A 144,179-nucleotide genomic window follows, 5' to 3' on the forward strand; every position below is an offset into this window, starting at 1 on the left:
GCTCAAGCCGGGGATCGTGAGTGCTAGCCCCACTTGGGTCAAAACCTTACCTCATACGACACCAGCACTGTTATTTCCAGGAAACGGATTCATGAATGGTTCGAGACGCTTGAAGCTTTCATCACTGTCGAGCTAAACAGATTACTTCCAACTAAAATGTGCATGATTGATTCGATAATTTCAAGCAGACGGGTAATCTATTTTGTTATGTTATCATGCTGCCAAAATATATTGTTTCCAAAATTCGTTTATCTTAATTGCAGCATTTATTGATGTTAACGAGAGCAAGTTAACATTCCGTTCATCAAAGTAACGCTTCAAAATACATTTTTCCTGTTGCATTTTGCATTGCCCGAATAAAGCAAAACATTATTTTCTGCGACGGTAACAAAGACATCTGGACTGTTCAGTTATTGTCATGCTCCTAACACAATTAAATGCAAAAGTGACACTAAAGATAAATTATGATGATACTCTTTATACTTTACTCCAGGCTTGATCATTTTGATATAGTATCCTGTATAGAATTGTCAAAGAAATACAAATGTACGTACACAAAAGATTTGCAAACATATCTTTAACGTTAATGACATGTTCCCATGTTCTTCTATTGTATTGAATAACGATTTTAGATGTACACTGTGTGGCCATCACACACGTTTAACTGATGTGCGCTTATACAACTAAGAGAAAATGAAACTATCCAACAGGGAAAATACACTTTCAAAGAACACAGCCTCCCTAAACCATAATTCAAGCAACACAGGCACGCACGCACACAAAGGCAAACCAACGAATGGGGACAAAATTAACAAATAAAGGAATAAAATCTATAAGTGATAGCAGACCAGGTTTGCATGAGTCTGTTCTGGAAAGGTAACGAGGCAACAACCCCCACGTCCCTTAGCAATGGCTCAATATTATTCATTAAACTCAAAACAAAAAAACAATACTTAGTTCAAGAAAATTCTTTGGATGCATAGACTACAATTACGTGCCACGTTCAGTTGCACAAACACCTCTATGATAATTCTTGATTTCGTGGCGCATTACAATTGACATACTCATCTGAAAGTATCAGTAATTATGTTGATACATTTGAACATGTTAGTTTCGGAAAAGAAAAATGATTGATATAACGTTCTGCACACTAAGTCTGAATCAGTGTTAAACTTGTGCCTGTTTCACGAATGAGCTCATCGATATAGCATTTTATATGTTTATTAACCGTATGCAAATATATTTTAACAATTAATCGGTACTTTTTACATTAAATACTAAATTATTGTAACATTATTTTTTACATGTACAATGCTGCAATTACTATAAATTTCATGAAATAGCGTAGTACTTTATTTTTAGAAACTTGCATTTATAGACTCTATACATTTATTTTCATTATTTATTTGACACGATTTGTCACGTTGCAAGCATTAAAATACTGAAAATATGTTGGTGAATGTAACAAAATGTTCCATGCTAACTGCTAATTGCTTTTCATCTACTCAGTTCATTCAATGTCACTATATCTGTCTACAGGTTTGGTAGATATTAAGATAAATGCTTTATTTTCCAAGAATCCTTATTGCCGTTAGACGCTGTCAATTGTATAACGTTTCATCACAGTAATTGCATTGTCAGTACCAGTCAAATAAATACCTTCTTATTTATCAATATGTTTATGGTATGTACCAGAGAAATGTTTGCGAAACACACAATCATCTGCTAATACAACTAATATATGTTCCTGAAACATTGTGTTTTTCACTAAAATATAACACTGTGAATGATATAGTTTGTGTTTATTTCTTTAGCTCTTTGCTTATTATCAATTAGTCTAGTCCTACGCTCTTCAGAATATGGTAATTGTCGTGTTTCCCCAGGAGATATATAACAAACAACTATCCTGCAGGTGTTTTAGAAGTTAATTTTTCTAATGCATTTACATTTATGGAACTCTATATACAAATTAAGATATTAAGTAAATCTGCTTCATTTCCTTAGATGAATATCATTTAATTGAATGCAAAATAGCTACGATCTTATCTGGAAAATGAGTTAGTGCATTGTTGAAATATATGTTCGATTTTAAGAACATGTGAAAACTGGTCACATACTATGCGGTAATATATATAAAATATGTAAAATTCTATTGTAACAGTTGATCATTTTCTAGTTTTCAATGCACTAGACATGAATCGTTTTGAAGGCAGGAATCCGTTAGACTTCGCACATTAATACCGCATTACTAAATACTAGTACCGAACATCATTTGATGATGTTTTAAGTTCCATAAAGCTTTAAATTTCATGATAAAAACAGATAATACTGTTGTCCAAATAGAGATTACACATAATTAAATAGTTAGGAAAATGTTACTTTCAATAAAACACTTGAAATGATGAAGTTAGGGTAATAAAGGGAGATAATCAAAACATTTTATTGTTAATATAGTTTATAGTTAATCATATAGTCAAACCTATGAAAACAATTACCAAACATTGGATTTGACAAGAAAATGATATATTTTATGTTCATAACAGAAACTGTGGCAGCCAAATTTTAATCAAAAGCATTATGATCCTTTTAAAGGTTCGTGTCGTTTGTCCTATAACAATACAACAGAATATAAAACATGTATATTATTCTTTAAAATGATTGTTAATTTACTCATATATGTCTTGAATTCCGGACAAGGCCCAGGTAGAAGGATTCCTAGGCATATTTTAAGAGAATTACAATTCAGTAATGTAATGAACATGTTATATTTTTTGTTCAATTTTCATATAAAGCAGAACTCTTTTTGAGGTTAATGATAGATAGCTAAGCTATATAAGAAATTTTGTAAAATATTCTTTACAGGTAAAATTATATTTTTTTATAGCGGTATGCATCATTTTATGACAAGAACTATCATCTTTTCGTAGTATAACTACATTGAGAATAAATTTAAGTCATAGTTACTAAAATGTCTTTTCTGATTCTCCATGATAATCGGTGCCCATTAATTTACTACATATAAATCAGGAATTGTAATAATAGACATTAGACTGATCCTAATAATAGCTTTTAGCTTGTAACGAAAACAACTTCCTTGATCATTTTCCTGAATATGTATATAAGGTCTAATGTTTATATTACGCTTTTTATGTATATATTTGGAAATAAAGAATGCACAACCCGCTCAAATACGTCTATCTGTGTAGTAACAAAGTATGCACAACTTTACCTCCCTTGCAAAATGCAGAAATATGTCAGCCATAAAGTTAAGTAGCGATAAAATCTTCGTTATGTTTAAATTTTATCATTTAAACTTAAATACCCCTGCAAAACTATCTCACACAAGTAAAATTCATTTCTTTTTTGGTCATTTGAAACCGTTGCATATTTGCGGACAATTTGAGATTTCGCTATATAAACCATTTACGTTAGTGTCAATACACTTAATAGTTTAACAAACGCATAATCGGTTGACAAGTTGTGACAAAAAACATTTTAAGACAAGAAAAAAGGGCAAATATTCAAAATTGTCTTTCACGGGAATTTACAACAAATCGGTATGTTGAATATCATTTGATTTGATCTTTCATAATTCATGAACAATCAAAGATGTTCTGCTTGTTATTTTTGTTCAGTTTGTATTTTACAAAATAATTTCCCTGAGCTGAATCAAAGGAAAATAAAAACAATGATTATCTTTGCAAAATAATTCTTGGAAAGACTTGTATATATTCTGTTTCATTGTAAGTGTTGTTGAAATGCATTACATTTACACCTTTATCTGAAGGTGCACTGACGTTCTTTTCAAGGTAGGTATGAACCATTAAAATTGTATCCGGGTTTCGTATATTAATATAATAAAGATCCGTCGTGTGGAAACAAAAAAGCTTATCATGTTTAAAATCTATGATCATTAATACCACAACATCAGCTTTAATGATGTCGGTGATATCGTGTGTAAATATCTCAATCATATGCAAAAGAAACTGTAAGTTTTATTTGACAAAATTCATTAACAATATGTAGAGTATTACCGATACATGAAAATGAAAAAAGAGATTCCCGTAGATTCCAGTTATGGAAACTTGCTTCAGGACCATTTGTTTCGAAATAGAACAGAAAATTATCAAAGACTGGAGACCATTTTTTTTTCAGTTTTGCTGCATTTTCTAACTGAACGTAAAATTTTGAAAAATCAGCCAATTCAAACATCAGAATAAGAAATACTTTTAATATCATTGTTCAGGTCGTCTTTTAGGTGCTTCTTTAAAGATGATAAAAAACAAACAAACATTTTTTTCTGGTTCTGGGAATTACACGTATTCTTTTTCTTCTGGTCGAAATACATTACATTTACAATTTACCTTTAGGTCCTTTACGTTCTTCTCAAGGTAGATATGAACTAGTTAAAATGTATCCGGGTATCGTAGAATATGATAAAGATCCGTCGTGCGGAAACGAAACGCTTGTCATGTTTAAAATATAACATAGATTATCATTGATAACATGCGCGCAAAGCCGCAACCGTTTTAAAATAAATAATTTGATACCCAAAACAGTCTCAAAAGTTTGAAAAAAACATAATATCAGCTTGAAAGTCGATGACATCTTTTATCATAAATAAATATCTCATAAATATGCAAAAGAACCGGTAGGCTTTTTTTTTTTTTTTTTTTTATTTGAGAGGTTTTATTTATTTGAGAGGTTTTACTAAATATACATTTAGATTATTTCCGACAATGAAAATGATTCCCGTAGCTTCCCATTATGGAAACTTGCCCCAGGTCCAGTTGTTTCAAAATAGTACAGTAAAAGTAAAATATCAACCACTCGACACTATTAATTTTTAGTTCGGCTGCATTTTCTGAGGGCAAAATAATCAACAACTTCAACCAACTGAATATTAAGAAATATTTGTCTGAAAAACAGATATACCTAAATGGTTTACGAACAGTTCATCAGTTATCATAATAAAACTATAATTTTCATATAAGGCGAAAACTATTAAGCCTTTCTTGGTAGAGTTTCTTCTTTGCTTTGCAACTCGATTTATTTGGAAGGATACCTACCGTGCGAAGTAACTCGAGGCTCAAGAATGGTTTCAAAATAACAACAACAAACAAAAAATCAATAACCATATAGGTATGATGCTGATTCAATTAAACCTTTCGGACACAATCATTCGATCGAAATCTAACAAATTTGTATCTTTAGCAAAGAAATATACAAACTACCTCATTTCAACCATTTTTCTCTGCTTTTCATTGCTTGTTGTTTTTCTTCTTCCGGAGCCTTCCACATATTGGAATGCGCAGAAGGCCTTTTTTGGACGTTAATCGAGCGACCGAAATGGGGTGTTTTCTACTATACTCTACCAGAAAGAGCTAAATCGATTTCGCCTGTCTTTGTTTCATAACATGAAAAATAACATTAACGAATTTCACTTCTTAGGGACATTGTGTTCACGGCGATGTATATATCGAAATATTGTTTCGATTTAAAATACTTTTCCGCGTAGGCACCTGAGAGTTAACTCGCTTTAAAGTGAGATTCGTTGAACGTATATAAAATTAATAGAAAACGAGTGATTTTGAATAAAATACCATGAATCAGAAAATCTTTTTAAAAAGTACGACCGAATTATAATCCACGACTTAATACTATATTACTGAAATGGATTTATTTTATACTGTGGAATGCACGTTTAAACCTCCCTTGTAATATCAGTCAAGCTATCTTTGGCAACGTTTAACAGTAGTAGTAGACATAACGTTTAAATCTATTTAACATAAATTCGAAAACACATATAATGTAATGACCTGTAATTCTATAATTCTCGCCAGTTTAAGAATAAACAGACGATCCGGCGTACGTTGGCCAGGTGTGTTGCACGTAAACTTCTAACTTGTTATGATTTTCTGTTGTGTCAGATTCCAAAAAAATGCAGCTATTATTTTCTTGTAGTATGTTTCTTTCTTTACCGGTGTTTACCACAAATTGTTTATCCGAAAATACATGGTCGGTGCATTACGGCGTACATCGGATTGACCCAGGCAGTGTCCCAAAGCCAAACGAATTACTAGCCGATAAACCGCGGCGAAACGGCGAAAATGGATTTGTTTTATACTCTCTGTTAAAACTCCCTTGTAATATGAGTCAAGCTATCTTTGACAACGTTATAACAGTAGCATTAGATATAACTTTTAAATCTGTTTAACATCCAGATAAAGTATAGCTTTCGAAAACACATGTCTTGTAATTCTATAATTCTCGCCGGTTTAAGAATAAAGGCCGTTTCGCCGCGGTTTAAAACGGTGAATTGACGGTTCATTTCTCCCAGAATAAAAAAAAATCAAAGGAAAGGTAGTTCTTTTTTTGAACTGATTTCTGAATGTCGAATAACGACCAGTTAGAAGCTGGATAAGAAAACAATCTTTATATCAAACTTTTCTTTTGTGTGATGAAAAACTTCGCAGCTCAAATTTGTTAAATTGCAATGACGCATTCGTACAGATCCTAATTAACGTAATGACTGGTTGAGATTTACAGGACAGAGCACAAGGTAAGCACTAAATCCTCCGACAAAGACATTGTGAAATCAAAACATGACCAGCATGTCTGTCTCATTTAAATATTTCAAGCTATTTACTACAACCATTTTTTTCCATACACAATTGATTACTGTTCACGACAAAATAGATGACATAAAAAAGTCATGTAGTTTAAACAACTCGCTGCTGCCATATTATAAATAAGCATGTAGTTAAAAATTGGTTTTACTACCAGTGAAACTTCAACAATTAAAAAGGCATAACTTTAGGAAGTATACATGGCTATCTGCATTACATATTTAATAAAACTAACTAAAACTCTTCTCATAGTTGTGACATTAGCACTAGTGGTTTTTGAATTAAAAGAAAAAACCATTGTGTAATAGCTTAATGACTTGTGTATTGGTTACAAATGAAGCGTTTCAATATTATAAATTTTCGGTCATTTTTTACCATTTGCAATTATAAATTTGTATGATTTTAAAAAAGACATTTTGATTTTGGTCAATTGTAATTAAATGAACTGTACGCAAATAAATGGACACTTGTTATCCTGTTTGCTATGTCTTCTTCATTCGTAGAATTATTCTGTCTATCTCTTAGATAGTAAGATAGTTCATTTCCATTCCATTGAACTGTTGCAGACAACAAACCATGACTTATTGCGTTATCCCTATTGCATGGCACGCTTTGCTTTTATTGATATGTTTTAATGTTCCACCGCACGATTTGCATTAATATGTGTAATGTTAACACTTTCCTAGCAATTATCAGTGTCATATTACTGTAAATGAAGTTGTGAAATTTCTTATCTTTTCTAAAATACTAACATTACCTTCTAACTGTGTGTGTCCGTGCATAATTATATCAAGAATTTCTAACATTTGCATTTCTCCAAGGACACCAAACCTATCAAATGTTTTCTGCTTCCGAAAAATGGAAATATGTAAATAATCTCGTGAATGTCTTCCTAAGAACATAAAAAGCACTGAGCATTTTTTACGTCCTAAACATGTTCTCACACACTTACAATAGAATTTCAATTTATCAAACCGATGTTTCTATAGATTACTTTCTAACGTTTCGTTTTCATACGTCAATAACAAGTCACAGCGTATTGCTTTGCTATGCTGAAAACAGTCGCATCTGTGCAGTATTCTAGAAATTACCCGCGCATGGCAAAATAAACATCAAAAAGCATCCAAAAGAAGCCCTTAAGATTGATTATGCTGAACATGTTGGTGCGTTAATAAAGTTTAAATTGCAAAACAGTTTGTTAAATTAAGAAAGGGTGTGTTATTTATGATGAAATAACTTTTGCTGACACAGACAAACTAACATTTTACGCATTTTAGTCTAAATAAGGAAGATATAATGTGTATCATAATCTCCACGAGACAGCTTTTATTGGATAATAAATAGGCTAATTAATGAAACACACAAGAGTGACGCGTGTTAAAAGTGGAAATAAACATAAGATGTCGCTATTACCAGGTTTAAGATCCCCAGTGGTATTTTTGCCACTATGCGTTTCATTTTGACCTTTTAGCATTATTAAGCGGCGTTTAAGTGTGTTCCTTATTGGGTTTGTTTTATCCTTGTTGTCTTTTTGTTTTACTTCGTCTACATCATTTCTTTCCTTTACACACAAATACATATGATGCTGTGGGTTTCTGTATTTAGAGTTTGCCTTTCTTGGAACCTGGCTGTTTCGAATGCTTGTTGATATGAATATCTGAATTTTTTCATATGTATGCAATGTCAGTGCCGATATAACATTGAATCATTGTAACACCATTGCCCTAATAAGCCTTGAGAAAATCGATTTTATTATGTTAACCTTGAAGATGATGTTAAGGTGTGTATTAAATGACCAAACATTTCACAGAACCCAGTGTTGACAAATATTGTGTAAATAAGAATATAGTGTATAAATACAATACACAATGCTCTAACTTAGTACATCTATTTTTCTAATCAAAATCATGTTATCGCTCGGGAGTCCGCTTCCGTTGTTTACAGATGTCGCACTTCTTTAAAACAATCACAATAGTTAATTTCAAGACAAATATGTAACCTCTGTACATTCCATACTAAATTCTTCTAGTCATCTATAGTAAAGTTGATAAAGAAGTAGTAAGAGCAAAATAGTAAACTTGCCACATATCTCTTATGGAATGCGACAAATTACGTAATGTTTTGTGTATTTGGATGAAATGTAGAAGAAAGGTAACATTCATTGTATTAAACGTGGTCAAGCCATTTCATAGATACAAATATATAGATGTAATCTATTCTGTCTTTGCAATGCACCTTTAAGAAAGTATCACTTGACGTTAAAATGTATTTCGATTTCGGACTATGAAATGTATAATACTGTTTTAAAACTAACTGTATTAGCAGAATAGGATATCATATTGATATAAATTACACAAACTTATTCAGAACAAACACAATAATTAGCGATGATTTGACGTTGAAGTCTTTTGTTTCTAACCCATTTGCTTTTGGAACTGTACACATTGATGTTTTAATGAAACTGAAACTAAATATATGTAATGGTTGTATCATAGTGACGTTTTGAAACATAATACGCCATATTCCACATTAATACGATACGAACGAATCAGATAACTTCAGTTCTAAAAACTGGTATAAACGTTCTCTGTTTAAGGACACACTAGGGAGTGAAATTGCTTTTTCTTGACATGGTTCGTTTTTATTTCATATAATTTCACCATACAGTCCTCCATCAGATGGTAAAATTGCAAATATAAAAACTTTATTTGACAAATTTACTAGATAAACAGTTAACATTTGACATGGTTTACAATAACAGCTTCCTGGCTATAAATTTGTCATGATACTTTTCCAACCACTTTTCAGCTTAGCATTGAACCTGAATAATGATAATGTTGTCATCTAAGGTTGTAAAGAAAGTGTTAATGATAGTTTTTCCCGGCCATAGGCCAGTATTGATTTCGGCTTTATTTCCTGTAGGTGAAGGCAATTTAACAGCTGACTAAAACTGTACATTTTAATTGCTGGATGAAAAGTTCCACAGGTTTTCGAATGGAATAGATAATGTTTTCTTAAGGGGTGCATGTGCTGGTGCTCTGAGATGTACTGCTAGACAGTATAATCCGTTGCAAGACACCTGTGGAAATAGCTTACGTCATAAATCTGAATCCTCTCGGTAGTGAAACTGCGATAACTTGCCATCTCTGCTACTCCTTCTCTAAACGATTTACAGTCAACTCGTCCTCTAGTCAACTCGTCTCAGTTTTGGTCATTTCGTATCCCTTGACAATTTCAAAAATGGTCAATTTTCGGCCCCTCCTTTTACGTCTTATTTTTTGTCAAAGTATCCTAGATTATGATCAATATAATTATCAAAATTATACTTTAAAAGCTACATTTTTTGCTTGATAAATGCAATGTACTTGAGTGCATGCACGTTTCCTAGCTTAATGTGTGCATTGACTAATGCGGCCGTGTATCTTTTATAAAGATTCTTCTAGTTTGCTTTGATGTAACCGTTATTATATTTTCACCAGACATCAGACTATGACTGACTGTCTTGGTCAAGAGGCCTGAGTATTGTTCAAACTATCAACCAATTAATACATGGATTTGTAGAATGAAGTACATGATCAGTGTTTGATGAATGAGGGCCTAAAGATTCAGTTCAAAAAATCAGTTTTCTCTGAACAGAGACTCACATCTTTGAGAAGTATTTCAAGTGATTCAATTCCTTTATTTATGAAAGAAATTGCATAAAACTTGGCATCTGTTTTAAGGGTAATCCATAAAAGTGTATCAGAGTTTTGTGATAATTTAACCCGTTCTTGAATTATGTCACTTTTAATTCAGTGGGAAGGAAAGAGATATCCAAATATGATTAATTTGTGTGTAACATTTTTTTTTTCTGACAGTGTAAGGACAATTTGTGAAACACGTTGGTACTTTATGGGCATCCCACAAAATTTTAAATCTTAGTACCATGGTAAAAATTAATTTTTCAGTTCTTTTAATTTGCTTTACACACATAATTTGACGAATGTTTTCAAAAAAAGGACTAAATTCAGTGTGAAATAGTTTTTTTTTAAATACTGAATGATAGACAAGTCTTCATAGTTACGTAATATATATCGCTTTTTTAATACGGACTATGGTCAATTTATTGCATATGATTCACCATATCAGTAAATGACCATTTTCAGAACTAACTGACACGACTAATAAGTGCTGAACATCTTTTCCTTAAATATAACTTAAAAATGTTGTTTCGTTCTAGTGCCGAAATCTTCTGTTAAAGTTCATAAGATTGTTTCCCTAACCTTGTCAAGTAATAGGGTATACAATTAGCATCCTGCTTTTATAACGTTGTTCGTAACGCGTAATCAAGGTGACGGCTTTTAAGTGAAACGTGCTTACGCTAAAAACACGAATTTGTCTTAGAGACATTTTGAAAGTGTCATAAGTTTTTTTCTGAAACCATTCAGACACACTAGATATCCAATGTCAAAACAGATAATTTGATGAAAAAAGTTATGACTTTCATATTTTTATCAAATTACTTCTTTGAAAGGGAAAATCCTAAATATTCTAAACATATAATGACTGCGATTTGAAAAGTAAGTTTATGCAAACTTAATCAAAATTAAACAGATTATAATAGAACGCTTTTTAACCGTTTGAATATATTAAAGAAATGTACTAATAAGCTTTGATAATGTGGCAGTTGAGTCCAATAAGTCCAGGGGTGTTCAAAGATAATCCGTCACAGATCTACTGTAAAGCAATTATTGGATTTACCTGTACTGGAAAATAAACAGTGTCGATTGTATTGAGGTCAACTGCCACATTATCAAAGTTTATTAGTACTGTAGTATTTCGCAATGTTTTAAAAGCAGTCATTTGTCGATATGAGTCATTAAGCCATAAAAAGAAGTTACAAAGAATAAACAAAACAATTAATTGAGATCTTTCTAATGTTTTAGTAAATAAAATTGGTAAATAATAGCCTTTATAATTAGAAACATATTTATAGGAAAAAAGTTCTTTTTACAGGGACACAAGACTCTGATACAGATGTCATTAACTATTACAGCAGTGGTACTTAAGCGCAGTGCGTCACCTTGCTATATATTCCACTGAATTCCACTTAAGTAGGGGCTATTGGAGGAGTGAGGAGACCTGCATATTTCATTACCCCTGATGAACAAACTCAATCCACCCTAGCCTGCTGTTATGTACTTCGGTTACATTTTATGCTACTAAATAACCTTCTTATAGAGTTCATCAAAAGATACAAGGAGTAAGTATTTATATATTTTTGGTCCATTTATATTCATGGTAACAGAATTACGCTTAAACCGTTGCTAAGGGTAAGAGGGGAGTATGTTGGTGTGGGATGGGGTTTAAACATTTCATTTCCTGTCACGAACAAATTCAAAACGAGTCTGCTATTGTTTTGCTTTGTTCCGTTTTATGGTTTCAAAGGATCATCCTGTATATTTCATTGCATGTTATGGCGCCTTGAGAAGCTTTACCTGCCAGTTGTTACTAGAATATAATTTCGGTAGAAATTTTCTTATGTGATCAATAAATATTTAACATAGACTGATTTTTAATATCGGGACCTCTGTTGTTATAATACAAATGAAACATATTTCCATCCTAAGTATGCGGACACGTTTGATCAGAACTTTTTTGTTTCATTAGGATCGAATCATCCACCAAAAATGGTGTTATACGCAGCTTGGGAAACTAATATCAAATTCCTTATGTTATATTGGAAAAGGGATAAGATATTGGTCACTGGGTAATGCTTGTTTTATTATTTTTAGCCTGATTTATAGGAATAAAATTAGCATTTCTGTCCTCGGATTCAAAGCGTTCCACCTAGGTGCTGCTTGTATATAACAATTTTATGCAAATATTGAGTAAGTAGAATAGAAATAAGAGCATAAATGAGCCGTGCCATGAGAAAACCACATAGTGGGTTTGCGACCAGCAATGGATCCAGACCAGCCTGCGCATCCGCGCAGTCTGGTCAGGATCCATGCTGTTCGCTAACAGTTTCTCCCCAATTCCAATACGCTTTAAAGCGAACCCGCATGGATCCTGACCAACTGCGCGGATGCACAGGCTGTCTGGATCCATGCTGGTCGCCAAACCCACTATGTGGTTTTCCCATGGGACGGCTCAAAGATATTCCCTAAATCAGAAATATGTTGAGCACAAATGAACCATGCATTTCCTTATGATAACGTCCTGATCTCGCATTATACTTATGGGTTTTTAAATCCCACACTGTGCTTATTTTTCATTGGAGATTCGAACAAATAAACGGTAAGAAAATAAATATAAACCGTGAGGAATGTGAGATGGTCAGATGGTAATACGTTGAATGGCTAGAAACAGACATTGTTATATTCATATTTCAGGATATTAAAAACATATAATAAAACTGCAGTAATAAATGTAAAGGAATATTTACACAAAAGGTATTAAAATTTTAATAGACATTTAGATAACATAAATATATCAAGGCTATCGAAATGTTTTGTGATTTTATTAAAGGAAACTTATTTAAATTAGAGAAAACTGTTACTTAATGGAAAGTGCAAATGATTTAAACAGAATCTGAAACGGAACTGTTAAACGTTGTGCAGCATTGTAAAGTAAAAGAATGCCCGTTATAATTCCAGAATCGTATGGAGAGTTTAAACATGTAAATTACTCTACACTGAAGAAATTAATTTATTTGAGCCGCGCTATGAGAAAACCAACATAGTGCGTCTGCGACCAGCATGGATCCAGACCAGCTTGCGCATCATCACAGTCTGGTTAGGATCCATGTTGTTCGCTAATAGTTTCTGTAATTGCAATAGGCTTTGAAATCGAACAGCGCAGATGCGCAGGCTGGTCTGGATCCATGCTGGTCGCAAACGCACTAAGTTGGTTTTCTCATGGCGCGGCTCATTTATACATTGGCACTTACGCTCGAGGCTTGAACTTTTTATTACTATATTATTATTAGAAATGTTCGACAATCGACTGTATTGACGTGTCGTTTTTTATTTTTGTTGAAGCACTCACTTTTAAATGTGCATGTATTTAATTGTTCAAGGAAAAGTTTTACATTATATTTTCATTAATATTCATTTAAAAGTAAGGAACAGAAAGGAAACAGTTCTGATTCTACAATGCATTATTTGAATTCCCGCACAAATAAAGATTTTATAAAAATTCTCTCGTGACGCTGGTAGCAGTTTTAGCGAAAAGCAGGTTAACTACCATTTTGCCATCCTTTAATTGATTTCAGATTCACTGAAATGCAAGTGTTGTAGAACACATTTTATTGATGTACCATAATTTCCCGCAGGTACTTCCGCGTAATTTGCGACTTTTAGATTGTTTGCTATTATACGAGATAACTTTCATGCAGCGTTTAATATGACATGTTGCGGATTTTGCAACCATTTAAGTGCATGACCCCTGAGATCTCCAAAACTCTGTATTTGATAAAAAGAAACTTAAGACGATTAATTGATCCTATTGACTATTGAGATGTAATTATTTGTCAGTTAATCAAATTTAGCAATACATATGCGGGTTACTGCAGCGCAGCTCATTTATCAATTGAAACGTAGATTATTGCAATTTGCAAATACGCCACATGTTTTCTATTGTTTGTTTCTGAATAATACTGCAGCTATGACGAAGAGTACATTTTAAATCTCATGTCAAAGCATGCGAACTGTTTTGTTTTGCAGACTTTATAGCAATCTGAAGTCTAACACGCCGACTTGGTCGCATTGTAGTAATAGTACTGCAGTATTGCAGACTTCAATGAATATTTTTTATAAGAAACCTACAAACAAAATATCTTAACAGTATGAACTGTACGATGTGCCCTATTTCTGTGTGAATTTCCTGAAAAAAAAAACATATGTTTTTATTTGATAGGTTAAAAAAGCAGTAATATCAGTAGTTGGTTGTCTTGTAAATTACAATTTATTATTGTAAGTTATTGTCAATTAACGAAACGTTAGCAAGAAAACTGTTTACATATCTTATTTCTGGTGAAATATCAAATGAATATTTTAGTTCATGAGTGTAGACCATCAATGATGGCAAGGATATTCATTCGCTAACAGATCTGATAGTGAAATATGTTTCAGAATTCTGTCGATATCTAATATCTTCTGGATATAATAGAGACATTTGGGGATTAAACAAGTTGACAAATACCGCGACGGCGTTATATAGTGAAACACTTGCATAAAGCGTATACTGTCCGAAATACATTTATCTTCCGAATAAAGTATCATTTTTGTAAATTACAAAGTTCATATGTTCATAAATGTCACTTGTAGTTACAACATTGCGTAAGATGGACATTTTGTCTTACCCATGAGCCACACAACTTATCACTTACTCATATTGGTAATAGTAAGTTTTGTTGACAATATTGTCATCTCTTTTGCCATGATTACTTCTTCAAGCATTTTTCATGGCGCGTAGCTAGTTGGTTGGAGGCATGGGTGCGACGGTTCCAAATATACGTTGAATATTATAAATAAATGTATATGTCCTTTGTATTTTCGTGCTTGTAAATGTAAAATATCACGAGGAACTTTAAGTTCAAGTGAATAAAAAATATGTTAATAATGGCAGGATGTAACATTTGATGGTGACAATTGTTTTGCAATTCGAAACTGGACTGACAGTTCGCTTATGACTGGAAATTACATTTAATGGAAACTTAGATTAACACCATTTTTACCGAGAAAAATAAGTATTTCTTTAGTGGCCCTTGATGAATTTGAAATTAATGGTCAAAAGGTTTCTAGTCAGTGCCGAATGATTTATAGACACATTTAACTCATAATATAAAAATAGTGCCTTGCTACAATTCTACATGTTATTGCAATATTAAGCATTGTTCAACATTTTTGTACATGGTCAAAGACGAGCCTCCTACTTTTAAATGAACAGCGTCCATATCAGTTTTTACAACAGGCAACTAGATTGTGTGTACCAATTGTCGCAGATTTGTTAACTAAATCATTATTTAAGAGGGTTTTTTTTTTTTGCTTTAAACGTTCCGTAATAGTGCAGTGTCATTTCTCCTTTTCTGAATGACCCGGGATACTAGAATCTGAGTTATATTCTTAGAATTGATTACCAGTTATTGATACCTTTTCTCCTTGAGACCCCGTTAGACAAAACTAACAACACAACTAATAGCAGTTATACCTCTTGATACTTTATATATATATATACAATTTACTAAATTTTATGGTTTTCCCACAGTATTTTTTTTGGGGGGAGGGGGGTAAATAAATAAGGCCAAGGGTCCTTCTTTTAGTCGTGAGCAGTACCATACCTATGCTGCGGGGGCGTCCGTGTCTGTGAAACATTTCTAGTCTGTTTTTAATTATCAAACTGATGTACATCTCATGGTGTTTGCATCAATAGTATCAATATCAAATAATTAATTTTTTAAATAGCTTTCAATGACTGTAGTTACTATCAAAATAGTAACATAATTTTTTTTTTGGTTTAGATCACAATCAAATACTTGCAGTACTTAGTTACAAAATATTTTACCTTAACAACATATTTTATTTTACTTCACTGACTCGTGTTGCGGTAGTTTGTTTAACAGTTTCATATCTTAAATTGTATCTGCTCCACATTTATCCGGATATTCATATTTTGCAAATCAAGGATGTATTTGAAGTACCTTCCTTCACGATGTTTTGTATAAATTTACGTAAATTATCTATTATAACGCATATAAAAACAATTTCATAAAATATTAAACCTTTCAAACGAAATAAGTTTTAAATAGTTTAATATTCACACAATTTCTCAATGTTAGGCGGAATAATTAACAGATTTCATCTTTTCAAAGTATTATGTTAATTCGTTTATTTTTTTATTTTTAAGAATAAAATTTAAAGAAGAGAGAATGTTGAATGTAAACATTTATTTTTAGGAAATCTTGATAGTAAACAAGAAATTATGTAAAAGTTCATATGAAAACATGTTGAAGTACAACCATAAGTCGTTGAATGGTATCAAGAACAATGATTTAAACCTTGGCGTTACAGATGAAACCTTAGAGTGATTATTTAATCGCATTGTGTGCGCAATAATGGAGACATCAGTCTGTTATGTCAGATTTTTATAGAAAACAAATGTAAACAGCTTTAAGCAAAAATAAGGAGAAAGTACTGTCTCGGTAACCTAAAGGTAGAGCACTTGTGTTCGATGGTAGGTTCACTGGCCGCGTCAGAAAAAAGACTTTGAAAATAACGCTCGTATAGCTTCTCCACTGTTTGCTCCACATTGTCATTTAAATAACGGTGATGCTGATGCTGATGCTGATGCTAGCTGAAGGAAACTTGATGAATCAACCCGTTTTTATTTTCGGAAAGTATTTTAAATAGTACAGGTGAAAGAGTTGGATACTCGTTTAATTGATTTAAACAACGATATGTAGACATAGACGAATCTGTTTTTATTTTTTGTTATCAAAAGATATTGTATGTGTTGTGTCGTTTTGTTAATATGCATGGATGCTTCAGACACAAAAGCAGAAAGAATTGATACTATCTTTAGATAAATCAAGCTATTAGCTGTTTAAGCTAACAACGTTTCACTTTTTATGTCACTATATAAGGAGTGTCGTAGATTTGGTAATCTTAAAAATCATTTGTTATTAAGAGACATTTGCTGAAGTGATTAACGTATTCTTAACAAAGTGTATTTTAATTATTTACGCAATACTTGATAAATTTACAGATATTTGTCATCTTAAGACAGAAATACAATGGAAAGCTCTTATAAATCGAGACACTGGCACCATTAGAAGGAGTGGCAATAAACTAATGACTTATAAATTATTAAAAGCTGACTTTGTAACTGAAGACTATGTGAGTTTACATATTCCTTTAAAGCATAGGCCTCTTTTAATAAATTTAGATGTGGTGTAGCACTAATTAGACTAGAGACAGGAAGATATGAAATCCTCCATATTGAAGACTATGGAAGCCCTGGAGAGTCATTTGACTTCCGTACTTCTTACGTTTAATTTTTGACTTCTGTACTTCTCACTTGCAAGTCCCATACTTTCTAACTTTGGCTTCTAACTTCCTGACTTCTGACTTCCGACTTCCACCTTTCTAACTTCTTTCTTTCAACTTCCTCACTTCTAACGTTTAACTACCTTGCTTCCGACTACAGACTTCCAATTTCTTCACTTATAACTTGCGAACATTTAATTTCTTACTTACAGTTTCGACACTTCTTACTTCTAACTTTTGACTTCTGATTTCCAACTTCCATATTTATTACTTCCAATTTTCCCACTTCTGACCTATAACTTCCACTCTTTTTACTTCTAACTTCAAACTTCCTGATTTCTGACTTCTAAATTTTAAACTTCTTATTTCTGACTTCCAACTTCCATCTTCTGACTTTCGACTTTCGCTCTTCTGTCTTCCAACTTCTGCACTTTTGACTTCTAACTTCCTGACATCCGGCTTCCAATTTCTGCACTGCTGACTTCCAACTCTCCCTCTTTGGAAGTCGGAAGTAAGAAGTGTGGAATATGGAAATCAGGAAGTTGGAAGTCAGAAGTGCGGAAGGTAGAAGTCAGAAGTTTGGAAGTTAGAAGAAGGGAGTAAGAAGTCAAGAAGTTAGAAGTAAGAAGTATGGGAGTTTTAAATCAAAAGTCGAAAGTCAGAGAGTTGGAAATCAAAAGTGCGGAATTTAGAAGTCAGAAGTGCGGAATTTAGAAGTCAGAAGTGCGGAAGTTAGAAGTACGAAGTACGAAGTCAGGTAATGCGAAGTGATAGGTGCAAAAGATAGAAGTCAAAAGTGGGAAGTACAGAAGTCAAGTGTCCCTCCAAGGCTTCCGTTGAAGACAAAATATGTCCCGTTAGTAAATCTCCCGTAGAATATGAAAAATATGTACATGTACTTCTTCAATATCGTTCATATGATGATTAAAGGCATCCAATGTTAGACAAAGCATCAAACATAAAAACGAATTTTGTTAATTTATTAGAAGATGAAAAGCTAGTGTTTGTACTCTCCATTTTGACGGCAAAAAAACCTTCTACAGTACCCTTCAACTTAGATTTAACATTTTGTATAAACAGGTTTCATGTCAATGTATAAAAACATTGTTTTATCATTATAAATAATGTCTTGATATAACATTTTGTTTACTCTGTAGTATGATTTGAGTATGTTTATGTTATCTGAATAGTCCATCCTTGATCTGATCTAGGGTGATCGTCCATTTTTAAACCATTCCTTAATTCCACGGTAGTTCAGATTTTTAATACTTATTTTGATTTTAAAGACCTTTTTAACTTTTAGTTAGCGACTGTTTCTAGTTTTATGATATAATATGTGTTGATGTTAAAAGACAAGAATTTTTATAAATTACCTGTGATAATAAGTTTCCTGTAGGCGTTTTTCTGTTTGTTTGTTTATTTTGGTTTTAACGCCGTTTTTCAACAGTAGTTCAGTTATGTAACGGCGGGCAGTTAGCCTAACCAGTGTTCCTGGATTCTGTACCAGTACAAACCTGTTCTCCGCAAGTAACTGCCAACTTCCCCACATGAATCAGAGGCCTGTAGGCGTTGTACTTTTACTGCATGTATCAGTATGTTATATATTTGTTGTACAATTATGAGACGGAAATAGAGAAATATATATGGACCGAGCTCGTTGCATAATATCGATTTTTGAGACTCAATAATTTTAAGTTAATCATAAAAATAAATGCGTTACTATGACTATCGTAGCGTGTCACGTCTGGCGTCACGAAGTTTATATTTTATCTTTTTTTTCTAGCTACTACTGCTAAATAAATGCAGGTTTATTGGGTAAATTGGGGCAAATTACAAAAATACTGTAATGGTCGATAGCAATTGTTAGTTTCATGTCAAGCTATTTAAGGTAATTCTTTCATTCGACTGCCCTGAATCAAATTAAACATAAAATATTCACCATCAGTTTTAGTTTACAATTCTGTTTTGCAGGAATCTTAATAAACTGAAATGTATCAGCCTAGTAGTAGTAGTATATTCAGTCTTAGTCATCTATTTCTAGAAATTGTAGTCATCAACTACATACTAGAAATTGACAGGTGAATAGTTTGAGGCCCGTTCATAATTAATAGACTGCATATGTTCGAGTCTGCAATTATTTCGCCTGGCTGTGTGTTACGCTTCTGAATATTATTTTGGACGCGACTACAAGTACTGTTACACTATTTAATACCTTAAGTTTGAATTCACTAGAAGACAACGAAAATTGGAAAACAAGAGGGCCAAGCTGATCCTAGGTCGTTCACCTGAGTAACAAACCATAACAGTGTAAACATGTTTTATCTAGTGATTTCATGGAAACTGGCCTATTTCCATTAAGATTGGACAAAAAATTGTGGCCACTCTTGAGGTGTAAACTAGATTTTTTTTGATTTGAGCCTAATGACCTTATATCGGTTTAACCAACGATGACTCAGATTCGAAAATTGTACATGGTTTTATAAAAACCAAACATTCTGGCTTCCGTTTTGGGAAATATTGGAGAAAAAAGTGAACCTTTAATGTATAAAAGTTTTTCCTTTGATGTGCCCTAGTTTTAGACCCATGTGACCCAGATTTTAAAACATCCAAGACGTTATGAAAATAAACATTCTAACCAAGTTATTTGAAGATTGAATACGAAATGTGGTCCCTAGGGCGTAAACAAGCTTATTCTTTGATTTGACCTGGTGACCTAGTATTTGACCTTATATAACCTATATAAAACATTTTCCCAGATTTCAAGCAGACAAACACTCTGACAAAGTTTCATGCACATCAAGTGAAAATAGCAGCCCCTATTATAAGCTCAAGGTTTTTCATTGATTTGAATAGGTGACCTAGATTTTGACTCCAGACAATCCAGATTCAAACTTGGGCTAAAGATCATCAAGGTCATCACTTAGACCAAATTTCATGAAGATAAGGTCATAAATGTGGCATCTGGATTGTTATCAATTATTTCCTTTGATTTGACCAGATGACCTAGTTTTTGACCCTACATGACCCAGATTCGAATTTCACCTAGAGGTCATCAAGACAACTACTCTGACAAAATCTCAGGAGTCTCAAACTTTAACTGTGAACTCTAGAGTGTTAACAAGATTTTCCTTTGATTTCGCCTAGTGACCTAGTTTTTGACCCCACATGACCCAAATTCTAACTTGACCTAAAGATCTGCAAGACAAACGTTCTGACCAAGCTTCATAAAGATTGTTCACAACTGTGGCCTCTAGAGTGTTCACAAGCTTTTCCTTTGATTTGACCGGGTGACTTAGTTTTTGACCCAACATGACCCAGATTGAAACTTGACCTACAAATCAACGGACGCCGGACAATGACAGGTCACAATGCCTAACCTTGAGCACTTTATGCTCAGGTGAGCTAAAAATACAAATAACTTAACTACAAAATAAATTTAATACTTTATTTTAAACCTTCCACTTAGATACATTTTATTTAATGTTATTCGCTGAAGTTACGGTATTATGCTTATTAAAGTTTCAAGCATTAAAGTTTCAAGTTTCAAACCGCAAAGCGTCTTCTCTATTTACGGATATTCACTTTAAATGCAAACAAGGATTATTTGAAAATCAAGGTAACTTAGTTTGGCATTTTCATAAATATAGGATATGTACAACTTAACCATCATAAACTCAAAATTTATTACATAATTCAAATTTAATTCAATGGCCATTTGAACTGTATAGTAGTCAAATAAATAGTAATGTTTCAGAGTTGCAAATTCATCTTTGCTAATAAATTGTATTTCTTTCGGTTTTTTATCTATATCTAACTCGATACAGTTTTGCGTTGACATATCTTCCCATTTGTATCATTACTTTACGCAAGGATGCCACAGTGACGGGATCACTTTTATTTAGTAATATTATGTACCATTCTCAAATACACTCAATTGATTGGTCGAAACGGGTGCACGCGCGAGTCCGCAAAAAAGGGATATTGACTCGCAAAAGTGATACATGTAATGACTCTTGCGATATCACTTTTTCTTAAATGTATGAAATATGGGCCAGTCAAACGAGTGCATTTGAGAAGGGCATATAATATTACAGTTATACACTTTTGTTTCGGTCAATATCTATAGGTTACTAACTTTGTTTGTGGATATATGCACGAGTTCTGCAGCGGGTATATTGCGCGACGGTAGGAGCGAATATAAGCCAGCGAAGGAACTGAATTCATATAGTTCCTCATACAAAGGTGCTTAAACCTTTTTATGACTTACTTATATCAAATAATTTAATTATGTGTATAGAACTGATGGCGAGATAACAAAATAAGGAAAATTCGAAAAGAATTTCTCGAAATGCTAATAATACAAATAAAACTGTCGTGCAATAATACTTTCCGCGAAAATGACGTCACTTGTTGTAGCAACGTTGCGCGTGGGACGCCAATGGAATGTCACCGCCCCCCCCCCGATTCTTTCCATTACAACGTTAAGAAAAACAGGTCCACTTCCAAGGAATCATACGCTATATACTGCAATAGCTACCAAATTACAAGGAATCATACGCTATATACTGCAATAGCTACCAAATTACAAGGAATCATACGCTATATACTGCAATAGCTACCAAATTACAAGGAATCACGCTATATACTGCAATAACTACCAATTTACAAGGAGTCATACGCTCTTACAATAGGAACAAGTTATAGGAACAAGCACGTTTCTGGATAAATGTCATGTGTTGTGGCAACCTGAGAAGATTTTTGCAATAAATCACTTTAACAGGGAAGCTATTCATTTACATTAACACGCGTTTTTTTATTACATTGATAGTTTCCTTTGTCTTTTCACTATATGAGAAAAACTGAAATGCAGGTCCGTGGAACATAAAATTTATAAAACATTCTGAAAATCATTATTCTTCATAAAGACGTACTGCCAACACAACAATGTACACTGTTATCCAATGAAATCGGATAATTATATGTTAAAATCAAAAGTATTTAAGTAAAAAAAGACGCAATTTTTCTTTTACCGCTTGGTGGGCGCTCCGACGTCAAAAATAACGGTGTATATTTACAGTATAACGCTACTCAACGAAAGCTAATTACATTTTCTGTTCATGTATACCAAAACTCATCAAGATCTGAGATGTTGCCGATATTTGGGTGGAAAGTAGCGACCTACCTTAAGATTAATGTCGCATTCCGACGTCATTAAAATGAAGAGTAAATGTACTCCGTAGTGTGCGTGAAGTTGGACTTGTCATTAAATAATGATTCTACAAATGTTCTATGCTGGTTCAAGTCTTGTTATACACACAATAATTAAATTGTTTGAGTGGTAGGCGAAGTGTTCTATTTATCGGAGGAGACAGATTCATAGATTGTTAGATTAAATATGTATTACTTTCAATCTACAGGAAAGAGATTTTAGGGCAAGCCCATTATTTTAATTGGAGACCATACGCCACTTTTCATGGAATTGCACACTAGTGTATCATTGAAGGTTCCATGTGCACCGCCGTATGAACACATCTGCGGATGTCTGGTTTGTTTATGGTACTTACAGCATATGAAAATTTTGAGTTCTGCTGAAACCTGGGCTAGAGGGCGTGAATAGCACGACTTTCATGTTGTGTTTTGGTTAATTTAGTTTTTTAGCTTGAAACATTTCTGGTGTGGTGGTTTCCTATCATCCCGCTTTCTAGCTTTGGGTATATTGATTGCGCCTTGGATATGAGTGACTGCTTTTTAATGTGTCTTTTTGCAGTTTCTGTGTTATGCAGGCCCAGTTAACCTTATATGCCCTTTTCTAAATTAACTGTGTTTGTTCTGGCCCATTGTTTTTTCCCGTTTTAGCTCAAGCCCAACCCCTTATTTTAACTGGGGGCGCGCTTTTAAAAGTGACGCTAGTTTATATTTGAAGGTTCAATTGTGCACCGCGTTATCAAACACTCACTGCGCAGATGTTCTGAACTTGTTTTTCGGATACTTATAAATATGTTATCGTTGAGTTCTTGCTCATCCCGGAGCTAGAAGGGATGGACGGTAGCATTTCATTTCCACTTCCGTCCATAAACAGGCTCATTTACGTAGTGTTGAGCGAACCTGTGGAGCTTTCCACTACTATATTAATGTCTTACTCCTTAATTCTATGACATTTGTGTATGTCTTTCTTGCATACCAGACAGGGATTTCTGGTGTTTATACCGGTGCTGGAAAAATCCATCTTACCACCCGGAGTGCTGTAAATGACGTATTACGATCTACATATTATATATAGAAGATCTATATATACCACCCGAAGTGCTGTAAATGACGTGTTACGATCTACATATTATATATAGAAGATCTACATATACCACCCGAAGTGCTGTAAATGACGTATTACGATCTACATATTATATATAGAAGATCTACATATACCACCCGAAGTGCTGTAAATGACGTGTTACGATCTACATATTATATGTAGAAGATCTATATATACCACCCGAAGTGTTGTAAATGATGTATTACGATCTACATATTATATGTAGAAGATCTATAATAGTAATTTATATTTTATTTCAGAAAGCGGAAAAACATTCCAGTACCTTGACAATTCCTCTTTGTTCCCGATAGTATATTTCTCGATTTTGAAAACGTTATTTTATTATAAAAACATAGCGTAACCCTGCAATTGATAAAACAAAACCGGAACTAAGCTATGTCATTCGCCTTTGACGTCTTTCCTGTTTACGGACGTTGGTTTCCCGCACTTTGTTTAAATATGCTACTATAAGAAATAGTTCTAAAAAAAAAGTCGTTCGATTGATTTTTTTAAATTATTTCTTGAAAATGGTATGCAAGAAAAATATTCGATCACTTGCTGTATGTGCAGTTGGGGATATCTGGTTCTCGGGAAACAGTTACGCGGAAGCCTCATTACCGCCTAAACAGTTACCCTCGAGCCAGATACCCCGGTATTACCATCTGCACACACAACTAGTGAAAAAATTGCATATTTGGAAATAAATATTGATCAATCTAAGGACGTAAAATTGTTTATAAAGAAGTTGCTTCATAACTGTATTTGGCTGGATATTTCTTCACTTAACGTTGAACTTTAAGTACTTGGTCGATATTGATTTAAGAAATAATTTATAGCAAAACAGTGCTTTATCGCTGTTTATACTCGTGGACGTTTTACGTGGGCGAGAAATTACTTTGGACGGGACGTTATAACCGCCCGAGTGTATAAATTGGTGAATAATAAAGCAAATTTTGCTTATAATTTTTCGATCTAATATGTTCTTTATTGAAAAACTTTTATCAAATATGAGAGATCTGTTTCTCCCCCCCCCCCCCCCCCCCCCCTCTCGGCCACAAGCCAATGGCCCCCCGCCCCCCCCCCCCCAATAGCTAGGTCCCTCCCCACCCCACCCCCCTTGTTTACATGTCAGGGCGGAATTGGTAGTACGTCTTGCGGCAGAGTTCAGTTCGGGCGGTAAATTATTGCGAAATTATCAGCAAAGCTCGAAGAAACTGACTCAGTCATGTGTGTAACTTAATCAACACTTTTGTGCAATGCGACATTTGGTTTTAAAACATGTTATTATGTAAAATATTCATGAAATTTGAAGCGCTATTTCTCGTTGCGTTCATGACGCTTAAAATTATTCACGTTGGGACGTGACGTCAACATAAAATCGTTGTGATGATTAAAGCATTGTTAGTCATATTAGAATTCATCTTTACATCCTGTGGAGGTCATTTAACAGCTGACTAAAATTGTACATTTTGACTGATGGATGAAAAATAACACAGGTTTCCTAATTTTCTTAAGGAATGTGCAGATGCTCTGAGCTGTATTGTTAGACATTATAATCTGTTGCAGGGTTCGTGTGGAAATAGCTCATAAGAATAAGACAATTTTACTTTAAAAACTAAACATTTTGGTTTGCTTTATAAAATACCTGATGCAGAATACATCCACGTTTCGTAGCTTAATGTGTGCATTGACTAATGCGGCCGTGTATCTTTTTTTAAAGATACATCTTCTTGTAACTGACAACATATTAAGGCGCTTCTCATCTAGAAAATTCATTTATATTTTGTGAGTGCTAGTGCAGTGTATTTGTATAACGTAATTTGCCAAATTATATATATCAAGTACAAAATTAAAATTTCACCATGTGAGCATGTAAAAAGCACTAATTTGTGCTTACTAAAAATGGGTAAAATAGTGAATGTACATGAATATTGAATTTCTACTGTCTACATTGGACTGATAAAAGCGCTAAAATCAATCGCTATTAGATCGCCTGTTAGCGCTCTATGGTTTTAAGGGGACCTCCTTAATACATATACCTACAAAGCTGGATAAATGATTAAAAAGCAGTATTTAAGTGACGTTAGGTGTACGTTAAGTGCCGCCCATACTTGAACTCAGCTTGTCGTTTCGGACTATAGTATTCATTCAAATGTTATATACATTCAGTTCATTCCTGTATCATTGAAACGTTACATTCGTAGCAATTTGAACGCGTCTGTAGAGATTAGGTACCATTGGAGCCATAGAAGAAAACGTTATAATAGTGGATTAGAAAGTAGTCTTCTTGGATGTATCTTTCATTATTTTGTTATAAACTTGATTACACAGCTGTTTTCTGTATCTTTATGAAGGAAATGGTACGGATCGTGACACCCCACCCCCCCCCGCCAGCCCACCCCCAACCACCCACCACAACACAATCACAAAACAACAGAGTAACACAAGAAATCTCCTGGTCGTTTTTGTCGTCAGTAATATGTTGAAATACATTATTTTTAAATTTGTTTCCTTTGAAATGCTCTTTATTGGATCTGTTTAAACATTTTTTGCTTCATTACATCGTTATCATTGGGATAACAAAACTTTTTAACAGAATTATTTGAGCCGTGCATGCAGAAAACCAACATAGTGGCTTGCGACCAGCATGGATCAGACCGCTGCGTATCGCGCAGTATGGTCAGGGACATATGCTGTTCGCTACAGTTTGTCCAATTGCAAATAGGCTGTGAAAGCCGAACAGCAAGGATCCTGATCAGATGCGCAGGCTGTTCTGGATCCATGCTGGTCGCAAAGCCACTATGTTGGTTTTCTCATGGCACGGCTCAAATGTTCTGTTAAAACGTTTGGTCTGGATCCATGCTAGTCGCAAAGCCACTATGTTGGTTTTCTCATGGCGCGGCTCATTTTTTATTGACTCTGGTTGTGGTGTTGTTTACACAAAATGTTTCAAGGTTCCTATTTTGCCATTCTTGTCTGTTCTGCAAAATTGAAGGACATTTATATCCAAGGATATGAAGTTCTCATGGCAAAAACAAGGAGTGTAAGGATTACAATCTTGCAACCTTTTTTATTACTCTGAATATGAGGTTAACCTTTATTTAAAGCATCGAGAGCAATGACTGTCTTTCTCATTGGCGCATTCTCGATGTCATTGATGTACGTTTTTGTTGTAGCATTTCCTTCAGTGTTTTTCTTTTCAGTTTCATATATATATAAGAAATGTACCATCCTTTAGTTAAAATTGCATCAATTCTAAATACCAGTTTGTAACTGGTATAGCGTAAAAGTAAAGCTAGACAATACTTTCAAATGATACCAAAATTACGTGAGCTTACCAGGCATCAATATTTGATATATTTTAATATCACTGTTATATAGAACTTGCTTATTTGTGGACTTGACACCTTAAGACAATTAACATGTGTTCTTGAAGATATCTAGTACTGGTTCAAATTAAGTGTACATTCAGGGGAGTTTTTAATTAATGGGATTTGTGAAATATCGAATTTAACAGAGGCGTAATGGTGAAGACATATATAAAGATGCTCTTTGAACGACCTTGATATGGTACATATTAGTCATTTAACGAATGTCATATATTCATGTGTTTTACGTATGGTGGCTGATTAAGGACATTTGCTCGCGATTCTTGTAGCACATTTCGTTCTATAGTCCTTTCGCACACACCAACGCGTCATAATGACATTTTGAAAGATTTTTTTTTAAATTTAAACATAGAACACGACAGAATGAAACATTTTATTTCATGTTTTATTGTCTCGCTTTGGTGCACGACAGGACGACACTATGAGACGTGCCACATAGCCGCGCTCACGCCAACGTGACAAAACGAAACATTATATTTCATCCTGGCGCTCGCGCAAAGAAGCCATAACGAAATCGTTGATAATGGCATGCAAGCCAGCGCGAAATAAGAATGCTTCGTTCTGTCGCGCTGTGTGTTTCGTTATGTCACGTTATTAGTTTCGTTTTGTCGCGTAGGCGAACACGCCGAAACGACACGCAAAACTTTCAGATGTCGTTATTGCACGTTGGCGCGGGCGCCAGGACGAGAATCTACACGTGTATACGTTCCCGTGTTGAGTGCTTTGTGAGAATGTGGCTCTTCCTGTGCAATCATTTTTCTTGTTTTTATCAGTTAGTATTTTTATTATAGTTGCCCCTCCTTTATCTTTTCAAGCTAGAGTTTTCCTCTAAAAGCAGTGATAATATCCTGACAGAATATATTGAACTGTTTTAGTCCTAAAGCACTATGAAACGCAATCCTTCGGCATGACATTTATTTGTCATGACGGGAAAACTAGATAATGAGAATTTGTGTCACGTTTAAATATGATCGTGTTCGCCTTTGTTGATCATGCGGTAAAGCCGATATAATTCCATGGTAAATTAAGTTTCCTAGAAATTTTTATTTTACGTGAAGGTATCGTTTGTCCATTCGACACAATGGGAGTCAGCTGAATGTGTAACGTATTGCTTGAGCCTGCGAAATGATTGAAATGCTAAACGGTTATTTAGTAATGAAAACAAAAATGTTGCTCTTGATGTAATCGATTGATGTGAAATGCAACAAGCACAAAGAAATATTATAAGAAGTGGCGCAAATGTGGTATTTTGTGGATAATCACACAATTTTTAATAAAAACATCGTGATCCAATCAAATTAGTAAGTACATTAAAATAAGTAACTACAATGAAGTCGTTTTCTTTTCGAACATCTGGACTAAACGGCATTGCAAACATAAATGACAAATGGTCTTAAAATGGACTATTAGAAAATGCAAATACATAAATTCGATGGTTAAAAGACATAATTTTATGATATAATTTTGACAAACCTGGATATAGATAATGTTAAACATTTCTCTCACTTTAAATTCAAATACCAAAACTTACGCTTTCATTGTATTTATTTCTTAGACTAATGGAAACCAATGGAAAATCTTGTTACTTTAGTATTTAGACGGGGTTGTATGGAAGCCCTGGAGGGACAATTGATTTCCGTACTTCCACTTCCACTTCTACTTTTGCATTCTCACTCCTACTTCTTGACTTCCTACGTCTACTTCTAACTTCCAACTTTCTGACTTCTAAACGTTCCGCCTCTTAGCACTTCCAACTTCGATTGACTTTCGACTTCTTATTTCAACTTCCACACTTCTTACTCCGACTTCTTGACTTCTTACTTCCTTTCTTCTAACTTCCTGACTTCTCAACTTCCGCACTTCTGACTCCAACTTTCCTGACTTCTTACTTCCAACTTCCGCACTTTCCGACTTCCAACTTCCTGACTTTTACTTCCGTCTTCCAGCTTCCACATTCTTACTTCTATTCTTCCGCAACTTCTGGACTTCTTACTCCAGAACTTGATTTCTAGCTGCCACACTTCTTACTTCCGACTTCGTACTTCCCTCTTTTAAACTTCCGCACTTGGACTTCTAACTTCCACACTTCTGATTCTAACTCCTTGACTTCCCGATACCAAACTTCTATAGCTAAGATTCTGACTTCCAACCTTTCCTTCTTTGAAGTTCGGATAGTAAGAAGTGTGGGAAGTCGTAGTAAGAGTCAGAAAAAGTGCGGAAGTTGGAAGTCAGGATGTTAGAAAGAAGGAAGTAAGAAGTCGAAGTAAGAAGTATGCAGAAGTTTGGAAATCGAGAGTCGAAAAGTTAGGAAGTCGGAAGTCAGAAAAGTGCGGAAGTGAGATTGAGTGTGGAATGTTCGAAGTAGGAAGTAGGAAGTCAAGAAGATGGAAGTGAGGAAGTGCAAAGTTAGAAGTGAGAAGTGGGAAGTTACGAAAATCAATTGTCCCTCCAGGGTCTTCATAGGTTCTCTTATTACGACAAAACTTATGTGTTTGGAAGTTCATTCATCATGACAGTTACACACACAAAAAACAAAGATAAATTTCAAACAGGGAATGCCACATTCCAAAAGCCCGTCTCCAATCTGATTATAAATGATGTAATGGTTTTGAAATAAAGAAAAAAAATGCCTCGCATTGTTGCCTTAAAATGACGTCATGGACTTTATGACGTTACATGAAAGGTACCGCACAAAATTGATAACTTTTATTTTGAAAGTGCATAGAAAAAGTGTAATTCAAGCTTTAAATATTTATTTTTTTGCCGTAATATTGATTTAAACATATTTTATTCCTTCCTTTTTATGACAACGTATACAATGTACATATACAGAAAATATACAAAATATTTCTCACGAATCTTCAATGTTAATTAATGGTAAGCATTTTATAGCTTTTATATATTCGCGTAGAAATGTTAAGCGGAATTAAGAAAATAAAAGAAATGGATGCTGGTATCTGATTTTATAGGGTAAAAGGAGGGTTAAGCTTAATTGTCAAGTCCGTTTTCAGTAAGTATTTGTAAAATCTATTCAAAGTTGCACAATATATTACCAACGATGTTGACTCATAAGACTAAAACAACTAAGCTACTCGCAAAACATTTTATGTATATATAGCCTACTGAATGTGGCGCCCTCAAGTGACTGTAAGTGGCTCCATCTGTCGAGTGGCTTTGATCTTTCTTATTTCCATTCTGTTTGGCTAATAGCACTTTAATTACTGAATAAACGTCTGGATGTATAAACGTTCAAATTACGTTTGTATCGCTAAATCTTAATGAGCGTTTGTCAATAATTTAAAATGTAAATCGCTGTACGAGTATTAAAAGGAAGAACCTTAAGACACCACTTAAATCAGTAAAAGATATCTTTACATAGTTTGCAAACGTTTAGAAACGTAGTTACTGTACGACAAATATCATTCAACCATGCAATTTTGCTACAGTGATAGCATGTGTTTTTACAGCGACAATTATTTTATCTGAAATGTAATTCTTTAACCTTAATTGTCCTTGGAAAAATATTTGTTGATAGAACATATCCTGATTAAATATGATTCATGGGTTCCATAACCAGAGTTGTAAAATTATGTTACAGCATGATCCCATTCTATCAAGCTGACATGGCGCATAGATGAGTATTATTGCAGGCAGAACCATCATATAATCATTTCACATCCTGGTTTATGCAGTCATAAAATAACTCGTGCAAATAAAAGGTAAGGCTTCAAAAGAAGTCACGTTTCAAAACAACAACGGTTAGATGCGCGAAAACAATCACTGTGTTTCCAAGTCGTTTTCCATATTTACATTTACATTACATAAGATTTTCCCTAATAGGTAAATCACATACAGCCAAAGGCGAAATTGACATATTAAACACAAAAATGCTCATATAAAGCACCTAAAGAGCCATAATCGACATGCATTAGGCGTTGAATTTTGCTTAGATTGAATTTCGCACTAACTCCGGAAACGAAATTCAGATCAAAAGAAAACATCGAAATTCGAGGCAGAATTGAAAATTCAGCCAGCAGAAAGATCGAAATTCAAATATTTTGAGGGGAGCAGTGGTCTAGTGGAGATTGTATCGGTCGTTCAACCCAGGGCTCGTGTGTACGAGCCCCATTGGGATCAAGACTTCTCATATGACATCAGTACTTGTTTTTCCAGGGAGTTAACTCTAGAATAGTTACAATAAGCTTGATGCTTTCATCACAATCGAACTAAAATAAATAAGTATAAACTAAACTAAATATTTTGAGCTAGCATGAATTTCTAGTCAATCGGCATTTTAAAGAAAATTTAAATTGCGATCTTTAAACTGGCTCTTAATTCAATGCCTGTTCGATATTCATATTGAAAATTTGACTTTGATTTTCGAACTTGTTCGACTTTCCGTGCTAGATTTTCGAAACATTGAGCGAGCTCGCCAAATAAAATTAAGATCGAAATTCTGCTGTTTTCAAATTCAAATCCCAGTTTTTAATTCGATTTGCTTTGAAAATTGAGCAGGCTTGAAATATAATATCCGGAAAGAATAATCTGTTAGATTTTTAAAAAACTGAATTTCAATTTATTCTGATCTTGCGCGATTTTTAATCTTTGAATTATGATCTGAGCAGATCGCAGTTTCAGTATTATATTGAAATGCAGCTTTTCAAAATTTGAAGTACGATTTTCGAGCTGTCTCGAAACTAATTGCTTGGTTGATATCTGAAATTCACGACATAACAATAAATGTGCAGTTATTTGATTACACAAAAACTATTTAAAACTATTTATTTTCCCTGGTTATATGATCAACCAACAAAGTATTATAAAAACGATGTTTGTAAGATAGTAGATATTATTTTTGCAAAGAGATTGTTCGAGTTTTATAATAATGTGTTTGTGAGAATACGTTATACAAGGTATTTGTGATTAAGCCACAAATACCATTGAGGTTCCGTTAGATTCCAATTTTTTGCTATCGTGTAAATTACAATTAGCAATATTGTTATAACGTACATTGGCGAAGAAGGGATTACTTGCTAGACAGTCGGCTTAAATACGGAGTAGGCGAAAAACTACCGAACAGTCTCGACAGTAAGATTTACATGGCCAAATTATTATCGGCTTTTGTGGCGATTGTTCGCGATGGGTCTAATTTTCCCATATGATTAAATAAAACCTCTCCGGTAGAGCAAGAATTAGACAAAATACATCTGGTACAGCAATAATTAGATAAAATACCTCATGTACAGCAAGAATTAGATAAAACACCTCTGGTACAACATGAATTAGATAAAACACCTCTGGTACAGAATGAATTATATAAAACCTCTCCAGTACAGCAAGACAAAACATCTCTAGTAAAGCAGGAATTAGAGAAAATATATCTGGTACAGGAAAAACAAGTGAATGAAGTAATGCCATGCCAAATACAAGTCCCATACTGGATGGCACTATTTTCTCTACGGCCAGTTATACATATTGAAATGTATCTGGCAAGATGTATAAAAAATATTTTGTACTTATATACAACATGTTATACAAACACTTGGATTAAAATTTATATATAAAAACTACAGTTGTTTTCATATGTGAAATTTTTGGCCGATTATCAAAAAAAAAGGTTGTCTTAAGTTATTTATAGTAACAACAAAGAGGAAATTATCAGTAAAAAAAAAAAAAAAAAATTAAAAAAAATCTGTATAATATAAGTCCACAGAAACTCCTTAAAGGTTGAGATAGGTAAAAATAGCTCCTAAATTGGGATGTAACTGCATGTTGTAACACAGAAAAACTGGTTCCCGGATTATTCCCTACGGCAGTAATAATTAAGTTACAATTATAATCTGTTTATAGTAGAAACAAAGGAAACGTAATTATAAAACAAGTTGTGCCTCACGGTTGTGAACATTTGTTCATGTTTACATCAAAAATCACTCCATGCATGGGGGGGGGGTAAAGAAAGAAATTGCGCCAGATCAAAGTTTATTCTGTATCTGGCCTTTGGCCTCTATGTTTGACCTTAACCTTAAACCTAGGGACCAGATTTTTGCGCACGACACTCCGTATCATGGTGGTGAACATTTATGCCAAGTAATATAAAAATCCCCTTTAGGATTGTGTGTTACAGACTGGAGAGTAATAAGTCCTTTTGGCCTTTGATATTCCAGTGTGACCTTGACGTTGCAGCTAAGGGCTCGGGTGTTGCGGACGACACATTGTCTCATCCAGGTGAATATTTGTGCAAACTGATATTAAATTCTGTTTTGCATGACAGAATTATAGACCAGACAGGAAAAAATCCCATTGACCTTTGATCTCAAAGTGCGACCTTGACCTTTAAGCTAGGGTTCTGGGTGTTGCACAGGACACGTCGTCTCATTTAGCCAAGTAATATTAAAATCCCTTGATGGATGACAGAGCTATGGACCGGACAGGAAAATAAACTATTAACATTTGACCTCCAATTGTGACCTTGACCTTTGAGCTAGGGGTCCGGGCTTTCGCGTGACACGTGTTCTTCATGGGAACATTTGTGCCTAGTAATATTAAAAATCCCTTCATGGATGGAAGAGTTTTGGACCGGAAAGGAAAAAAGCCCTGTTGACATTTGATCTCCAATTGTGACCTTGACCTTTGAGCCAGTGTTCCGGGATTCGTGTTTGACACGTCGTCTCATCATGGGGAACCGTGTGCCAAGTGATACTAAAATCCCTTAATGAATGACGGAGTTATGGACCGGACACGGAAACAGAACCCTGTTCATGCTATGTAAATTATTGACTGCCAGTGTGACCTTGATCTTTGAGCAGTGGTCTAAAGTTGTACGTGGACACTATTGTCTTATTATGAGGATACATTTGTGCCAAGTAATATTGAAATCCCTTCATGGATGGCATATGTTATGGACCGGACAGGAAAAAGGCCCTGTTGACCTTAGACCATCAATTGTGACCATGGCCTTTAAGCTAGGGTCCGGGTTTTGCGCATAACACATCGCCTTACTATGAGGTACATTTATGCCAAGTAATATTAAAATCCCTTCATGAGTGACAGAGTTATGGACCGGACACGAAATTGCGGACAGACGGAGGACGGAATGACGGACGGACCGAAAACCACATTCCTATAGTCCCCGAAACTGGTTTCAACAAGTAGGGGACTAATAGCTTAAAGGTAAAACCTCTCTGTTATAGCAAGAGTAAAATAAAATACCTCTGGCCAAATATCACGATAACAGTCACTATCAGTCTTACTTTTAACACAGAACAGGTGTGATACTTTGTGATTTATTAAATGAATTATCAAGGTATCAACTAGAAGAACATAACAGACCAATTGTACTGTTTTGTTTTTACTTAGTCTAAAACAAAACTAAGAGTATAAAGTATTTATGCCAAATCAAGTGAATGATTTTCAATTAATGGGTAACTTATGCTGGCCTTTAATTGATGCCGCTGGAATCTGTTGCACGTCCCACCAATTCATAAAAAATAAATTTTCAATCATTTCTGCTGGGATAATAGGTTACTGTTCCTTTCTAGGATCACTTTATTCATTGTAGTAAATTCGCACAGTTGCATTGACATTTAACAATGTGTTAATTATATTTAGGGAGGCGATACGGACTAGAAGAGAAAGCTATATATTAGAACTGGAATTTAGAAGACATAGTTTACAGAAGGACAGGTAGGACTTTTGTAAATGTAAATTAAAAACATACGAAACTCAGAAACACATTGATATTGAACTAAAAGGTTTTTAATGTAGTAAAACATGTACTGAAACTCGGTACTTTTAATGTTACAATTACTTCACATTTCAACAGAAAAAACACTCGAGAGTGAAATATTTCTCTGGCAGAAGCCAAATGCTTTTTGTTTCTATTTAATTTATTAATATCATACTTCTAAAAAACAATATGGGATCTGCTTTTTGTATCATTTGTGCAGTATTTTATCTTTTGCGTCTTTTAGAAATTTACTTTTATGTAATATTCTATGATAATATCGTCAGGAATATGCATACTAACAGTCAAAAGGAAAATGTATATTCTACAACAAGTCCATTTACAGGTGATTTCAGTGCTGGTATATTTTTACGTCCATACTTTCATTGCACATTTGAACTACTGACATAGTTTGCATCTATCTTTAAATATGAATAATGACGGGACATTCATCCTGATATATAGTAGTGCTTTTTTTGTATTTGCTATGGGATAACCATCTTCTCTTAATGTTTACTACATATTCCACATCAATCTGGCACTGTTGAAAAACTGGCTTAAAAGTCATATTGACGAATATACTCGTAGTCCGTAAGAATTACAATAACTAGTTATTGTATTAGTTACTGGATTAATAGATAATAAAACAATTATTATCACATGATAAGAGCCCTTGTTTTTCAATATTTAAGACTATTACTTTAGACAGTTTGGAAATTTAGCATAAAATACTGAATATTCATTTTTGCGCAGATAATGATAAAAAACAACAAAATGATGATTAATATTTCGCATTTAGTTACATGACACGCAGAAAAATAGTTTAATATGCCCACGAAGGAGTCATATAGTTTGGAACACGTTGTCCGTCTGTCGGTTTCTGTCTGTTGCGCCAATTTTCGTTGTCCGGTCATATCTTTGTCATCGATGGATGGATTTCAAATAACTTGGCATGAATGTGTACCACAGTAAGACGACGTGTCGCGCGCAAGAACTCAGGTCGTAGCTCAATGGTCAAGGTTCACACTTAGACATTAAAGGATAGTGGCATTGATTGGGCGTGTCCTGGTCCATATCTTTGTCATCGATGGATGGATTTTCAAATAACTTGGCTTGATGTGTACCTCTGTAAAGGCGACGTGTCGCGCGCCAAGACCCAGGGTCCTAGCACAAAGGTCAAGGTACACTTAGACTTTAAAGGATAGTGCATTGATTGGGCGTTGTTCCGGTCCTTACTTTGTCATCATGCATGGATTATTTTAAAATAACTTCGCAGAATGTGTGACACAGTAAGACGACGTGTCGCGCGCAAGACCCAGCTCGTAGGTCAAAGGATCCTGAAATCTAACATCGGCCATAACTACTCATTCAAAGTGCCATCGGGGGCATATGTCATCCTATGGAGACAGCTCTTGTTTTATCATTATATTGTTTGAAAGGAACTATCAATAACAACGGTTAATGGCTGTAGAAATATCCAGGAAAGGTTTTTATTGCTATGAAAAAGCGTTTCGATGTTTATAGAAAAGCTTAATCTTGATAGCACTTTATCAGCAAATGTTACTTTCAGAGGTCAAAGCAATCAAGATAAAAAAAGATATATCTTAATGTGTACTCGTTTACTTGTTCAAAGTTACAAGTAAAGAAAACAGAAAAAAAATGTTGGTGTTGCGTTAGGCTATGCTATTATTTGTCTGCATTATAAATATTAATATGTTGTTATAAAAATCGCGGCCTCGACTGGAAATAGGTTATCATTTCAAGTCAGTTGAAGTTTTCATTAGCAACCTTGCCAGACGACTTCACTATAAAAAAGTGTTGAAATTATATTTTTATCAATAGTCAGCTCAGCTGACAAATGTTATTTGAACTTTAACTGTAAGTATATCTAGAACGTTAATTCTTATTCGTTACCGATTGTTTGCATATATTACTGCGTTGTGTTTTGCTGTCGGCCTCCGTTGTGCGACAAGAGTACTTTCGTCGTGCGTTCTCTATAAGAGATGAACCATGTTATCATTTCTCCTGCATTTAATGTTGTCCGTCTGTCTGTCAGTTTGTCTGTCTGCATGATAAAGAAATTTGTCTACGCACGTCCTTCATAATCACCAGACGGATGTTCTGTTTCGGTGATTTTCAGCAGTGATATGGACATTGATACGTCAGACTTTATGACCTTTTGGTCCCTTGTTTTCTTTCTTGAAAAAAAAACGATCTCCAGCTTACATTTTTCTTTTGAACGACAACCGAGACCCCTTAAGCAGAGATCCCATCGTACTGTTTCCACTTGGAACAACTTCAGAGACAAGATTTTGTTGTTACATTGTGATCATTGTTGATTTGCTGTACATATACAGCATAGAAAAAATATACCGTTTGTAAGTTTTCACTTTAACTCATGTAATATTTTCAAAGGAAGAAATGTTAGGTGAAATATTTCTTCGTCTGTTTAAGCTTATGGGCGTATGTTACATTTTCATGTTTGATATTTTCGTAACAGTACTTGCAAGACTTTACATTCTAACCCGGGCTTGTTCCTTCTGGCACATAAACGCTTAACAACTACGTATGACAAAACACTTAACAAACACTTTTACCGAAGATTTCATATAAATTATGCAAGTTAGCGAAAACACCATTATCAATGACAAAAGACACTTGAGTCAAAGAAATATCTGTATTGATTTGATGTATCCCACAAAGATTGTTAAGAGCAGATAAGTCAGCATAAAGGGATTAGATCAATTTTTTCGTGATTGATATTCAATGTTATGGTTTTTAATGCCAAAGATAATAGTTATACTCACTTTGAGAGTGGAGACGACATGACTTGTACCCCATGCAGTTATATTTGCGATGCTCAATAAAGCTACAGCGTCAAAACCTTTATTCTAACTGTTAGAATGTGAAAATGAAGGTAAAATCTATTATTTCTTGCCAGTACATATTCTATTCAAAAATAAACTACTACAACATCTTGTATCATCAATAAAAACCCATCTCACCCGAGTAGATGCATTTTACGGACTTGTATATTGTGACACCTTCAGTTTCTTGGACATCATTGCAATTACAATTAAGTTGAAATAAAATTTTGTATCATCATCCGCACAGACAGAATCCGTATTACAGTAATCTGTCAGTTTGGCGAATTGTAAGACATGAAAGGTAATGTGGACTGTATGTATATAGACTGTATGTATACAGTATAGTAACAAGATCTGGACCATTTTATTTCTGAAGCTACATACAGTTTTAAACTTGCCTATTTGCTCAGAGTATTGAAACATCGCATTATCTATCAAATTTCAAAAATATGAATTATGTTGAAATCAAATAAAATATACAGTATTCTTTAAATGTTTCAAATTATGTCATGTTATATATTATATAGCGAGTGACTCCTCTTTATTCTGAGTTTCTTTTTTGAAACGTCCAACTTTATTGCGTTGAAAAGTATTGCAGATATAGTGATAACCCTTTTGTGATCTCCAGAATGCAATTTGATTTTGTTACTACAAAAAAAGCAGACATTGTTAGATAAGGATTCTCCCAGGCGCCACAAGAATTTGGCTTTTACATTTGTTATAAAATTTTTTAACTAAAACCGATAATTTGATAATGACACTATTGTAGTTAATGTATCTGAGAGCTTGCTCAAAGTAATAAACGTCTGCTTGATATTTTTCCTTTTGATTTATGTAAAACGCTATGAAAGCATGTAAAAGTGATAAGTTTTAATATAATCAGGTTTTATCAGTCAACTACATTTTAATAAGTTATTGGTCACATGGTATGATTATGTTATGTGCTTTATCAAGCTCTACATTACATGTATATAGTATGAAATATTTACGTTCTTATTAACAAAGTTTAATTAAATGAGTTGTGAGAGGTGCTGCAAGAAATGCGTAAATTTGAACATAAAAAACTTCGACGTGTTAATTCTAATATTTCAAAAAAGGTTCATGTTATGCACTATGACAAAGACATGCCCGTTAACATGCGGGCGGGGTATCTTATAAAACCAATAAATGCAAATACAAGACAAAAGGAACAGCAGCTTCTTATAATGTTTATAATATATACAGCATACACGATTACTCATATAAGACGTGCTTTGCAATATTCTGTAGAATTGAGTACGCCTTGCCTTGCACGAAGACCGGTTCTTCCCATTCATTTGTGAATTCTAAGACAGTGTAGGTTCCATATAGTTATAAACCAACGCTTTCATACAATTTTAGTAGTTTGTGCGCGTAATACAAGTAACGTTTTTTCTTTAACTACTTGTAAAACTATTAATATTCAATTTGTGCAAAAAAAATTAGAAGTTTTTTTCTATAAATCATTATGCAAACTTGAATTAGTGATTGACAGTTCTCTTTGTTTGTTCAGGTGTGTTTATTTTCTCCTACTTGGTTCAGAGATATTGTAGTATCATTTAAGTGTGTTATGAGTTCGCCATTTCACACAAATCGATTTCACTCAGCTCTCTCTCTATCGATTCTAATAAGTGCTTGGTGTTAGATTAAGGGTTAGTTTGGAGAGATGTGTGTCGTAAGATAATAATGTTTTCGAGTTAGTAGAGGTTTATTGGGTAAGTAGTTGTTAAGTTTTGATCTGGGGATAGTGATCGATTGTCGAGGTTGGAGAGCGGTTGGTAGAGCTGATTCTGTTTTGAGAATAGATTGTGTGGATGGTGTCGGCTTTTGTGCAGTTGAGGTAGCGCGCGCTGTTCTGTGAGGGTGAAATTTGTGTAAGTTGTGGTGGGAGCATAAGTGTAGGTGGGTGTTTTCGTTGGTTTGTTGTGTGTGTCCGGTGTGTGGAGATTTATCTTATATTATATTCTTATTGTTTTTTTATGCTCCCGAAGGGAGGCATATAAGTTTTCAACTGTCCGTCCGTTAGTTCGTTCTTTCGTTCGTTCGTTCGTCAAAACGTTATCTTTTTGTCTCGAAAGGCATTTTGATTCGCAAAAACCCTGCGCCAGGACCTCAATATTCCACATGCTGATAGTACTTTTTGAAGTCACGACTTCTACTGAATTGTGGGGTTACCAGGTTTTAAGGTCAACGGTCACAGGAGCTCAATGTTAAATTTTGCATGAAGGCACTTTACTCGCGAACCATGCACCTAGGTTATTCACCTTCACATGCTGATAGTACTTATTAAGTACACAATACCGCAGAATGACTATGGAGGTCACCAGGTCAAGGTCAAGGTGTTCACAGAGGGCCAATGTTAACTTTTTGCATGAAGGCACTTTTATCGCGAACCAGTGCATCCAGGACTTCAAATTCCCCTCACTCAATGTGTAGTACTTATTGAGTACACGACTCCAACTGACTTTGAAGTCACCAGTTCCAAGGTCAAGGTCACAGGGCCAATGTTAACCTTTTGCATGAAGGCACTTTACTCACGAACCACTGCACCCAGGACCTTCAAACTTCACATGCTGATAGTACTTATTGAGTACATGACTCCTGTTGGCTTTGGGATCACCAGGTCAAGGTCACAAGGGCCAATGCTAACTTTTTGCATGCCGGCACTTTACTGGCGAATCACTGCACCCAGGACCTTCAAACTTCACTTGCTGATAGTAACTTATTTGTACACCGGTCCCCAAATGACTTTGTGGTCACCAGAGTTCAGCGTCAAGGTCACAGTGGCAATGTTAACTTTTTGCATTGATGGCCACTTTACAGATCGCCGTGAACCCGTGCATCCAGGACCTTATAGAACTTAACGCATGCTGATACGTACTTATGAATACACGAGATAGATCCAACTGGCTTTGACGCAGGTCACCAAGTTCAAAGCGTCAAGGTCACGGTCAAAGGCAAGGCGCTGGGGGGGGGAATTTGTCACCATTAGTGACTGCTTTTTTTTATTATTATTACTATCATTATTATTATTATACGTGCATACAATTTAGTGATTTATTTCCTTAAGAAGTCTGGAATATTTTAAAAGCGTTCTATGGCAGATGTATGGTCAGAAAATAACTCTTTATTATTCACTTTACAAGATTTTTTAAAACCACTGTATTAGACCAAATTGCAAACATCTTTATGAAACAGACAGAGCTAATACAAACATATGGAGCCAATAGAGAAAAACAGGGCCATAAAAACGGGGGCCAATACGGAATTCTAAGCATGTGTGATAGGTTCAAAAGAGTGGGCCAATTCGGTGAAGTCACTTCCGTTAGAATTTTTAAATGGAGATCGCCTCATTATGTTTTTAAATCAGATTTATAGATAAATTTTTTTCTTTTCACATTTTGACAAAAAATCATCTAACATGTTCATGTAATAACCAAAGTATAATGAGCGGGTGTTTGTACGTCTTCATAGATTGCAATGGATACTTATGTTATTCGGTATTGTATTAAAATGCAAGGGTTTCCTGTCAGGAATTCGGCAGTTTCATGGAAATTAATGAGGAAAATACGGAAATCTCAGATTAATTGTTAAAAGGATGTTGAGACCTTAATCTTTTAATATGGTTATTTTGATAGTGTGGACTATTTGTGCAATGATAAATAGCAATTCAAATGCTGAAAATGTTATGAATATATTGGCGAACAAGAGTGAAGTTGTGAACGCGAACAATATTCGGATAAGAATTAAACGAAGGCATGGGAGTTTATAATGTGTGCTTGTTGGTTGTGGTATTATCTTGATTGGAACACATATGTGTACAATTTTGTGTCTCGTTGCCTGCGCTCACTAAAAGGAAATTGACTTTTTAAAGCATTTTATCACAGTTCAAATGATAAGATAACTCACTGGAATGAAAAATATATAGGAATTCAAAAAATAAGTAAGTTCTAGTGTGTACTCTTGATTCTGTCACAATCAAAAATATCTCTCAGAATTATTCTTCAAAGTACTAATACAACTTCATTATGTTATTTCTCGGGCCCAATACGTCCTATACTGGGACAAATAACAGGCAATATGAATTGCTTGATTTAATAACATTATATCTAACTGAAGCAGGCGAAATGCATAATGTTAAACAATCATGCATGAGTCGACAGTATTTTATCTATTTTGATAAAATCCGATGTGAATCTAGTTTTATGTGCAGATATAAAAGAAACAGAATGGTGATTAATATTCCGCCTTTAGTTTAATGACATAGAATTATTACTTTTTAAGTCATTATATTGTTTAAAAAGAACTACCGATAAACAAATGTTAATGGCTTTAGAAGTATCCAGGACAGGTTTTTATTGCTATGAAAAAGTGTTTCGATGTTTATAGAAAAGGCTTAATCTTGATAGCACTTTATCAGCAAATGTTACTTTCAGAGGTCAAAGCAATCAAGATAAAAATAGTTATATCTTAATGACTATTCGTTTTGTGTACTTTGCATTCTGACCCAGCAAGTCCCTTACGAAAAATGGAGGCTTTGCAACTACTAATAAAACAGTTGTACTGAATTTTCCATATGCAAGTGAGAGAAAATACCATTATCTATTTATAATATATCTGCTCGGATTTTCTCGCAACCATATTTTTGTTTCACCGCATCATGCATTTGTTCCCACAATAATTTGTCGAGACGAGAAAAACTATCCCTACAATTCATCTTTACGGTCTATTACTACACCTGGCTAGTAAACGTAAATACATTTGTATAAGAGAAATATCTGTACTGATTTAATTTGTCCCACAACAGTGCTTACGAGCAAACAAGGTCTGTATAACAGGGATTAGGACCAATTTGCACGTGATTTATACGTAATTCAATTTCATGGTTTAAGTGAATAAGATACGGATAACAGTTTATACTTCGTTCTGAGAGTGGAGACGACATTGTTGATTAGATTTAAATGTTGCTAAGCCATTAAACCTGTCTATGCGACCTTCTTTAATTCCCAACTCGGTCCTGGGAAACACTGCGGTAGGCTACAGTATCAATACCATCATTCCAACTGTTAGAATGTGAAAATGAACAGTAAAACCTATAACACTCGCCATTACATATTCTGCTAAAAACAAGCTTTATCAAATAAATTACTACTACATCTTGTATCATCAATAAAATCCATATCAGCCGGGTAGGTACATTTGACGGACTTCTATATTGTGTCATCTTCAGTTTCTTGGAAAATTTAGCAATTATAATTAAGTTGAAATTAAATTTTATGTCATCGTCGGCACGGTATTTTTCGAATCCGTATGACAGTAATCTGTCGATTTTGAGAACTGTAAGGCATGAAAGGTAAATTATATTGGTTTGTTGATCTGTACAATTCGTATCACGTCTCTTTAATTCTGTACTTTTTCTGATCATCCGCTTCCGGATATTGGCGATACAAAATGAAACAAACCTAATGCAAACAATCAGATCAAAGCAGTGGTATGACATTCCCGACGTGACGTTAAGGAATGTTAACAAAACAAATTTTCGTCATTTAAAGCTATGATTTGTTTACAGGATTTTTTCCCAGAAACCAAATTTTGTGCATGTATTTCATGTGAATCAATTCGGTATTTTAAATTTGTAATACTGGTTTATACTACAACCTTATCAAAATACTGTATTGTCTGCATCAGATCCGGGAGTAAATCGCATTCAATGGATCTTCAGGTACTGATCAGATGAACTTGTAAGCGATTCGCATTAATAAAGATATACAAGGCATAAATAATAAACATCCTTAAACATCATCAACTTTCTATTTGTCAAATAAAGAAAAAACCAAGAAAACTTGTATTATCCATTTTACGCTTCATTTTAAACTTCCGGTTAAACATTATCTACTTAATCGTATTAACACTTTATCTTTAAACGTGCATCAGTCTGAATATGTTTTGAAAAAAGCATTGCAATATACGTGTCATCTTTCTTTTTTACGTGGTTTCCTATTTCTCATGGCAGCTAATATATATCAGCAATTATTATTGAAGTGTTAAATCTATTTTTGAAATTAATATGTTTATTTGTTTATATGTTAATAATTTTATTTTTAGGATTATTTAAATAGATTTCAAAAGCAATTATCTGTGGTTTAGAAAGTGCTGATATTAGTTTTATGGTTTAAACTTAATACTAAAACTAGAATCTAAAACCTAAAAAACTTAGATTATCCAAACATAATCTATATTTGAGGTTTTACTAAAACGATTTCCCGTTATAACCGTTTCAGTCTGTGGATCTGTTAAGTCAATGTGCGTTTACTTAAAAATCTAACTTAAATTATAACGATACGAATAGGCATTCAGCTGGGACTAAAGAGCACGTGTGATTTAAACATCCGATAGAGGTACATTTATATATATAATTACCGTTTTTAAATCAGCTGAGTGCTGGGAATGCGAATTATGTATGTTTCAATATTGAAATATATACAGAATATGTCACACAAAGGTTGGAAGGATATTCTAATGTTACGTAGATATAATTTATGATTTTGCTGTACATTGAATTGTCTTAAGATATAAAATTACTTCAGCAATTGTAATGAGCACTTTAAAAATGCTCGAAGCCTATATTAAGCAATTAAGCAAGGTAAGTTTCAAAGTGAACATGTAGTTAATCATTTTCTTCAAATGGTCTTTTAAATCATTTCCAGCACGAACAAAATTGCAAAAAAAGGAAATGCTGGAATACTACTGGAAAACATAAGGCAGTCTAATGCTTTATCCTTATCCTAATTTGTTTTGCCTCGAATCCGGGTGTAAAACGCATTCAGTCAAAGTCAGTATACGATCTTGACAACAGATCAGATATCATACAATTTATTAACAAGTTTTAAATCAAATGCAGATTTTGAAATAGAAGAGGAATAATAGAAAAACAGTTTTCATTATATTTATATTTACATTTCATTCATTTATAAATATAAATCAACAAGCAATTGTTGATGTTCATGATGATTAAATCGTGAGTATAATAAGGTAAACATACTTTAACAATGTCAGTTATTTGAGTATTTAAAGACTGTTAGTTATGAAGTTTTCATTTTCACAAAAGTTATTAATTTATCGTCAACATATGTCATCAAATTCCAGAAAGTCAGGATTCCTATAGATACGAACAAAGTGAATGGAAGTTTATTTAAAACAGTGTTAATTTCATTGATCACTTAATATTTAGCCCTGCTGCCAGCAGTGATTCTGCCATTGCGACCTGTGCCTAGCGCAATTTTTCGCAGGCTGTATCTGGTCTGCACTGTTCGCTATTTCACGTCAGTAAAAATTTTCAGTTCGCTATTCAGGCAGGAAATTTTCAGTTGAAAACCCTTTAAATAATAAAATGGTACTGCCAATTTGAATGATGGACCAGTCAGCTTTAGACACTTAGCAGGGTAAAGGTTAAAAATACATGATTTGACGTAAACTTAAAATGTACATACAGATCTATTCCTTTCTTTTTGATTTCAAATTTTACTTGGTCGGAAACTGTGACAAAATCAAAATTAATCGTGAAGATATTATTGCGTGATTAAAAATTGTAATTGCAGATATAATATTTATGGTAAAAGTATTGTTCGCTAGATAATTATTTGTTTTACGGATTTATAGTTCGAAATAAGCGACTTTGTATAAAGATTCAATGTGTTTCACAGTTGGTCGACGCAATAATGTTAATATTAAGTACGTTTAAAACAAATGCAAGCAGGATAACTTTCAAGATATTTATGGTTTTCCTATTCATAAAAAATGGTCTTTGTTAAGCAAATGCAATCGTCTTAAGGTAATTATTGTTTGCTCATAATTTCTTTTCATCTCGCGCCATGATTTCAGTTCATTTGTGAAAGAAGTATGCAACAAGCTTATCCATGCTCTGTGTTTCATTTTCATTGGCTGATGTGAACAGTATCGATAGGGACGTATAATATAAAGTAGTGGCTACGCAAAGATTGGTAAGAGATGAATTGAATGAATGGAAACAAGCATTGACATTTTCATATCTTAGGATGTTTACATACATGTTATAAAGAGTAATATATGGTTTGGAGTATTTACCTGAAACAGGTATTGTTTTATTATTTTAAAAAAATGACAAAGATGAATATACCAATGGTGTTTGGTTGTCTAAAAATGTACAGAAATGCCTAACAAAAGCTATTAATATGGATATTGAAACACTGATCAGTTTAATATACATATGATCTTGAAGCTGATTTTAAACCTATCATACTAATAATTTGGTTGGAAAATATGGTTTATGATAATCCGAAAATGTCAACGTCTAGGTGAGGCGTTTGACATCATCGGAAAAAAGATAGATAAATTTATATATCATCTAGTGAGCTCGTGTTGAAATTTCAGAATTTTGCATACATATGGATCTATATTTTAAAATACTATCATGGCTAATTATTTTAATCAAAGGCATAGATCACACGGAAGCGTAGTTAAGATATTGGATATAACGATATTGCAAAAGTCTTAACATTATTAATACCACTTTAAGAATAATTTGATTTCATTTTATGTTATATTAGATCCAGATTTGATAATTAACACATGAACAATTACCTCATATAGTTGATACAAACATGAAATTAACACGTTTATATTTATATATACAACTGCAGTTGAGACGCGTTTAACTAGACTTCGTAAGTGGCGGTTTTAGGGAAATACGTTCATAGAACGTGGGTTTCATTCATTTGTGTTTATAGATACATGTGCGCAGACATATACATATTCTGTACTTTCCTGTTGGACTTCTTTTACTACTATTAATGGCGTTACAATATTGAGTACTGCATGGGCAGTTGTCGTTTAATGTGCCTCTTCTGGCTGGACTTCTTTTATGGAGTTCGTTGCTGCAATTAAGTATAATCGGCGGAACCATAAACGTTTTGCTTAAAAATACATGTATCTTAATTCACAAATTGAAGTTCGGCATGATTGTTTATGGATACATAAATTGTGATCATTTTTAATGAATTAAAAAATCCCTATCATCCATCTAACGGATTTCAACTACAAAAATGTTGAAAATAGTTCATTGAAGCATCGTAGTTTCCCTTGAGTAAATAGTAAGTAACATCAGTTTTTTAGCCTCAGACTCCTTAGTTATCGGACGGCGGGTTTACACGGGGAAGGTCATTTGTACACGACAGGGTTGACTTCCTATCGTATTGTCTATCGATATATAATATTTTATTATTTGGATTGAAGAGACTAAGTGGATGTTATCGCATAATATTGAATATTTGAGTGTGACCATTATCAAATAATTACATAAATGTACAATAAGATTTAAAAAGAACTGTTGCCATAATGCGTTACATATCCATTAACATGTAGGTTGTCTATTGTTATCCGAAGATACGTTCTATATGCGTTTTCAGATTTAAAAAAATGCAGGATTATAGGGAGGATGACGAGAAAACGAACGTGTAGAATTATATTAAATGCTAAGGCATATAATGTGCATTTCCACTTGGATAAGAAAATGGAAGTATTATTTTCCAATAGGAAAAGTTTGTTTGATCGTAATTAAGCACATTTATAGTCGCCACCAGTAGCCCATATGAGCGGCTCTTCCTGAATACATTTAGTTACTGTTTGATGATATTGCAAGATACAGGAGAAACTCAAATATCAGAAGCTTCACTGGTTCTTTAGCGCGCCAAGTGTAAAGCACCAAAATACGTGATGAGCATCAAAATGTAAGTTATATTAGTTCGAGGTTTAATAGTCAGACGGCGTACCACTGGACCCCACTGTGTCCATTCCAACAACAGAGCCCCATTAGCTTCCAAAGCTAAAGGTCAGAAAAAGAAAACATAGAGCAAGCGAAAAAATTATGACGTTGTGATAAATGTACATCTAATGCGAGACTCGTATGCGATATGGTATTGTCTGCATATGAAGAGATTTTCTCAACGCCGATGTTTTTCAATGATACATGCTAGTCTTCATGTTCTCGTATGATGATATATAACATGCTAGTTGTATTAGATTTGTGTCCTTGTGTAAAAAAGATTCAAGATAGTTAATTTTAAATCGTTTATTACCAAACATTTTGTTTTGAACAGAGTCCATGTGTCTTCCAATAACAGATACATGTAGATCTGTTACCGTGAGTCATATCCCATATAAAAATATTTAAATGTATTTCATAAAATTATGTAATGACCATTTTAACTGTGGATCTTCCGAAACTGCAAATGCCGACCGCATAACCTTAACTCTTGTAGATGCATAATTACCAACGCAGTTTCTTCTAATTTAAAAAGTTTATTAGACTGTGATTTGTCCTAACATATCGGATACCATTTTAACAAAACGCAACATTTTCCGCACGTGAGTGTAAATTAATAAATACTGAAATAGACGATTTTCGTGATAATGGTGGTGTATATCCGTCACAAATGATGCAAAATTCGTCCTCTAAGCTTGATATTGCATGTAAAGTTATTTACATTAAAATAATATGATACACGAAGTATCTTTATCCAGTGAGAACATCTTCTCTGCGTTTAAGACATAAAAACAACACAACTTATACATTTAAACTGATTTATACTTAATTTAGTCTAATAACAATTAGTGATAAAACAAAACTAGTTCACAATATCATATTCTCTGTGACAAAGGGGCATACAAATATTGGTGTATTTAATTTCAATGTATATCTCTTTCGTTCATTCATAAATACTAACAACAGGAATTTCTTTCAGAATTATAAAGTAAAGTTTAAAAGTCATTATTGTTAACTGAAAGGACGATATAGTATATTATAGAAGATAGCATCATCGTCTATGGTTTTCTTATATTAAGCTATGCTCTCTTTTATTCTGTGCTTTTGTACCATTTTTATACTTACACATCTGCAAAGGTTTTGTTCATTTACGCTCATTCCTTGCGTTTTTTTCATGAATATAAGTATGTTTTTCAAACGCCAGAAATTGTTATTGATATTGGAGAGGCTCGAACCAACATCGGTGGGCGTAAGTATTTTGAAATCAGCGACCCCAACCACTCGGCCAAGAGTAAGATGAGTGAAACAAACTGAAAAAGTTTTTTTCTGTTATACACAAAAGACATTTTTAATTAGGTTGCAAAACTTTTCTAGAAAAAAAAATTGTTCAACGAAGATATGTGTTATTATGGGTTTTTTTTTTTTTTTTTTTTTTTATTTATTTATTTATTTTTTTTTTTTTTGTAAAAAAAGGGTTCATGTTCAGTACACAACATTTATTTAGAGGACATGTATGTTTACAATTTTAAGAAAATACTTTTGGTATCCTAGTTTTCTTCTCAGCTGTGAAATCTTTGATGTATATATTTTTTTCAAGCTTTTTCTTTCCATCTTCAAATAGAATTGAAACGCATCATTTAGCAATTGGCGTGGCATATGTTTTATGTACAAAGAACAAACATACAATTCATTTTGCCTTTAGGAAATAATCGGGTTTTTAATCTTACGAACTGGTAGTGTGTGTATATGTTTACTACTGATTGTATAACTCTTAGTTTTTCGACCTTTTGACTTCTGTTGTAATATAAAATGCATTTCATACAATTTGAATTCAAACTTATAGCCACTGTACAATGTTGAGATTATCTGTAAATACACGAATACGATTTTTCATTTTGATTTGTTTAGCTGGAAATACCATTCTGTATCTATTAATCATATTTATTTATTACTGCCAATATCTGCAAGAATATCCTTAAAAAGTTAAGGCACAACCAAAGCAATAATAATAACAGACTGATCTAGTTCATCTGTGTAAATGACATAGGCAATGCCTCCACGCCCTCAGTACCTTAAACTATCCCTTCCGATATATGTTGTGATATTAGCGGTGACGGTATGAAAATGAAAATGTTTTGTTTTTTTTACAATACGTTGTGATAGTTAAATGCAAGCGCTACTGTACGCTAAAATATATATTTTAGTTAAAAGATATTGGAAACAAGCTATCGTAATATTGTAAGGGGTTACACATTGGCTTGGTGTAGTTATTTTTAGATGAGAAATATAACATTAGGGCTAGATTTGATACCCTTATTTACAAATTAAATGAGTTATACTATCGGTTTCTTCATGGATAAGAAATAATGTTCTGTTAACAGTCGTATACATTTTAATACCAGGTATGTTGGCACATGTTTTAGTCATTTTACATGTTTCGTGTGTATTCGATGATTTGCAGCATTCGCTCAATTCAGATGTGTTTGGATTGTAGAGTTTTTAACAACAGAATAAGAGTAAAGACATATTAAAGTGATCTAGGAAATAATATTTACGCTGTGGTGGAATAATTCCATCGTATAACTTTAACAATTACACTTTCAATGAACACTAGTTAACGGATGAATATATATATACGTTTAAAGTACATATTATGTATACACAATATTTACACGTGCGCATATTTCCATGTGTAGTGCAGTATAGATAGCTTTGTTCCCTGAATGTCGATTTTCTGTCGGGGCTCATTTCCGTTTTTTAACTTTATTGTATTGTAGGTTTCACGTTTAAAATTCAAGATATAGCTAAAACATTGTATTTTATTCTCCTATAATAGCAGTCCAAATATCATTATATGATATATTGTACTGTTTTATTACTAAACCCTATTAAACGTAATCCTGTGAAATGACATTTATTTGGAAAATTAGATAATAATAATTTGTGTCACAATAATATGATCACTTTCGCTTTCGTTGATCAGTGTATTCGATTAATATACCTCAAGGCAATACAAATCTTCCTGGTAATGTGTTAGCTTAACATAAATATGTTCTTGCCATATTGACAAATTGGGTGTCAACTATAAGTTTAACGTATTCATAAGTTAATCAACAGTTAAAATGGGATTTATTACTGGCAATAATTACATTTCACATCTTCCATTTGATTTAGTAGAAACCCATATCAATCATCTGCTACAATATCAATAGTTGATAACTTAAAGTAAGAATGTTTTTGAGAATCAGTGACGGAACGATCATTCGAAACCATATCAATAAATAATTTGTTGGTAGAAGTAAAACACAATTAAAATGGATATATAAAAGTAAAGCTTATTTCGTAAGACATCCTCAACTACTACATTTGTCAATAAGATAAACCGTAATATATCTATCAATACAAAATTAAAATTCTGACGACGCCTCATGCGCCTGTCCGACTGTCAGTCTGTCTGTTATAAATATTTCGTGTCCGGAGCATAATATGATAACTATTTAAGGCATTGACTTCAACCTTGGCGTATAAGTAGGTAGGTGGTGATAAGGCGATGTGCAGAGCGGATGAACTGGGCCGATGAGGTCACGATCACAGCATGGTCAAATCTACCATTTTTCTTGTCCAGAGCATAGCTTAATAACCATTTAAGATATTACCTTCAGACTTAGCACATCCGCTACACACCGCCAAGTTACACCATCCCCGCTCCGATATACACCCCAATATCTTATAAAAGTTACTTCCTCCTCCGATATAAAAGGTTCGGCATATGTTGAACCGTAATTTTCACACAAACGAATTCGTCACACGTGTGAAAAGGTCGTACGAATTCCTCACACACTGTGTGACAAATACGTACGAATATGTCACACAATTGTGAAAAATTAGTGCTGTACCTATACACGCCCGCTTAGTGATGGTGTTGTGGGTGTCTGGGGCATTACTTTGCCATGCATAGTGGGATTATAGAATGACTTGGCAAAAATGTTAACAACAAGACCTGTCGTCCACTTACAGCCCGATGCTTTGCAAAAGGGTTGTCGATAAATTTTTGCTAGTTTCGGGAACCTTTCGGGATAATTAATCAATAAAATGGGCGGAGCCTTTCATCGGTCTCGTTCGGCATGTATTCGAGGAGTGGCATACGAACGGTTCTGGTATAAACGCCGAAACCTATGCTAAGTAGCCGAATGCGTTTTTTATAACAGAGTTTTCATACTTCGCCGGACGAATACATTTACAATTGAAGTACATTTGTTGTTTTAAAGTACTTTAGATCTAAGGTCAAAGGTAATGACGGTCAAATCCTATTTGATTACAGCTCAAAGTTCAGCTAATTTTCGTGGATGAGTATCTTTAAATTTTACGGCTTATTTATTCAACTGTCAAATCACTACCTGCTACAAACATACAAATAATTACATAGGCACTGTTTGTTTGTGTGTGTGTGAGGGGGGGAGGGGCTTTGGCGGAGGTGGCGTCACTTTCAAAAACACATCTTTTATCACTCAATGAAAAAGAGTGGCCCCAGCAAAGACCAGTGGAAAAACGAATCTGAAACCAGGCATTTGCACTACCTATCAAACCTATTTGACCCCTTGTTCCGTCATGGCCCTAAAGGAGCACCGTAATAGCGAGCCGACCTATTTGCAAAATTATGTCTTGCACAGCTACACTCAATGGCCCAAGGTACGGAATTCCGTTAGGGTCATCGCCTTTGAATGTGTTGGTCTGAAACGCGATATTCGATAGTACAATAATGAAAACGCGAAATCACGAAACTACGATAACAAAAACGCGACAACACGATGATGATAACGCGATACTACGATAACAAAAACGCGATAATACGATAGTACGATGATGATATTGTGATATACTATCACGTTTTCACCATCATACTGTCGCGTTTTCACCATCGTACTATCATCATAGTTTCGTGATTTCGCGTTTTCATTATTGTATTTTTGACCTTGACCCCTTCCCCCAAATATGCCCTTGAAATTTGTCTTTCTGCTATTCTTCTGGCGTTATTCTCCTTTTCTGCTATTCTGCTATTCTGCTAACCATAATTTTCATAAACGAATTTGTCATACGTGTGAACAATTCGTACGAATTACTCATACATGTATGACATATTTGTGAAAATTTCTTTGGTACTAAGAGGTAGTAAAAAAATGGGGCTCGACAATTTCACAAAACCTACTTGTGACATATTCGTACGTACTTATCACGCAGTGTGTGAGGAATTCGCACGATTTGTTTCACACGTGTGACGAATTGGTTTGTGTGAAAATTACGGTTCAACAGGCGTATATTGCTCCACTATGCGCAGCTCTTGGTGTCTGAAAATTACCACGTGCAGTTCTCCAAAGTACGTTATGGTAATTTACTAAATCCAAGTTTCTAAGTTTGTATTCAGGATCGATGTAAGTAATTCTATTCTTTTCAGTCTTTCAAGTATGCAAGATTATTTTTTGTCTATGAAATATTAACCCTAAATGAACATTGATTTTAATCACACATATTCTGTTTGCATCTGAATATAACTAACAAGAGAATTTGCAGATACGTAGCGTGAGGTTTAATGCTGGCATTATGCTTATAGGTCTAGTTTTTATTTCAGAATACAAATAAGATATTATGCATTAAGCATAAGAAGAAGATGCGTGTCAAGAATAATAAGTGTTCCGTACTGCACACGTTAACACTTCTAGACTATTTTGTCAGTAGGATATATTACCACGTTAACAGATAAGAAGGTTTTACAAGGCAAACCAATCGAAACGTATCAGCAACATTTAAATGTATATTAATGTGTTTTATACAGTCGATCATGTACATTGTTGTAATGAGCAGAAGTAATTATATTTGCATAAAGGTATATTTTATGTCCTTGTGAAATATAATTCTTCAGCCTGAATTTAAGTTTTTAACAAGAATATTCGATACTGTTTCTTGGATCAAAAGTTAACCTTTCAGTCAGTCATATTGCAGCATAATGCCAATCTGGCTTTCTTTTGATGAACATTATTTCAGGCATGATAATCTTATGGGTGTAAGATATATTAGGATTAAGTTACTTCATAATTGATTCTGACATAAAATAACCCTTGAAATTAAGGACAATAATTCAATAAGAAAGTCTCACAGTACCAAAACAGAACAAATAGCAGCCACTTTGTACATATACATATGTAAATTATAGTCGTTTGTATAAAATGCATGCAGTATAATTATACGGAACAAAACAAAATGACAACACGGACAACAAAAACGAAAGGGAACACAGCAGACACCGACTTAGAACATAGCTTTAGTATCTAAAACCAGTTGATTGTATACAAAACATCACTCAAAATTCAAACAATTTACAGGATAGTGTTAATAAAAGTTATTGCCACCACGTAAAGGCTACAAAAAGATCCTTTGAAATCATAGAATACAACCAAGAAAATTAATAGTAGCTTCGGTTTGATTGTGTCTGTTAACACAAGTGAGTGGAAAGTGCGACACTCCTCACGCCTCTTAGCGAATTCTGTTGGAGAAAATACACAAGGACCAGACAAAAGTATGGAGACACCATACATCACTTAAAATCGCTGTGGTAATAATATCTATAAAATCCACTGAAAGCATAGAATGTAGTCAAGTAAGATAATAGCAGACTCGGTTTGACTGAGTCTGTCCGTGCGAGGTAATTGAAAATGCAACACCCTTGATAACTACTAGCACTTGCCTAATCCCGTATCTACGCAGTAGTTGACAAATACATAGAGATAGTACCTAAGTTTTTCAAATCATAGGTATGAAGTTAAAAAGCTTTGAAATGAAGATAAATGTACATATATTTCACAAAAATAGATATATTAACAATATTTAACCAGAAGCGTAGAGTTATGAGCATTTAATATTTTCATGTAAAAGAAATTTTTTTGATCAAGGACATGTAACTCTTCTTGGACCTGGAGAGCAGAAACATCAAAGGGACACGATATAGCAAATATTTTCTACTTGGGTGCATTTGATTGAACATTCAACTGTGAACTGGATTTCTAAATAATAATCCATGATACTGTGTGCTAAAATTATATAACAACTGGAACAGTCCTTTAACAGCAAAAAGATGCTGTAGCGGAATGCAAATTGTTAGACTGTAACTGGGACTCGAACCAAGGACCTCTCACTCGTAAGGCAGACACTCTACCACTTCCATATAACAGCAGTAGCTATAGCTAGGCAGTTTAAGTGCACCGATTACAATACGTGAACTGGAACAGTTTTGTGACAATAACACATAATCGGCCTACTCGGATTATCGGCGTATTTGCTTTGTTACCTAACGGAAATGTTCGTGTAAAGAAAAAATATAATCTAATGCTGCAAACGTTTTAATCGGTAAAAACTGCCCAAGTTTCTCTGACGTGTTTTTTAGAGTATGAACTTACTAACTGGTAGTACCAGTGAAATATAAACTTACACTGAATTTTATATATTTGCCTCTTTAGCAGCTGGCGAATGGCAAAGACAGTGGGCTTTGTCCAAATATAAGCAATTACTTTATCAGTTTCGAGAATATATCAATTGATAGGAAATTACAGTTACAAACTAAATACCTTTCTGCAACACATGGAGTCATTAGCATTCACTGCCAATCAGTATTATGACTAAGATCGACGATCATTCATTCATTCAAATAATTTATAGACAGAGTCCGTTGTTTACATTTTTAAACGTAACCGGTGCTCTTGTAAAAACCACTTTTTTTTTTTTGAAAAGTCGAAGAATGCGAAGAGCTATGGTACGGTCTCTACAATACATGATACATGTACGTTGCATCTGAATTAAGATACATAATGGAAAACTTAAAGAACCATATAGCTCGGAACATTAACTTTTATCTATAGATATTAATAACTTTTACTGCGCCATGATGAAGCTGTTAGGATTTTCAGTAAGTTAATTGTAATAAAAAGTTCGTGTTTTCAGCGAAATATGTGAATATTAGACAAAGTTTGAAAGACATCTGGTATTTTTGTAAATATGTACAAAACAATAAAAATAGTTAAAGGAGAATGTTTACATACCACTAATAGTTACATGATAACAGAAACAATCATAAATTTGTTTTGCATTATACCTTTTTAATTTGTTTATACATTGTACTGATTTGCGCTGAACATGTGAAACTGTTTATTGTAGAATTCACAACAGTTCGAAGAACTAGGTACTATGCTTTATTTCGAATATATGGTAATATTTTAAAGGGCGAACATAGTCAAGGATCATTGTCATTTGTGCTATGGAATATAGCTCTGTAGTAAAATATCAATCATCTTGTGTAACAGGAAGAAATAGCCAAAATATTTAACTAATTATAATGCCATATCTTTATTTTTACGACTTTAAATGCGAAAACTAGTACAAACAGATTGCAATAATTCCAACCTCATGTAAAGCAGCCGATCCTGACTTTTTTTAAAAATTATTTCTATTCAGTTTATGATTTTCACTTCATATTTGTTATATTACAAATTACTGCAAATCATGCAGTTAATACTGTATACATAAAAAGATTATTGTATTTTTACCGTTACTTAAATTAATATAGAAGTTTAGCAGTTGAGCCCTCTAGAAAGTGCGAGTAGTAGCTTTATTTTGCTTTTCAGTTTGCACCTACGCTCTAAAAATAGTAATATTCACACATACACATACATTTAATGTTAAGTATCCGTAAAACAACTCGTTATGCAAGACGGTTCCAGTCGGTGTAAGCTATGGTAAGAGAACGTATGATCTAATCATCAGTACACCAATGTACGTAATAAATTATCTAATTCGCCAGTTCAACAACAACTTCTAGTGCGTAAGTAAATACCTCAAATATATAATGAGTCTCATTTATATACATTTTAAGGATATTGAACCTTCGGCTGGCATTTCTTGTTAACTGTTGCAAGGTTTTACGGACATGTTTTATGAGGATGTAATCTGCGTTTGATATAACAGTTATTTGTTGAATTAACTTCTTACTTTCATCATCGATTATTACTTTTTAATAGATACCTAGATCCTGAAATCACGTGCAGTTCTTCATAACGTGCGTGCGAACACGTAACAATTTAATTTAGAGGTTTTTGATAATCCATATGGAAGTCGTTATTTTTTAAGTATTAATAAGTGATCAGTAGTTGTCAATAAAGGGCATATTTCTTAAGAGGATTCTTGTTTAATATGATGATTCCATGACCTTATTAATTTTAACATATTCCTTTACAAATAAATGTTTAAAACATTTAAGCCATGCCATGAGAAAACCAACATAGTGGCTTTGCGACCAGCATGGATCCAGACCAGCCTGCGCATATGCGCAGTCTGGTCAGGATCCATGCCGTCGCTTACCGTTTCGCTAATTCCAGTAGGCTTTGAAAACGAACAGCGGATGCGCTGGCTGGTCTGGATCCATGCTGGTCGCAAAGCCACCTATCTCATGGCGCGGCTCATATAATACCGTACGCATTAATCGTCGGCTATTCGAAGAATCAGTTAGTAGAAACTGTCAAAGATTTTACTGATATTTTTATTCTACTCGTAAAATGACAGCGAAGATAAATTAAATGCAATTTCCTTTCCTTTGAAATGAATGCTGGTCCCAACAGAATTAAAGGTACGAAATGATAAAGTATAACACGAAACATTTCAGAGGAAATATACATTTAATTAATTAAATTGAACTGTGGTTAAGACAGTGCCATATGTGTATTCAAATAAAATATCTACAGTTTCAAAGATTTTCGTAGATGGAGCTACTCAGTTAACTTATATCATATCAGTCCACAATGAGTCAACATTACAAGAAAACATTAACATATGATATGAAAGAAAAACACATTAAATTACCATGATGTACCTGCTAAGACATCATTATATTTCAATTCGTTTTTGCCTTCCATTGTACGTGATTGAAATTTATTGAGACCAGACATCCGTAATTCTGAAATACTTTCATCATTTATAAGTAATCTAAACAAAAGTAAGCAGCGCACCTCAGCCTATTATTACACCGGAAACAGGAAACTTCAGGTGCTCCATACACGACTACGTCAGAATGCAGAGCATTGAATCAACATCTTTACCTAAAAAATATTTCTCCCACACCATTGTGCCAGTGTGGACAGATTGAAACTAATTTCCACTTCTTTTTTTTATGCAGAATCTTTTATCGTTTTCGAAATCGACTTGGATACTGTTCTATTTGGAAACCCAGACCTCTCTGATCAGGGTAACATGACTATATTCACACACGTACAGACATACATATTCTAAAGTAAGAGATTCTTTTAGCAACCATGAGACATTCCCTTTCTCTCACACTCTCTCTCTCCCCACCCACTTCTCCCTTATATTCTACCTTTGATTTGTTCTATCTTTCAAAAATCTTCTTCTACATTTATGTAAATACTTTTCTTCTACCACACATTTTCCCTATTCAATTGATTTATTTTCTCATATTTTAAGACTAAATTCCTAGCCCCAGTACAGATTTAAGCTCGGTATGCTCGTACAGTTATATTTTGTCCGCAAAGAAGAAGAATTCTATAAGACTTGTCTTTCATTCTTATCTTTTCCTGTTTTGCTTTCACCACAGTATGTACCAATATACGTACTCTACTTTGAGAATAAATATGTTTAAACTGAAGAAAAACAAAACAACCGTAAAATGGTTTTGTGATTATCACCATGCTTTCACACTCTTCAGATACACAATGTATATAAAACAACTGCATAGGTCCCACAATAGCTTGAAACACCAGCTATACAACAACATAATTATAAACAACATGCGATATGGTTAACTGAAACAATACACACACATGCTGATATAATTTCAAACAAACACAATTTGAAACTTGAAATATGGTGTGAATATAGTGCTAAATAAAATGTCAATGCCTTCACACTAGCTTATACAGAAAACAAAGACGAAAGTTTATCTTTAGCAAAATGGTGGCAGCAATTTAGTCCTTAATATAAGAATTATTTCAAATAGAAATGTTTTTGGGGCGGTGCGTAAGCTCCGCCTCCAATGGAATTAAGACGGGAAAATGAAAGCCCGAAACTTCTTAGTGCAAAACGGCAAATCGCATCCACTTTCTACATCCTCTCATAAATAAGAGCACCTACAACAAAGCGCATTAATATGACCTATATTACGGCTATTTTTACACTCAGACGTCATGAGGAAAAAACCCCACTTGGTCTTGGTTTTAATCTGATTTGTCTGAACATACATACAGGTCAGTGACTTGTAAAGCTTGGCGGACTACTTTTTTATTTTTTTCTTAAAACGACGCCATCTTGTTCTTGAGAATAACTAAAAAAAAAGACATATCTATGCGACTATTATTATAAACTGGGCTTTTATTGGGTTCGTGAGACCTTGGTACAAATGTATAGTGTATGCATACCGTATTTGCAATTACTACATAAAAATCAAAATTATTCAATAATGTTAAGCAGAACAGAGAGGTCGGGCACAAAGCTAAACAAGGTTAGCGTTTGTTTTTCATCTCTTATTTTATAATATTTTTCAATTCAAAGGCTCTATTCAGCTGTTAAGCTATTTGTGTATTCTACTGTCCATTCTACTTTTAAATTTCTTGTACAGGCGCGCAGCTGCACATAATACTCGTAAAGAGGGGTGATGCAGTACAAATTGATAGATAACGGTTTGACGTATTAGTTTTCAGATTTCTGTGCAATGTAGCCGAAGGTCTTTGATGATGATCATGAGCTTTACATTTCATCGTCAAAGCCAGTTGTTCTTTGAAAGTCAACAGGTGTACAACTCCAAAGTAGTCACATTCGTTTAGATAATATTACAAAACGCATATTTTCTTGTAAATTGGTATCCCATCAACTGGACCACATTCTGTTAGTGTACACTGAAAAACAAAATGTTTGTGCAACAAATACCACTCCAGTTAACTGTTTTTCCCGTCGATTTGCCATTTTCGGAATCGACAATAACTGAGGTGTTCCGTAAACCACATGACCGAATTTTGGTTTCCCAACCTTTTCCATGTCGAATTAAATCTTACTGAAGAAAGAAATCAACTGTTGTTTGTAGTCCAAGTTTTTCCTTATCAAATAGGAGATATCGCCCTGACGTCACGTACCAACACCTGTTTATCTGGTGGTTGGCAAAAAAAATAATTTTACCTTGTTTGTGTATGGGATCAGAATTTTTCATTCTTAATAATTTTTAGTTCATTTATGGATATCAAAAAATCAAAAAGTTCCGAAATGCTTACGATATTCATGTTTTGTTATTCAAATATCTTTTGAAAAAATAATAACCGTTTTAAATGACATATGATTTAAATAGCGTCATAAATTGGGTCATATGGTGTTAAAAACTTGGTCACCAGGTCAAATCAAAGTAAAAGCTTGTTAATACTTTAGAGGTCAAATTTTTGGCCCAATCTTAATGAAAATTGGTCAGAATGGAACCCTTAATAAAATCTTGGATGAGATTGACATTGGGTCATCTCGGGTCAAAATCTAGGTCACCAGTTCAAATCAAAGGAAAAGCTAGTTTACACTTAGAGACCACATTTATGACCATATCTTAATGAAACTTGGTCAGAAAGTTAATCTTGATGAGCTTTAGGTCAATAGGTCAGATGAGCAATACAGGGCCTTCGTGGCCCTCTTTATAGCTAACTTGAGCACGAAGTGCTCAAAGGTGAGCTTTTGTGATTGCCCTGTGTCAGTCGTTGTCAGTCGTCTGTCGTCAACAATTTGACTGTTAACACTGTAGAGGTCACAATTTTGGCCCATTCTTTATGAAACTTGGTCAGAATGTTACACTTAATAAAATCTTGGTTGATTTCAATATTGGGTCATCTGGGGTCAAAAACTAGGACACAAGGTCAAATCAAAGGAAAAGCTTGTTAACACTACAGAGGTCACACTTTTGGCCCAATGTTAATGAAACTTAGTCAGTATGTTACCCTCAATAAAATCTTGGATGAGTTTGATTTGGGTCATCTGGGGTCAAAAACTAGGACACAAGGTCAAATCAAAGGAAAAGCTTGTTAACACTCTAGAGGTCACAATTTTGGTCCAATCTTAATGAAACTTAATCAGAATGTTACCCTCAATAAAATCTTGGATGAGTTTGATATTGGGTCATCTGGGGTCAAAAACTAGGACACAAGGTCAAATCAAGGGAAAAGCTTGTTAACACTCTAGAGGTCACAATTTTGGCCCAATCTTAATGAAACTTAATCAAAATGTTACCCTCAATAAAATATTTGATGAGTTTGATATTGGATCCTCTGGGAACAAAATCTAGGTCACCAGGTCAAATCAAAGGAAAAGCTTGTTAACACTGTAGAGGCCACATTTATGACTTTATCTTCATGAAATTTGGTCAGAATCTTAATCTTGATGGTCTGAAGATTCAGTTTCAATCTGGATTATGTAGGATCAAAAACGAGGTCACCAGATCAAATCAAACGAAAAGCTAGTTAACACTGTAGAGGCCACATTTATGATCATATCTTAATGAAACTTAGTCAGAATGTTGATCTTGATAATCTATAGGTCATGCTCGGATCTGGGTCAGGTGAGATCAAAAACTAGGTCACTAGGTCAAATCAAATGAAAAGCTTGTTAACACTCTAGAGGCCACATTTATGACTGTATCTTCATGAAACTTAGACAGAATGTTAATCTTGATGATCTTTAGGTCAGTTTTGAATCTGGGTCATGTCAGGTCAAAAACTAGGTCACCGGGTCAAATTGGAGGAAAAGCTAGTTAAGGTGGAATGCGCCTAATTTGGAGTTATCGGGTTTCGTTTCGAAATTTTGATTAATATAAAATTCAGCATATTCCTCATAGACTGCTTATTTTACTTTTTTGATATTTCCGTAACTTTTTTCTCTGCAGAGCTTCAAAAACGACAATTGACGTCCATTTTTGACAAACCGCGATTTCACGTCCATCAGACGATTTTTGTAAATCGTTCTGTTCATTCTAAAGAAATCGATTTGCTTTCTACTCATCACATTTTCATTTAAAAATGTCTTTAAAATGGTGTATAGTTTATGGTGATCATTTTAACGTTAAAGTCGATATTTACGTTAAAATGACGTCAGAGCGACAAATATGACGTTGAGTTTCGGATAAAAATTTTGCTTTAATCTTGTCTCATGTAAAACCCAAACGATAGCATTTGACAAAAAACTAACATAATGATGAAAATTTTATTTTCTGTCAATTTATAGAATAAAATTATGGGGTCACCGAATTCATTTTCGCGTAAAATTACATTACGCTACCCCTACCCCCAAATCACAACATAGCTTAGTTTACGTGTTTTTCTGATATACCTTTTTTCAAATCTTAGTATTTTACACTCTCATTCATCAGAAGCTCACTACAGGCGTGAAACGAATCTTGGTAAGAGGGTTTTCTTTTCAAAAGAGGTCTTTATAACTGTAAAACTGGCGACCGGTGCGAAATGGTTTCAATGCAGAATTTTTTACATACGCCAATGCGACAACTTTGCGTAAAATACTGATATGTTATTTTTTAAAATCGCTTTAAATATATTTCTTTATAATAATGATTATTTTTTCATCTTTTTCTTATTCAAAATACCAATAAACAAGTTTTCCGTTGTAATACACTGCTAAAATGAAAAGTAATATGCATATGCAATTGTATACTATGTATACTAGTATATAGTTCGGAGTTTTCACACTTGAAACATAATTGTAAAATATCATAGTTCAATATTATACAAGTTTAAATATTTTAAAGTTTGTTATTTCAGACGTATGACCATTGACATAGCCGCCCGCCACGGGAGTAAATGTTGTTTGAATCTTGTTTTTCTTTTTATTATTCCTAACACTCCCTAAGCACACACGCAAGCACGCACGCACGCACATCCCATAAGATGACCATAAGATTAGTTGCCACGGTAAATTACCTGCTGTACGCAAATGTTCATATATATTGACGGCAGAATTCGGTTTTAAAGGTCAAAGTTTATTTTTCATTCTTTTGATATTTTGTACCAGAGGCGCTATTAGAAATAAATCATAACTTCTATAATTTCCGTAATCATGATGTAAGAGATACTATCCCTAGGTTACATATACGCGTTAGCGTATCCTTATTAACTTTCGATGACTGTTGATAATTATTGTTACATTCTGAATTTTGCCACCTAAGATGCTTATTAAAATGAAAGTAAAGTGAAACCTTACACATATACACGTGCCCGAACAAATCCTAATATATCTCGTAAATACGAAAGCAGGGGTTGCAAGTTTGAGCCTCCAGTCCTCCGTACAAAGTTACGATTCTTGAGTCGCACAGTCATGTAGATAATGACAACATAGAATTACACATGTTTAACAATCAGCCACTGTTGAATTACAAAGAGTCTCAGTTACAACCGCTATTTTCTTTCTGTCTTTTACCCCACCCGTTGAGCTGAATAGAAGGAACGCAGACCTATGAATCGTGAGTTCGATCCCCGGGTAGGGCATGACGGCTTGATAAGAGCCACGTGTCCGAAATCATTCGTCCTCCAACTCTGATTTATGTGATGAAGTTGGAAGTTACTTGTTGAGAATACAGAATTCAGGAACACTGGCTAGGTTAGCTTCCCGCCGTAACATAGAAAACAGCGCTAAACCCGAAACAAACATTTTTTTTATTTCGTGGAATATTTAACAGTTTTAGCAGAATGTTTACTCATATTTGTGGTGTTTTGATAGGTTTCTACTGTTAGGAAAAAGAATTACATATGGAATATGTTTCTATTACGTGTCTATGAATACAAGGATAACCTTCCTTACACACATATCTGGAGAGCTAAAATCTCTTTGCAAAGGATGGTGTTTCTGTTCTAGCCAAGTTACTAAATAAATTAACCTTTTCAGAGCAACAACCTCCGTATAACAAATATACTTTGTTTCCCCGCGGGTATTCATAGAGGATGCACTTTATTTGAAATCAGGGTGTCCGACTACTCTCCAAACAATCGGAATATTTCCCAAACGTAAAGTTTGTAGTAAAGTTCAATATTAAGTTAATAAAGTTTATTCAAACACGATGATGTAAGTTACCTTTAATAGGGCTTTTTAAATTTTCTAAAGTTGTGTTCTATTTGTTTGTCTCTATGCTATTACATGCAGAAAATTTCATTTCTTTATGTATCCAGGTTTACGCTCAGATAATACTTCTCGGAAATAGCGGCCTGTGATGGAATTCTGTACAGGTAATTGTTAAAATTAAAAGGTTGAGATAATTCAAATAAAAGATTTTAATTATATTCTGTCGTTTTCTTATTTATTTTTTGTAAATGTGCATCGATACAGGACTGTTCTTGTATTACCATTAACTTGCGAAATAAATCATTTCAATTTTAATGTTGAATGAAATCATTGCACAGTTGTAAAGAACTCAAAATGTGTTTGTCTTTATCCCAAAACATCAAAAAATCCACTGAATTACGCATTTTTTATTATCTGGGATTGTGGTAAAGTAATGTAATTCAGGACAACGGTAATGCGGTGTCGATTTTGTCGCAATATATTCTAAACATTAAAATCTGAGTTCTATACTGAAACGATTTCGCCGAAGATAGCAGAGTTTTAAAGAGTATTATGATTTAATTGTACTAAGAAAAGTAAAATAGTAGATTTATGGAAGAAAAGACGAGATACTGGAAAAAATACTCAATTGCGCTCTCTTGTGATTTGGGGGTAGGGATAGCATAATGTAATTTTACGCGAAAATGAATTCGGTGACCCCATAATTTTATTCCTTCAATCCATAGAAAATAAAATTTTCATCATTATGTTAGTTTTTTGTCAAATTCTATCTTTGGGTTTTACATGAGACAAGATTAAAGCAAACTTTTTATTCGAAACTCAACGTCGTATTTGTCGCTCTGACGTCACTTTAACGCAAATATCGGCTTTAACGTTAAAATGATCTCCATAAATTATACACCATTTTAAAGACATTTTTAAATGAAAATGTGATGAGTAGAAAGCAAATCGATCTCTTTAGAATGAACAGAACGATTTATAAAAATCTGATGGACGTGAAATCGCGATTCGTCTTAAATGGACGTCAATTGTCGTTTTTGAAGCTCTGCAGAGAAAAAAGTTACAGAAATATCAAAAAAGTAAAATATGCAGTCTATGAGGAATATGCTGAATTTTATATTAATCAAAATTTCGAAACGAAACCCAATAACTCCAAATCAGAATGTTAATCTTGATGATCTTTAGGTCAATAGGTCAGGTGAGCGATACAGGGCCTTCGTAGCCCTCTTGTTTATATTTTCTCTGACTCACTTAATAATTTAAAATTTATATGACAGTAACCTAATATTCTCTATTTATTACATGTTTGACGTTGCAGGAGTGTAATACAGCCATTAAATAAAAACGATACTACACTATTGTAATAAAGCTTTGACATTGACGTCAATTATAGTATAGGCGACGTCGGTCAAATTGACTTGTTTATACAGCAGAATAAAGTCGAATTTTTGGTGTTGCGACAAGAAAGGCTAACATGTGATAAAAAGAATTCATCTTACATTCAGTTTGTGACTATCCACATTGAATTTATTAAACTCGTTGAATATAATTGATAAAATGTGGTGTTTCACATTTTATCGTGCAATCTATGTTATAATTGATATGAATGTCATCCTCAGTCAGACGAAGTCTCTTGCGCAAATCACAGATTCCTATCTCAGTATTTGACTTTCATCTAAGAATGTTACAAAAAACAGCTGAACTGCACCGCCCCATCAGTACTCTCAGTGCTTTTATTTATAAAGCTGACCATACACAATGTAAAAAGAACTGCCGCTAGTAATATTGTGACTTCATTCAAAATCAAGCTTACTTGCAACAAGGGACAGGTTAGATACTTTGTCTTTTAATACAATGATACGTCAAGTAATACAAGACGATCAACAACAGACAATTCTTCTATTCTGTTATAAAAAAGAAGGAGATATAAGTTTGATAATCGACGCCAAGTTAACCGTTTCATATATCGGTACTTAAACCGGATTATTTTGATGTCCTACAACAAATAACATAAGCGCAATGGATAGTGGAAAACTGTTATTGGCTTAAGAACGCTTCAGTTTTACTGCGGAAAACCGCGCAAATTCAGTTCAATGCAAAAAATATGTTATTATTTTCTTTCAGATGACGATATGTGCCAGCAGTGCGTGAATTATAGACATTTGAATTCTATATATACACAATATATTAAGACTGGAAATTATAACAAATAGTTTGCAGGAAGGTAATCATTATGATATAATTACAGGCACAAGAAACATGTTGATTTCCTTCGAATAATGCAGTAAAACTTGTGATAAAATCCATTATGTTGTGTATATATTTCTTCTTCACATCGAAACAATGTTTCAGCAGGAAACTCTTCTGAATATGTCGGTATCAAAATATTCATTCAGCAGACATCAGAACGTTGTTTTTGTTTTTTTATCAGTCCTTTCACCGGAGAGAACTTAAGTTATGTCAGTCAGTCAGACAGTCCGTCCGTCAATAGGCCTCACAAAATGGGATCCTGTGATAACTTTAAAGGTGCAAGATATTTTTTCATGTCAGTTGTCGCATTAATGAACGGTTATATATGAATGTCTCTTCTATTCTATCGCTATGAGAAAATGTGCTTGCTAGGGTCACAAATAAGAAAATATTGCAAAAATATGGCATTCAAATTTGAACTGACTGCATGAAATTTATTAAAAAAATTTAAAAAAAAATATATTAGAAACATGCTTTTTGTTTTATTTTGTATGTCCGGCAACAAATGATATGGTTGCTTTGGCAACACATTGTTCAGAATATATGACAAAAAGGTATATTCTGTTATTTTAAAAGTACAATAGAGCTATTCATAAACTTTGGTAAATAGGTCACAGGCTATGTGGAAACCTTGCACCTGGCTTTATTTTCTGTCTGTCCTCTCTGTCAGAAATTTTGGCACAATTTTAAAACAAACAAGAAGTTTTTCAAGAGGCTCGGAACATAGATAAAACATATAGAATATACAGATCTTTTGTATTTATTTTTTTATTCTTCATTTATAGCTGGTATGTTATAAGAAGAATGTAAATGAACTTTAGCGATATTTAATAGCTATCAAAAACAATAGATATACCATATTTTTTCAACAGGATTTCAGAAGTTGGAATTTTATTTATCGAGGCATAATTTCAGACATAGACATAGTATATTTCTTATCGAATGAAAGGGAATTCTACAATAACTTAAAGAAGAGAGAAGATGTACTATTACATAGAGTAAGATCCCTATTAGAAATGTATGTTATATTATTTGTTATGAAATTTATAATATGATAGTATTCAAAAAGAGGAATAGTTGGTTTGATTTCAACAATATGAACGAAAAGGCATTAAAACAGTGCATGTTTAGCTTCCGAATTTATTTATTTCCAATTTATCCTGGTTCGGCAGGTAAAGGGAGGTAATAATATTTTTACGAAATTGCATTTCAAATGAATTTCTTATTTATTTATTTATTTGGGTTTTACGGTTCACCAACACAGTATAGGTTATATGGCGCCAAACAGGACTACAAATTTTGGTTTCACATTTCATTTACATCGGAATAAAAACATGAGGTATGGAATCAAATGAATTTTGGCTAAATACATATTGCAAATGTAAATCTTAGATAAATATAATACATATTAATATCATTGCTTCGGCAAAGTTTGTTTATCAAAATTATACACATACCAAAGTCATTCTACCTGGATAGGAAAATCCAATTTTAAACATTCCTCCAGTGGAAATCTAACATGTATTAACCATTCAATGAATATAGATAAGTAGTAAACTTTCCAACACATTTGTTACTTGATCAAAATCTGATTTACCACTTTTAAACAACAACTTGTCGGCCGACTATCCATTTTTACATGCGTAATACTGAGTCGTAATTCCTTAATCTGTCTACAGTTTAGAATTATTTTTCTTAAAATTATGTCGTTATTAAAAGAAGTATATGTTTGAAAACATTTAATCAATGTGTATGTAACATGTAAGGGGCGTAATTATCAAATTTCTGTTTATGTTATCGGCAGGAAGCTCAGTGTATGTAAGTACTGTTTTGCTTTGTTGTTGTTAAAGATTTTCCTTTCATCGACCTGAACTAATTCTGAGGAAAAGTCGGTTACCTTGAAACAATATTTTCTTTACTCAAATAAACTAATAAAGTATTCTGCTACGCATGAGATAAAATCATTTACATTTGAAAGCGTGACTGACAGTTTTAAAATTAGTTTTGTCAGAGATTTGATGAACGATTCTTAATTATTACATCAAGTCGTATATCGAACTGTCTGCCCTTTATGATTCGCTCTTTTATTTATTATTACCGCAAAACATAACGAAGTTTCTGTGCCAGACAGTATTTAATCAATCATCGGATATTGTTGTAGAAAATTTGATTTACTATGGACGGACGCCTTTGAAATGACATAACTGACCTTTATTTTACTAGTATCTCATCGAATGGATAGTGTTAAACGTTTCAATTTGAATTATTCTTTAGCAAAATGCAAATAAAAAACGATCAGATAGTGCTTACTAAACTTCTTACTTAAAACATTAAGTAGATTTCTATTTCTAAAAGTGCATTTATGTAACAACCGAACGCGCATTAAAATATCAGAGAACAGGGCAATGTCACTAAAGAATCTCCACACAAACAAAAATTCGCAATGTCCATTGAAGGCTATTCATTAACTTCCTACCGCCTGTGAACACTCGTATATAGGAATTCGGTCGTCCGTAAGGAATGCCTTATATCCGTTAGAGTCATGAGTGTGTTAAAAATTGTGTTAAAAATTAAGATGTTCATTTGTGTTTAACTTTTACATTGCAAAACTCTTTCGTATGTGTGGTTGACGAGATTTAACACGTCACTAGATTTTTGTTCCCCGGTACACTTTCAGTGAATCCACAGTTCCGAAATAATTAAAATGTATTTATTTTCATATAAAAAAACATTCTTACAACTACACTAAGTGTTGGCATTTCCGAGAGATTGAATGCGCGTTCTGTCGTCATTTCCAAAAAAAGCATGAACAAGATAGACCAAAATTTCAAAACGAACGTTTAGTAATAGCTTACACTTGCATTTTGACGGTAAGGATCAAACATGACTGTCTGATTTTTTTTCTTGATTTAAGGATACTTTAGATAAAAACCAGGACCTGTATCTTTATTGGGAAAAGAACTACAAGTTACAGTTAATGTGTTGGTTTTCTCAACAGTTTTATTTAGATGTTGTAAAGATTGATATCCTGATTTTTGATTTTCTGTAACTAATCAAAGCAAACTACTTATTTGTGCAGCAAGTTACTGTAAATATAAATATACGAATTTAATAGTTTTTTGCATTTAAACGGGTGTAAACTACATCAGGACTTCCTACAGATAATCCAAACATCGCTAGCACGATTAATTCTTAAATGGTAATAATATGGAAATATTTGCTTACAAGTTGCAGGAATGAAATATTTTCCATAAATGGGTGTTGCAGTTTCGCTTTTCTTGAGTATGTGTATAGTGTATTTCCGTTGCGATTGTATTAGTATGGCATAATTCCTTTTAATTTACCGCATAAATGGTTCAGAAGACAGTTTTAGTTCATATTAAAAAGTCGGCAATAGGTTTATACAGACCTTGTATACTCACTTGCAAAATGTACTTTAATTTTGCCATTAATAATAAATGAGAGCACTTTTGAAAGTTTGGATTAAATAGTAACATGATATGAAACTAAATTTCACGTCATTTCCCAATCTCGGCCAGAGCTGGTAAGGCCAAATGTTTTAATACTATTCTATAAGCAGCTAGAAAGTGTAGGGGGAAACCACTGCTAAGTTAGCAGATTTCTTTCTTGTGAGGAAGTCGCTCCGCTGTTACGGAAGTCCGCTAGTTCTGTCTGGAATTTGCCATGTTATCTATAGCTATGTCGATCTGACTTAAACTCCAACAAGACAAATAAATATTAGTGAGTATTTTTAATACAAATGTTGTCTGCTGGCTCTCCACATCCCTTTTACACACAACCATCAAAATTGCTAAATTTTCTGCTGATTGTTGACTGTCAATTTCAACAAAAAGCAGTTTGGTATTTCACGTATATTTTTTTTTTCCGTTATTCTTGATTGTTGGTCGAAATGGTTTACTCAGATGATCATATCTAAAATGGTGTGAATAAACTGAATAAACATGTAGTAGCAGTCAATACTCTGAACTGGTCAGTGTAACAAAAATGATAAAAATGTCAGTAGAAATAAATCTGGAAATATGTTATCATCATGTAAAAGTGATATTGTTATTGACTTGATAGTATGATAAAAAGTGATGTAATGAAGCTAGAACCGGAAATTGTTTACAAGAGCTGAATTTATTTTTGGGTTATCTTGACGGTACAGAGGTATCATCATCTTCTGCTACTTTATTTGAAGTGTAAGCCATTATCTTCAAAAGATTTTTAAGTGTGCATCTTTTTAACATTGCTGCCGAATTCGATTACAAAAAAGACTTTCGAACATATGCCTCTCGGAAATGTTACAAGCAGAAAAAAAAACACAAAAAAACAAACACTTCTGCAATAAATAAGTTCAGTGTAAAACGCATTTGTTTATCAAAAATACAAGTAGCATTGTAAAAACATTAACGAGTATTTGCCAGAACACTTTGTACATTGTTTAAGCAGTAGGAGTGTGCTCAAAGGAAATAAATAGCATGCAAACATTTGCTGTGGAATCGAACCAGAAAAGAATCAAATTCATTAATCAGGTAAGAAAGCAACCCCAGATTTCATGCAAAAATTCGTTGATTATATCAAGGAGCACATTCATTTCTTCACAAAATCTTCGTCTTAAATACCACGGGGCAGTTACATAGACTTATATAGGAAAAATATTAAAAATATTCTTGTCCTAAAGTTCAAGGTCCAGGCCTTTGATATTTGGTGTGTAACATTGCCTAGTGGATCTCTTACAAGTTTGTTCAAATTATACCCCTGGGGTGAAAAGAGGCCCCGCCCTGGGGGATCTCTTGTTATATGAGTATATAGGAAAAAGTACCTAAAATTATTAGATCATAATTCCTAGACTGTTTTATTATAATTACCTGATGACCCCAAGTGATTAGGGGGTCACCTGAATTTGACCTTGATCTACTGACCTACTTTCTTGTTTTTTATTAGATACAACCTTGAAAAATGGATGACATGTACAGTAATGTACACAGATCTTAAAACAGACTTTCAATGACCATGTATGTGACCTACTGACCTACTTTCTTTATATTTTAGCATCAGTTTGTCATTTGAAACTTTTGGCTCATATTACTCAGGTGAGCGATCCAGGGTCATCATGACCCTTTTGTTTTATTTAAACCGCATAAAAACTTGGTCCATAGCATCCATGTAAGGTCCTTCTCTCAAATTTGTTTAAATGGGGGAACTTGGCCTGCTTTACCAAAGGCAGTTATTACCATTTAGGAATCAGGTGTGTCATACGAATATTCCTAGCGTCAGACGAGCGACTTGAGGGACTGACAGCTATAACTCCTTGATTTTTTTCTGTTCGAAGCATTAATCTAGCAATAAATTACATGCATTTTGAACTATTCTTTTAAAACAGAATTGTGAAGTTTACTTTTCAACATTATCCACAGAATTTAAATTGTGCCCGAGTATGCTAAAGTGTTTGTTTTGAGTACCTTCCTAAACGAAGGGTAGCGGAAAATACCTTTTCAGATCCTGCCGGAGAACTTGTATTTAAATATTAAAAAAGCCCTTTGGATGTCAGTTTGGATCTAAGGAAAAGTAATTTACTTTGAGTGCAATTTATGGTCAATAACTTCATATTGGACTTTTACCAATTATGATGTGTAGCAAACCTATATAAAGACTTAGTTTGAGTTTTCTTGGGATACTGAAGATCATGTTCTCTGATAACAAAGATAGAAATGGTTCCACTTAATAACTTTAGATAAGAATGATCGCAATAAAACTTGATATGTTGTTTGCTTACAAGTAGATTAAGAGCATCCGCGGTAACTGACAACAAATTACGGACATTCCTTATAATGCCCGTTGAAATATCTGTTGGGTGCGTTAGGTCTATTAAATATCACAGATACATTGTTGGTCATAATATTGCGGGTTTGAATCACGCTGGGGCCGCGCGTCTATGCTTTCTCATTTAACACGAGTACTGTTGTACTCAGGAGACAGACTCGATTATGATTTAGATAAGCTTCAAACTTTCACAACAATCGATATAAAAGACGTTTCGTATAAACTGTAACCTGATCGATGTGCAGAACACAAGAGCTCAACATCCAGTCATGTCGGCCAAGGGTCAAGGCCGTACTATGAAATAATATGTATCGGTTTTGTATCTTTTTCTCTTCTCTTTCGACGATTTAAAGAACAAACTCAACACAACTTTATGTTATAATAGCAAGCTTGTTTGCTATGCGACACACTCACAATATTACATCAATTCGACTTTCCATCTGAGTGCAACTTAACTGGGAGACATGCTGGTTTTGCCTTAGTTCTTTGAAATTGTTTTGGTTATAACTGTTAAATAGGAAATGACATTACTTGGATCAAAGAAAGAAGAAATCATTATTTCAATTAAGAAAGACAAGCATCATTTACCAAATAGTTTGTCTTCAATGGATCTTTCCTCAGTCTTCTTGATACAAAGCTATTCACAAAACTATTCCTACAAGTTAAAATTATAGTTTACCGTAAATTATCGGTTATTGAAAGATTTATTTCCCAATTCTAGTTACTTGTTTTCTGTTGTATTGAATGTAAGAGGAAAATGTTTTATTAAAGTAATAACACTGTATCTTGTTGATGTAAAACAAACGTATGCTATGATGGCATGCTTTACGGAGTGTGTTGTTGCATCTGTAGAAACATTAATATATGTGATATGTTGTTTAATTTTGTTTGTTGATCTGGACAAACTTTCAAACATTCATCCTTACTAATGTTATAAAAAATAACAGTAGAGAATACGTCTTAACAGCTTTCAAATCTTAAACTTTCGGATGAGCAGTTTAAAAAAAAAGATCAACTTAGACACATAAAATAAGATTTGCTTTGATGATACGCCAATGTAAAGTAACCGTAATATTGGTTCGTGTTTCTATTGGAAGTATTCGTAATCAGTTTGTTAATTACTTCTCTTGATAGAATTTGAAATATGTAAGACCGCCAACGTTTGAAGTGGTTTGTGAGCTTTTATCACAGTTGTCCGTGTCACTTATAAGCTGTTCTTCTTGCCGATAACCTGTAGCAAGTTATAAGAAACTCTTTGATCCTAAGTCACACCGTAAAGAAAGGTGGGACGTCAGTAGAAAAGTATGATTCTACTCTCAGACTGTTCTAATGCCAGTTTAGATTTGGTTTTGACTTCATGTCATTAAATATTTTCAACAGAGGAAATTACAATACCTATGTTTAATTGATTCATCGTTCGTTTGGATAATGTTTTTGCACATGTTCATGTTTTATAAGAGTACTGGTAAGACTAGGGAAAATGGTTGCTTTCACAGGTGGACCCCACCGACCTCACGTAAACGCTGATCCACTACGTTTTATACATTTTGAAACTTCCAACAAAAACTTTAGAACTTGATTGTTTTAAATAACTTATGCAAGATCTGTCTTTATCTAAGTAGACCTATTTAGAGAGAGCTTCTTGCACACTTGATTTATCCTTGCTAACCGCACCACGAAAGTTTGTCAAAGGACATGCAAAATATTTTATTATACAGAAACATATTAGAACTCCTTAATACTTACACTTCGTTATAAAAGACACTTGTGTCACAATAAAACCTGTATTTGTGTCACGAAAGCTTTTATGAGTGAACAAGACGGGTATAATTTTTTCACGTAATTTCTACGTACTTCAGTTTCATGATTTAAGTATCTGAGATAGTTGCTGAAAACAGTTTATAAACTTGAAATGATTTCTTAAGAAAGCGATCGCGTGACATATACACCATACAGACACACCGTGGAGAATGATATTTAACGCAGCTGTTGAATATTTGTTGTTGTTGCGTTATAGGTAATAACATAAAAATATAGGAAGCAATAAACGTGGCATGTGAGAGTCTGTATGTCCTAGTTGATTTCACATTCGAAGGGCTGATTGCGAGGAAGGGGATATGTCACATTTTGATTATTTCGAAAAAAAAAATATATATATATTTTTAGTTTCCTTGCACCTTGGCAATGGGCATATCAAAATGTGCGGTGTAAAATGCAAAATTCCAATGAGGAATGTCTAATTTTGAATACCGGTACAATATTCACAAGAAATCTACAGAATTCCTGGGATGCAAACATGTGATCATGTCCGTCAGATTTTATGCGACAATGGTGTAATGTCCGTATATATGTGCATATTTTTTTCTGATTCCAATGAGGTCTTTAGTTCAATACACATGTATCTAAAAAAAACTATTTTTTACCAGAATATTCCAAATATTATACAAATTACAGTCCATTGTCTAAATCTGTTTCGTTTAAGCCAGAGTTATTCGATGAATTTACCAAACTTTTTTAATAGTCTTGCTTCATTAACGAGATTATGCATGCACTCAGGTTATTTTACTATTTAGACGTAGAATAAATTGATACCAATATCTTTGTATTTTCTTAGTTCCGTCAAAGCCAGACATATTCATATCACACTTTAATTTCATAAGCTACAGGTATGATATGATGTTCTGAATGCTGCTGATGAATTTTTGTTATAACTCATGTCTACATCTCTTAATCGAAAATGATGAGCTTTATTCTGTATTTATAACTGAAACTTTGTGTATCCGCTTGACAAACGGTAAGATGCTGGAATTTCAAATTCATATCTTTCATTTAAGTTAGCTTTCTTCTGTCAGTACGATATCTGTGAAAAAATGAACGTCTCAATTTAGTCAGTCAACTCGCTTTTGCGTTAGAAAAATTTTATGATTATCGTGCATGCATAATTATCAGTTTAAACTGGAAACAGTTGATTTTAACAAAATCCATTAATCTGTTTATTGCCAAGTTTGTCGTTTGTTGATCAGAATGAAGCTATAACACGTATGATGGAATGTTATAATACTTGCAAACAGAAACGAAGACAAAACGTATAATTTGAATACGTGATAGTATAAACACGCGTGCGCTCACGTAAGTGTCATATAAAAAACTCTTTGATAATTCACACGGAAATAATTGTCTGTAGGTAAATTAAGATTAATTTTAAATACCTGTATATCAGCTATGTTAAAAATATCGTCTCGCAGAGGAAAATATATTCTCGAGGAAAATCAACTTGAGCACGCAATGTAATAATTCTGTCTTTGACGGTCAGATTGTTTGTAAACAAGCTTCAGCTTAATGTTTATTAAGAATTTAAATTACAAAAGGTATGTACAATACAACGAAGTATAAATTGAAGCAAAACCTTTTAAAGTGTATTTTAAGTGTATAAGTAAATTTGCACTTTTTCAAAAACCATATTCTATGCTACTTCATGTGAATCAGTTTAGAATTTGAAACCAGTGCGATTAATAGTATTTTTTTGTAAACCTTTACAAAAAGTCTTTAACTGGTTATGTATTCATTTGTATATTTCTGAAATATCGGTGTTTATTTTGCATTTTGTATAGCGCTTTTGAACGTGCTTATCATATAACGAGCGCTATAAAAGTGGTAATACTATAATATAATAAATGATTTAATAGCATGCAGTTATCTTTCATTATACATTAGGCTGATATTAAATTCGTTTGATTTTGATTGGTTAATCGTCTCGGCAGAAAGCACACAACAGCCAAACCCGGCAAATACTAGTATCTGATCTTGGCAGAATAATAGCTTAACAACCGTACTGATTTTATTTGATAATGAATATGAGTAACTGTGTTCTATTGTACAATTAAGTGTGATCATCATAAGATGTTAAAATTAACGGGAGACGGAATTGAATTGCATGCAGACCCGTGGATTGATGATATGGGTTGAGGTTAATTCACATTTTCTTGGCTTGAGGATCTAGTAAACTGATTTCTGAATAAAATGAGTTCCGCAATTATCATGACTATAATAAGTGCAAAATTTACATTCCGAAATCATAAAACAATCCCGTCAAATGTCTTCTTGGTCTCTGGTGTGGTATCTTGGTTACAATTTTTTGAAGAAAAGCGATAACTTCTTAAGAAATAAAATGAAGTTAATTAATAATTATAATATATTCGACAGTTAGGTGATTTCAAATTCAAATTCACAACGCAGTACATATTATGACGTTCAATCTTTGAAAGAGTTCTTTGAATACGTTTCAGTCTTACATATTTTATCGTTTTTAAAGCAGACAGGAATATATCAAAAAATCTAGCATTTGTTTTTATTTACGTCTTGCAATATTGTTATTTTTGCAGCTGGTGTTTTGGCACACGCGTGTATGCGTTTTTGCATGGCTGGTTTTGGGTGTGCTTTGCATTTTTGCATGGATGTTTTTGGATGTGTTTTGCATTGTTCGTAGTGTTCTTTGCATTTTACGTGGCTCTACATTTTTACATCAATGTTTCTGCTTTACAGTTGGCGTTAGCAATATGACTTCTGACCATTTTTTGTCGATTCGCCGTCAAACCAACCTCACTCCCTGACTCACTCAAATTCAAATTATCATCTGCCAACAAAAAAACAAACAAAGTCAGTTAGAAATTAATAACATTACATTATTATGTGATGTCGGTTTCCTGTATTCATGGCGTCCTATACGTGATATTATGTTTTTATAAATTGCTCTTTATACTTGTGCGGTATGACTGGTTTGTATTCAGCAGATGTTTACTGGGCTAGTAAGTCCAAAATTTAAAACTATGAACATTAACAGCTTATATACCTCAAGCGATAATTTGACTATTAACCGCCTAGCCATACAATTGTTGTATACGGATACTTGCTGTTAGGCTTTAGTGCTATAGATCGTATGCAGCACTTACACTACACACGGCATTTATCATGCAAATTATATAATCAAGATAACTATTTCATTTTCCTACTGTATTTACTTAAAATATAAATATATGTATAACCCTCAGTTGCTAGAACTGAACTTGAAATTCACAGAAAAGAGATTTATTTATCATTGTCTTACTCTATTCTTTATTAGCATTTATGAAGCCAAATTTCCTTTGTTAATTGACATCGGTATATAAATTAATGCAAATATGGTTAGAAAGGGAACCATCATTAAAGCAAGGAAATAGCTATATATTAAGTTATAAGATTCGGTTTAAGATTTCATAGAATAGTGATGATTTAACTATGATGATACATAACATTTACTGCTGCTATTAATAATAATTATAATGATAATTATAAGAGCTTCAAACTAAACTATTAAATATGTACATTACAGCGTATTCTTTCTGCTGACTGAATACGACTGGCTTATGAACGAATAGTTGGCAGCCTGTAAACCTGTATATGTAACAGATGTCATTTGAGGAAAATGTGTTCGTAATGTATTACGGTAAGTTAATATTCAGGGGATGATTCATACCCGCAGTCAAAGAACAGAAACTAAACGTGTAATAGACTAGGCCTGGAATAAAGGTGACTGTTCAAAAAAAGGTATGGCTTATTATTTATCGAAGGAAATGTGTGTAGTTGACTTGAAAAAAAAACAACAACATTTCAGCATTTTTATTTACTTCTGATCACATCAACTGTATGTCTTTTGTTACGGTAATTAGTATTTAAATCAAAAGCTTAATAATTCTACTACTTCTTTAGATGTTAACACACACCTTTTACATATATTGTCATACCAAAATATTATTGAACAGGTTTTTTGTTCTATTATAATGCACTCGGGCTTTGAGAAATAATATCAGTATGTACAATAAATTGTGATATGTGACGATTAAAATTTGAACAGATTGTACAGTTTTAGACGTGTTTAATTATTTGTAAAAGCAATATTTCATGGGTTTGCGTGGTTTCTGAAGTGTTACAATAGTTCAGAAATTTCAGTGCGCGTTAGATATTAATTAATTATTTGTAGGTGGCCCAGTGGCTTAGTGGTAATACACTTGACTGTAAATACAGAGTTTCGGGGTTCGAATCATGGTCTAGCCACTGGATATTTCTGATATGCTCTTGAGTGTCTTCCACCTAAGTACGAGGCAAGCATTTGTTCTTCCTCGGCTACACACCAGGCATGTTAAAGAACCAGACTTTCTATTAGAATATAGCTAGAACAAGGTGTACGGACATGCTTGTGACTTATGAGTTTCTTTCTCTTCTTCTCTTGCTCTGTCTCTCTGGTCAGATCTCTCTGTACTATTATGGATGAAGTTGAAGCCCTGAATTGCTGCCTTCATATTTACAACGCATTTGGCCGTTAAGGGTGCTACTAGTATATAAACTTAGAATAACGTATATAATTTGTAGAAACGAAGAAAATTTAAAATCCTGTAACAAAATGGAATTGTTACCCTATATTGTATTTGGGATATTACAGATACGTATATAAAATCAAAGCCTTGAGATGTCTGATGGTTGCGGATTCTGCTAGATTTATTTCCTGTTTAAATGCCAATCTATAAATATACATGTATAAGAATAAAATATGCCTAATGTCTAAGATTAACGCTGCCTGACTTCACATGAACTTATCTAAATTGACAGTTGGGAGTCAATGATATAACTGATAGGCTGGAATACCTTATCTTTGATAGATCTAGTATAATTTAAATGGTCAGTGTGAATGGACAGAGGTTGAATAAGAACTGCTTGATCATTGATAATTCATCCGCATTGTTCATGAATGGGACTACTTTGTGAAGCACATGAACATCCTTTGGATGTAATTTGGAATCAAATAAAGATGTTATATGATTGTCAGAAATACACTTAACTTTGGTAGCGGGATAAATCCGCAACCAACTAGGTAGTTGAAAGATGAGACTAGGAATACCTAGTTATGTGTGTTAAACACACAATAATTTATATCAGTCGTAATACGCACATAATAATCTGAATGTTTAAGTATGTTTTTAACATCTACACCAGTGTAGAGGATATAAATGCAGTTTTAGACTGCCAGCACAGTAGGCTTTGAATATGAAAAAATATATGAATCATAAATAAAAAACCAATTCAGAAATAAGACATTTAAATGCATTTCTCATACAAATTACTTGCACCACGGAAGAACGTTTATATCAAATTGTATGTAAGGTTTGCAATAGGACGATTTGAATGCATGAAGTTTTTATTAACACAGTTATATTATCTTTCTTATTTTGTAGAGATTGAGAGTATTTGATATTACATAATCTTTTTCGAACTCGATTATGTCCGCTTGACAGCCAATTAAAATGTTGCTTGAATGACTTGAAGTTGTTTTAGACTGGGAAACTAACTTTGTAAGGTATATTTTGATTGGACGATATCGCATGAAAAAGGTCAATGAAATACAGTTGAGTTTTCAGGCTTGTATAAAAGTTATTTCTGTATTACGTAAACAGCCTCTCGGGTCCGTCACAACTGTTTCTGACTCAAAGCTGATATCGTCTGTGTAGAATATTTACACTTTTCTATCGATAAAACACTGCTACTTTTTATAGTAATATTGCATACCATCATTAATTTTAGTTAGTTGACTGAACACGGCACCACAGTATTCGTCGGAACATTACTGTCTTCGAATTCAAAGTATAGTAATCAGGAATGTTTATTATATATTGAAAAGAAAATACTGCAATTAAAACCTATTTTCTTTAAAAAATTCTGTTGTGCCAATTAAATAATACATGACTGCAGGCACACCTCGGTATAAAGAAGTAAAAGTAAGTCTCATCCACGCACAATTACATTTAAACTTTCATTATCAAAGGTAAAACACATATTGTACATGACAGTTCCTAAAATAGAACTATAAGAGACTATACGTATAACTTACAGTACCCATATACATGTATACCACTAAAATAAAGGTTGAATCTGCTAATTATATCACTGTACACTTAAAATATTAAATAAAAGAACTGAACAGTAAAATATAGTAAAAGTAGACAAGGTGTAATATTTACGTTTAGTTATTAAATGTAACAAAAATGATTTATCACCTCTTATTCGGATAAGAGTGTACAGATTAGCTGAAATCACCTGCAATATAATAAAAGAAGCCGATACAGGCTGACAAGTGACAGAGACCTTACCTCTATATTTATAAACTATTTTTACAAAAAAGGTAAAATGATCTATAACTAACCTACAACAATTGGTTTATTGGAATATAGTAATTTGATAAAAAAAGTAATTATGTTTTTTTTTCTATATCTGATAACAGGCTCAGCTTTATAGGGTAATAAATTTAATTGGTCTACAATTTTTGTCATGGAAGTATACAAATAACTTCGTGCTTTGGATTGATCTAAAATGTGCCAACCATTTATTCTAAGATAGTTCTCGTTACAACAGACATCTAAAAGAAATTACTAGAAAATGTTAGAAATTCTAACAGGTCTGAAATATGAATTTATATTACCAAACACGATGTAAAATATTCGATTTCACGCGTGAAGTAAAAACATTTGCCAATCATAGCCTGACTGACAGCAAAGTAATCACGTTCGACATAAAATTTGAAAGATGATTCGATGATGGAAAGTTTAACCAGAATGCAGAATTGTCTGCGACGTTTGACCCGCGCTAGACAACTATTCAGCTGAAAAAATGAAACGGTTTATGTACCAGCCCCATTTCCTGAATAAGAATTTGCAAACATTTCAAAATGTCAGGCAAAGACTTGCTTGCTTGATTTAAAATTTAATATAACTTGATATCTATTTTCGTTCAATATATGAGGACAAACAATAGCACGATTTTAATATTTTGACTGTTAGATTTAACATAAGCATAGTAGCACTATTGAAAAATCTCTAGTATTATCCCCCGCCGAATGGGTCTAGTTTTGGCGTTGTATTAACTATGTAGGGTACTATAAATATGGCAATTCCTGCTTCATAACTTGTGACATATTAGACCTATAACTATGAAACTTAAATTGAATTTAGATTACCATAATATGGTAGTGCGCACACAATTTCGTCAGGATCTCTTTAGCAACTTCAGAGTTATTGCCCATTAATTGTTTAAAGACCCAAATATTCATACATAAGAAACTAACCAATTGGTAGAATCTCATTTGACTTCTTTCATTTTTTTCCATGAACATTTATTATCAACATTTAAAGTTGTGTACCCACACCCGGTCACCCCAAACACCCTGGTAACACAACACCACAGGAGACTCAGGCGTCTAAAGCCGATCCAGAGATATCGGCTGCTACAAACGATGAATTTCCTGCTGTGAACAGATCTGTCGACTCGAATTCGACCCTTCAGTACGAATTTTTAAAGCGATCAGTAAGACGATAGGAGAAATTAACGTTTTTTAATCCCCCGCCGTGGCGGAGGGATTACAGGAATGGTCTGCGTCCGTCCGTCCTTCCGTCCGTAACAAAATCGTGTCCGGTCCATATCTCCTAAACCCCTTGAAGGATTTTCATGAAACTTGGGTCAAATGATCACCTCATCAAGACGATGTGCAGAACCCATGAGTCAGCCATGCCAACTCAAGGTCAAGGTCACAAGCCAAGGTCAAAGGTTTTGAGCCTTCCATTTTGTGTCCGCTCTATATCTTCTAAACTCCTTGAAGGATTTTCATGAAACTTGGGTCAAATGATCACCTCATCAAGGCGATGTGCAGAATCCATAGGTCAGCCTTGTCGGCTCCAGGTCAAGGTCACACTCAAGGTCAAAGGTTTGAGCCTTCCATTTTGTGTCCGCTCTATATCTCCTAAACCCCTTGAAGGAATTCTATCAAACTTGGATTAAATGATCACCTCATCAAGACGATGTGCAGAACCCATGAGTCAGTCATGCCGGCTGAAGGTCAAGGTCACAACTTAGGGTCAAAGTTTTGAGCCTTCCATTTTGTGTCCTCTCTATATCTCCTAAACTCCTTGAAGGATTTTCATCAAACTTGGATCAAACGATCACCTCATCAAGGCAATGTGCAGAACTTATGAGTCAGCCATGTCGGCTCAAAGTCAAGGTCACACCTCAAGGTCAAAGGTTTGAGCCTTCCATTTCGTGTCCGCACTATATCTCCTAAACCTCTTGAAGGAATTTTATAAAACTTGGGTAAAATGATTACCTCATCAAAATGATGTGCAGAAATTATGAGTCAACCATGCCAGCTCAAGGTCAAGGCCACAACTAAGGGTCGAAGGTTTGAGCCTTCCATTTTAAGTCCACTCTGTATCTCCTAAACCCCTTGAAGGATTTTCATCAAACTTTGGTCAAATGATCACCTCATCAAGAACTCATGAGTCAGCCATGTCAACTCAAGGTCAAGATCACAATTGAAGGTCAAAGGTTTCAGCTATGTATCTCCTAAACCCCTTGAAGGATTTTCATGAAACTTTTGACACTGGTTGAAAGTATTAACAATCAGAATTATATCAGATCATAGACTTCCAGTTTTAATAGGCCAAAATAATCATGTCGACCATAATGACAGGGCATACCTGGGAACGAATTTCACATTCAATATTTATTATTTAAATGATGAAGAGGCTAAAACTTGTCAGTTATACTAGACCAAATATAACATATAGTCAACTACTGAACTCTGAAAACGGAAGAACATTAAACAGCTTTTATATATTGTATGAGCACGTACCTTAGTTCATGACAGTCTATAAGCATATTTCGCAGAATGGTTAATTTATAATAACCTTCTATCCTAGTTCAGACGACAACAAGATACGTTTTAATGAAAGAATGAGCCAATGAAACGTACTTGAAATCAATTATAGAGCAAAATCGTACCCCCACCCCCACCCTTCTCCATACCAAAAAACGACATTTCCTTGCGAATTCAGCAGTAGTATAATATTCCATTAAAAAACAGTCCCCTGCCTTCTCCCCCTTCTCCCACAAAAAGCATTAATACAAAAAAATAGAAAGAATGTTTTTTTTTTGTTGTTTGTTTGTTTTTTTGTTTTTTTTTGTTTTGGGTTTAACGCCATTTTTCAACAGTATTTCAGTTATGTAACGGCGGGCAGTTAACCTAACCAGTTTTCCTGGATTCTGTACCAGTACAAACCTGTTCTCCGCAAGTAACTGCCAACTTCCCCACATGAATCAGAGGTGGAGGACTAATGATGTCAGACACAATGTCGTTTATCAAATAGTCACGGAGAACATACGCCCCGCCCGAGGATCGAACTCACAACCCCGCGATCCGTAGACCAACGCTCTTGCCTACTGAGCTAAGCGGGCGGGGTTTTTGTTGTTTGAAACCAAATGTTATCGAATGTATATATGCATGTACTTGTTTCTTTACCAAGCTACCTTGTTTACCAGTTTGTGAAAACATATTATATTAAGTTAGGGATAACGCATATTTTCTCGCGTTAGAACGTCTGCAGAATCCCGAGGGATTGGTTGGTGCCAGTTTTTTTTTAAAGTTATGTAAGTGTTACACCAAAGAGACGAGCCAGTTTGTAGCAGTTACGCAGTATAATACTCTAACCACTCTACAGTAGCTAAACAAAATATTAATCCCCACTGTTGTTAAATGAAGAAATACTTGAACTTGCTAGCGTTAGAAGTTTCAGATCGTAATTAGTTGATAAAACACTCGTTCGTCTGCATCAAGCATATAAAAGCAAAGCAGTACACTGAACACAAAATATTATTCTTACAGGTGCACTTGATATCAGTCTCATAAAACTCTTGATGAATTAGGTTTTAAATTTTGTTAACAATTTCAAATTGTTGAATACATCAGGAGGCGTCGCCCTTGTCGTAAGTTTATCATATCGTCAGGGAAAAAATATCATTTCAATATGATTTTACAAGCTCTTGACTAGCAACACTTAATTAATCCAAAAGAAATTATTTCATGGAATGTCAAATCATTGTGTGCTATAACACTGAGTTGAAGTTTACTTTCAGTTAACGTTGTAACCATTGAATGGTATTTTATATAAATGTGTAACACAATGAGGTAAATAACAACGCACGATATGTTACCGAAATAAGTTCTGAATTGGTGTCTAACAGCTAACAGCGGACACAATGATGTCGCAAGTTATGGGCGATTAGTTAATTACAATAACGTATCATAAAAAGAATTGAGATACAACATGTTTGGTGTTAAGGCCCTTTAACTGTTAGACGTTATACTTTACTTTTTACTTATTTAATAACATGTTATTCGTTGTGTTATTCTTTAGCTCAGTATGATTGGACAGTCTGCGTCATGCGTCAGTCTTTCATTATCCCATGTCATGCATGCATCAATCTTTTTATTATGCGCCCGAACGGACGTATTATGTTATGACACCGTTGTCCGTCTGTCCATCCGTTAGCAATTTCGTGTCCGCTCTGTAACTCTTGAACCCCTTGAAGGAGTTCGAACGAACTTTACACAAATGTTCACTACATCGAGACGACGTGCAGAGCGCATGTTTTTCATGGTTCGCTTTGAGGTCAAGGTCACATTCAGTGGTCAAGAGTCATATGACTTTTTTTCGTGTCCGCTCTGTAACTATTGAACTGCTTGAAGGATTTTAAAGAAACTTGAAGCAAATGTTCACCACATCGAGACGACGTTCAGAGAGCATGTTTTGGATTACTCACTCCAAGGTCAAGGTCACACTTAGGGGTCAAAGGTCATATGACTTTGTTTCGCGTCCGCTCTATAACTCTTGAACTGCTTGAAGGAGTGTAAAGAAAAGTGTCACAAATGTTCAACACATCGAGACGACGTGCAGAGCGCATGTTTCGGATGACTCGCTTCAAGGTCAAGGTCAAACTTAGGGGTCAAATGTCATACATTCGGGCGTATATTGCTCCGCATTGCGGTGCTGTTGTTTTAACATCTTCTCGTCAAAATACAACAAACCCAACTCCGTCTATAGCAGCCAGGCTATACCTCTCAAGTATCCAGGCATGTACCGCTCATAATTTTATTCATATGGTCATATGGTTTTGCTTGGCATTTTTAGGGGCCGCAAATCGGGGAAAAAGCTTTTAAACGACGTCTTCTTATGGACCATTTGCTGGATGTACACCAAACTAACACAATAACACACTTTATGATATTTTGCCCTGTATATTCAAACGGTGTAGCTAATCCATTTTCATTAGATATGATGTATGTTCTCCAAATTTGTACTGTTGCGCTCTCTAAATTGATTTCAACTGAGTCTGATGTCTCCATTTTAGAGACAGTCATAGCTAAAACTCGGAACGCCTTTAAACCACTTCTCGTTTATTGATTGATGAATCGTTTCTAAACATGGTCTGACAAGAAGTCAAAAAATAAACGACGTCTTCTGATGAATACTAGACGGATCGTTGCCACACTTTTTCTGAAGCATCCTTGTACGCTCCATCCTCAAATCTTTTCAAATTGTTTTGTTTAACCTCTTTCAGGGACCGTCAGAGCAGAAAAAATGAGGAAAGCATTTCAGTTTGCTTCAAATGGTTCTGCTAAGTACGTTTTAGGGCCAGCCAATAAAAATGAGGCAAAAACACATTTAAACAACTTCTTCTCATCAACTGCTTTATGCATTCTCATCAAACTTGGTTGTAAATTCCGTGCTTAGTTTGCACGCAATTTTGTTCAAATGGTTCATTTAGCCTCATTGAAGGACCACTAGAGCTAGAAAAACAGAAATTTGTATACAACTTCTATCGAAGAAACAATGCATGGATCTTCACAAAACTTGGTCTGTAGCATTCTTGTATGATCCTCTCACATTTTCTTTCAAATGCTTCTGCTTGGCCCATTTAGAGGCCGACAAAAGGGAAGACCAGAACTGAAAATAAAAATATGCTGGAACAATTTCTTCAGCAAGCGCTGAAAACAGAACAAATCGTTGAAGGTCTTCTTACTGATCATAACTGAACTTTTGCCAGTAGCATCATTGTACTCTGTCAAAGCTATGCAGATTGTTTCACCCAACCCCCAAAAAGAGGTGAAACAATTGTTCTCATATATTGTATGGTGACTTCGCCGAATATGGTCTGTAGTATCCATGTTTAATATATCTCTGTCAAGTTTGTTTACATGGTTCTACTCGGCCCATGTGAGGGGTAGCCAGACTTAAATATAGAAAAACTGTTAAAACAAAAAAAAATTCTTAGCATAAATTTCCCGAATTATCTCCACCGAACATGTGCCCTATAATATAAGGAAAAAAAACTTTTTTTTCCCTATAAGTCTATGATAGAACTCCGCCAAATTTGTTTTGTAACAACTGTATGGGTCCCTATCAGTTGTTTCCACTTAACCATATTAGGTACCGCAGGATGAAGAAATATAAAAATACAACATTTTTACGACTTTTTTCTCATGATCTGCACCAAATATGGCTTGTAGCACATTTGCACGTAACTCTAAATGTTGTGTTACATAATTCAGCATAGCCCTTTTCAGGGGTCACCGCTATGTAACTCTTGAACTGCTTGAAGAATTTTAAAGAAAGTTGGCACAAATGTTTACCACATCGAGACGACGTGCAGAGTGCATGTTTCGGATGGCACGCTTCAAGGTCAAGGTCACTCTTAGGGGTCAAAGGTCATACCTTCGGGCGTATATTGCTCCGCATTGCGGTGCTCTTGTTTCAACATCTTCTCGTCAAGATACAGCAAACCAAACGCGGTCTATAGCAGCCAGGCTAATTGGTGAATTAGATATTTGCTGTATGATCCCGAAAGGAATATCTCACCATGTCTAATCATTATATGACCTGGTCCTAATTTAGGTGGGTACCGTTATATTATCTCCAAGTGCCTGAAGAAATCACTCTCAGCTTTATCATGTGGGTAGTATATACCTCCATGCGTTATATATTCATTTAGACTATGCACTAGCCGGATTGATTGGTTATTTATTTTATTTTTAGATCTTTTTTGTTGGTTGCTACAGTAGATCTATATACATTAAGACGTACTTCACTGCGCGAGGGAACTTACAAAAACATCAGAAATTTCTGTAAAAACCAAATATGTATTGTTTTGTATAAGTAATCTTGATTGGAGCTTTCAGAATCTATTTTTGTAAAATATCATAAAGACAAAATTTGTATTACATACATATTATATAAGCAAATTATTCAGCTGCGTGCTAACAGAATAGGGAAATGTGACACTATGAATTGTGGATGAAGAATCTGATGTTTATTATCATTTTGAATACACAGACTATTTTTAGAACCCCAAGTAGTTATACCTAATTAATTTATACAATGCTATGATCAATACTAGATACCTGCGTAGATAGAGAATGATTTATACTGAAACTGCTTTATTTGATTAAACGCCTAATTTTACACATAGTATATTCACTGGCGTTGTACATTAAATTTAAAAAAAAAGAAAAGATATGATAAATTATATACATAATGGTATCAAACAATGAAACACGACATATTTGACAAAATTACTGTACAGTGCAAATTACAACATTGCGTATAAAACATACGTCGATCACACTACATAGTAGAGTATACTAAGCGTCTCTACCATATTCAGTACACCAACAGAGAAATAATAATCAGAACCATGATTCAAAGCTTTTAAAAAACAGTGTTTTGAGCTTTTTCTTGAAAGTGTCTACCGATTCGAATTTCTCACTTCTACTGGTAGTTTGTTCCATAGTTTCGGCCCTACAGTTTGAAAACTTCTATCGCCATATGTTTTACGTTTGTTAAATGGTACCTCATAACAACCTGTAACAGAGTCTGAAGACCTTAAACTACGTTTCGGTGCTTGTTCCGATAATAATTCAGTCAAGTAAGATGGAGCTTGGTCTATTGAACAATTAAACATGACAGTTAAAATCTTAAATTCAATTCTAGCTTTGATAGGAAGCCAATGTAGTCCGAACAAAGCTTGTTTTGAACTGTCGTACTTGCTGAGTCTTAAAACGAGTTTGGCACACATGTTTTGTATCCTTTGCATTTTCTGAATTTCACAGCGAGGAATACCATACAATATTGCATTGCAATAATCTATATGTGAAATGACCAGTGATAATACCAGAATTTCAGTAGCCTTTTTAGTAGGGTATTTCCTGATATTTTTGATTCTAAGATAATTAACCATTGCGGTCTGATATTTTCTTGACATGATCCTTAAAACTAAGATTTTCGTCTAAGAATGTCCCTAGGTACCTTATACAATGTACTGATTTGATTTTGTCACCAGCAATGTCAATTTCTGTTATTGAACATTTGTCAAGTTGCTGTCTACTACCGAATAAGATGAATTCGTTTTTTTGACGTATTCATTTTAAGTTTGTTTTGTTTCATCCAGTTATCAATGGTGAATGCACAGTTTTCAAGTTCTTGAATAGCCTGTTTCTCATTTTCAACTGAAGTTGGTCGAAAGCGTTTGTTGGCAATATGGTCATCAGCAAAACCATACACTGATATTGACTGGGGAATGACATTAAATAGTGTTCCTGTGTATGTGAGATAGAGCCAGGGGCCTAAAAAGCTACCCTGGGGAACGCTACATTGTAATGGCGGCACTCAGATCCAGTGCAATTAGAGCACTGACCTCCTGATTTTCCAAGCCTTCAAACAAGTCACTGGTTAATCGGAGTAAAGCCGTTTCGCATGAGTGAAAGCGTCTATACGCTGACTGATTCTTGGGAAGAAGATGGTATTCACTAGCATGTTTATTTAATAAGAAAAGAGCTGCCTTCTCTATAAGTCTCGATAGAAATGGCAAATTGCTCACAGGGCGATAATTGGATAGCAGAAGTTCGAGTCCGACCTTGAGATGCATCTGTAATATTTTTGTGGGTAGTTTATGAAGCTCACAGGATTTGGTTTGAAGTTCATTTATCAATTTTTTCACTTCTGCTTCACTTAGATCTCTGAAAACCTCAAAACATGGAACATCCCTTTTTTCTGGTACGTAACTTTCATAATTTTCAAGTGATTCACGGATCTTTTCAATTTTGCTCAAAAAGAAATCTGCAAATTTCTCTGCCAGTGTAATGTTACTTTCTTCAGCGGGCATTGGATTTTCAGACTTTGTTCCAGTGAGTTCCGATACCAACTTGTACAATTTTTTGAGTCGCCTTTTGAACTTACCACTTTCTCACTAAGAACTGATCTTTTTTCTTTACGAATTTCATAATGATACTTGAGACGTAGCTTTTTTACAGTGTCAAGTTGGTACGGTTCACTGTATTTTCTTCATACTCGTTCAGCTTTACGTAATGACCTTTTAAATTGAAGTAAGTCGACGCTAAACCATGGTTTAGGTGCCCAACAGATCTTAGTTTTCTGTGTCAGTGGTGCATGTTTATCAAGAACTGACTCTATTTCTATTTCAAACTGATCGACAAAAGAATCGACGTCTTCACTAAATACCGATATATATGCAAGGTCTCTTGAAAATTCTTCGTGATTGATCTGTTTAAAATTTCGAAATTCCACTGTTTTGCTAGTTATACTTTCTTTTTGTATATTTAGAACACATTTTACAACACAGTGGTCAGATACAAATAAACCAGGTTCACAAGATAAAATGTTAACACCATTTGCAGCTTCAGTAATAACCAGGTCCAGACTTTGACAAGCTGTATGAGTAGTAAAGTTAACATGTTGCTCTAGACCCATAGCACATAACGAATTTTTGAATTCTGAAATTGTGCTGCTGTTTTCATCTATATGTAGGTTGAAGTCACCCATTGCCAAGATATTTGTAAACTTTGGGTGTGTGTCTTCCATAAACTGAAAGAAATCTGGGACAAGTTGAGCAGGAGTCGACACTGATGGCGATCTATAAATGCCGACCAAATGAACAGTAATGTTTTTAACAATAAGTTGCCAGACGCCAAATTCAAAGTCTGTGTAGTTCCCATGGACAGTCTACGCATATTCACTCCTGTACGGCACGTGACTGCAATACCACCCCGACACTTTCTTTCTGTTCTCTACACTGATTTTATAGCCGTTTTGATTTAAGTCAGAAGTTTCGAATTGATGTTGTTTGTTATCTGAAAACCATGTTTCCGTGAGCAGTGCAAAGTCAATTTTCTCTTCTCTGAGAATCTGCCCAAGAAGATCGCCTTTATTTACAAGGGATCTGCAGTTTAATGATAAACATATGACTTTTTCATTCCTGTTATTAAGTAACAATGTACGATCTTGTTTAATCTGAATTAAATTTTTCATATAAACACCAGCATTGCTTTTTGCCCTTGGGCGACCCGCTCGTTTACCATTGTATTTTAAAAGATTAAATTCTTTCAATAATGATAATGTCTCTCCATTTGGTATTGCAAACCTTCTGGGCACACAGCTATACTCCAGTAATTGTTCTCTACTGTATTGTATTTTCATTGTGTTTAGATTATCATTAAATCCGGGTGAGATTTTGTTCACCAAATCTGATGAAATCAGTGGACTGAAACTACGATATTTGTCAAATTCCCACTGTTTCACATCAATATTAGTAAAAATTCCAATTATAAGTCCAAAAAATAAGTTCATCAACATCTCGGTCACAACTTCATAGATAACTATGCTTAAAATCCAATTTTAGGGCCACTGGTTCATGCAAAACAATCCAGAATTTAAGAGCTAACAAATGTGCAGCCTTCACCTGGCGCATGTATATATATATTTATAGTAAGTTACAAGAAGATCTAAACTTATTTTACATGAGGAGAATCCGATATGTACAAAAGATGAGTGGAATTTTCTTCGCTTATCAGTTATGTATTATTTAAACCTTCGTAGTTGTAGGTTTAACTTATTATGTTTGTTAATTGATGATACGCAAGTTAAGTTCTTTGCCTTTGAGGATTAAGACAATTTTCTATGAGCATTCAATACCTAAGTTTATATTGTCCTACTTTCCTCTTAAGGAAAGCCTGGCTATTTTTAGATAAGCATTCGCGCGGTGAATCATGGTATTGATACAGAAATCATCGGTTTGTTACTGACTGTATAGCTAAGACAGATCACCCCCCCCCCCCCCCCCCCCCCCCCCCCACACACACCACGCCTTCACTTCTAGGCGTTAGGTTTTACGATGTAGACATATTGCGCAAAATTTAATTCAATAACCTTCACATTTACTTGCGTGAAGACTATCTAAATTCAAATTAATCATCAGATTTATTTCCCTTTTATTTCATTAAATTCGGGATTATATGAAATTTTGGTTAATTGAATTTCTTTTTATACAAATATTGTGTGAAATTCGATCAGTGGCATTCAAAATTTACTTGCATGAAGATCCACTAAATTTAGATATGCTTTCCTAAAATTGCAATTAAATCAGAAAATTCATAATATTTAAGAGCATCTTAAATGCGAAGGAAATAAATTTTGAAATTTAATTTACATTAAATTCACTTTAATGCAAATGCATCCAAAATTACGTGTAACTTAAATTTAAATTGTATTAAATCCCAAACTTCATGCAGTTTATATTCTTTCAGAAATGTCTCCATAATCCAAAAACAAAAATTTGTTCCGGTTTTATGTAAAACAGTCCAATAAATTGCAAAAAAAGTGTCATTGAATGAAAAGTTGTAGGAACATTACGAAATGAAAGCGAAGTTTATTTACCATAAATACACGATGGCGTATAAGACGGCCAGATATGGTACTTGAATGCGATTTCTTACGTTTAAGGCATGATAGCAGAGATCAAAAGAAATAATCCTTTACTTATTAATTACGGTATGTACTGTAACACCGCTTAACAAGTGCACACCGTGTATGTTGTGCAATGATACAATGTTATATTCCGCATTGAACTGCACTTAATCATTAAGTTATTCATATATGGTTTGCTTTGTAAATATCCTGACAGAAACCTTAGTTTTGTACAGATGAAATACTTTCAATTAGACTTAAGTACAGACTATGTATATTTTTTATCGAAGCAAACTGTTATAACATTGAATGTAAAAGTAGCTTTTGTTTATTTTCTCATTTATCAACTTCTTTGCAATGTGAAATATATCATTGATAGTTGTCAAGGACCTAATAAACAACTACATGAGGCAAGAATGTACACGTCTGCAATCACTAGTATATTAATCACATTTATTCATATATAGATTTGTAGTTTTGGAAAGTTGAGGATCTATAAATCCATCTGTAAGCATTTAGCCATGTCTTTTATGTTTGCTTGATTTACATTGTACATGTATGTTAGGTCCCATTAGACTATAAATATTATTTAGTCTAGTGAATTACGCATGCCTTGGAGTAGAACGTTTAGGGTTATACATTAGAGTAAAGACGACCGTAAAGTAAACAGAACCTTGGGCAAATAACACATTCACACCATTTCGCACATTTGTGTAAAATGTCAGTCGAATCCATCGGAATTTTTAAAATGTTACAGATGAATGTAAACTAACGCAAGGAAAATGCGATTAGTGTACTTATGTCTCCCTTTTGATACACGATGATTATCAAGAAAGGAAGATGATGTATGCATACATTTCTTAAAACTGCATCTTATTTCCTCATTTTTCTTAATACATTCTTATGCCAAATGCATATGTGTGGCATACATTTTGTCACATTTGTCACCATACCGAAGTATTGAAGAACCCTTAGTAAAATAGGCTTATAATATTTTAATGCATTTCCTCTTTAAATTTACTTTTCTGATGAATATGACGTAAATATTCAGTACAATTTAAATGGCTGCTGCACTTCGAAAACTTCTATATATCATATGTTTCAATTTGGAATCAGCATAAGTATGTCTAGCGACAGTATAAAATATATCTCCAGTTATTAAAATATATAAATCCATTTATTACTATCCCAAACCGTTATGGTAGGACACTTAAAACGTGTTAATGGAAGCATGTTCAGCAAGCTCAGTTCATTTCCATACTTACATTTATCAAACTTACGATATAATGTTCTGCTGAAAAATTGGTAATAAATATATATAAATATCAAATAATTATCGATAAAAAGCGACACAAATAGGTATTATAATCAAGCTACCCATTTCAGTTGAAAATGTCGGCCATAATGAACTTGACCCGCTTATCTTCTCAATAAAATCAGTCATCAACAACCATTGTTTTAGAAGTATTCTGTACTACATTAAATTCAAGTACCTACCAACTGCAAAATATTGATCCATTATTTAAAACGGAGGATTCATTAAATAACAGCAAATTATGAATGCTAAAAGTTGTTCCAAAAGTATGTGTTTTCAAGTTAAAAACTATAAACATTTCATAAGTTGTAATGACACGAAACCGTCATGACGTATTTGACGTCATTTTAGTGCATGTTCAACCATTTAGTCAAATTGGAGCCAATTTAATGTAATTATAAAAAAAATGAATATAGTTTCTCGTAATTTCACGTAAATTCTGGCGTTTCCTTCGAGTTGGACATGCACACATTCAAATTCTTTAGTATACCCTTTACCGTAATTTATAATTGTCTTATTTTCTTGTTAAATTGCATAATATAAATCGTAATTGTTAAATTTCAGTGTGTGTATGGCTACATCAAGAAACGTCATTTCACTTGTCTTTTCTAAGTGAAATATACGCAGCATCAACTAATGAGCTTAGAAAGCAGCCAAGCAAAATAAGTTTTGATTAATTCTGTTCACGAGAGAGAACGAAATGTCCAGTGCTAAGCAAGATTGAATTATCTTATTTAATTATTGAAAGCCTTCACGCTGGCTGGATCCATTTGAATTACTAATTATATGTGTCTATTAAATCTTATCATCTTTCTAGAACAACTTATGTAACAAACTCTACCATTTTGTTTGCCAACTATATGATTTACGACATTTGACATACATGTCATACATGTACTACTACCTTTAATTTAGTCTATTGGTATACGAGAATACGAGTAATGTTTGTTAGTGACCCTCCGCAGAAATATGTGGGGGTCAGTATGATAAACGGGGGCGAGGCGTTAGCCGAGTACCCGTATTTATCATACTGACCACATTTTTTCCACGGAGAGTCACAAAATAAATAAAAATCTGTTTTATCTACCACGTAATTATAGCCTACAGCGACATGAAAATATACTGACTAGGGGTTATCACGAGACCACCATTTTATCCAGTGAAAACTGTATAAAGGATATTGTTACGTCATTTTTCTGGTACATATTACTAGTTTGCTCACAAGACCCAGATGGTTAAATCATGAATGGAGTCATTTGTTTGTTTATCTGAGTTGAAAACATTTAAGCACACTTCCAAAACGGAAATATAACTGCGTTATACAGCATAGTCACTGAGTTAGTCGCTGTACATGTCCTTGGCATTAAAAGTACAAAAATTCATTAACCACTTAATATACTGGCTGAAACGTTTATTTTCATTCCTGGAAAAAGGAAGGAAAACATCAAAGGTAATGAATGTTTATACATTTTCGCTGAAAGGTACTTCTACCGTTCAGATGCACGTCTATATTTAAGTCAGTCTATAGTCGCCCCACTAACCTACCGAAAATGCTCGTCATATGTCAAATAAACCTATTCAGATCTGATTAATGTTGTCTCCCGCATCACGCAAGTATTTTCAACAACTTGTCACAAGAGAGACATATTAGATTACTTGTATACATACAGTTCACAGCGGAAAAGCTATTTGTGCCACCTTCATGGCGTATTGATTTTTTGTCCCAAGACAGAGCTTGGAAGTGATTAAGGTATGTATAAGGGGATTAGACCAAATCTCGAGTGATTTCTGCCTTATTCACTTCAAGCTTTAACCGATAAACAAGAAATGTTCGTTTAGGAACTGTATTAGAGATGTCATGCGAAATATTTCCAGTTGGAAAGACTCCGTCGTGTATGAAGTAATAAATAATCATGTTTAGTGACCAGAAGTGAATTCATGTAGAAAAATTCTTGTACAAAGTAATAACTTCTTTTCAAATTTGTTACAGGTTATATTCGTCGTCAACGGTTTTGCGTGTTTTTGTATAAAACCTAATCTACATTTCTTTCTACTAGTAGTTTGATTCAGTGCATGATTTCTTGCTCTTGCTTTTCCCTCATACATTGAAAGCGTTTTGATTACCATTCAAAATCAAAACTAGGTACGTGTAATATTTAATGGCAAATGTAAAATCAGAACTCAAGACCATTTTATCACTCTTGGGTCACTTTAACGTAGTTTTCGGCTGATACGTCAAAATATATACCAGCTACATCCGCTACTTTGTAGAATGTAAATATGATGGAAAATATACAACTCAATACTTGACTAAATAAAACAGTGTTCAAACTCTTCAAAAATGAAGATCAAAATTCGTGTTTGAAAGTTTGCATAAAAACACCAAAGATTTGAAATATGAAAAATATGCATCAAATCTTGCATATGTTGAATCCTACATAAAATCAGAATTCAAAACTGAACGATATAACTTCAGTTTTGCATACTCTACCATAACTAACAGTAACAAGATGTTACGTTAGCTGATGGTATGATGTTGAAATAAGAATGGTATGAACAGGCTTTGATGTTTTATCTATTCCTACATAACTTCAGGAACAGTGCTTTGCAAATGCTTGAATAGAACAAAAGGTATTCATTATTTGATGCAATTACATGGTTGATACAAATATGACAAGTGCATCCATGTGTACCTAACTGAAGTTGTAAGAACAGAACAGAACTAAACATCATCTTTATTAAGCACAGGTAGATGTAATATACGGAGAATAAACATAATGGCAGTACATAATAACAAGGAACTATTGTTTTGATGGGGGAAATCGTGCATATACAAGATTAAGTGCACATCAACTATTTCGGAAATCCTTTCTTAAATATAAGACAGAACAGTCATTTTGATAATAACATATCTTTGAAATGGAAAAATGATGTAATAAAGATTGGAAAGAAAAGCAAAAAGGACTACCAACAAAAACACAAAATATAGGACGCCTGGAGCTTTACAATTTTGAAGGAGTAATGCGGTCTATAACTTCCGAAGAAAAGGAATATAAATAAATAGGGCCGTGTTTGAGTTTTGTCAATATATATGGTAATACATATAATACATATAATATGATATCATGTACGATAACACGTCAGCTTGGCCATTATAATTTTTATGGCAATCTGTTGCCCAAAATTATATAGTATGAACGTCTCATGTTTCTAGCGTTGTATCCTGTTTCTTGTTTTGAAATGGACAAGTTAATTGGATTATCAATAGAAGGGTACTCCTTTTCAATAGTTGGCTTGCAATCAATAGCTGATATAACTAAGATATGGTTTGTTTAATGTAATATTATTTTGCAATTTCTAATAAGTATTGACATGTCTTCACATGATTGATATAAGCTCTATCTACGTCGGTGACATTTTTTTATTGTACATACCTCTAGCGATTCCGTCATTTAGTGGTATAATAAATAATCATATTAATCACATAAATCCTCATTAAAATCGGCATTTTCAAATGATAAAATTGAAATTAGATTTACGTAAATTATCTGGTGAATATAATAATATTAAAAATGAATTGCTTCGCTGTTCGATTATTGCCGTGTTCAATCACAAACAGAAAGAGAACATAATGACTGAAATAAATTTTTTAAACGAAAGTGTGTATTTTACGTTTTATCAAAAGGGAACAATTTAACACTGAGAGAATATTCTTCATCAAGTTATGAGTTTGTCATACATTTACGAGTATTCGCACTAAGCAAAGTGTAATAAGCTGCAGATGAATATCTAAACAATTGTGTTTCCAACAAATGATATTTCTTACTATTCTTATTAACCTTCAGTCTTATGTACTACAAACAAACCTATCCTTGGGCCAAGAATTTCATTATCTACTGATGACTGCACAAGACAGAGAGTACTTTCAAATACATGCCTATCCGGCGAACATTCTAGATTTTCGTGAAATGGCAGCATGCTTTTGTAACCTGCTCGGTGTATGGTTTCCCTGTTTTCTGCGAAGAGCCATAACTTGCATTTTACTTGGTTTGGGACAGTCGAGAGCATCTCAGAAGAATTCATTATTGCAGTGGCGCTGTATAAATAATTTGTCTTAGTATTTATTCAACACAATGTCTTTTTGTGCATTGTTATGGAATGTTCAAAATGTTCTTGCTTTTTCATATTATGAAGCCTATAACATTTTGTTTCAAGACGTACATTGCCTTTGTATTCCCAAAAGAGATTTTACGTGCATAACATTAGTATGGCCTATTTTCTCCCATTCAATGCATACGTGGATAAGTTTGAAAATGCATACAGAACTGTTTGCTACTTTTGTTTCAAAAACATTTTTCACATCAGTGTCCAGTGGTCAGTTTACTTTTGATAAAAACTCTTTATCTACTTCTAAATTCATAACGTAGACAAACGTAACAGTTACATTCAGCTGTGCAATGTTAAAGTTCAGTTTACTGCCATATAGCTGTATACATTCCTTGATCTGGACCTTAGGACGTAGAATTCTCAACATTTGGTGTTTCTTTTGAATACAAATGGTTTCACAAACGCAGCTAATGTGTTCTTCACGTAAATGTCAGCACAGATCTGAAGTTGCTTTCAAATTTGTATTAGAACCGTAGTTTGAAACAGATTAGAAACTGATTATTAAAATATATCTTCGTCATGATAGGAACTGAAATGGTTGCGGAGTTTGTATTTTACGCACAGTGACCTGCCTTTTAACAGGAATAGATTTACAGCTATTCAGATTTATCTCTTGAATCCATAACTTTGATGTGCATTGCTGGATTATCTGAATACTGTACACAAATGTTTCACATGGTGAGACAATGTGTTGTGTATTATGCTTGAAGGTCAATGTCAATATTGAAATTTAACTAAAAATAGGTTTTGTCTTTTAGTTCCTAAAATGCCTTGAAGCATATTTAGTCATAACACTGCTGCCAACAACCACAAAGCACGAACACTAACTACCGGTAGGGGGATTCTGTATTGCCACTGCGATACTCGGTCATTTGTTATATGGATCTGTCCAATAAAACGATTAGTTGACTAAATTTTTCTGTTTTTCGAGTCTGTGGAACAAATTGCCTTCTTCAGTCAGGATCATCGGTTAATGAAGAGATTTTAAAACATCAGCGTAAGGAGTTTTCCAAGGTTAACGTTTTAGGTTTCTACAATATTAATATGAAAATAGCTAGAAATGCCTGAATCATTTATTATTCTTTGTGGCGGAAAGCATAAAAACCCTTGAACTCAAATCATCTGCTCCTACCCAAATGTCCAGATATAAAGGGATTTGGTATGAAACGCTTCCATTCACCTTTTCTTATGTTCTAAAATATCCGAAATGTTTGCTTTAGACGTGTCGTTTCATAATACCAAAATTTTTTCTATCAAATGATATTTAATTCAAAAACGGTGTTTTGCTCTTACAAGTAAATGACGCCTAAAGGGTAAGAATGGCGGTTTGGTAAGACGTGAAGCCAAATACAAAAATGTCCAATATGAATAAAATCTTTTACGTACCCATTTTCGTTACATTTTTGCAAAATTAACAATTAACCAGACACAAATGTAATCGACCAGCTACTAATTAATACAAAAGAAACCCTAAATATTTAACTGGACAGTTTTTTTTAAAACATAAATGATGCGTGGAGAATCAGTAAACATTTAATGGGCACAAAATGATAGTTAAAACCCGCATATATTTATACTTATATTCACAAAGATTCTAAACAAGGTAAACATCCAAATACCTAGAGCTGAAATGATATACTGAGAAATGTTTGCTGTGTTATACACATACGGGACAACATTCTTGTCTTAAATGAGAACACTATGTGGTATCAAAAGTTTATATTCTACGTAAAAGTGTTATCAATTGTAGAGGAAGATCTGTTGGAATCAAGGAACGGAACAAAGCAAATAAATAACAAACTCTCTTTCTCATTGTCTGTTCATGAGAAGAGTCACAGTGCATTTACGCCAACAAAAGTTATACAGACAAACACATTTGATATGCATTATTAACACGAAAATCATAGTAACAAATAAATGTTGCCCATTCAGTATTTTCATTCATTGGAAGTTGCTCGTCTTTCTCTTGGCATTGGTGATATATATTTGTTTGAATCACTTTCTGCTATAGCGGTTGTTCCAACGATGAACATGTCGAACGTTTTATGATATACATGACAAAACTTGCAAAGGAATTCTAAAACCTCATTTCGGTATGCAGTCGCTAATAGAAATGTATTATTTCCTTACTGTTCGTTGGTTGTGTAAAATGTCAAATTTATCAGGTCTCCGTAAGATTAATCTTTTAAGAAAAACGTTTTACTGTATGAACCTTAATTGATAGCATTTTTGTTTTTTTTACTGTACTTGACAGATTTGTAAGAGCTTTTAGTGTCTACCAAAAAAGAAATAAGATAAATACATAAAATATCTACACTTTGGATACAATGGACAAAAGAAATAAATCACTATTATAATAGACAAGATTGTCAGTAACTGAAATTGTTATTTATAATGACATAATTATGACGTTGCCAAGTAGATTTAATATTTTACCGAGATTGTACAGACAGTTACTTTCTTATCTTCTATTTTAGTTAAGGTCCATGTTTGCTTGTTATTTTTTACTATTATAAAGAACAAAAATACAGTAGTATATACGTTTGTAATTATATTTCAATAATGTGTACTCTAGCAAAACGTCATGAATTGATGGTACATTATAACAGACAAAAATGATTTCTGAGAATCGTTTATGGTAGTCGTACAAGGCACGTCATGTTGTTAACTGTATATCACAGCACGTGACGAGTACTTAATCGTTTCAATCATTCACTCATATAAGCTATGGACTAAAACGATATTACAGAGGAATATGGCGCCGAAAATGACGTAAAACATGACGGCAAAATACAGTTATTTTCCGATTCCGGTTATTTGCCTTGGCTTTAGTACTCTATTTATATGCAATTATATGCAATTTTATTCTCATGTAAAGTAAGGTATATTATAATTGCAATGCATCTATCTTAACAATTAAAGCAGTCAATAAAATATACATTCTATTTGCAAAGTTATATTTTTTGTTTTCTTTTCAGAAAATTCGAGATTCAAAGAAACAGATCGAGTAAGCAAATAGAAGCGAAATGACAAGTTCTTAAACTAATATGGGACGCAGGAGTATATTTTAACCGTCATTATGAACGTCCAGCATCACATCAGTGGCAGAATTGCGAACTGTGGCACGAAAGGAATATTGAAGAACGCGTGACTATGTGAACTTTGAACTGTTTTATTTTAAATATGTTTAAGAAATGATTTGAGGGTTTACACTCAGCTCTAATGAGAACATTAAAAAACATATTCAGTTCAGGAAACAGTACTTTGTTAACCCTGTAAGAAGAATATTTCCATATAAACAGACATGCAAAGAATTTTTTATAAACTAATATGCATGGAAGTTCGATTTTAATACTGACAAATGTCTCCAATGCCATGCATTATATTCTGACATATCTAATATCGGACTAGCGCGTAACAGTATTTCATATAAGCTCAATTTATTTGAAACGATTATCGATTAGTTTTGGTTGTGAAGCATTACGATTTATCATGGCAAAGGAATATAATAGTTCGGAGTGGGGAAGTTCAGAAGTCACGAACGTAACAATTACAAATGGAACCGATGCAAATGGAACGACAAAAAATCCATCATGCGACCTAAACGATTACTGTGAGACAATGGAGGAATACATGGATCGTCTCCATGACTTTATATACCCCAAACCAAGCGAATGGGTTCTCATTGTAGCTTATGCGTTGACATTCTTTGTTGGTCTTATAGGCAATTTTCTAGTGTGCTTTGCTATATGGAGAAATAAGAACATGCGGACTGTAACAAATATGTTCATAGTGAATCTTTCAGTAGCTGATCTAGCAGTTATAATTCTTTGTCTTCCATCCGCTCTACTGATAGATGTCACTCAGACTTGGTTTTTAGGAACTACCTTGTGTAAAATTCATCTTTTTCTACAGGTAAGTAGTGCCAAAATGAAATTAAGTAAAAGTGTCTGCATTGTGTTTGATAACTATCACATACATATCCGCAAAGTTAGAAATAATAAAACTAATTAATAAAACATGGGTACTGTGATTCTACAAGATCAATTTATCAATTGATTTCTTTTTACCCATTGATCTAGGGTCTCGGTTTTTCCAATGATACATCGACTTATTACGGTGAACATACGTTCTAAACGCGAAGGTATCAAAATCTTGTTTTTGTTTGTTTTGGGTTTAACGCCGTTTTTCAACAGTATTTCAGTCATGTAACGGCGGGCAGTTAACCTAACCAGTGTTCCTGGGTTCTGTACCAGTACAAACCTGTTCTCCGCAAGTAACTGCCAACTTCCCCACATGAATTATCAGAGGTGGAGGACTAATGATTTCAGACTGGTTAGGTTAACTGCCCGCCGTTACATGACTGAAATACTGTTGAAAAACGGCATTAAACCCAAAACAAACAAAAACAAGATTATGATACCTTCGAGTTTAGAACGTATGTTCACCGTAATAAGTCGATGTATCATTGGAAAAACCGAGACCCTAGATCAATGGTCATGGTCACACTTTGTGGTCGAATGCTTTCAGTGTCTGTTTCGTGTTCAGTTCACTGAGGGTTTTTTATGTAGGGATAACGCATATTTTTTCGTGTTATAACATTTGCAGAATCCCGAGGGACTGGTCGGTACCCGAGCCCGGTAGGGCGAGGGTGCCAACAATTCCCGAGGGATTCTGCAGATGTTATAACACAAAAAGAACATGCGCTAACGCTATTCTAGCATAAAACGCGTAAAAACCAAGTAAATGAATGCATTGACTTTCAACGCCAGTAAATTTCCGTGAAACGCGCGGGAATGTCTGCGTTGTTTTTCACGTTGACGTCATTTCCTTTTGAATTATCCGTTTTCGGGCCGTAATACATTTACGCTTTGCCACGGAACGCGCATATATAAAAAGGTGTTATAACAGCACGTGAGCGCGAGAATCTCTCTGTTAAAACACGTTTTCTCTTCTGTTAAAACACCCCCAAAAAGTGACAATAACAGCAGTTTTATGCTAGAATATTACTTAAAACGTATTTTCTTAGAAATGAGAGAAATGTTGAACGTAATACGCAGACCTCTAGGTCAAGATCAATATTTTATTGTATTTGCCAACAATATTAGCGTATTTCCCGTTAAACTATTTTGTAATTGGTCCTCGATTTTTTCTAAAAACACTGTCAATGTGAAAAGGGTACCTAAAAACAGGGGACGTCCGTCAAACATGTTGTTCGGTCCATACCGTACCTCTCCTATCCGTCAAGGGATTTTGAAATTATTATGCCAAAATGTTGTGACCCATATCCCTTGCTCCGTTAATGTATCAGAGCTCAAATGTTAGCAAAGTGTGTGTCGTTTCCAGTCCATAACACTGGAATTCATCTGGTCATTTCAAAATTACTTGGCACTAATATTTCCCATAATTAGGTGACGTGTCGCGCCAAAAGCAAAGATCAACGTCACACAAAGAGGTGAAAAAAATAAATGTAATTTCTTTTGTTCAGTTAACAATTGGATTATGCATGGATTGATTACCGTAACAAAGCAATGCGTCGCATGCAAGACCAAGTCTACTTGCTCAAATATCAATGCTGTACATGGAGATAAAAGTTTCGATCATTTGTTTTGTCCGGTCTGTAAACTGTTCATTTATGAATTGATATTCTGATACTTTGGCTAAATATGTGCAATAACCTGCCATACAACAGATCCAGACCCCTACTTCAAATGTCAAGGTTACAAGAATCGAGATTAACGTTCCAGTTTTGTTAATACATGTGGTTCTTCCCTTTGTACTTTTATATACAATGCATACGAACTATTTTCATTTTCCGACTAACTGAAAATAAAATAAAACTCGGGTATTATTTCGGGGTTAGTATCTATATAAATATCGTTTAAATCGTCATCGGAAACAACTGATCTGATTTCAACATAATTTCACTAAAATGTCCCTTAGGTGTTTCTCTTGTAATATTGATTTTCAAACTTGAGGACGGAGCTAGATTATTTTTATATAGGTTTATGGGATAGATCTACTTAAAAATCTCATTAGAAACAATTTACACAAATTTTCAATAGTTGATCGTGTACCAGATTATTCTAGATCTTTCTTTCCCCCAGTGTCAGATATTTCTGGAATCTCCTTGTCAGAAACTGCTGACTTACTTTCAAAACCAAGAATTGTACAAACTTTACGTTAATATGTTAACCTGCATTAAACATTTTCAGATATTTCAACTCTGATAGTTTCCGTGACGGCGCAAATTTTCCCTAAATATTTACTGCGTAAACTCTGAACATTAAGTTAAAGAATTGCTATAGTTTTACTTATGTGTGCGAAATAGGGACCCTGTACCATTTATGTCAAAATTAATTCAATTCTGTAAAAACATGGATTCGAGATAGCGTGGTCACTTTTCCGTTTGTGTATATACTAGAACCATAATATCTTCAGAAACTGCCGGTCAGATTTTGAAACAATTTTACAAAAATTTGTTTTGGCGATGAATATACAACATTTGTTGAAATTATTCCTGTTTAGCAAACTATGGCCACCAGATGGTGTAGTCAGTTTTTCGTATACGTATATAGTGTTTTCCAATAAACTGTCTTTTCTATATACGTACATAGGATATATAGGATATGAAATATTGAACATATTCTTGTGAGAAACACTGACCTTATTTTAAATAATTTCACAGATATTGTCCTTGTTTAACCTGTATCAAATTTGTTCAAACAAGTTCTAAAACTGAGGTGAGCGATCACAAGGTATCATAACCCTCTTGTTTATGTTTCCGCCATTTATTTGACGGTAGAATTTAGATAGAAAGTTTACTGTTGACTTTTTATTAAGAAGGGAACTTTGTATTGGATGTCAGTATATTTTATGTTGAATTTTCCCTAGACGGGGGACATCAGTAACTCTGTTACCATTCTCTTGGGAAAGGTCAATCAATATATCATTTCTCTGAGGCAACTGCTTTTGCATAATGCATTTCTCACATTTTCGTTACAAATAAGTCAAACCAGGTTTATCTATATATGATATAGTTTCGCTTTTGCCGGTGGTTGGAACGTGTTGCACGCACCAATTCGTCTCACGGATGGATTAGTTTGGGCCAGGCATGTCGCTTGTTTATTTGTTGATTGCGTTCAGTGCTACTTCTAAAGGATCTTTTTAAAAAGATTTTAATGCACAGTACCAATAATATAATTTTCTGCTTTTAACCCCATCCCCATTTTTACGTCTTTCTTTTAATTCAGATGAATTTTTACGGATATTTGAAGCAAACATCTAAAATATATCTCAAGAAGACAGAATTATCAAGCATAAATCAAATGAATACATAGAAATAAACGAGATATAAATGTTACAGCAAGCTAAAGAAAATATTATACACCTTACCTAAGTACAGTCAATAAAACTTTCAAGTAATGTATTGAATTTATCTTTTCAGTCACTGGGTATATCCGTTTCTGTTCTGACGCTCAGTTCTATATCTGTAGAACGGTGGTATGCCATATGCCATCCGCTTCGATTTCACAGCACCGTTGGAAGAGCACGTGCAATAATTATCATTATATGGACAGTGTCAATTTTACTTGCCTTACCAGAACTCATATTTTCAACAGTGGTACCCTTGCATCCAGCAACGGTCCTAGTATCAACTTGCTCGCCATCATTATGGAATGAAGAAGATCAAGCAATATATCAAGTATTTTTAATGATAGCAATGTACTTTATACCTTTGTGTTTGATGGGGTTCGCATACATGCAGATAGCTTTAGTGTTGTGGAGAGGTCACATTCCTGGTGCTTCTACATCCCGCAGTGCCCGTAAGTATGATGTGTCTTAAATTTGTAATAAATTCTCGAATCTATCGACACACGTTAGACATCTGACAGGCAAGAACCTCTGCACAAAGGCATATATATTCTTTAGAACAACATCATTTTATATTTACATGTCAATAAACATTTCGACAGCAACAACTACTAATGAATACCTTTATTACTCGTGTTGCTTTAGAAGGATTGCGGTGTCGGGACCAATTAAAGCATTGGCTTTTTAGTTTGGAATTCCTACGTTCTAATTTATTCGATCCTTTTTTTTTTGCGCAAATATTCCGTCTGCCTGAAACTAATTATTCTTGAACTTGTTTGTTTTCTTTTGCATTAATGGTTTGTAGTATTACATTGAAACAAACTGCTTATAGTTGACGCTGCAGTCGTCCGGTAATATGTGTAGATATAAAATATGTCTCTAAAATAACTGACACTTTTCAAATTATTAGGAAGTTGCTCTGTAGAAGTTACTTATTTTGTAATAACTTTATCCTCTTAATTTTTCTTTAAGTAGAAGGTAACATATGCTGTTTTTTTTGCTTTATGGTATCAAGTTCTTATGATGTTTATTCAAATTTTATGAAATAACCAACGCAGTAAATATTCAACTTCACTATGGTAATTGGCGTTAAGATTGTATTACCAAATATGAAATCAATTTTCTGAATATGTTACTGTATGGATATGTTCATAAGTGTAACATCTGCCTAATGAGTAAATATGGGCAACATCTGTTTCCAATGTAGGTGTCTGGTGTACAGATTGTTTGATATTTAATTTATTATAGTAGTGTCACATATGCATGAGATATTGAGCTCTTTTTCCTACTTATTGTAACACCAACTTTAATAATTTGTAGCAACTGTAGTATTTCATTTTTTTTACAAATATTTAACTACTGCTTTTCTTTTCATGAAGTATATTTCTGAGAACGTTTTGTAAATTGATACATATATTGACACGTATATTTCACAGGGAGTCGGCAGCCAATGCTGAACAACCGACATCACCGGGAATCGACTGATAACGAGGACCAAATGGACTGTAGAAGAAAGGCCGCCAAAATGTTGGTGGCCGTTGTTGTAATGTTTGGTTTATGTTTCTTCCCAATACACCTTTTTAACATATTCAGGTATAGTATTTCATAGCCGTGTGTTGACGATTTGAACTTGTATAAATTTTTAAGGATTATATATATATATATATATATATATATATATATATATAGAGAGAGTATGAGAAAAAATATGAGAAAAAATATATGTTCAAACAGTGTCAAAAGTTTAATTATAAACCCGAGCGCTTTCGGCTTTTTAAAAAAGCCTTGTTCAAGGGTAGCATAAATCAAAACAACACGGCAACGGCGTAAATACCGCCTGTATAGCTCGATATATAAATGCTCAATATATATATGTATTCAATGTATCCTCGAGATCCAGTTAACTTTCAGAGCGAGAAAATATAGCTTCTCTGGTCCCAATCAGTTAAAAAGACTAGTGACATGAAAACAGAGATTTGAGTACATATATGCAAATGTTGAACCAGTACGAATGTGTAGTACAATTCGGGCTCGTATATAAAGTAGCTTCGAAACTAATCTTATTGGGTTAGTGGACTTGCTGCGGCGTGTACGTGTTCATTTTACTGCTAGGCGCTTTGCCGTAATTGGTCTGGTATATTGTGGTGGTGATTTAGTTCGTATAAATTCTCTCTACTATATATATATATATATATTACAAATAAGAAGGCTACCTATTAGTTACTTGTATTTTGAACTGATAAATTATTCATAGTTTAATGTTCAATTAATGGTATTATTATAAAAGTTTCACAGCCATCGACGTCTTTCTTGAACATATTTATGTATATATAAACAATAACTTATCAACAATACATACTTATTTCTCAAAATATTTGCTCTCTTTCTCTCCCTCTCGCTCATGTGTAGAGTTTATAGCAAGAATGGGCTATCAGAGGCAATATGAACATTTGTTTGCTACTATGAATAACTGATCTTACGAATGTACACATATTTGAGCCGAAAACCAACATAGTGCGTTTGCGACCAGCATGCATCCGCGCAGTCTGGTCAGGATCCATGCTGTTCGCTTTCAAAGCCTATTGCAATTAGAGAAACCGTTTGCGAACAGTATGATCCTGACCAGACTGCGCGGATGCGCACGCTGGTCAGGATCCATGCTGGTCGCAAATGCATTATGTTGGTTTTCACATGGCGCGGCTCAGTTTTAAGCAAAAGTTGCATGATTAATGTGATAAATCACCCAAATAAAATATAATAAAACTCCTATCATTTTAGATACACTGGTGTTCTTCAAAAGATAGGGCAATCTGAGTCAACCATATTTGCATTAATTGCACACTGGGCAGCATTTTTCAACAGCTGTATCAACCCAGTCATATACAACTTCATGAGTGGTAAGTCTTCTATCTAGTACGAATTTGTTTTACAAAATGAAACATATAAACTTCTTTCAAACAAATCTTTATGTTTTACGTTACATGACTTTACGGTAACCGGCGTAATTCATTAAGAGTGACCCGGTGTACACCAAAACATAGAAGACCCCTATAGTGAACTACGCAATTTTATTCATGTGTAAGATTACATTTCCGGCCTGGTACATATTGGCCCAGTTGTTAAAAACTTTTAATAAATTTCACGAATCGTTTCGTTAGACTTTGGAAATTTCGTTATATTTTCAGTTGTTAAAATCACTATGAAGATTCCTTTATGTGAAGAAGAATTTTTATTAATAATAGTTATCACTAACCATTTTCACTAATTTGAATAAATTGTAAGTGGTCAATAATATTTATTAAAACGATAGAAGTAATTTTTCCATTCAAGATAGAACAAAAGGCATATTTAGAATGATTTTGTCAAAGACATTTTGCATAGGTATTGATAGGAATTTGAACAGTTCTTACAAAACTGTAAAGGAAAGTGACTGCAGTTGCTCTTGTCTAATGAACACCTACGAAGCAGCTGCTCGTCTTGAACAGGCACTCAAATCAAACATTACTCGTCAATATCCGTTATGTAAATATCTCTAATCGAACTTATCTATATATTGTACAGTAAAGAAAAATTGACCTTGCAGACCACGGGTTTTGTGTTGCCTGTCCTTAGAAGTCAAAATGAAAATAGAAAGCCTGGAACAATATGTTTTAGTTCCGTATTTCGAACAAGTCTTGTAAAATGAATATTTCCTCATTTAACTTGGAAATAACTTGCCATTATGGTCATGATTTGTTTGTTAACTCGTAAAGATAGCTAATGTCATCTTTCATTAAAATGAGTGTTTTAACTTTAGATATCTGGAATGTACAAAATCATCAGATGTATCTAACTTTAAACAGTATATAAACTTATTAATTACCCTTAGCTCAATAGGGAAAGCGCTGATCGCGGGATTGTGAGTTCGATCCTCGGGCGGGCCGTATGTTCTCCTTGACGATTTGATAAAAGACATTGTGTCTGAAATCATTCGTCCTCAACCTCTGATTCATGTGGGGAAGTTGACAGTTGCTTGCGGAGAACAGGTTTGTACTGGTACAGAATCAAGGAAAACTGGTTAGGTTAACTTCCCACCATTGCACAACTGAAATACTGTTGAGAAACGGCGTTAAACACAAAAAAAGAAAAAAAAATATGTAGAGCTATATTCATAATTAAGTGTCACGCAGTAACATTCAATATTAAAAAGAAAACAACACTTTCCATTTTTAGTGATAGTTATACGTTGATTATGTGTGTTGCTGTTCTTAGACTAATGTACATGTATTGTGTACTATTCTAAACCCCATTCATGGTATTGTTAGTATACAAAACGTATTTATTTTGTGTTTAGCTTTCTTTTATCTATTTCCAGAAAAATTCCGTAAAGAGTTTAAAGTTGCCGTGTTAGCGTGCGTTAGTTGCGGACGGAAAATGGGGCAATGGAATCGAAATGATGCTTACAGAGTGACATTCAACAGTGGTCGAACTATAAGCGTCCGTTACAGCAATCACACACACCTACCAATGCAAAACTGTGTATAAAATACATTGAAACAAGTGAACATTTCAGACATCAATAATTCATTTGTTGTTTTCGTAATTATCAAGAGAGTGTTACTAATGATCTGTTGAAACGGTGACAAATATAAATCAAAAGTTATCTGTAACAATATAGCGACTTCATCACCAACATATTTCAAATGTCGCACACATTGAATATCATAATTTAAAGCTGCTTTGACAGAAACAATATTATATCTGACTTAGAATTTCGTTCAAAGGCTTAATGTTCTGAAAGGCTAAGAGAACATCCTTAGATATTTTCAGTGTGACGAAAGCATTTTTATTCTGTGCAGATAGAATTACATGTTAGTTACATGTTTTCATTTCCTTGTTGTTATGCTGTGTAAATTATTACTCAGTCTGTCAAAAACTTAAATATTTACACTACGTCCGTCTAACTTGTATTTGGATAGCTGGGAAGATTGAAGTGTTTGATTTCGGGTCTAAAACCTGAAGTTAGGTCATATTATAAATAAGTCTGAATCTTATGTATGTTTTTTGTGTTTACATTTAATCAGAGAAACTTTTAATTTACCAGTGAAATAAAATTGTTGCTTACTGTTTGTGTGATACATATAATCAAAGTAAGCTGAGCTTATGGAGCTTACTATATTTTGTCTTTCTAAAAGGTTTGTATTTTTTTAGTTAGGCCATGTCTTACATGAGATGTCGGAATACAATTATTCAAGCTTTAAGAGTGCACGTAGACACTTAAATGCATCCCTGGTCATTAGACTGGAAATATATCCACATCACAACAAAGCAATTTTGTAAAAGGAGATTGTTTATTTTATTTTGTTGGGTTTAACGTCGCACCGACACAATTATATGTCATATGGCAAATTTCCAGCTTTGATGGTGGAGGAAGACTCCAGGTGCCCCTCAGTGCATTATTTAATCTCGAGCGGGTACCTGGGTAGAACTACCGACCTTCCGTAAGCCAGCCAGATGGCTTCCTCACATGAAGAATTCAATAAAAGGAGATTGCTTCGGGAATATATAATAGAGTCCTTATTCGCTTTGAAGTTAAAGAGGAGCAATTATTTTCAACGGTTTCAGCACCAATGGCAAAGGAAGTGTAGATATGTTTTTGTTTTACTAAGATAAAATGATCTTTACTAAAGTGGACACAAATCAATAAATATTATTTTAAGGTAGGTAAGTGCAGTGACACTTTTAACTGATTTGGACCTGAAAAGTTATATGTTCTCTCTTTGAAATTTAACGGGATGACGAGGACAAACTCTTTTATAACGTATTAAACGGAATTGATAAGTATTTTACGCCGTGAATTATAATTGGGAAGCTTCTAAAATAAAGATGAGTTTAAGATAAAATTTACACATTACATGATACCTTTTTGTACTAAATACATTTTGCTAAAACTCGAGCCATTCCTTTGTGGCTTTTGTATATAGCATTCCATTTGCTCCATTCCTTATGATATAGCAGTAACTGAACTAAATAAAGGGTGGGATTGTACATGAGGAATGGGAATGTACACATGATGATTAAAACGTACACAAAATCGTTGATAAAGAATCTGTTTATTTATCCTTCCAAAAATAAAAAAAAAAACAATTGTTACATTCATTTCTTTTTAACAAAAAATTCATGCACGAGTCCTTGCAAAAATCAACTGTGTCGTATGACAAACATTGTATAGTTCACTACCAAATGTATTTCGTTTATCTGGTTAAAGCTTGAAGTGGGTCATGTAGAAATCGCGAGGATTGTTCCGGAGCATGCTGTCGCTTATACAAGCGCACGCCAAAAAAAAGCGTTCATACATGCATAAAAGATTTTATCCTATTGCAAGCGCACGTAGTAACTAATATTTCATATTACGTGCGCACGTATTAGTACTTTCGCATATACATGTTATAGTTTCTTTTCACACGCACACATATCATTTATAAACGTTCTTATACGCGGCACAAAATTGATAAAACGTGAGCATGCAAAAGTATAAAACATATGTGTTGCCTATGTTCTACCGCAGAAATGCGATACGTTATCAGAAGCTTAAATGTATTGAAAAATGTGTAAGAATCCTATCTGTACGTTATTCGCTAACTCGTTAACTCACAACCTCTCTGATTCATTTGAAAAAAAAACACAGAAGAATTTTATTTTTTTAAACAACTAAAGCCTCCTAATAGCATGTTTCCTGTTTTACTGCTACACCATATACTTACTGCATAAAAATTCAATTTCATGACGCCTTCAAGGAGCAATAAAGGAATGGAAGTGACCTTAATTAAACATAAATATATGATGTTGTGTACACTGGTTATAGGGCATGTCTGTTCGATTTAGACAGAGTCGTATTTTACCCACTTTACGCACTATTTACAATCAATCGTATTTGACGGAACATTTAAATTGTCACATATTAGACATATGCTTAAATACAACCTTCTCTGATCATATCTACGATACTATTTATTAACAAATATTTGCGAATATTTTATTTTTTGTGATATTTGCGGTCAGAGCGACACGCGAATTCGCAACTGTTGTGAATATCATCTCCTGACAACGCGAATACCGTTAAAAAAGAACTGTTAAAGCATTTAACTATACGTATATGTTACCTGTCTTTTTATATATATTTATGCATGAGTAATTTGTTTGTGCGCTAATTGGTTAACTGGTTTACCATGTGCACCGCCATATGAACACATCTGCGGTTGTCTCGATATGCAACCCTAGGCTAGAGGGCGTTGACGGTAAAGTGCATTTCCACTACCGTCCACGAACAGATGCAGTTTGTAGCATTTTCATTTTGTCTTGTTAAGCAACCTGTAGAGTTACGAATTTGTTATCTAACTTAATTAACTGCATTGAGGCTTGAAAATATATGCCACCAAGAAGCCTAAACACATAGAAGTCTTCCAAATGGCATGTGTTCCAGTGCATGAAGTAAACAGGAACGGGTAATTAATCGTTAATGCTTTCAAAAAGCTTTAAACGTTTCCTGCGGCAGATAATTAGCTAGAGAAATCTATAACTTGAAGCAGATATTTAAATCAGTAATATCAGTTTTTTGTCCGTTTGTATTAAAATGCATACATAAATCAGACACAGATCGCAGAAAGTGGGTGAATATTACAAATTCTGCTTAGCCCGCTTATCGCAATACTGTTTCGTCGAAGTTTTTTATATGAAGAATTAGGATAGACTTTGATTTTTGGAGGAAACATTACATCTCATATATTTGATTTGAAGTGAGCATGTAATACGTTAGGTTTCTAAGTAATATCACCTTTACATTAGTATATTATTATGTTCCATCTAATTACACTTCAGTTTGTTAAATACCCAATGAGATATTGTACATAATTGCTAGAAACGTCAATCCAAGAATCTATAACGATGTTCGTGACAAAATATTTACTGATATTTCTACATTCGGACCATTATGAAAAATGATATAGCAGTTTCAATTTTTAGAAAATGACTTGAGACGGCCAATTTAGTGTTTAAAACGGTATATTTTATTTAGAATTAAGGAAAAACAGTTCAAAATAAATATCTAAAATTATATAAAGTCCGCCTTTCTATTTTTTTTCTAAGAATGGATTGAAATTCTTTCACTCAGTATGCTACCCTTTTTTAGTATTTACAAGAGTGTTAAGAGTGAATGCGGTACAAAGCAATTTGGATGTTAACAACGAAACACAAAATCAGATAGGGATAACAGCGTATTACAAGCGTTATACATTAACTTAGCTAAGATAATTTTGTTTAGTTATGAGAAGTAACAGCCAATATTAAAATCATAAATATGGTACAGACATTTTTAAAACATAATGCTGGAGTTCCTGTTAAATTCGTCTATCTTCGTTAATCTGTACATGTAACGAGTTGTTTTTGAACTGTGCATTTAGTTTTCAAGATCCAGATATAAACAATACATAACTCTAAATATATCGAAAGGTGATAGTAGAATCTCATTGAATTTTGAATATCTTTGAATGTCATTTTTTTTGTGGCAAAATTGTATTTTCCCGTTTTATAAATCTGGGAAAATAACACTTTAGATAAATATTTTCTCAGATATTTTACAAATAATTGCATGCAAATGTTACTTTAAGCAAATGCAAAAGATTTATAAACATCTGTCAACAACTAAAGCATTATCTTTTTTTTAAAAATTTTAAAGATAGTTGCCGTTTAAAATTGACAAAATTTATAATGGAAAATTTTCCATTATTACCGTTTTATTGAAGATTACGATAAAATCAAGTTTTGAAAATTATCGATTCATTTGAGTTCTTTAAAAGGTAGTCGGTCACAGTTAAGCAACATGTTATGACATATTTCGATTCCAATTTATTCTGCTAGATATTTGTTTAAGGAAAAAGAAGACACGTTACACTAAGATCCATATTAGAAATGTGTGTTCTGTTATTTATGAAATATTTAATAACCTTCATGTAATACGCAACTATCTATAAACGGACTACATGCATTTAATTAAAGTTTAATTTCAATATAATTTCTAATTTTACCTTGTGGTGTAACAGGGTCTAAAGTTCACTCTACTAAATATCAGCAACAACAACAACTACTGTTCACTATATTAACTACTATTTAATTTTGTACTAAGTTCTGAGTTAATAATATATGAATGTCATTCTTCACAATTCTCTAACATAATCTCTATTATTTCACCAATATCTAACTTTAACAATAATATTTCATCATTAATTGCCTCGGTCCTAAACTAACTTATATCGTATGGAGTATCTGCATACGTAACTAACATTCGGACGAGCAAGTTTGATACTGGAGTTCTACCTAGAAATTAGCGGTATTTAAGGAAAACTTCATAGGAGTGACTAAATTGTTTTTCTCAAAAAAGGAGCACGCAAATTGACCATAATAATATAAACATGTCATTATTTCATTTAGTCATCTATCAAAGCAATTAGTTAGTAACAAAACAACAATCATAGCGCGGCCAATAACGCGGCCAGAGGGTAATTAACCTGGGCGAGATATCATGACCCGTCACTTTCCACATATGACCAAGCGCTGAAGTTATTTTAAGTAGCATTCCGAAATTCTTTTGTGTGTGACTTATAACTGACCGAAAAACAAGATGAATAATGCTTATCTAATAAATATAATGAATTCTTAAAGTCATTATACAACAACCTGTTTGGCTATTTAAACAATCAAAATCAAAAGGCAAGTTCTAAAACAGTTTGCAGCTTCCAAAGTCATTTATTTCTATTCCTTAGTTGGTTGCACAACCATGATATTCAAGGGGAGGTAATAATAGTTTTACTACATTTCATTCCTAATGAATGTTGGTTAAATGCGTGATTGTCGAAGCAAGTATCCTACAAGTACAATAAAGTAGTTATTATATTCATATCATTTTAGGCAATATGTGTTTCTTAAATTTATCTTATGCTAGAATAACTCTAGGTTGGTTAGGCAACCAGAATATGGATATAAAATTTTAAATATTTCTCTAGTGAGAATCTACAAACATGTATTATTCACTAAGTGAATACTAATAGTAATAAGTATTCAGTTCTTTACGTTTCAAACAAATCCATTATTTGACCAAAGTGTTATTAACCACCGTTAAATGCTGTATAGAACAATGGTATTCCTTTACATTTCAAGAGAAAAATTGTAATTGAAAAGGTGGCTCAAAAACGATGTTTTTAAATATTGCAAGAAAATGTGGAAAAATAATGCGAACTTGCTTAATATGTTGTTTTTGTGACATTCATATAAGGTGGACCTAAATGCAATTCGTTTTACATATTACTTATAACGCTTGGGTAATGCATTACTGTAACATAGCTTTCTTATATTCTGTAGAAATATTGCCTATACCCATTGCATTATCATTTTATCTTACTTATTTACAACTATTGAAGATGTGAATGATATTTGTATTTAAGAAACAAAACATCAAATTGGTGAGTATACGAATATTTCAAAAAGTGTATTATTTCAAAAAAACTAGTTCAGTGAATTAAGAATATTGTAGCAGAGAATGAAATATTACAGTCAAAAAAATGAAAAATATAATCTTACTACAGCTAAACCACTGTGCATGGCCTTATTTCTACAAACTATATTATTCTGGGAAACATTACTAAGACCCTTTACATTGTCATGATTTATATTCTTTTCGTTATGATTACAGATAGACAGACAGACGGACGGACAGATCTTTTATTCCACCATAAGATGAGAAGTCTATAGAGATGTCGCAATATCAAGAAAGGCAATACATTTTTTTTTTTAAAAAAAGATTGCACCATTACTTATAGCATGTAACATTCTCTTTAAACTAATACAAAGTTATAGTTTATTTCAATATGCTTCTGCATCAAGCGGAAAGAAGAGATATCATTTGATTTGGGATGTTACTTTTTTTTCTTGTCATCTATTAGTGTTTTTGTTTGCACTGCAATGAAATATGAAACATACTATTGAAGAGAATAGGGACGGTTATTTATACTATACATTTTAAGGTCAAATGTAATATTAGGAATTATAATTTTCTGTTGAACACTTTTATAACTGGTTCAATAATATGTACAGTAAAGTATATTCAAATGTGCTATAATTGTGTTGTTGATACACAACAGATGCATGCTTCAGACATAGTACGGTTCTGAAGCAAAATGCCATCCAACCATCAGTATCCTATGACGATGATAATTAAGGGACAAAAACGATAACAGATTGTCATGATTCTAATACTGTCCGCTCTTAACCCATCTACTTCATAAATCAAATAAAGAGATAAAATCACCGTCACTGTGACAAACAATGGTACTACATAACACGTCAGGCTGTCAATTATAAACCGCAATGTGTCACCAGTAGGTATTAAGCTGGAAAATCTCATGTTTCCTGTGTTTTACTTTGCGTCCGTTATTGGAACTAATCATAAATTTGAAATAATACAATTTTCCAAAATGTGGTATTACAATTATCCAACGCTATTTGTAAAATTGAGATTGTATAATTTGATTAAATTTGCCAATGGCTAACGGGTATTGTCTCATCTGTAAATAGGGAATGTTAGTTGCGCCTAATGCAGTCAAATCAATACGAAGATGCTTTTGAAGCGAAGGACACAAGCAAACAAAATGAGGCAGACTAGGCTTGATTAAGTCAATTCATAAGCGGAAATGAAATATCCAATACAAACTATTATTGGATAACCTCTTTTGCATTTTTCAATTCTGACTTTATCCGTTTGAATTACTGATTGTATGCATATACGACTTACATTTTAGGCTTTATGAATAATGAAGTCTTTATGGCATAACTTTGCGTTATTTCATTAATCATATATTGTTAAATCAGACTGGTCATTTATATATAATTAGATACATTTTGAATATATCGTTAGTTACATCCCTTTAAGTTCGCTAGTTGGTATGCGAAAAAGTGAATAAGCTTTACAGTTACATTATTATACGTCTTTTACTTACAGACACCGAATAATTTTTTTAATTAATGTGTCAAACGTTTTATTAATATCATAACTTTAAAAAGATTTTAATAGATTTACTCAGGGGTTGCTATAAATTCATAGAATGATTTTCATTTCCGTATGCCGAGTCCAGTCTTTATTCTACGTAATCCGGATAATAAAAATGTAACGTTTTGTAGAACTACCTTAAGCTATAGTGACATCATTTTAGTCATGTCGACTTTAGTGGTTGAGTAAACCCAAGTCCGGACAATATTTCTGGCACAGATTGGTACCTTGATAGAACATAAATTCCTCCGCCAGCCATTAATGTTATAATTAATTAAATCAACAGATCAGCTGTAGAAAAAAGACACATAATTATCTAACAGTAAAAGCAACGTTCCAAAAAACATAAAAAAACAACAACAACAACAAAAAAAAACCCCGCAAGTTCCTGCTCCACCCCAAAACAATTCAGTCTTACCGAGTAAGCACTAACCAACATTCGAAAATGTTTACATGTTTTGACTCTCCATACAAGATGTTACCAATCTCGAAAATAATGTTTACAGGATGTATAATGAATATCACAGAATGTACCCTTTATTTGGTTTATTGCAATTTTTCCAGATCTTAGCATCACATGTCAGAATGAGACAATATCCTTAGAAAAATACATGTATGTAAGACATTTGTTGACAACAAAAAAAATCAATAGTGTTTTGTAGTTGTATCTTATTTTAATCAAAGATATTTTTTTGCAATGTTTCTTTTACTTACTGCTGCTGACATATAAAACACACTACGTTTTCGTCATTTGTATGAGTTCTGACAAGTGTGATGTGAGTCTGGTCTGGAGCCGTTTGTTTCGACTATTGAGATGTAAGTGTGATGTAAATCCGGTAACGTACCCTCTTAAAAAACGTAAACATAACAATGTGGTTGTGAACCATGATTGAATATAAGAAACTTTTCTGAAACCTTAAGGACTTTTTACAGGAATATATATATATCCCCCGAATCATGTATAATTCGCCATTTACAACCTAGCCTCTGTAAAACAGACTTAAACTACTTTTTGGGCAAAGTAAATTACTTTGAGTTTATTTTCCATGCTTATATAGGAAAAATGATTAATATTTTTCCTCGCTATAACTACAAACTCAACAGACATCGCAATGAAAAGAAAGGGAATACAATTGAGCCGCGCCATGAGAAAACCAACCATCCGCGCAGTCTGGTCAGGATCCATGCTGTTCACTTTCAAAGTCTATTGCAATTAGAGAAACCGTTAGCGAACAGCATGGATCCTGACCCGATATAAATTTAAACATATTTATTTCGAAAATAACATCAAATCAAACTTTTACAGATATACATATATAACACAAATACGAAAGGGAATTAGAACGAAAGACAATTTACATAGTTCATCTCCTTGATTAATAGTTCAGTAACATCATATGGATCCTCCTTTCAATGTCAGAAGTGTAGTTTCATTTTAAACGAACACCCAGGCTATATTTCCTACCCTAAGATGAAAGAAAATATACATTTGTATCATGTTATAAGATATTAATGTTCAAATTCAATATTCAGTATACTAATAAAAAATATCATGATTGTTTTGTCTGTTGAAAACTATTTTATAACTGATTAAATAATATGACAAGTAAAGAATACATATATACCACTGTGCTGTAATGGGCTATTGATATGCCACAGATATATGATTCAAACATGGTAAGATGCTGAAGCAAATGCCATCCGAACTTCAGTACCCAATGACGATGATCATTAAGAGATAAAAAAATAACAAATTTTAATGATTCTTATACAGGCCGTTGCTAGCACACCTGCTCCATAAATCAAATACAGACATTTAATCACCGCGACAGTGAAAAATAATAATAACCAGAAATTGCTTTTGTAAAAAAAGCACATGTCTCCCCCAATGCAAAGTCCTATAGGCAAGAAGTCAATAGGGGTCAGGAGCGAAAGTCAAAGAGACACTGATGGTTGGCTGCAATAGGGATCATCTACTTGGCATGTCCAGTCATCCCGCTAAATTTCAACACTATTGGCCTAGTGGTTCTCAAGTCACTGTTCAGGCTCCTGTGACCTTGACCTTTGATCAAGTGATCTCAGAATAAATAGGGGTCATCTACTCTGCATGTCCAATCATCCTATTAAGTTTCAACATTCTAGGTCAAGTGGTTCTCAAGTTATTCTCCAGAAATGATTTTACATGACCAGGCCCCTGTGACCTTGACCTTTAATAGACTGACCATAAAAAAATAGAGATCATCTACTCTGCAAGTTCAATCATCCTATGAAGTTTCAACATTCTGGGTCAAGTGGTTCTCAAGTTATGGATCGGAAATTGTTTTCCATGTTCAGGCTCCTGTGACCTTGACCTTTAACAGAGTGACCCCAAAATCGATAGGGGTCATCTACTGTGATGTTCAGTCATCCTATAAAGTTTCAACATTCTGGATCAAGAGGTTCTGAAGTTATTGATCGGAAATGGTTATCAATGTTCAGCCCCCTGTGACCTTGACCTTTAACGGAGTGACCCCAAAAACAATAGGGGTCATTTATTCTGCATGAACAATCATCTTATGAAGTTTCAACATTCTTGGTCGAGTGATTCTTAAGTTACTGACCGGAAATGGTTTTCAATGTTCAGGCCCCTGTGACCTTGACCTTTAACGAGTGACTCCAAAATCAATAAAGGTTATCTACTTTGCATGTACAATCAACCTATGAAGTTTCAACATTCTGGGTCAAGTGGTACTCAAGTTATTGATCGGAAATGGTTTTCAATGGTCAGGCCCCTGTGACCTTGACCTTTGACGGAGTGACCCTAAAAACAATAGGGTCATCTACTCTATATGACCAGTCATCGTATGAAGTTTCAACATTCTGAGTCAATTGGTTCTCTAGTTATTGATCGGAAACGGTTTTCAATGTTCAGGCTCCTGTGACCTTGAGCTATGACAGAGTGAACCCAAAAAAATAGGAGTCATCTACTCTTCATGATCAATCATCAAATGAAGTTTCAACATTCTGGGTCAAGTGGTTCTCTAGTTATTGATCAGAAATGGTTTTCAATGTTCAGGCCCCTGTGACCTTGACCTTTGACAAAGTGACCCCAAAATCAACAGGAGTCATCTACTCTTCATAGCCAATCAGCCTATGAAGTTTCAACATTCTGGATCAAGTGGTTCTCTAGTTATTGATCGGAAATGGTTTTCAATGTTCAGGCCCCTGTGACCTTGACCTTTGACGGAGTGACCCCAAAAACAATATGGGTCGTCTACTCCAGCAGTCCTACAACCCTATGAAGTTTGAAGGTTCTAGGTCAGATGGTTCTCCAGTTATTGCTCGGAAATTAAGTGTGACGTACGGACGGACGGACAGGCGGACGGACGGATAGGGCAAAAACAATATGTCTCCCCAAGAGGGGTGGGGAGACATAATTCATAACAAGTCAGGTGGCCCATTCCATAATAAAGTAGACTATGTTAGCAGTAGGTATTGAACTAGAAAGTGTTTTTGCAGCGTAGAGTACAACTGAACAAAATGAGACAGACTAGGCTTCATAAAGCAAGTCAGTTCATAAGCGGAAATGAAATATTCAATACGAGCTATTATAGAATAAATTTGTTTGCATTTTTAACCTGCCCGCTGACATGGTCTGTTTGAATTACTGATGGTTTGCGTTTGTGACTTGCAACTAGGTTTTATCATATATGACGTCTTTCTGGCTTAACTTGTGTTACTTCATTTCGTTGCTTATTAAAACTACTTCTTAACAATTTGGATGCACAATTGAATGTACGTGTGTGTGCGCACGTGCGTATGTGAATATGTGTGTATGTGGGGGAGTAAACATTAATTAATCGATGTCAGTTATAGATTTACGCACCCACGTAACGAGGAACCAAATATACCAAGGTAATGTTTTCTTTACCATTGTATGTTGTAAACCGGTATGAGCGTATACACCACAAGGTGTTTCGGCACGGACCTCGAATATAATTGTTGTGCAGTGACACACACGCGCTCATGTCAAAGGGCGTGAATCGTACTGAATCCTTTCGGCCTTGGAATTGTTAGTCTAGGGTTGAAACTATTGAATATTTGAGGTACTACGTGCTATTCTTTCTTGATCCTGAGCAAACGTACACACTGTTTCTCTGTTCATTTTCCACTGCTTTAACTGGTACTATTATTAACCTGTCACCTCTAACTTACTCTCCAACATTCTGGTTTCCTATTTCAAAGAACATTTAAATGCTTTCAAATCATGTTTTGTACACTGCATATAAAGTGCGTTTTATTTCTTTACTACTGTTAATAGATTCATATCAATTTCTGATTATCGCCCTTGATAGTGTTTGTTCTTTCTTTATCTTCCTCTAAAAATACTGAGGCTTAATATACGTTTAGATGCTTTCTGACAACTCAGGTTCTGACTTGTCTACTCCATTTCTTTTTCTCAAAGTCCAAACAATGTACATGTACCAAACAAGACAATAGAGATCATTAACAAAATAGACATAATTTTTATTCAGAGCTTCGTCCAAATCTAATTAATCCAGTAAACCGCATCACGCGAATGTTTCCGACAACTTGTCACAGAGAGAAATATTATAAAGATGTCATACATATTGGAGAAACCATTTGCGCCATTGTTGTATTATATTAAGCTGTCCCACGACAGTGATTACTTGTGATTACGCTGTGTATAAATAAGAATAAAGGGAGAAGACTGGAAAACGGCATATTTGTTAACTAAATCATATGACATGGTTTTTAAAGGCTCGTTTAAACACTTATAATTAATATTTGTTTATGGTCAGATCTGATTTTATGTAGAATATTTCTATATAAACTTCATTTATTTTTTTACAGACGATCAACATGTTTCATTGGTCAACTTTGGTCTTACAACACCTTTGCGAGAACATTAATCAAAACTTGTTACTGGAAATTTCATTTACAAATACATTGTCGGACACAAAAAAAATCCAATTTATTTGGTGACATATTGCAGTCCTGATATAAAACGGCTTTAATCGATATTGCACTTTTGATGTTCAAAGCTTTGTTATTTTTCGTCGGATCTTGACTACTGCCTGTCACTTTAGAATATTGTTTGAACTGTTAATGAGGTTCAATGATTAAGCTCTAAAGTGTTTTTCCAGAGTTGTGGCAGAAATGGTGTCTCTGTTCTTGGATATTGCTTCTTTAATAGTTATCTCTCTGGTATGTAATCATACCTTACTTCTACGTTTGTTAAAGGCTTAAATTCTTCTTATTCAAAAACCTCTTTGAGAAACTTTAAGCTTTAAACTGTCCGAGAGTTTTAAAACTATGCGTCTGCGTCTGGGATTATCAACTATTATTAGGATGAAATAAACAGCAATGCAACATTACTTCTATTTCTATTTTCGAAGCCAACACGTTCATTCAAACAGGTGATAAATAATTTATACAGGTGCGTTTCAATTATCATATGCATTTGCTGATATTTATTACATATATTTTATATGTTTGTGCTACAACAGTTCAAGAGCAATAATATAATGTATTTACAAATCTTATAAAGTAATCCTTCAATAATTAATGTTTAAAATAAATTTAAAAGTGATTTATCGTGTATATTATACCAAACATGCTTTCTTAACATAAGCTAACAGTATACTTACACCTCCTATTGATGAAAAAGAGAATTGCTCTTCCAGAAAGATTGGATTGAATTCAAATCGACTTCTTTGACAAGGTAGGGCGAGCCTAGTAACACTGTTCGTATTTGTTAGGGAAATCATTTTCAAAGACTTTAATTTTCAAAACACCCTAATTGCATTATTATATTACATGACAGCCAGTTGCGAAAAATTTCGATCATAGACATAACTAAAGCACAAATCACCTTTTCTTGATATGCGGTCGGGAAATGTATAATTTATTTAGAATATATGTTTTGTTCAGGTTAAACTCAAGTTGTTAATAAACGTCATATGGCAACATTCCAACAACGTTTTGATGTGGGAGACACAATTAGGTCTTGACAGAAATTGTTTCTATTAACATCTAATATCTGTGTTAAACATCGATCTTTCCATAGAAAGGAACTTTCCTATTAATCAAGTACAAGTAGGAACTCTAATGTCATTTTGCTGTTTTCGACTTTAGATATTTTTAAGATTTTATAAGAATATCAATGTGATACTTGTCACTATCGTATTTTCTCATGTCAATATGGAGACAAAATACTGCCGATAGCTAGGTCCGATAGTGTCCTACACGCTCATCTCATTTTGTCTGATGATTAATCTATTAAACGTCATGATAGGACGGTTAATTGTATACTCCACATTACCATTAAAGACTAAAGATTTGGGAAAAATATTGTTGTGCTCAGTCAAATTGGGAACAATAATATTTTGCTCAGTCAAACTTACATGGTTGAATAACAGTAATAAAAGTAATGCCTACAGTTTAGGTCACTGGCACCAGACCAGTAAGTAAAGGCCACTGTATATTCCCTACTATAAGAACAGTTGATATGAACGGGAAACTATACTTACCCATTTCAATATAAAATGCGCAGTTTAATAAATGGGTACTATGTATATCGAGCGAGTGGTATTTATCTTCAATTGTGCACACAGGTCTTTAGATTTGTTATCGCAGAGTTCATATTTTCATCATATTTGCTGAAGTAACGTGAATGAACTTCTCTAAGGTGCTGTTTCTTCATTAATAAACTCCCTTTGTTGCATAAAAGATGTTTTGCGGTATCATTACCAATCCATACGCACTGCCATCGCCCCTACAGAGTCACATATATGCTTACTCACTACTCCAACTGTTTATCCCGTTTCAAATTCAGCGTTGATCTCATTTTATTTTTGTCGATAAACACGAATGTATTGCATGGTTAACTTGTTCAACTGTTTGTTTTCAGGAATAATTACATCAGTTTTGGGAAGCATCCGTCGATATATTTTTATTTAACTTCTCACAGAATTCATACAAATTTTGAAAGGAAGTCAATACGTTCATAGTCATACTTATTCGAAGTAACTGTTCGTACTCAAAACAACTCATATGTAAACTAGTAATTGAAAGTTGGGTGTTCCTGTTAACCGAATTTGTAAGTAATGTCGTGATTAATGTCGTGTTTGTAAAAAAAATGTAATAAAAAAATAAAATTGATCGTGTTTATAGATTTAATACATGTTTTAGTACTATTATTGACTTGTGTGCGCTAGTTCTGGATATGTAAAACAAGGCAAACATTGAAAAGGCAAACAGTGAAAAGGCAAACAGTGAAAAGACCTCATCTAAAAAGCCAAGCCTAGATGCTAATGTCCTAAAAAACTATAGACCTGTGTCAAATCTACCTTTTCTGTCTAAAATCTTAGAAAAAGTGGTAGATGTTCGAAATGAAAATCATCCGAGGAACAATGAACTCCATGAAGTCAATCAATCTGCTTATAAGAAATACTAACCTATTAAAAGTCCAAAATAACATACTTTAATCATTGGATTAGAACAATGTGACTATTCTTGTGATGCTCGATCTTTCTGCTGCATTTGACACTATCAACCACTTTCGTTGATTCATCGCTTTCATCACTTTGGTATTACAGGTAAGCCACTCGCATAGATGATGTCATACGTTAGTGACTGCTACCAGACCGTATGCATAGACGGTGAGCTATCACAACCAGTGCTCATGAAGTACATTGTACACCAAGGGTCTGTCCTGGGGTCTAAGAACAACACTATGTACACAAAACCAGTCGGAGCTATCTACAGAAAGCAAGGACGGAACAATCATTCTATGCGGACGATTCTCAGTTATATCAATCCTTCAAACCGATTAACCGAATGTCTATTGAAGAGACCATCGATCGCGTTGAAAGTTGTCTACTAAAGGATATAATAAGTTGGATACTAACATGTTGAAACGCAATGCTGAAAAAAAACAACAGAATCAATCATAATTTCATCTAAACACAAAGGCTTAGCACAATCTATTTCAAATATATCTGTGACAGTGGAAGGTTCTGAAATCAAACAACCAGAAAGTGTCAGGAGCCACGGTGCTTTCCTGGACTCGAACATGAGGATGGAGCAACATTATTAGTCACATCAGACCATAACGTAACCAAATCTCTACAACATTATTAACTCTGCTGTTGCATCAAGTTTGGATTATTGTAACCGTCTTCTATATGATATTAAAAACAGTCAATGAACAAACTACAGTATGTCCAAAATACGGCTGCTAGAATCGTAACTAGAACATTCAGATACGGCCATATAGCACCTGTGCTGCGTGTACTCTATTGGCTTCTTGTACAGTGCAGGGTAGAATACAAAATTCTTACACATAATATAAAGCACTCAATGATCACCAGCTTATGTTACTGTAGTGAACATGTTGGAAATATATACGCCATCGAGAAAACTGAGATTTCAAAATAATGCAATGAGACTAGTTGTGTCCAAATGTCGGACAGTGCGATTTGGTGACAGGGGCTTTCAGACAGCAGCTGCGAGGTTATGGAATACCCTACCATCTGGCAAGACCTTTCAAAGTTTCAAAAAGGCGCTCAAGAGGCATTACTTCGAATTCATACAACTCTTTAGGAATTAATCTCACTAGTTACCTGGTAAAATAATGTAGGTATTTGGTCGGCCAATCAAGAACTCTAGTATTACAGAATACGTAATATAAAGAGTGTTTATTTTTCTGTGGGATGTATCATGATAGATGTTCTCCGGGCCGTTTAGGTTGGGACTGACACAATCATCCGGGACGGTTTTATTGATCATTATATAGATGCTTTTATGTAAAGCACTTTTGAACGTATTTTATATCAAAAGAGTGCTGTATGAATGTGTTATATAATAATAATAATAATAAAAGCCTTGGAATGGTCATTCACCTGTATAAAGGAAACTGGAGGATTTAAGGTATCTGATCCACAAATTGGTAAATTTCGATGCCTTGTGATCTCATGGTTTTTGGTATCATTTGAAAGAGTTGTGTCTGCTGAACAAGAATTAGTAAATAAAATGAACATAAATAATATAATTCAAGAATCATTACAGCCTTGTTCTTGACTGCGAAATCATAAATCTTACACTGTAACAACTGGATTTCTTTTGAAGTATCAATGAAGACTATAAAGTAAAAGAAATAAAACGTATCTAATATATTTTTGTCATGTATTTTCTTTTCTTTTTAAGCAAACAATACATTTTCAAATGATCCAAAATTATATGAGCTTATCAGACATCAATATTCGATATATCTTAATAGCATTGTTATATATAACTTACTTATTTGTGGATCGGATACCTTAAACGGTCGATTGTTTTATTGCTGTTGTTTTGATTGGTAAGATATTCTAAACAACACTACTTAAACGTCATAATAGTCCAATGTATCCTCTATGATAGCAACAAGATTGAAGCAAACTCAACAGTTGGTCTGAAAATAAATCTGTATTCTGTTTTACGGCAGACAAACGCCTTCGTATAATAAATTCTTATGAGCGAGTTTTTTTTCTTCAAAACTATATAAGGAAACCGATATAGCAAGCATCAGTGATATATATATATGTTTACCATTTTGTAGGCAAACATACTCTTCGTTAAGCTCTTAATGGAAAATCCGCGTGAGTCCATTAATTAAATACTGCTGTATTTAAGGTAATGGATATTCTAACACTACCAGCAAATAACCTACATACATGTAGAGCAAAATCTATCTGCAATAACCCATGCGCGTGCAGTGACGTCATCCGATCCAGGTGCGTAGCACGGTCGTTAAAAGTAGTTACCATTTTTTCTAACACTGTTGATACTAGAATGTCGTGTTAGAATTCCCAAGTGTGATTTATCGTAAAACTCGGGTTATTCTAAGATAAACTACGATTGTGAACTTATTATTTCTTAAATAACATTCATTAAGACAACGGTATTGATAGAATATGTACAAATAAGTAACTTACTTTAATTTAAAGTGCCGCGTGGCGGCTGTAAAAAGTCGCGCCGTACTTTGTTTCAGTGTTGCATATTTTCTGATCCTTAGGGATCATGGACTCCGTTCATTAGATGTGTAATACAGTTCCGCTTAAGCCGGTGCTAGAGGGCGCAAGGGGTGTTGCATATTGAACAGACTCAGTCAAACCGAGTCTGTTATTATTCTTTTTTGTTGCATTCTATGCTTCCAATGGATCTCTTTACGGATTTAGTACAAAGATAGTCACTTGATAACTGAATGCGAATAAATCTGTAGCTGTTTTATATTTACTTGCCCCTCTACTTATTGACACTCACTGCAGATCGCATTATATTGCAAATTGCCCTAATATATAATATAATATAATACATAATGTAAATTTCAATGGCGGCTGGCATCTCCTAGTTATTATTTGACAGTTAATCTAGAGAGACGGCTTAAATATTACTGGAACGAACAAATATGTCGATTACGTAAAGAATAATTCAGTTTGTTTATTATCGTTTAAAGCTATTACCATGTGCTGACGTTTATGAAATTTTATGTTTAGACTATATTTGTGTGGGTGTACCACTTGTTATAAGCTATACATTATTGAGGGGATAGGGATGAGTGAGGTGGAGTGGGGGCGGGGTTGAAGTTTCGGCAAGGAAAGTTTGCTTACAATGTTATATAAGCTATGTAGTTTGGCTTTGACGGACCTATTTAAAGGGCTACATGTTATAGTCTAGTATTATCTAGTATGACTATAGTGTACCATTCACAGTAAATCACATTGTTAAAGATAGTTCTTGTTATATATACTTGTAGAATTATCCGCTATTCTCAATAACAGCATAAGTGTCAGCAATGCATCGCAAAGAATCTATCCGGAATAAAAAGATAAGCTGAAACATATCTCCAGGGTACAAAATAAATGGTAAAATTATAGAGGTGAAATCAAACATTTACTTTACAAGCATCGTCCTTCAACGAAGTCGTTACAAACACTAACGGATATCAATTTAAAAATACAAATGTGACTTGCGTGGAACGGATGTTCAAGTAGGCGTATTTGACAGTTATACTGACGGTATGTACATTTTCAAGTTTTACTTAATTTGTCAATAATTTAGACAAAACGTTCTGCTAGCATGTAATGTTAGTTTATAACAAGAGGTAAAGAACAGTTTATTGTCAACTGGTTCGACTATTAGAAACCATTTTACATAATCTAGGCTTACTAACGAAAACTTTACCATAACATGTTTAACTGACAAATTGGACATATTTTGTAATTATTGAACATTCATTGCATAATACCGAAGATTTATAAAGGGTTTGAAAGTCTTCAGTTAAATATGTCGTAAGAAATATTGCTACTCTGAGATTTCTAAGTTAGACGGAACTTAATTGAACCAAAATGAAAGTGTTATAACACCTGTCATAACTAGTGGATATTTGTTTGTTTCAGTATAAGATTGAAATATCTTTCACGAGTTTTCACCAGAGCAGTATATGAAAATGTAAGATATGGTGTTCATGAGTAGAACATATTTTGATCTGCATGTAAAACAAACAAACTGTCTTTTTTCCAATGTGTTTTGGCTACATTTACCCATTTATAGTTTCATGCCAGTGATATTTGTCACTGTGAAAATACCAGATACATTTCATTCTAATTTTTGGATGATTCACTGCAAAACATGTAATAACGCATCATCATATGATGCAAAAAGGTGTTGAGGTTGCAAAGTAATGGTCAAATAGTTTCTGGGACTCTCTGCGAACATGCAAAAGTTTCACAAAGTACCAAGTTTAAAAGAGAGCGTAAGTTTGCCAATACCAAGTCTAGAGGTATGTTAGCTGTCTTTTTTAGATCGATCATCATAATAGTCGGTGTTGAGAGATTCTTATGGAAATGATTATAAAAGTTTAAACGCTATGCGCTAACAAATATCCAACTGTCTGTTCAAATAATCATGTTAAATATGAAAATACCTCTTGGCAGACGCAGGCAAGTATTATAAAACAACATATTTGAATTTATTTCTACGTACGGCTTAAACAGGTCAGGGCGTCCGAGAGGATAGCGTTTCTCACTTCAAATCACAAATCATTCTACCCTCGCAACCGTGGGTTTGAAACCGCCAGTTGGGTGTATAATTCTGTAATTTATGAACGTCACCAAGGTGTATTGTGCCTGGTATTAATGTCAGGATGGCCACCTAGGCCTTCATACAGCACTAAAAGCACTCTTTTCATGCACATGTACACGTTCAAAAGTTATTTACAGAATAAATTGCAAACAATACAAAAGATATGCATTCAACACAAAAATGCATTCCACATTAACAAAAATCATGAATGTAAAACATATAGATAAGACAAGATAAAGACACATACATATTCGAAAGTATTTAAAAGTATTTGTGACCCTATGATGAAATGCTGTTCTACACTGTTTTATGAAAAGAAGAACAACGTATCGGTCAGTTAACGAAATGTTGTACAAAGAAGTGGGGTTTTAGCAGGCTTTTGAAAGCAGCTACCATAAAATTTTGAGCTTCCCTGATTTTGACGGGTTCCAAAGCTTTGACGTTAATCCCATTAAAAAATAAAATGAAACTCTTTCAATAACTGTTATTGCATTATGTCTGACATTTTAAACACAAACACGAATACACAACTAGTAACTAGGTGCTGTGTTACAATAAGGACATTGAAAATGAAAAGAAATATATAATGCAGCTTTAAATATATTATAAAATACTGTTCAACTGAATGCGACAACGGCAAACTTGTTAACTAGCATTTAAAAACTTCCGTTAGATAGGAATAATAAATACATAATAACCACAGTTTCTTTTAACAAGTGCCATAGTTCTTTTCAAAGAAAGTGTTCGCTCGTTTTCCTTTTTTTTCGAGTGTAAGATTAGTTCTTTGAAACTATGTTTAGTGATTATATTTGACTTCAATTACTCTAAATATAAGCGACCATGCAACAGAATGTTTGACTGATTCGGCTTAAGGGAGGTAACGACTTGTGCAAGACCCTTATGCACCTAGCACCGTCCTAAGAAGCGGAATACTATTATAGTAAAATCGAATGGATTCTTTGTGAAATTTGGAAGTCAAAGTGTTTAAAAGACAATGTAATAAAATGGATTCACATTAATGAAAACGAAACCTCTTTCAAGTGTAAATGGACGAATTTTAAGGAGATTAGAACATTTCTCGCGCATTAATCAATTTCACTGCTGATAATTTGTCAATGTCATCATTAAATTGATATTTAAATTTAAGAGCTTCACTTAAATTGGCTTCTCCGTTATTAATGGAATTAGTATTTAGCCAATTTGCCTGGCCATATCCTTTCTGTCAAACAGATTGTAGTAAGGCGAGACATTTCCACGGAATATATCCATTAGTGCCAGGCTAAACAGCTTTAAACAACGATGTCTATTGAAAGGCTATACAGTTACATGCATGGTATCGGAGGAAATTCGAGAAATTCTCAGAACTGAACAAAATGTATATAGATTATAAACCTTATAAACCCGTTGAAAATGGGGTCTAGGCCATTGTTTTAAAAGTCTGAGTTTACTAACCAACAGTAGTTAATATAAAGCAGGTATGGATTGGATCAAAGTTTAGTAACCTAACTGATTAAACGCGCTCAGGGATCCATGACAAACGTAATATCCGCATAAAATAACTATTCCAATCACAGATATATCAACTGTGTTGTTGATTGTGCGTTATATGTAAATTGTATGATCAGCGTCTTAAAGTCAAACCGGTAAAAATGTTTTCTTCATACAGAACTTTATTTAATTGAACAGTGTGAGATCTCATTTGAGCCGTGCCATGAGAAAACCAACATAGTGGCTTTGCGACCAGCATGGATCCAGACCAGCCTGCGCATCCGCGCAGTCTGGTCAGGATTCATGCTGGTCACATTCAAAGCCTGTTGCAATTAGAGAAACTGTTAGCGAACAGCATGGATCCTGACCAGACTGCGCGGATGCGCAGGCTGGACTGGATCCATGCTGGTCGCAAAGCCACTATGTTGGTTTTGCCATGGCGCGGCTCATTTATGTTACCGTTGTCGCTAGATGCGTGTGGTGATTTGAACTACAGTTGAACCTTAGTCTTCTGTCATCGGCTATTTGTAATGTTCCTCTGTCATTACTGAACTACCTGCTATTCGTAATGTTCCTCTGTCATTACTGAACTACCTGCTATTCGTAATGTTCCCCTGTCATTACTGAACTACCTGCTATTCGTAATGTTCCCCTGTCATTACTGAACTACCTGCTAATTTCTTGATTTCAGAAAATGGCACATTAGTAATGGGGAGGCTTTAAAATTTGTATGTTTTTTAGCTCACGGTGAAACGTTAAGATTTGTATGTTTTAGCTCACCTGAGCACAAAGTGCAACAATTGTGTTTAAACGACATCTCCTCAAGAACCACTGAATGGATTGTAATAAAAGTTGGCGTGGATGTTCCTTGGGTTGTCTTCTTCCAAATTTATTCAAATGCTTCCGCTTGGTTGCACATAAGGGTCGCCAGAGCTAAAAAAAGTAAGAAAAATCTTAAAAAGACATCTCCTAAACCTATGATCCGATTTTGAAATAATTTCACACAAATAGTCCTCATGTCACCCTCTACCAAGATCATTCAAATAAAACCGTTTCGTCAAAAAACATGGCCGCTGGAGGGCGTGATCATTTTCCCCTATATATATAAAGTGGAAACTTTAAAAAGCTTCTTGTGTGAAACTGCTAGCTCGATTTTAAAATAACTTTACACAAATGGTCCTTGTGTGACCCACAACCAAGTTTGTTCAAATTATTCTGATTCGTAAATATATATATATATATATATATATATATATATATATATATATATATATATATATATATATATATATATATATATATATATATATATATATATATATATATATATATTCTGTGTGTGACATGTACCTTGTATAGGCTTATTTATAAGAAATTTTGAAATGTTTCTTCTCTGAGAGCCTTGATATTTGGCGTGTGATATTAAAGTTGGGCTGTTTACCAAATTTGTTCAATTATTGCCCTAGGTTCCAAAATGTGTGTGACAAGTATATAATATCGACTAACATACAAGAAACCTAACCCTTTACTTGTATCATTACGTTATATAAACACACTTGAAGCCTTGTACACAGGTAAGGCTTTAGGGTCAAACACCCTCTTGTTTAATTTGTCTTTTCATGCTGTGAAAAAATGTCTTAATCAATTATTTTGTAAAATGAAGTCACTACTAATAAGGATTATGATATTGTCATTTTGCGAACAGGCGTATGTGGTTCCTTGATAATTTGTTTTTGACTCTATGATTGTCGTTATCCTTACACACACGTGGCAGGAACCAAAACCATTCGCAAGTTCGATCCTTGGGTGTTGCGTTTGGTCTTCGTTACGATTTGACGAAATACGTCTTACATAAAGTTATTTTCCAAATGGGACTCATTTGGATGAAATCAAACTACTTTAGAGGAACGGAATTAAATTAATTGCAGAACTAATCAAGGAACTTATCCGACCGCCGTTACCAAACTGAACAACGGTTGAAAAAATAACCCTTTCAATAACAAGTAATTTCATACTGAACAAGTAAGTGTTATACCATTTCTGTCGAAACACAATTATACTACGACTTGATGCAACTCAGAATCATTTATTCTCGCAATTTATCTTTTGGTTGTGTAATTCTATGTTTTTGCCAACGTAAAATGTCAGAAAGAAAATGAATTGTTGTATTGCTTTGTTATCACTGTCGATTGTGTACGTTTCAGCACATACGTTTCTGTGCCAAGAAGACAAGAGGCTATACTTATACTCTATTCTTATACTTTATAGTAACTAACGAAAAATTGTATGAACACATACTGAATCAAAATTAGCATTCGTAAAGTGGCTATGAGTGAAGTAAATATGTCAGTGTGCCAACATAAGTCAGGTAGGACCACTTAAAAGAAGCTTTTGCTATTTAATTGGTTGCTCATACCTTACCGCACTTATATTTATAAAGTGTTTAGATACAGCTGTTTCTAACCTTTACTTCCTTTCAAAAAACATATTCGTTATCAAGCATTACATATAGAGTAAACCTCGCTTATAAGGAACAGCTTGGGACCTCTAAAAATTGTTCCTTATAACCGAGGTTCCTTATATCCGTATAGCGAACTAGTTCCTTGTAACCGAGGTTTGTATAACGAACACAATTTGTATAGCGAACACTATTTGACTGACGTTTGATAAGGGCTATGAGTTCACACTCCGGGCCGACCTTGAATCTTTATGCGAGAAAGTTGCATTTCTAGTACCGGTCCTTTCCTGGAGGGATGATAAGGTAAACTGCCTGCATGTTTCTGCATGACTGAAATAGTGTTGAACGCGACGTTAAACCTAAAACAAGCCAAAATGTTCGTCGGTAAGAATGATCGTAATTTATGTTTATTTTTTTGTCGGTTATTTCTATCTTCTTTTTAGAGAGCGCTACATGATGACTATAAGATATGTTGCAGTTACTCCCCTTACCTTGCTTGACTGCATGTTATGTGAATACATGAATATACATCAATACTAATATAAAACAAATGTTAAATTTTTTATTACAAAAATGTTAAATAAGACTACCCATTAAAATTTAAAAGTAGGGTGTTTATGATATACGGTGTATTACGACTAGACAACAGCGCCATACATATGGATTAAAGTGTAAATTATACCTTTACTTTTGCTATTGTCCATTTTAGCACCTGCTATAATTTTTATAATACTGGACTGTTTGCCATTGTTAATCACGTGTAATTAGCACTTTTATTTAGGATAGTATGACGGTGACCGTGGCTGATTTTCGTTCACTATTGTTAACATGAAATACCTAATACACGTAGCTCTCGAACATAATCTTGAGTAAATATAAGTCTACTATCGTCTAGTATTTGGTAATTTGATGATATTATATAATTTTATTTTATTTTTATCGTATCCGTGAATTAACAAACTAAAGATCATTGAAATGAAATAATTTGTGTTTATTCATGTGCATGAAAGTGCGTGAAAGTGTCGATGTTACTCTGACGTCATCAGCGATTCTCCGGTTTATTTCCGGTTTTCAATAATTTTTATTCTTTATGTCTGTTCGCTATAACCGAGGGGTTTTCCATTGAATTTCGTACTTTGGGACTGGAAAAAGTGTTCCTTATAACCGAGTGTTCCTTATAACCGAGTTCCCTATAAGCGAGGATTTTTACATTGAATAAAGAAGGAATAAGATTGGGGAATTGAAAATTGTTCCTTATAACCGAGTGTTCCTTATAAGTGAGGTTTACTGTATACTGGTTTATTATCGTGGTTGAAGATTATCGATATATTTTGCACGGCACCCGTCATGCCACAATCTGGTTATTGTACTAGCTTCTGATTAATAATATACACTCCAGGGAGGAACATTCTAACTTAAGTCGAGTCTCACGATAACAAGCGACGACATCTCACGTTAATTCTTACAGTGTCGCGTTGTGTTATTTCAGTTATTATCTATAATGAAGCTTGGACTTTGCGTTTTCTTCTTAAATGAAAAGGTATTTTTGAAGTGTGAAATGTATAATGTGCTACTATTAGCAATTTGGAAAATCGAACAAAACGCCTACAAATAAATTTCTAAATTGTACACATTAATGTTTGTTGCAATCTCGCAAGGATAAAAGAAAATATATAACAGCGTTTCACATACAATGTTACAAAGTCTAAGCATCATAATTGCCATTTGGAATGATAGAAATACGCATGAATATCTCTTTACGTCGAGACTATTTCTCGGACATCTGCATAATTAATTTGATGATGTTTGAGCAAGAAACAACATTTTAATCAGTAAGACAAATGTTTTCGTCGTTCGAGAGCTGAACTGTTACAATTGTACATTATGGCCTTACGCTGACGCTGACTGGTTTACAATTTTTTGTAAAAGGTGCATACCATTAATTATCAATTCAATCTTAAAACAAAACTAGAGCTATCACTAAAGGTGATGAATGTACCCTCCGCACGCACTGACACAGTATATTGCAATTTGACGCACACAGGATTGCATAATTATGTGGACTGTATGTATATAGACTGTATATAAACAGTATAGTAAAAAGAAAAAAACAAAGTCCCATCACTATGCAGAGTAATTATCTAAAAGAATGTCACATGCACCATGCACAACTAGGGTTGGTACTGATAACTTGTGTGAAGATTCATTAACTTGTGTGCAAGGGTTCGGAAGATCAGGCGTGCACAAGATTGCATTATGCAGACTGTATGTACATAGTATGTTAACAAAAAACAAAGTCCCATAACTCTGCAGAGTATTTATCTAAAAGAACGTAACATACACCATGCACAGCTAGGGTTGGTACTGATCACTTGTGTGAAGTTTCATTAAATTGTGTGCAAGGGTTTGGAAGAATAGGCGCGCACAAGAATGCATAATTATGCAGACTGTATGTATATAGTATGTTAACAAAACACAAAGTCCTGTAACTGCAATTTTATTTTTCTGAAAGAACCTAACATTCCCCATGCACAACTACTGTTGTTACTGATCACTTGTGTGAAGTTTTATTAAATTGTGTCAAGGGGATGAGGAGAGTTGGTGTGCACAAGATTATGTCTACGGACACACAGACGGACGTTCTCAGAACGGTAATATATGTTAACAAAACCACAAATTGTATCTCTTATTTTCTGAAGAACATAAATCCCCTGACAAAAGGTCACATTTAGAAGTTATAATGCTTAAAGGGATGAAGTACGTTGTGGTCACTAGATCATGCTACCCGGGCACGACAGACGGAACGGACGGCTGACAGGCAACCTGAAAGCAGTATACCCACCCCCACTCCCCTTTCAACTTTGTTGTCGGGGGTACAATAAAACCTATAGCTAATACTCTGCGATAAATAAGAAATATTTTCAGGGGTGCGTAAACTACTTTAATTTTGAATAACACGGACTGCTGCAAACATTGCCGGTGATTCCTGCACAACAGTGTAATTCAACTGAAACATTGCTTTTACATTTTTTAGGTGTTTGCATTTCAATGTTTACGTTTTACATTATAAATTGGGTTGGGAACCTTGAAACAAAAATTTTTTTAAGGTCGTGATATTTTGAAGAACAACATTTTTGTGTGTTTTATTGTAGTTTTACATTTCGAATTATTCTCAAGTTTGAATGATATCTCAGGAAAAGTTAATTAAATATTTTTAATAAAACTATTAAATCTGCACTATTGGTATTCATGTTACAGTGCATTTTTGTGGAACGCCAAATAAATCTGTGCTGTGTCAGATGTATGAGGGTTGGGTATAAATTGCGAAAAGAAGCTTTATATGGCATTATCCATATCCTGACCCGATACTTTCCCATGCACTCGGAAACTTATGCTGTCTTTATCAGTTTCTGTCTCGAAAGTGGATTTGCTGTTTTATAAATTTGCATATCCAGTATATCATATATGACAGGTTTCTTATTATAGCGTCCACTCAGAGTTTAAGTTTAGTATTTGAAGTGCATTTCATTTAAAATAGGGGTATACCGACAGTTCAAGCCATTTAGCTATGTGAAGTGTTGACATGGTCAGCGATGTCGGCTTGCTGTCCCTGCTCGGCAAATAAGCTGTTAAATTTGCTTCTAAAAGACAAATGCCAATCCGGCTTCTAAGGCTTTCATCATACTTCTGAATTATTTCATTTATGTTTTTGGCTTTTCCGCAAAATGATCTGGATAACGCAAGGTCAACACGGGAAATTTTAATAATTATTTAGAGAAAAATTCAAATACATATGGATATATTACCGTATGCGTTGTGGTTTGCTTAGGAAGTAATTCTAGATTTGCACAGTCCTGAAATATCAAATGTTGCCTTGGTAAACATATATTCGCTTTCAGCCAAGTTTAGTTTACATATTTTGTTACTATATTGCCAAAAATAACTTGCAGTGTACATGACAAATGTGTTTTAAAAGTCTATTGAATAAAGATAGTATAACAGCATATTTCCCTGTGATTTTGAGTCAACCCTAGTAATAAGCTGAGCTGTCGGACATTACTTTAATATTAGACATTTAACGTTTTCATTGCTTGTAGAAAAGTGTCTAGCTCAGAATACGTACAATATATTTCTAACATTGTTCTACCATTAATTTGCAAAAATAAATAACTTGTTCTGATGGATGGGATATAAAATTCATTCCAGTCACTTTAACAGATATTATAATATCTAAATACTCAGCAAGGGACGCTACGTTTACAAAGACCATATGAGCCGTGCCATGAGAAAACCAACATAGTGGCTTTGCGACCAGCATGGATCCAGACCAGCCTGCGCATCCGCGCAGTCTGGCCAGGATCCATGCTGTTCGCTAACAGTTTCTCTAATTCCAATAGGCTTTGAAAGCGAACAGCATGGATCCTGACCAGACTGCGCGGATGCGCAGGCTGGTCTGGATCCATGCTGGTCGCAAACCCACTATGTTGGTTTTCTCATGGCACGGCTCATATATTATGTTGTGAATTAATACATTTTCAAATAATTGTATTCCTAACTGATAAGGTAATTCAAAGCCCTTCTATGTAGGTTATATTTCATTCTAAATGAATGAAGGATAATGACAAAGCGAATAGACAACATGGCTACGGGATCATGGAGTTCATTCAATGTTTAAGTTCAGTTTTCATGAAAATTGAAATCCGTTTCAGCATGCGCTTTGTGGTGTAAGATCTGTTGCACACTTCATTATTTTACATGAACAGACTCAATCAAACGTGCTCCTATCATTTCTATTCGTGCGTCATAAACTTCCAAATGATGTTTTATTATTGGATTTTATTATACCAGATATCATAGAAAACTTTAACCAATTTACTGATCTAATCACAGCGAGATGCACTACAAGTACTGATATGCGACAGTGCACTTTAGTTCAGATTGTAACTGTTTCGTTTCTATTGGCCCACTGCTGTAAACAAAAATATTTTATTCTATTCTAGAATCTTTACACAATAAAACAATGTTCTAAAATGCTAATAAACAATAGAATGAATATCAATACAAACTATCAAAATATGTTTAAAATACTTTGATATAATATTACAAAGGTCTGTGTGCTTCTTTTTGAGACATTTCCAGCGTGAATAGTACTCAGTTAGTGCAAGAAAGCAAAACATTCTATCTTTTAAAGGCCGGGTCAAGGGGTTTCTGTCTTCATCAGCACAGCTGGTGGCTAATGACTTTCACAGTATGGTTCCAATAATCTGTGGTCATTGTTTATTGGAAAGTCAGCCTATCTAATGACTGTATCAATATGTAAGAAGAGGAAACAGTGTATATCATTATCAAACGTTTATCTAATAAATAAGCAATAACATAAAAAAGTTATCATTATTTTGCATTTCTGTATTAAAAGAAAAATGTTCATTGTTCAATAATAAGAAACTTATTTAGGAATATATTACAATTTCCACATGTTTTAGGAAGAAAATGGGGTTTTTATTTCAGGAGATGTGCACTGATTTATATTAGATATTGAAAAAATGTGACATTAACTCGTCTAAGGTTTTATTTTACTGCTTTCTGAATATTGTAAAGAACATTTGTCTAAGAATGAAAACCAAAGGTGCATTTCAGTGGTATAAACTAAAGCATTAAAACGGAACACTTTATGCAACCTACTATTTAAACTGAAAATTCAGTATTGATGAAACACAATAATTTGATTTTAACCTGTTATATTATATACCAATAATGGTGATTCACGTAGAAAGAGAAAATCATGTTCTCGTTCTTTTTATAATGGCAAGATCACTTTCTCAGCTATGACCTTTTTCATTATTATAATATTGACAGATATTGCTTGTCAATACAAACAAATTATTGGGTGCTCACTATACCTGTGTTTTATCACTATTTTTACATTAATTTATTATATGTGCACTCTATTGCCAGGTAGGCTTTCAGATAACATTTAAACGCTACAACTTTCTAATTGTTCTTACTAAATGCTACCAGGAGCCATCATGGCAATGAGTAACTTTAGAGGGTGCTTTATGTCATGTACTGGAACTGATGAGAACGAACACTAGCTTTAAAATGTTGATATGTTATATATGCTCTATGTTATACAGCTGGCAGAAATCATTTACATTATAAAATATAAAATAATGGCCTTGTGAATGATATTGTGAAGAAAAGAGAATAAAGAGAGCAGTAAATTCATTAAATCATTCCGAAAATACCAATTATCAACTGTTTTACTAGGTAAAAACTAAAACTTTATGCTTTAAAGGCCAATTTGTTTTATATTACAGATAAGATAATTTGTATGTAATTAAAGACATCATCTATGGTAGCAATATGACTTGCAAAATTCTAATCATAGGATATTTAGCAGTTATTAGAATTAGGAGTAGACATAGCTAGAGTACAACAGGAATAAGTTCAGTATTATCCAACTATATGTTCATCAATTCAGGGAAATGTTTCTAATGGATTCAATTCTGTTGAAGAAATACCAGAGAAATGTTACAAATGAATGCATTTTTCGTTTGATTGACTGTGCAAGTTCTGCCGTATTGGGTAGTAAGATAGAAATAATTTTAACTTGTTTGTGCTTTGTGCGTTTCCAACAATAAAGAGATAAATTGCTTTGGCGCTTTTTCCAATTATCATGTCAAGTTTTAGATGGGCTTATTAAAGAGTCTAGACTACAATACTTATTCAGTAGTTTTTTTTTTAGATTATTTGTAATAGCTTCTTATCAGTGCAATGTATGTCGTAAATGACGATTTTGTTCTTTCGATTTGCAAATTTTCAAATTTTTATTTCTCATGTCAGGTTTGGCCCATAATAATGGCGTCAATTTGAAAAACACAAACAAGAAAAATAAGTTTCATAAGACAGGAAAGAAATCAAAAGGCAGAAAAGACAGCAATTTTTGTTGGACATCACTTGGAAAATTCATTTTTATTTCAGTTTGATGAATGCGCGCGACAGAAATAGTTTTGATCCATAAACTTTTAAACATGTGAATGTGCATTTCTAAAGCATATATTGTTGGCTTACCAATATTGTTCGAAATGTAAGCGTATCCAAATATTTTGTTTAGTGTGTTGCAATAATTACCGTTCATACTAATGTTGGCAGCGGCTGCGCAAAAAACAATCTGCGCGTTTTGTAAATGCGCAGTGCAAATGACCAATTTGTGATTTAAGAGTTTCCGGCAAAATTTCATAAGAGGACCTTTCATATAAAATTGTTTAATGATACAAATGACAAAATCCAGTGCATTGTACGGGTCGTTCTGTATTAACTGTAAATTTCTTGTAACTTTCGCTAACACACGGATAAAATATCGAATCCTGACATGTATTCTACGTTTTTTTTTCAAAAATTTTGTTAATTTTACCAAGAACGTTATTTACGTCCTTTATTTTACTTTTGTGTGGCATAATACGGTTCATGGTTAAATTATGCCAATTGGTAATCTAAATAACCACTCGCTAATTTAAATCAACAAATGAAGCTTGAAGTGACAATGTTTTTTTTTTTACATTTTGAAATCAACTTTGACAATGTGTGTAATCAATAAGCAATATCAAAGCAAAACTGTTCCAGAGGGCTTGTCAATTACGACTACATGCGCTGAAATAAATGCGATTTATATAAATTACATCGAAACTTCTACGCTTCATTTGTGCTATTTCGCAAATGCATAAGACACAAGACACAAGATAACAGAGTTATTCATTAAATGAATGCTGCATATGTATTACTTCTTGCATATGTAAATATACGCTTTGTTATCAGTCTGTATATAATGAAGATATCATGTAATACATCAATTACACATGCATGATTGCATGTTGGTATTTTTTTTCTACTTAATGTTACGCCTCACTGTTTATCTAACATGTTTTTGTATTCTTTTCATGGACATTTTAGTGTAGTGTTAAGTGTATTCTTTTCTGAGATTCGAAGAGGACAGATAGCTTACAAGAAATCGCTCTCACTCTTGTTTTAGTGGTAATGTAAAATATTTTTCAGCTTCAGATCTACAGAAATTATTTTATACGTATTTATAGGTTATATTATTTTACAAACCTGTAACACAGTGGTATGGTATAACACATAATAGCCCACACCCCGTGTTTTATCCAGACTCTAATTGTAAGCTCCGTGTCCGTGTTGCAGTGCATATAGATCTAAATTATGCAAGATTTCATATGATCCGAAATTTAGAATTAAACATCTTATGCACTACATTATATATTCGAAGAACATTTCGTTTGTTACATCGGACTTTGCTTCGTTTGTTTCGTACATGTTCGTGCATTTTTCTCTTATAATCATGTTAATATTATTTATCTCATTTTCAAGGGACATCCGAGTAAATTTCTCTGTAGTAATAACAACTGGTAGTTTCATTGTCACCACAATTTGGCTTTGCTATGTTGCTTCCATACTTCTTTGCTGGTGAAATCTCATTTCAAAATATTCTTACAATATACCATGAAAAATATTTACAACAAGATAGAATTTTATATACATTCTTCGACTGTAGCTTTGAGTTTGTAAAATGCTTTTATAGCTTCATATCACTACAAAATGACGAGCCCCCTTATCAAAGAATCGTTTCTAGTAAATAGAACATATACACGACAAATGCATTATATCATTTATGCGAGAATCTAAATGTATACTACACCAAAAGTTTCTTATCTGAATACATGATCATTTGCTACATATTGTTTATGTACATATAAAATTAACAAGTTTTTATGTATTTGACTCTGAGCTACCACGTTCTTGCGTAAAACTATCCTTTCCTTGCGACTTGAACGAGCATTTAGACGATAAATTGTATGAAGCTGAAACGGAAACACTTTATGCCTAATGGCGACGTTGTAGCAATATGACATTGAAGGATGACCGCAGAGGTCCCTCATGGCAATAGATAGAAATATGGCGGACATCTGAGGCAAGTAAATGAAAGTCAGTAAGTTTAATCACTTCGTAACGGAGCAATAAAGAGCAATAACAATCAAAACACGGATTTTTTGTTATCTAGAATTATATTAAAGAATATCCGTTAGGTTTGGCAATGATAATGTTGATAAACTATACCATTCTGACCCCAGCCCCCTCCACCCAACAATAAATACAAGGCTTTATATCCGGCACGGAAAGCCACGTTCAAAACAACGCAGCCTCCTCAAACCGGAATTCACGGCAAGAGGACAAACTATAAGAGCACCGCCTCATTCTTATCCCCGCTAATTTCTATTCAACGTCGAGCTCGAGGCTTCATAATATTCCATAAAAATGTCAAATGATTTGTGTACTGAACACGTATGTGTATGTGTCAAATGTTACGAATTTAAGATTCAATGTTTAAAAATATTTGCACATTTCACAACGCAAAAAGTACTGTTTTACCTTACAGTTATCAAGGGTATTAATATTTACTGAAGTACCTGTACTGGAAGGAGTATTAAAAGGTGTATTTACGTATCAATAAAATCTTGTAACGCAACATAACATACACGTTTATAGAGATTTTCCTACTAAATTTCAACCATTTGAGATGCATAAATGCAAGAGAAACGTATATTGTGCTCGTGCTGATCGTGCGTTTTTCAATTCTGATATTCTATTCAGCGGTTTTATAGCACGTAAGAATTTACATCAGAAAACAACACAATGTTTAGACTTTACGTTCAAGTTCTCTTATTTGGTTTTGTCAAGCGCAACACGTTATTATGGTAGGTACATTCTAGCTCTCATATGCATTATAATTGCAATTATTTTGAGAAAAATATTATTTAAACTACGGAAGGGTACTTAATAACAATGCAGTAGTTAACATTCTGTGTGATACAAGTAAAGCAACGTTCGCTAAATTAAAATCAAGTTTACCGCCTCGCCGGCGGTGGGTATTAATATCAAGTTTAAATACTCAGCTGAATGAAAAACAATATATTTTGTTTTATTGGAAAACAGATGTCCCGAACTGATGCATGCTATTACAGCTACCCAAACATTTGCTTCCCGCACATTTAGTAAATATTTAAGACTTTCTTTCTTGCATGCTTTTTTAATCCAACAAAAGACAAAATGAAACAAGAGCCGTCAGTGGACAGCGCGCTCGACTATTCTCAGTGCTTGATAGTATAATATAAGCTATGAGTAAAACTTTAACATTACAATAAGCATATTCTAAGTCGAAAAGGGGCCATAATTCAGACAAATGGCTTGATAGAGTTGCCTCCTCCTTTTTACAGACTGGGGTCATGACAGTAAACAAGTATCCAAAATATGGAAGCAATATCTCAATGGACTTTGAAAATATTTGGGGTGGTACGCAAACTTTAACATTATTCTAAGTCGAAAAGGGGCCATAATTCAGTCAAAATGATTGATAGAGTTGCCTCCTCCTTTTTACAGACTGGGGTCATGATGGTAAAGAAGTATGCAAAATATGAAAGCAATATCTCAATGGACTGAAAATATTTGGGGTGGTACGCAAACTTTAACATTTGTGTGACGCTAACGCTCACGCCGACGCCGGGGCGAGTAGGATAGCTCCCCTATTCTTCGAATAGTCGACCTAAAAAGTAAAAATAAAAACTCTTTTGCACTACCAGTACATATGATTTTATTGTTTGCATGGCAAACACCCTATTTTGGACATGGCAACCATATAGATGAAAATCCATCAATTTTTTTGTTCAAGTGTCGCGCAGATTGTCTTTTCAAATGGAAATTTTATTTTAAAAGTCCGAGGAAGTGATAACACAGACAATATAATCACAAATCTGGGTATTTTATAATAGTAAAGTTTAGCATCACATTCCTACATCCATATCAAAAAAATAAAATGAAATAAGGGACGGTAATAAATATGCTAAATAAATGTCTGTAAGTAATTGCTTGAAAAAACAAAAAAATGTTCCGAACCTGGGTTTTAGATAGCAGGCACTATTTGAAGAAACAAGATGAACGTCAAGTAAATATTTGGCAAACGCTCGATAACACCTTCAGGCAGAATGTAATGTGTGTATCTCTGACTTCAATTGACTCCAACAGAGTATACATGAATACATAGAAACCACACCAACTGATTGATTAAAGAACATTTGCAGCGTTTCATTTGAATCATTTATATATCACTGTATGTGCGTGTACACGTACATCAAGTGATATCTTATCATCTCTAATAAAAAATAGGTCCGTTCTAAGTGAAATGTCAGCTAGACATAAATGTGAAATCGGTTGTCCCCAGAAAACCTCAAGACGCTCGACAGCAACAAGTTTTTTACTGCAATGTATATATATGATCTAATTGTTTGTACGATCATTTGTTTTGTTTTGTGGGGATTATTTATTGCTGTTGAGCTTTGGGGATTTTCCTGCTATAGTTTTTATGGAAACAATAGCAATTCTATGTGAAATAGATTTTTTGGGTAGCAGTACCAACAGTTCATAGGACTATTTAAAGGATTCCATCTATCTTGTTTCC

The 144,179-nt window shown here is 33.9% G+C and overlaps 1 protein-coding gene and 1 long non-coding RNA gene across 3 annotated transcripts; both read left to right on the top strand.

Annotated features, from left to right (window-relative positions):
* The first annotated feature begins 3,338 nt into the window (after positions 1-3,338).
* Positions 3,339-31,075, top strand: LOC128558626 (uncharacterized). Its single transcript, XR_008371762.1, has 3 exons — positions 3,339-3,557; positions 11,625-11,871; positions 30,954-31,075. It is a non-coding gene; the product is annotated as an uncharacterized LOC128558626 (long non-coding RNA).
* Positions 31,076-34,963: 3,888 nt separating this feature from the next.
* Positions 34,964-109,608, top strand: LOC123554088 (orexin receptor type 2-like). 2 transcript variants are annotated; one of them, XM_053548489.1, is made up of 6 exons: positions 34,964-35,038; positions 100,109-101,045; positions 104,578-104,956; positions 105,941-106,097; positions 107,283-107,401; positions 108,859-109,608. In XM_053548489.1, the coding sequence occupies exons 2-6, from the start codon at positions 100,623-100,625 to the stop codon at positions 109,026-109,028; spliced, it is 1,248 nt and encodes a 415-aa protein (XP_053404464.1). In that variant the 5' UTR covers positions 34,964-35,038; positions 100,109-100,622; the 3' UTR covers positions 109,029-109,608. The 2 variants fall into 2 exon arrangements, with proteins under 2 accessions (XP_053404464.1, XP_045199926.2); XM_045343991.2 differs by lacking the exon at positions 34,964-35,038 and adding an exon at positions 45,930-46,075.
* Positions 109,609-144,179: the final 34,571 nt, after the last annotated feature.

Source organism: Mercenaria mercenaria, chromosome 7 (assembly GCF_021730395.1).
Source record: "Mercenaria mercenaria strain notata chromosome 7, MADL_Memer_1, whole genome shotgun sequence".
NCBI classification, from domain to species: Eukaryota; Metazoa; Mollusca; class Bivalvia; order Venerida; family Veneridae; genus Mercenaria; species Mercenaria mercenaria.

Coding starts and splice junctions, on each gene's coding strand:
- LOC123554088 (XM_053548489.1), top strand. CDS start 100,623: ATGGCAAAGGAATATAATAGTTCGGAGTGGGGAAGTTCAGAAGTCACG. Junction 101,046..104,577: donor AAATTCATCTTTTTCTACAG/GTAAGTAGTGCC, acceptor TTATCTTTTCAG/TCACTGGGTATATCCGTTTC. Junction 104,957..105,940: donor TTCTACATCCCGCAGTGCCC/GTAAGTATGATG, acceptor TATATTTCACAG/GGAGTCGGCAGCCAATGCTG.